This window comes from Silene latifolia, chromosome 5 (assembly GCF_048544455.1).
Source record: "Silene latifolia isolate original U9 population chromosome 5, ASM4854445v1, whole genome shotgun sequence".
In the NCBI taxonomy this organism is placed as follows: Eukaryota; Viridiplantae; Streptophyta; class Magnoliopsida; order Caryophyllales; family Caryophyllaceae; genus Silene; species Silene latifolia.
This window is the reverse complement of record NC_133530.1, coordinates 24,794,728-24,938,906: the sequence shown is the minus strand read 5'-3', so window position 1 is coordinate 24,938,906 and position 144,179 is coordinate 24,794,728. Positions and strand designations below refer to the sequence as shown.

At 37.6% G+C, this 144,179-nt stretch overlaps 4 protein-coding genes and 2 long non-coding RNA genes across 7 annotated transcripts; 2 read left to right on the top strand and 4 right to left on the bottom strand.

Moving 5' to 3' along the window:
- Positions 1–12,564: 12,564 nt before the first annotated feature.
- On the top strand, positions 12,565–15,918 carry LOC141657084 (protein translation factor SUI1 homolog 2). Its single transcript, XM_074464207.1, has 4 exons — positions 12,565–12,686; positions 14,212–14,321; positions 14,903–15,162; positions 15,573–15,918. The coding sequence occupies exons 2-4, from the start codon at positions 14,285–14,287 to the stop codon at positions 15,615–15,617; spliced, it is 342 nt and encodes a 113-aa protein (XP_074320308.1). The 5' UTR covers positions 12,565–12,686; positions 14,212–14,284; the 3' UTR covers positions 15,618–15,918.
- Positions 15,919–28,143: 12,225 nt separating this feature from the next.
- On the bottom strand, positions 28,144–28,503 carry LOC141655089 (NAC domain-containing protein 91-like). The gene has a single exon (XM_074462189.1). It carries the CDS (start codon positions 28,501–28,503, stop codon positions 28,144–28,146), a length of 360 nt encoding a protein of 119 aa, XP_074318290.1.
- A 3,068-nt stretch (positions 28,504–31,571) lies between these two features.
- On the bottom strand, positions 31,572–32,715 carry LOC141655088 (uncharacterized). Its single transcript, XM_074462187.1, has one exon. It carries the CDS (start codon positions 32,673–32,675, stop codon positions 31,572–31,574), a length of 1,104 nt encoding a protein of 367 aa, XP_074318288.1. The 5' UTR covers positions 32,676–32,715.
- A 21,315-nt stretch (positions 32,716–54,030) lies between these two features.
- LOC141656012 (anaphase-promoting complex subunit 10-like) lies at positions 54,031–117,716 on the top strand. The gene is made up of 7 exons (XM_074462978.1): positions 54,031–54,119; positions 54,778–54,975; positions 55,095–55,155; positions 55,259–55,351; positions 56,222–56,292; positions 117,064–117,168; positions 117,450–117,716. Exons 2-7 carry the CDS (start codon positions 54,800–54,802, stop codon positions 117,517–117,519), a joined length of 576 nt encoding a protein of 191 aa, XP_074319079.1. The 5' UTR covers positions 54,031–54,119; positions 54,778–54,799; the 3' UTR covers positions 117,520–117,716.
- LOC141656011 (uncharacterized) lies at positions 60,522–61,726 on the bottom strand. Its single transcript, XR_012548286.1, has 3 exons — positions 60,939–61,726; positions 60,794–60,826; positions 60,522–60,699 (listed from the first exon to the last, which is right to left on the bottom strand). It is a non-coding gene; the product is annotated as an uncharacterized LOC141656011 (long non-coding RNA).
- LOC141657082 (uncharacterized) lies at positions 84,840–88,492 on the bottom strand. Of its 2 annotated transcripts, XR_012548656.1 has the most exons (5): positions 88,185–88,492; positions 86,577–87,843; positions 85,841–85,933; positions 85,557–85,657; positions 84,840–85,167 (listed from the first exon to the last, which is right to left on the bottom strand). It is a non-coding gene; the product is annotated as an uncharacterized LOC141657082 (long non-coding RNA). The 2 variants fall into 2 exon arrangements; XR_012548655.1 differs by having other exon boundaries at positions 86,577–88,492.
- Positions 117,717–144,179: the final 26,463 nt, after the last annotated feature.

Genomic DNA, 144,179 nt, shown 5'->3' with positions numbered 1-144,179 from the left:
TAATAATAGATGATAACTTGTTATATAAGGCTGAAATCGAATAAGGTAATTCATGAAGTGACCCCAGACATGTAGTGGAAAAACTGTGAGGAAAAGAAATATGATCCGGTATGACCTCCTAAACGGCTCAAATTTTAATGTATATTACACCGTTTTCGGGATATCAGGGTTGCGGAACAAAAATATCCTTAAATCATACAGACGATTCCTCGGGTCAGATAAAGCAGTGTCACAAACTTTGAGATGAAAAAGAGGACATTTGAGGGTACCGGTACGCGATAACGAGTCTTTGGTGAAAATTAGGTACTCCTTAAAAATAGATGAATACTTCTTATTTAGGGTTGAAAATCGAATAAGCTAACTCATGAAGAAAAGACAGACACGTGGTATAAAAAATTGGAGGAAAAGAAACTTTAGCCGGTACGACCTCTCAAACGGCTCAAATTTAAGTATATAATATAAGAATTTTGGGCTTTCAGGGTCCCGGAACAAAAATGTACGTAAATCATACATACGGTTCCTCGAGTTGTCACAAATTTTGAGATGAAACAGAGGACAATTGAGTCTGTCGGTATGTGATAAACTAGTTTGGTACGAAAATCGAGTACTCCTTAAAAATAGATGATAACTTGTTATTTAGAGCTAAAATCGAATACGGTAACTCATAAAGCTAACCCATACTCGTGTTAGAAAACCAGGAGGAAAAGAAACATGACCTGGTACGACCTCCTAAACGGCTCCAATTTATGCGTATAATATTTGGTTTTCTAGATCTCAAAGTCCCCGAACAAAAATGTTTGTATATCATACGGACGGTTCCTCGGGTTAGATAAAGCAGTTACAAAAATTTTGCGAAGCAATAGAGGACATTTGAGGGTACTTGTACGGGATAAACGAGTCTCCGACGAAAATTAGATATTTCTTAAAAAAAAGATGAATACTTCTTATTTAGGGTTGAAAATCTAATACGGTAGCTTACGAAGAATTAAGGGACACGAAAGTAAGGAATCATGGAGTTGTGTGATACTATCCTAAGGGTGTGTGTTAAGGGATATATATAAATTGCAGGACGACTTGTTAGTCATGAGTTTTGAGGAATTAAAGGATTAAGAAGTTGGTAGAGCATTTGCTTGGTATGAGACTATGGTGGGGAGCTAGACAACTATATAATCAAGGATAAAATTTGAATAGTTGTTGAGATAATTTTGTTGATGGATTTAATGTTCGTTATTTGAGATGATAACCAAAGAGAGGAAATGAATTGTTATATTTAGGGATGATTATAAAAGAGTGGTGGTATGAAAGATGGCGGTGTCATGGTGTTGTCACTGATGGTTACGGGTGATGTTAGATAAGGAAGTGAACCATTCGAAAGAGATCGTTTTTGGTAGGGAATAGATTGGTATGTAAGGTTGCAAGGGAGTATAAGATGTGAATATATGAGGCGTTTGCCAGTAGTTGAGCATTAATGTTATGGTTACTTTGGTCGGGTGGTGGTATCTATGTGAATGGTAAGAATGTGTTATGAAGGGGCATATGAGTTTAACCTCGTGTGAAAGATGTATTTAATCAAGTGGTAACTTACGTTATCAGGGTTGGTTAGTTAGATTTGATTATGGGTTTGTGATGTGTCTAAGTGATTGTATGAGGTTCTGACCTCATAAGTAGTAGTATGGTATGATGTTCATAAAGTTGCTATCTAATTATTCTGTGTAATATGTAGTGTTTTGGTGATCTAGTAAAGTGGTATTTAGGAAGTTTTCTTTTATCAAGGAAGTTGTACTGAGTCAGTAATTAGGAGATTGTATAAGTTGCGATGATTAACGATGTGGTTGCGGTATCTCGGGTTGCGATCCGAGCACGGTACTCCGTGTGGCGATGCGAGTACTTTCGCGCTGCGGTGCAGCTGTTGGTGGCGGTGTTGCGATGTCGTCATCGGTTGTGGTGGAGTAGGTCAGGTACTTGTGAGATGAACTTTTGAAAGATTATTTCAGTCTTGTATGCGCATATAAATTATTATTCTGTTTACTGCTGTTTCCTGTAATTTTGGCTTGTGGGTTAGACTAGAGTATAATATGAAAGAGAGTTGCACATGCGGTCGATGTTGTCACAGTTATAGTGATACCTCTAACAAGAAACATAGTTGTGGGAGGTGGTTGGAACACTTTCGATCTTATGTTAGATGAGACTTTTGTTGACATAGTTATGGCAAGTAATTAGCGGAACATGTGGGTACTGAACTGGAAGTTGGGGTTGGTTCATAGTCTTTTATCGGTGTAAGTATGGAGTGTTTGAGAATTAGTATCATGTTTAGTTTTGGACGAGTTTGATGACAATAAAAAGGGGAATTTGAGGACCTAGTGAGTGTGTAACAATTTATGGATCGTGGGTGATGTTGTGGGGACAGGTGCGAGATTAGGGAAGTATGTGGTTGTGCGGTAATGTGGAAGAGTTTAAGTGGTGGTTATGCTAAGGATTTTGTGGTATATGATGGGTGGTGTACGGAGTGTTTAGAGGTATGAAACTGTTAGAGAAAGAGAGTCTTAGATATGAAAATGGTTGTCAGTGTTGTGTCTATAGTCAGTGATCGGTGACATGAGATGGTGATAAATGGGAAGAAATAGCTAAGAATTTAGTACTAGTTGGGTTACGAGGACGTAATGTTTATTTTAAGAGAAGTAGGATGCGACAAAGAGAGTTTGATGGTTATGCGTACGGTGGCATATTTGGAAGTGTTAAGTCTTGATGTGGAATAAAGTATGGACTTGTGGTTGATATTATGAAAGGTAAAGGTTATGCTTGTAGTAGTATGTATTTTATATGTATGGTTATTGAGTAAGGTTGTAGGTAAGTATGGTTACGATAGTGTTGATAGTTTTGGGTGGTGACGTTTATGAATGTGAGTAAACTTCGAGGACGAAGTTCATTTTAAGGGTGGTAGAATGTAACAACTCACTTGGTGGATAGTGTTGCTATTGGATTTGCTAGTGAGCGGTATGGAAGTAAGACAAAGTTGGCGGCGTTAAAGTTGTTGGTATTCGATAATACTATGGAGTTATGAGGGCTATTATATGGTTGATGCTATGTTGCGAACTGCGTTATTGAGGTAGGCGATGTTAAGTGAGTTTGTGTCAAGGTTGATGGATGAGAGTTGAGTGGTATTAGTTAGTGGAGTGGTTTGTGAGAATGGTATATAGGATGAGTGTAAACTTCAAGGACAAAGTTTGTTTTAGGAGGGAAGATTGTAATACCACGGTTTTCTGAGTCTAGTTTACTCGGCCGAATAGAGCTAACTCGGCCGAGTAGTATGTCGTGTGTTGTTTGGCCAGGTTAATGTCCAGGAACACTCGGCCTAGAAGTGAGATACTCGGCCGAGTAGGGCGTACTCGACCGAGTACTCCAGGTACTCGGCCGAGTAACCGGTCTGACGGGATTAATTTCCGCGGTTTGATTAAGGGTGATTAAAGATTATATAAATCGCGTTTAACGGTTTCTATTCATTTTTACCAAAACCTAACTACGTTCTTGACTCCTCTAATCACCCTTAATCACTCTCAAGGCAATTGATCGTTCATTAGTTTTTCGTTCATCTCTTTCGCATCAGTTTCGTCGGTAAGCACTAGTATTGTGTCTTTTGATTAGATTTGTCTTTTAGGGTTTTGCTCTAATGATTAGATTTGGGGAAAAGGTAGATTGACATGTTTGTGATTAGAATTGTTGTGATTGTTATCAGGGGAAAGATTCGTAGAGGAACATTTCTAACTTTCGTTGTGTGCTTGTGATTCGGATTCATGATATGGTAGGGTTTCCATACTCAGTTATCTATTTAATTGATTTAAGATGATTTATTGTGGTATTGGCATGATTAGTATCGTTAGTTGTTGACATTGTCTTTCTTAGTTGTTGAAATTGTGGTGGATTGACTACGTTTGCGAGGTGCGTCCTCGGCTGAGTGGAGTCATTTTCGGGAATGGCTTCACGTCCTTGATTCGCTCCTTATGGTTCCCGTCACAAAGGGGGATGTGCACATTAATGGACATAGGTTGTTGCTCGTTGCGATGAGCGGGACTTAGGTGGGTAAGGCTGTGGTCCCCCACTAGCGGTATGAATTACCTGTTTCGGTGGGTAATCTGGCAGGGCTACACACTTAAGTGTGTAGCCGGATATGAGATATGATTGGAGTTGGAGAATGGTTGTATTGTTGTTGTCTTGGTTATTTTTTTCGATTAGCTTATCTTGATTATTCAGCGAATTGACCCCGTTGTGTTTTATAAAACTGTGGTGATCCATTCGGGGATGGTGAGCAGATTGTGACAGGTGATGATTACATTTAGCCGCGGGGACGAGCATGGGATGTCATCACTTTAAGTCTAGCTTCCGCTGTCACGAGTTTAGATACCTTCTTTTGATGTATTGAGATTTATATACTTTTAGTTTGGTTTCCAGTTGAGACGATGTATCACTAAACTTTATACTTTAATAATTGTTCTTGAATGGTTACTTTTGATATACTTACCTCGGGCAACCGAGGTGGTAGCAGCTTTATATGTTAGAGTGGTCCTTGGTAAGACACTTTGATATGTGGGGGTGTTACACAAAAGACATTTGAGAGTGCCGGTACGAAATAAGCGAGTCACCGACGAAAATTTGGTACTCCGTAAATATAGATGCATACTTCTTATTTAGAGCTGAAAATCAAATACACCCATGAAGCGACCTCAGAAACGTGGTAGAAAAACTGGTTGGAAAAAACATGACCCGGAATGACCTCCCAACCGGTCAACTTTAAGTGTATTGTATAATACACGATTTTCGGGATTTGAGGGTCCCGAAACAAAAATATCCGTAAATCATACAGGCGGTTCCTCGGGTAAGATAAAGTACTGTCACAAATTTTGAGATGAAACAGAAGACATTTGAGTATACCGGTATGCGATAAACTAGTTTGGGACAAAAATCGAGTACTTCATAAAAATAGATGATAACTTGCTATTTAGGACTGAAATCGAATAAGGTAATTCATGAAACGACCCCAGACATGTGGTGGAACAAGGAGGAAAATAAACATGATCTGGTACGACCTCTCAAACGTGTAACACCCCGTATTTTATTAAGTTGGGTAAAATTCTTCTAATTTCTATTTTGAAGTTAAATTACGTCATATATATATATATATATATATATATATATATATATATATATATATATATATATATATATATATATATATATATATATATATATATATATAGTAATAAGATCATCTAAGTCCACCTCTTACATTTGAGTCCATAAGTCCTCCTTATAGCCATTAGATGAGAAAGATGGAGGGTTGAGATTGGAAGCAAAAAAGGAGGTTTAATAAGGTGTTTAACACACTCTCTCTCTACCAAACTAATTAATCTCTAATTTCTCACTAATTTGATATATATAGCTTTTGTTTTCTCTATCTATTTCACTTCTCCCTCCTTTCACAATTTAATTCTCTCCCAAAACCAAAATAATTCCCCTCTCTAAAACAATCCACACAAATCTGACAAAAAAAAAATCACCCAAAAAATTCCCACCACCATACTCACCAACCGACGAGCCACCACCATCACCAGCCCGCACTCACCAACCACCCACCCACCCCCACCCCCACCCGCACGACCACCCACCCACACGGGCACCTCCCCCCACGACCACCACCACCTCCCCCCTTATGTCAGATCTGCCGACAAGTGCGACAACCCCATCACACACCGAAACCACCCCTCACACGCCCCTACCCGCGCCAACCACCACCTCACTGACCAAAAAAAGCCGCCACCACCCCATATGAGTCACTAACTGTTAGTCAATACGGATCTGTATGCTTCTCGTCTTCCTTTTTTGCCTCATAACCAAACTATGAGTAATGTTCAGAATGTATTTGTTTAAGGGTACGCTCCTAAACAAACACTTTTTGCAAAGTGTGTTTCACTTGTCGGTTGATTAAACAAAGAAAAAGTAAAAAGATGGTGATGGAAGCAGCGGCTTGTTCCATTTTTGTCTCTTTCTCGTTTTTTTTTTAATTTTTTTTATTTTTTTTTTTTAATTTTTTTTCCTTTCTACCAGTATTAGATCTAACATTTAGTATTTTTTTTTTTTAATTGTGATGAGGGCAGTGGAAGTTTTTGATCTCGTTTAGTTTTGTTTTAGTAAAAGTCGATTTTTTAGATCGTAAAAGTCGATTTTTTAAGTTTTAGATCGAAAAAAAAGATCTCATGTTTAATTTTGTGAGATCTTTTAATTTTAATCTTAGATATATTGAAAATGTCGTCTCCTCATTTTTCTTCAATTATTGTTATATTAGATCGTTTTATTTTAGTTTTAGATCTAATAAATAGATCTAAGGTTATTTGTTGATTTTCATCTTAGATGTGCATTTTTTTTTCTTAGAATTACTCTTTTCTCTGCTAGAATTACTCTTTTTTTCGTTGAAATTACACTTTTTATCTACTAGAATTACAATTACTTTTTTTTTTGCTACAATTACTTTTTTTTTTTCTGTTAGAATTACTTTTTTTTTGGTTGGAATTACACTTTTTTTCATCTTAAAATTACACTTTTTTTCTACTAGAATTACAATTACACTTTTTTTTTTTTTGCTAATTACACTTTTTGGCTAGAATTACACTTTTTTCTGCTATAATTACACTTTTTTTGACTAAAATTACACTTTTTGTTGTTGTTAGAATTACACCTTTTTTTGTTAAAATCACACTTTCCTCCATTAAAATTACACTTTTTCTCGTTGAATTTATACTTTTTTTTTGCTAAAATAACACTTTTTTCGGCTAAAATTACACTTTTAGTTGTTAGAATTACACTTTTTCTGTTAAAATTACACTTTTTTTTGCTAGAATAACACTTTTTTTCGGCTAAAATTACACTTTTTGTTGTTAGAATTACACTTTTTGTTGTTAGAATTACACTATTTTAAATTAGAATTACACTTAGCTCTATCGGACTAATGTTACACTCTCATTGGACTTGGTCATATTCTCATATTCTCATTGGACTAATGTTACACTCTCAATGGACTAAAATTACATTCTTAATTTGACTGAAATTATACTTTTCTGGACTAAAATTACATTCTCCTTGACTAAAAATAACAATCTCATTGGACTGAAATTACACTTATCTGGACTAAAGTAACACTTTTTGTCATTAAAATAACACTTGTAAAATGCTAAATTACAATAACTTGTGATAAAATGACAAAAATTCAAAATATTATTCGTTAAAATCACTCGGAAAAGATTGAAGTTAAACTTGTAAAACGCTAAATTCTCGAAAATATTCCTTAAAATTACACTTTTTCTTGTTAGAATTACACTCGTAAAATCCTAAAATGTCGAAAACTTGTCTCGAAAAAAAAACGAAAAAAAAATCGAAACAGTAAAAATGTTAAAAAAAAAAAACGAAATAAATTGAAACAGTAAAAATGTTAACAAAATTTTCATAAACTTTGAAGTATAAGACAAAATATGGTGTTAATTGTGTATGATAATGAATTAGTGAATGTATTATTAAAACTAGAGAGAGAAGTGAATTAATTAGTATTAAGTGTGTTTTTTGCTTTCAATCTCAACCTTTCACTATGCATGATCCAAGGGTTGTGGGAGGGACTTATGGACTCAAAAAAAAGGGACTTAGAAGAACTTTGCTCTATATATATATATATATATATATATATATATATATATATATATATATATATATATATATATATATATATACATACTCTCAGCTAATTAATTAATTCATTATAATTTGAGTTGTTAATATTAATAATCGTTAATAATTTCCGATCCTTTTACGAGTCCTTTATGAAATTCTGCCCTTAGTGGATTCAAAACGGATTTGGGAAAAGTCATCCAATTAGCTATTTTGAGTTATTTTGCTAAATTATCAAATGTCGTTAAACTCCGCTAATTTAGTAAAAATCGTTAATAACTCCGATTCGAATCGAATTCCTATTATTTCCGTTAGCTGGTTTAGTTTATTTTATTTTTACTCATTAAATTTATTTATTATTGATTCTGTTTTTATTACTGAAACTTTTACTAAAACATATTTTATTAACTCGAGACGGTTTTAAAAACAAGCGAAATTACTTAACGATGAAGAAACGTACGTATAATAAATAGCAGGCTGCTGTCTCATTTCACTCCCTCACGTCACTCTCTTTTCTCCTTCTTCGTTCTTTTCCTTCTTTTTCATACTTTTCTTTGAAATTTGATCTATTAATCGACGCCGCTGCTTCATTTCTCATCCGTTTTCAACTATTTTTATTCCATAGCACTCCTCTCGTCTCCCTCGTCATTCCGTTGTAAGTATAATTCAGTATAGTTATGGATTTTTACAAACCCATTTTATACTTTCAGTTTTATTTATTGTAAGAAGGTTGTAGGGGCTGAGATAGACGGTCCGGTACAAGACTTTTACGTCATGGAGGACTAGTTCGCTCGGAAAAAGGTAACGTTGACGGGTTACTCGATATTACTTTTAAAATATGTTTATTTCGAATGCTGGTTAGTATGTTTTATAGTTGAGACGGTGTATAATTATATATAGGAATCATTATGGATGTTAATTAGTCCGTTGTATAGTTGAGACGGTATATACTGATATGTGGAGATGATTGAGACGGTGTATACTGACCTGTAGGGATCATTTGGGATACTAGCTAGTAAGTGGTATATTTAAGATGGTGTATGCTGACATGTATGGATTGTTTTGGGTGATAATTGGTGTGTTTTATAGTTGAGACGATGTATACTGACATGTAGGGATTGTTTTGAGATGCTATTTGGGATCCTGTTTAGTTTATGGTATATTTAAGACGGTGTATACTGACGTGTAAGGATCGTTTTTGGATACTAGTTAGTCCGTTGTATAGTTGATACGGTTTATATTTACATGTAGAGATTGTTAGATACTAGTTAGAGTATTGTATAGTTGAGACGGCGTATATTGATAGGTAGGGATTGTTTTGGATGCGGTTTTTGATAAAAGAAAATGGTATATTATTTTGTGGACTTGTCTTGCTATATTTGTACTTTGTTGCAGGTGAGACGGTAAGCATTATGGGCCTTATATATACTTTAATTATGTTGGAACAGGTACGAGATGCTAGATAGATTGGTCGGCCAATACATGGTGGTATTTTCATATTTAGGTGTGTTTAATCCCATTCTCGTATTGCGTGGTTGTTACCACATTTTGGATTGTTTGGTTAGTCCATGCTGGATATGGACGTTGCGTACATTGGGTCTGTGTGTGTTTGTCGTTCTAGTGCTAATCAATGTCATTTGGTACGATCGTTTCAATTCGGATACTAGCTCATGTGTCGTGGACTAGGCGACCAGATTGAAGTTACTCGGCTATGGTTATGTGTTGTAGCCCGGTTACGAGTCTCGGGGTTACGGGAAGTTACCGTAGCCGTTGAATCGGATACGTGTTGTATTCCGAGAGTATATTGTCGGGTTACCGAAAGGCGGGTACTGTACTTAAGCTAGGACTGCTTATATCGGCTATGTGTTGTAGTCCGATGATTGTCGGGGTATGTGTTGTATCCCGAGAGCGTGATGCTATTTAGCCGTCCTACCGGGAGATCGTTGGTTATTCTTTATGGTTGATTGCATTAGTACTTTGGAACCCGTCCACTATGTCGTCTTTGGTTAGGCGGTGCTTCCTTTACTACGATGTCGTGTTTGGTCGTAGTAAAGTGGGACACGTTTTGGTTGTGTAAGTTCCGTTATCACATGATTTTTTTATCTCGTTTATGTTGTATGTTTGATAAATTGACGGATTTTGTGTTGTACTTACGTTATTATATTGTAATAGGGCTGGTAAGACACCTGAGTTACTCCTCACTGACTGTGGCATTCATTTTTATGAATGACAGGTGACAAGTCGGCGTTATATGCGGTTTTATATGCTGGGGGTTACAAGATGAGTGGCTAGCGAGCGTTGTTGAGGCAACGATACATCCTTTTAATTATCGTTCATTATTGCTTTTTGAAATTTGGAGGGATCCGAGATCCCTTGTATATTTCTATTCGTATTATGTTTTTATTTTCTAAAAGTAGTAATTAGTTAAATAGTTTTCAAATGTTTTCAGTGAACTCCACGCCCATGCCTCGAAGTTTTAAGAACTTACGTATTTTCCGCTGTTAATTATATGTTTATTCTTTTGTATAACCGCGGGGGTTCACAAAACGGCTCAAATTTAAGTATATAATACACGGTTTTCGGGATTTCAGGGTTTCGGAAAAAAAAATGTCCGTAGATCACACACATAGTTCCTTGGGTGAGATAAAGCACTGTCACAAATGTTTAAAAGAAGCAGAAGAAATTTGAATGTGCTAGTATGCGATAAACTAGTTTAGGACGAAAATCGAGTACTACTTCAAAATAGATGAATATTTATTATTTAGGGTTAACAATCGAATAAGCCATAAGGTAACTCATGAAGCGACCCCAGACACGTGGTAGAAAACTCATAGGAAAAGAAACATGAACCGGAATGACCTACCAAACAGCTCAAATTTATGTGTATAATACACGATTTTCGGATTTCAGGGCCCCAGAACAAAAATGTTTGTAAATAATACGGACGGTTCCTCGGATCAGATAAAGCAGTCACACAAATTTTGAGAAGCAACAGAGGACATTTGAGAGTACCGGTACGCGATAAACGAGTCTCGAGAAAATTAGATACTCCTTAAAAATAGATGAATATTTCTAATTTAGAGCTGAAAATCGAATACGGTACGACCTCCCAAACGGCTCAATTTCAGGTCCGGAACAAAAATGTTTGTAAATCATACGGATGATTTCTCGGGTAAGATAAAGCTGCGGGGCAAATTTTGAGAAATAACAGAGGACATTTGAGGGTACCGATACCTGATAAACGAGCGAGTCTCGGCCAAAAATCAGGTACTTCTTAAAAATAGATGAATAATTCTTAATTAGGGCTTAAAATCGAATACGATAACTCATGAAACGACCCTTACCACGTGGTAGAAAAACAGGGAGGATAAAAAATATGACCCGATACAACTTCCAAACAACTCAAATTGTATAAACACGGTTTTCGGGATTTCAGGGTCACGGAACAAAAATGTCCGTAATTCATCGGATGGTTTCTCGGGTCAGATAAAGCAACAACACAAATTTTGAGAAACAACAGAGGACATTTGAGTGTGCTGGTATGCGATAAAGTAGTCTTGGACGAAACTCAGGTACTCATTAAAAATAGACGAATACTTGTTATTTAGGGCTGAAATCGAATACGGTAACTCATGAAGCGACCTCGGGCACGTGGTAGAAAAAGTAACATAAAACGCTACTACCTCAGAAATAGTTCAAATTAAAATGTATAATACATGATTTTCGGAATTTCTGGATTCTGGATAAAAAATGTCCATACATCAAACCCACGGTTCCTCGGGTTAGGTAAAGTAGCGTAAAAAATTTTAAGAAACAACAGAGGAAAAACTGGTACTCCTTAAAAATAGATGAACACTTGTTATTTAGCGCTGAAATCGAATGCGTTAACTTATGAAACGACCCGAGAGACATGGTAGAAATACTGGTAGAAAAAGAAACATGACCAGATACGACCCCCAAAGGGCTCAAATTTAAGTGAATAATAGGCGATTTTCGGGATTTCAGGGTCTGAAACAAAATTTTCTGTAAATCATACGATCGTTTCCTCAGGTTAGATAAAATAACCCCACAAATTTTAAGAAGCAACATAGGACATTTGAGGGTGTTGGTATGCGATTAACAAGTCTCCGACGAAAATCGGGTATTTCTTAAAAATAGATGAATACATCTTAATTAGGGTTGAAAATCAAATACGGTAGCTCATGAAACGAACCCTGACACGTAAGGGCGAAGAAATTTAGGTCCGGACCAGATAAATGGACCGGACCGGACCGAATCATTTTGGTCCGGTCCTCAGTTCTCAATTTTTTAAGTTTCGGTGTTCGGTACGGTCCATTCCAAGAACAGTTGATTTAGGTCCGGATCGAATGAACCAAAGTTTATGTTTTTAGAAGATAATCATTAAAATATTATGAATCAAATTAACATTTTATCTTCAAAATATCTTATAAATTAGTATGCCAATGATTTTCATAAAAAGAGTCGCCTAATTATTTAAATGCATTTTATTTAGCGGAATTAAAATGTAATTATCGTATAGAAAATAGTGAAGAAAGCTAGTTTTAGATCCATTTCGATCTAAGATCAGATCGGACCAAATATTTCGGATTCAGTCCGGTCCAAGATCGAAAGTTTTAGGTCCATTCGTCGATCCACAAGCCGTGCCAGATTGCGCTTACTCCTACCTGAACTGTTAGATATCAGCCCACGAAACGGGGTCAGCCGGATAGGCCCGCTACGTTTAGCCGCTCTAAGCACAAAGTACACAGTTACACAACTCTATACGAAGTCCAAGCCCTAATTAATATCCGTTTGTTGTTGTCGGTCCACTTATCGATCTACATATTTCTATATAAGACCAACATACCCTTCAACATACAATATCCCTCGCTCAAAATTATCCCCAAATTGCTCAGACTTTATCCGATCTAGGGTTCTTATTATCATTTTCCCATCTTCCCCCTTTTTCTTCGGATCAGGTTTCTCATCTCAATCTCTCTCATTTCCTTCTCTAGTTCCTTTTCTTTATCTGGTATCTTTTATTTTTCCGTTTCGATTCATTAATTTTTTAAATCTTAATCTCTAATCAAAGGTCAGCTATTTCGATTTATGGTTATTTATTTATTTATTTGCATGATTTCTTTTATCAATTTGTTTGATCTATTATTTGATTTATTGGGTGTGCAAAGTTTTATCTTTTGTTGATTTGAATGCGATATAGTTGTAGATTGAAATGATTTGATTTGATATTTGTGAAAAGTTTTAATCTTTTATTGATTTGAATATGATATGATGTTGTAAATTGAAATTATTTGATTTATATCCGAAAAGTCTTAATCTTTTATCGATTTGAATACGATATGGTGTTTTAAATTGTAATTTTTTGATTTATATCCGAAAAGTTTAGGTCGTTTGTTGATTTGAATACGATTTGATGTTGTCGATTGAGTTTTATTTGATTTATTTGTGAAAAGTTTTAATATTTTCTTGATTTGAATGCGATATGATGTTGATTGAAATTATCTGGTATATTCGAGTTTAATTTTATAGTTATATGGTATAGATGAGTGATGAAATCTGGGTAAGAGCTAATAAATTGGTCTGTTTTAATCATTTGTTTACCTTTTTGTTTATTGTTTGCGAGTTTATTTTAATTAAAGTTAACAAATGATTTGGACCTGTTTGTTTATTTGGAACAATTTGTGTCATCTCCGTAATATGGATGTTGATTTGTGGATGTATTAGATAATTTGTTTATGCCATAAGTATTTTTAATCAAATCTAAAGAAATAGATAAAGGAAGTAGTAAGAATAAAGTGAATGGGAAGGGAGGGTAAGGACGCAAGGTGACGGGGAATGGAGCTTTGTTAGAAGGAAAAATTAATTGTAAACTGTTGTAAAAACAAGGGATGAGTTTTGATAATGGTGAGGAGTTTAAAGATTGCTATATGCCCAAGGCCGAGCGCTTCCCTCTTTAGTGAGGGGTGGCGTGGTATTCCACGGGAGAGGTTATAATCGTGGCGCACGTTGTGTGATGGGCATAAAATAAGTTCTGGGTTTCCTGCTGCTTAGCTGCCTTAGTTATGCATCATAAGCTAGGGATTATCCTACATGTGTCTTTTATGTAATACTTCTTCCGTTCCATTTGTATTGAACTTGTTTGGCTTTAGTAGTTTTGTCATCAAACAATGTTAACAGATATTTTCTCGCAATACAATTAGCCGATCTTAAAAGAAGTCGTTGTCTTCTGTAGTAGGAATTGCGACAGCAGTCTGCCTAGGTTACCTAATAGAGTGGATGATGATTTTGAAGTGTAGGAAACGAGTAACTGAGTAACTTCTGTATCATCTGTAAAACAGTTTTATGAACTTTTTAATATACCTGATTGGTTATAATGTTGTAGAGCGTAAGTTGCTGGGAATACTGTGTTTACTGTTGCTATGCTGTGTATTCAGCTGATACTCACACTTTCTTACATCTTTTGTTTTCTCTTTTCCAATGTAGGTCTGAGCAATTCAAATAAACAAAAAGTACTTGCTTGTTCAGGGATCACTTTTTACCCAGTAGCCAAGTTTTCATGTCTGACATTGACATCCAGATTCCCGCTGCGTTTGGTAAGTTCCATTGTCAATGAAGACAGAGAATCACTATTGTGTCAAATTGGTGGGCACAAATTTATTACTATGTGTCATCCAACTTCATCCCAGTGGTTTGAACATATGGAGATGTTGCTCATGTCTAACCGCTTACCTTGTCATTTGTGTGTTCTGTTAAGCACCAGGTTTGACATTGCATAATCGAACATTCGAACAGATCACAAATGTTTTTGTTACTGTAGGGACGATAGTATTCAAGATATGACGACATGCTATTGAGCTATAGTTACATTCTCTTAATCAGAAAGAAGTTCAAATACTTATATTCTCTTTAACTCTATGTTTGCGTGTTTTGGTGTCCCCGACACTTTGACCTTCTTACATGACATGTCACCCTGACACTTCATTTTAGACAGAAAACACTATAGCACTATGTCACTTCCGACTCATGCACTTGAGTCGCAGTAGGAAATGAGTTGATCACTGCGGCAGTTGTTCAAATTACTCCTTGTTTGAGCCCTGTTCTTTTTATTTTTTAATAATTTTTTGTTCATTCAGTGTCTAAACCTTCCACTTATTGTGTTGGTGTTTACATTTAGATCCTTTTGCTGATGCAAATGCTGAGAACTCTGGTGCTGGGACAAAAGATTATGTGCACATCCGTGTACAACAAAGGAACGGTAGAAAGAGCCTGACTACAGTTCAAGGATTGAAGAAAGAATTCAGCTATAACAAGATCCTCAAGGACCTTAAGAAGGAATTCTGTTGTAATGGTACTGTTGTTCAGGACCCAGAACTAGGTCAGGTTATCCAGCTCCAAGGTGACCAGCGCAAGAATGTTTCTACCTTCCTCGTTCAGGTAAAATTTGCTTCCCTTCTTTTTATTCTGCTGTAATAATTAAAACGAGTTACTAAAATAGGCTTCCCTTCTTTTTATTGTGCTGATTTGCATATTGTCCTCTTTCGACTTTAGTGGTAAAATAAAGTTTACCAATATTTTTTCAAATGTTCAACTTTTACAGCTATATAAAAGCGATCGTATGAAATAGATGCTACTATCTCTACATATAAATGTTAAAACTTTGCGGGCAAAGTTGATATCAGTTCACTATCATAGGTTCATAGTCATATATGAACGATAAATTTAGGGTGAAGTCAGTAGCTCAATTAGCTCGATGCAATTCTCCTAATGTTAAAATTGTTGCAAGGACAATGCTGTTGGTAGTGTGTGTTTTTCTGAGGATCATAACCCGCTTTCTACATGAACAGGCTGGGATTGTGAAGAAAGAGCACATCAAAATCCACGGATTCTGAGCTGCAGGACAACTCCGGGTGTCCGAGTGTACCTGCTACATGATCCGGAATATAAAGATTGTGTGCTATTTCTATATTAATAACCTGGTTGTGCCCTAGCATAGTTGTATCTTGGTTTCAGTGTGTATTTGTGGTCGTGTGGGTGTGATGTTGATTAGCACATGGAATATAAGACGTTTTTTACATTTCTCGACAATAATGTTCTATACTATTATGAGATTGTAAAGTATGGTTTGCATATTTCATGTTTTCTGGCTTGTTTGGAATGAATGTGCACGTAGCCTCCGATTATACCCGTTAATTACATGGTCAGTCGGTGTTACATATTCAGGGGCGAAATTGAGGAGTTTGATTTTACGCTTACACGTTCTCCATTTTCCGATGAGTCCATTTCAAGACTCGTTTCAGAGAGGATGAAATGGATTTTTGGTTCAGAATTTCAGTTAGGATGGATCGGAACTGAAATTTATCTCAGGAAGAGAAGTAGGCTGAACTTGTATCGTTCCGAATTACTTCTCAAAAACAATCCTCCGTTTATGATTTCTTCCAGTGAAGATCAGCATCTTGCATTTGGCTAGCGAGATCCTAACTATATAAGTGTCGATGAAGATCCTGACTTTATAATTGTCGATGAAGTTCAGCATCTCGCATTTGGGTAACAAATCCAATTGGTTCTATGACTGCAAGCCTAATCGAAAGGAAAATAACTAAACATTTATTTTCCATTTATTCTTAAAAGCAATTAAGAAAACAATGCTCCGAAATTCCATGTGAAGAATTGAAGATGTCAACGAAAATTCTCGACATTTTTCCTACTTTTTGTCATTTGTTTGCTATGATCATTTTTCGACTTTTTTCTTTTCTAATAATTCGATCTATTTTCATTGTTTTACGTTTCATTGTAGGTGGCGTCTTAAGTTAATCGTTCTTGAATCATTTCTCGACTAATGTTGTGTCGTCGAAGTCGTTGATGCTATGATTCCGTACGGCCATGAAATCGACTAGGATAGAACTTCAATTACGCCAATAACTTGCAGCTGCAAACTCCTTCATCAATTTCATTACGTGCGCGAAACTTTAATTAGCTGAAATCGTCGCAGGCAAGGTCAAGATCATCAACTAGTTAAATTACAAGAAGCTTAACTCAGTAGCTAGCAGCAATGGTTTTACAACAGGATCTGAAGAATCGAAGCTAAGCGACGACATCTTTAGACGATTTTTAAGTATATTCATCCTCACTATTTCAACAAATTAAGCATTTGACATTAGAACGGTAGCTCTGTCATACATAACAAGTTAATCAACTTCTTCTAGTAGTTGCTCTATTTCAAAAACTCTCTTTTTTTCAACCCGATGAATCGTGTTCAACACTCGGAATCCAGACGCGCTCATCATTGCAGGCTACGTTATGCTTTGTTACTTGCGTTCCCAAGGAGATAAATCAGGTTTACTTGTATTTCCTCTACAAACGTGTATTCTCATCCTTGTCGTCATTATCGAGCGACCCTTTTATTTCCTCTACAAACGCTTTGTTACTTGTAGAAATTTAACAATAATATTTCATTCGAGAATGTTTCTGAAATATAAAACAAAGATCGAGACAGTAATTAAATAAATAAAATAAATACATTATTTTGTACTTAAAAGTCGAGACGGTGCTACAAATAATAAACTAACTGGATGAAAACTAAGCAGTGATGGGTGTTTCTAGCAGCCAGCTAACATCAGCATCATCAAACATAGAGAGGTCTAATTGGTCCAAGTCACCAAACCCAAGCTCGTTGGTGGAGTCGAATCCTGCTGAACAAATAATCGAGACGGAGGGAGTACTCCATATAAGCTATGTACAAATTACTAATTTTTGTATTTTTCATTCGTCAAATTCATTTGTATTTTTCATATAAGCTATGTACAAATAATTGGTCCAACTTTATAAGGTTTAATAATGAAGCTCAAAATATTACTAATTTTTGTATTTTTCATTCGTCAAATTCATTTGTTTACCCTTTTTATTTTTCGTGAGCGGTTTAAATTAGAGTTGAACAAATAATCGAGACGGAGGGAGTACTCCATATAAGCTATGTACAAATTAAATACATAAGACAAAAAATTATTAACGATCCCGTATTTCCGTGATTCTCACGGGCTCCAAAACTAGTTAAGACTTAAAAGTCTTGGTCTTCTTTATATTTCTTTTGGTATCTTGTTTACAGGGAAGTGAAAATAGGAGAGAAAAGGAACATACATCGGATGTACTACATCCAACTTTTTTATTTTTTGAGCATATGTGTATTTTTTTTTGAGCTTATTACCTCAAACTTTATTTGTTTTTAAGCATATGTATATTTCTTTGCACAAATACTATCTTACAACCAGTTGTATATTAGCATTGTACAACCGTCTCAAAGTTGTTGAGTTCTATACACAAAGTTGTCGAGCTATTTTATAAGTTATTGAGCTAATTTAAAAAGTTATTGAGTTTAATAATTATTCCTCTTAAGCTCAATAACTTTGTATTGTAACTCGACAATTTTGTTAGTAAAGCTCGACAACTTTATAACAAAACTCGACAACATTGAAAGTGTTGTACATAAACTACATACAACCAGTTGTATAATCTACTAATTGATTTCTTTGAGCATATTAAAGTTTATAAGTTAGATTTTAATATTTTTTCCCTCAAAACTCAAATTTAACTAAACTAATATGTAATGTTTTTGAGTTTTATTGTAATTTTTTAGAACTTAATTTTTAAGTGAATAAACTCAGAAACTTTATAGTGAAACTCAAAACTTTAAAATAAAACTCAAAAACTTGATTAGAATACTCAAAAACTATAGAATTGGAGGTAATACATCAGATGTATAATCCTCTTACTGGTGAAAATAGTAGAGGATGTTTTAGTTTTTATTTTTGCATTTTGCTGGGAAATGAAATGGACTTGAGTTTATTTTAATACATGGAAGGGGTGACTTGAGGTGTAATTAAATGAGGGGTTAATGGGTTGTTATGAGGCACGAGAAATGGACATGAAAGAGGCCCACTTTTGGGTCAGTTTATTGGGTTTGAAAATCGTCTTATAATCAAATTGATTTTATAATAAATACGATAAATATGCCTTGAAACCGATGAATATTTAAGTTAAAATAGGTTGCTAATCAAAACAAGATTTATAATACTAATGGTGTAATCGTACAAATAAGACTCGATTACTTAAATAGCTAAGTCTGGTCATGAGTTGGTAATATAATCGCATAATAGATATTAACACTATATTTTTTTTTTCTATCCGAACAAAAGATGTCTGTCACAAAGTCAAGCGAGTTTCAAGCCTACGAAAAATTTAAATCGTTCAAGACAGAGTAGAAAAATAATTAATCAAGTAGGACAAAAAACGTACTATAATATCAATTGAACTTGATTATTAATAAAAACGAATGTGTTGCTTAACAACGTATATAGAAGGTACATATTATATACTTTTAAAATGAAACTTGGGTAGAAATGGTGCAAATACTATCTTTAAAAGTATACTAGTTTTAAACCCGTGCAAAAAATGCACGGGTCGTAATAACAGAAATTTATTATTGATACATGATTATATAAATGAGTGTTATTAAATGTGCAATGCCGTAACATTATAAATAAGTCCATAATTCAAGATTTGGCGTAATATAATATCATAATTTCAGTAGCGGTCTTCATTCTGATGACATAATACGGTTTTTCATCATTAACGTAACTAACCAACATATAACATACGTATAATTAAAGAAAGAACAGTTTTCATCTACGACAATGGTTTTCATCATTATCGTAATTAAAATAATCGATTCAATCTATATCAGTTTGCTTGAACCACTATCACGAGGATATCACCCTCGTTGGGGGTCGGGGACATTGCACGTAAGTTGTATATGTGAGTAGTATTTTTTTTTTCAAAATGTGCTTTTCCAAAGCATGAGAGTCTAATATCTCCCTGACTCACTACCACCGTCACCTCCATCATCTCTCCAACTCCCCTCAAATATTAAATAAAAATAAAAATCCGTCCACTCTCAATTTCATCTTATACCCTCACTCTCACTTGGAGGCCTCTTTCTAATCCCTTCAAGTTCCGATTGAAAAATCTCTCACATCAAATCTGCTCTCAAAATTTACTTCACACCTCATATAACGACATTTGCAGTCAATTATCGAAATTATATGTATGATACAAAAAGATCGATCTTTATGTATTTCCGACTATTGATTTCTTTAAAATTGATTTCTTTTTCTTCCATGCAGTATTGTTATTTTTTTTTACAGTAATTCACTGTTTTTCCTTTTTTTTGTTTTTTTCACTATTCTTCAATTATTATGAATAATTATGATGTCTTTCAGACCTTTTTAAAAAAGTTAGTTAAATATTGTTGTCTTTAATTATTTCTGTTTTTTAAGTATTTTTCCATATGTTCATCTCATTCAAATTTAAAGGATTTGACTTTTAACATTAAAGCTAATTAAAGTGAATAATCGGAAGAACTTCTTGTAAGTATGATACGAAACTTATATTTCCTCCTTTTTATATTTCTTTGTATTTATTTTAAAGTTTATATTTTTTTCGATTTGGAACGGGAACTTTTTCAAATCTACTTGTATTATACTGGTTATGTTATATTTAGTTCTTTTTATATTTGCTTTCATTTATTTTAAAGTTTATAGATTTTCGATTTAAAAAAAAAAACTCTCTTACGAAGTAATCTATTTTCTACGAATTTTTTTTTATCTACCTCTACTATATTGTTTATGTACGAAAATTTAAAAAAATGACATATCAATATATTTTGTTGTTAAAATGTTAAGAAATAATATACTCTGTATTTGTGATGTTGGAATATAATAGTTATACTGATTTTTTTTTTTATTTACACAATGAATTTAACTACTCATTCCGAATGATTAATCAATATGCATTGTTCACATTTTAGTTGTTCAGGTTAGAAGTAGGAGGACGATTATTTGAAAATTTTATTAATTTTTCGTAATTGTAATTTATTAATGTGTATTTATATAATGTATGATTTTGTATAAATGTAATCTTAAGTAAATAAAATTAAGATGGTAAAGAAGAGTGTAATTAAATTGTTTAGAGATAATGACGGTCCCCACGTCAAAAAAAAAAAATTGTATCAACCAATAGGAATCCTTTAAAGAACTCATCTTTTATACTATGTAGATTAGTAAAATATTATTCTGAATGGTCTCGGGTTATAATTTTCGTAATAAAGTCGAGTTAGAACCATGGAGCGTGACCCTTGCTCTATCGGCTAATCTAGTCCACTTGGTCTCAGAATTTAACTACGGCCCCTACTGTTAAGTTATACGGTTATACCACTCATTCTTGTCTTCCAAACATATATATATATAAGAACGGGAGATAAAAATAACTAGAAAATTATGTACGACTTTAATTGAAATGAATCGGCTAATAAAATCAACTAAAATTATAATAAATTTTTAAAGAGAAGGGTTGAAAATGAAAAATTGAAAATGTGAAAATTTGCCCATCCAGCGAAAGGGAGTCCGGTAGTTTTTAAAATCCAGCAAAATATAACTTAGGAGTCGTTTGGTTACATACAGGAACTTACAATGCCTAGGAAGTGTAATATCACATGATTTTAGAATTCATGTGAATTAGAAAATGTTGTTTGGTTACATGCATTGTAATTCATGTAGGCATTCCCACTTACCTAGGGGGATCTAGGTAAGCAACTTCCTCCATTATGGACGAATTGGAATTCATGGGAAGTTCTAATTCATGTGAATTGGGGTAACCAAACAACCTGCCCATTTTGCAATTCACATGAATTAAAGTTCCTGTGTAATTTAGTGGGCAACCAAACGACCCCTTAAAATGAGAAGAAATTATAAAAGAGTGATAAAAATAGGGGGTGTTACAAATACCCTACAAAAGGCAATGCAACCAAAATTCGTTGCATCCTTAAGAAATGGGGTGAGAGAGAGAAGGGTTGTTCAGCGTCATTTTTCTTAAGTGTAGACATGTCTAAGTCCAACTCATCCAACCAAAATTCGTTGCATCTTGTTTTCCATGTATCATCAAGGCCGCTTTTCATATTATTTTGTTCTCCTTATGGCAGACTGAAGGGTTGTTCAGCGTCTTGAACGAATGAATTGGTCGATATCCTTCATGTGGGGCATTTGAGCATCGCCTTCTTGTGCTCCGTTTGATAGAGATAGCCCATGCTCGGCCTGTTCTTGTAATGGCTTCATATCGTAAACTTGATGATCAACTAGTTCCTTTAATTGGAATATACCATCATCAACTTCATAAGCTTGATTAACAGCGTTATCAACATTATTATCCTTCTCGTCAACATCAAGCATCCCTTATAGCAACCCTTCTAGGTCGTCTTCAGAATCAAGCATCATCCCTTCTTTCTCCTTTATCAATGCTTCGTTATTACTTCGTTATCCAATTGGACTTTGTTTTGTCGATGGAGATCACACACATTACGAACCACTACGTAATTTGTAAATGAAAACTGTGCCTGACTTTATAAGTGTCGATAAAAATCAGCATCTTGCATTTGGCTAGCAAATCCAATTGGTTCATCTATTTCGACCTAATTCTCAGTTTGAACAGAACTCGCTCATGAATCTAGACATTTTTCCTACTTGTTGTCATTTGTTTACTATGACCATTTAAAATTCGTCTTTTTTTTTCTTTTTTAATAATCAGATCTATTTTCATTGTTTTACTTGTCATTGTAGGCGGCGTCTTAAGTTAATCGTTCCTGAATCATTTTTGGACTAATGTTATATTGTTATGTCGTCGAAGTGGTTGATAATATTATTCCGAACCACCATGAGACTAGGATAGAACTTCAATTACGCAGATAATAACTTGCAGCTACAAACTTTAATTAGCTGAAATCGTCGCAGGCAAGGTCAAGATCTTCTACTAATTAAATTACAAGAAGCTTAACTCAGTAGCTAGCAGTAGCAGCTATAGCCCTACAACAGGATCGGAAGAATCGAAGCGACCACATCTTTAGACGATAAATCAAGAAAATCATGTTTACTTGTAGATATTGATTATAAATTTAACATAATATTTCATTCGAGAATGTTTCTGAAATATAAAACAAAGATCGAGACAGTAATTAAATAAATAAAATAAATACATTATTTTGTACTTAAAAGTGGAGACCGTGCTACAAATAATAAACTCGATGAAAACTAAGCAGTGATGGGTGTTTCTAGTAGCCAGCTAACATCAGCATCATCAAACATAGAGAGGTCTAATTGGTCCAAGTCACCAAACCCAAGCTCGTTGGTGGAGTCGAATCCTGCTGTCAGTGAATCTCCGGTTGGCAGCGAGTCGGCTTGTTCAGCGTCTTGTAGGAATTGGTTGGTATCCTCGATGTGATCACCTTCTTGTTGTGTTCCGTTTGACAGATATAGCCCATCCTCGGCTTGTTCTTGTAATGGCTCCATATCGTAAACTTGATGATCGTCTAGTTCCGCTAATTGGAGTATACCATCATCAACTTCATAATTAGCTTGATTAATAATCACCCCTTCTAAGTCCTCTACATATGCTTTATCACTTGCGTCTTCATAATTCGTCCCTTCTTTCTCCTTTGTCGTCAATGCTTCGTTACTTTCTTCCACCACGACAGAATTGATGTCGTAATCTTGATGATTAGGGTTAATGATGCCAGAATTATTGAACCCTAATGGTTGTTCATATTCAGTACGACCTCGTTTACTTGAGCTAGCTTCGTAATCCATTGGCGTAATCATCCTCCTCTTAGTAGAAACCGGTTTCTTGGTAATATGGCATAACACAACCATCTCATCCTCCTCCTCATCATCGTTCCGTAGACGAGAATACTGATGCATCAGCCACTCATCCTCATTATTATTATTATTACTCTTTCCATCCGGCTTACACTTCAAGTATTAAGGATACATAATCTTTTGTAATATTATTGTTATCTTGTAATCTTTGCATATCTTTTGTTAATATTTGTTTCCTAGTTTCATAGCTCTAGTACCTTCCTGTTATATGTATATATACCTTACCTTTCATTGTTAATAATTAAGAATTCAATCATTCTCATATTCATCTCTTATATGGTATCAAGCCAACGATCATTCTTTCCTTAAAATTTTTTTTCTCACAAACCCTACATCATGTCGGCCTCCTCCACCACCCTTCCCAACCCATTCGAACCCATTTCTCCTTTCATTGTCATCAATCTGAGCCAATGCATCAAACTCACTCCGCAAACATACCGATCATGGACTACTCAACTCACTGATTTCCTTCTTGGATTTGATTTGTTCAAATTCGTTGATGGCTCATATCCCTGCCCTCCCTCAACCAAGACTGATGCTGAAAAGAAAGAAGTGTCGAACCCGGCACATCATACATGGGTTCGTCAAGATAGGCTTCTTAAAGGTGCCATACTGGGCACGATTGACCCGTCCATCACTCCCCTCCTTCTCGAAGACAAAACCTCCCATGCCGTGTGGACTACGCTCAAATCCACATATGGCAACCCGTCTCGAAGTCATATTCTTCAAGTCAAGGATCGACTCAAGTCGATCTCCAAAGGTGACAAATCTGCCACGGCTTATATGCAAGAGATTCGTACATGTACGAACGAATTGGCTCACTTAGGCAAGCCTATGGATTCTGAAGACATAATAGGTCAGGTAATTGATGGTCTTGATTACGCCAAATACAAATCCGTAATCGATGCGGTACGTGCTCGTGACACTCTTATTTCCTTTGATGCTTTTCATGAAAAATTGATGCACCATGACCTCACCTACAAACCCGACCCTTCCCCACCAACCTTCCCTGCCACGACTCACTATGCCAATCACCAACGACGCACTCCACCACCCAATAACTCCCCTGGTATACTACCCACACCACCACCTTCCCAATCTTACAACCAGAATCAGAATAACCAATCCCCTGTCAACTTTAAGGGACGCTGTCAATGGTGTCATAAACCCGGTCACTTCGTGGAGATTTGTCGAGACTTCAAACGACGATTTCCCAATATCCAATTCCCTCCTATGCCACGCTCCAACTCGCAACCCCAAGCCCACACAGCCACGGCCTCCCAACCTTCGAACCAAAATACTTACCTCCTTGACAGCGGTGCCACACATCATATTACCAACGACCTCAACAATCTCGCCCTGCACAACCCGTACGATGGTGTCGATGATCTAATTATTGGCGATGGGTCCTCTCTCTCAATTGCTAATATAGGTTCCTTTTCTTACTCCAACTCTACTATTTCTTTACAGTTCAAAGACGTCCTTCATGTTCCTTCTATTTCTCGTAATATCATTTCTATTCCTAAATTATGTTTCGACAATAATGCTATTGCCATCTTCTCACCATCTTCTTGTCTTATTAAGGATATTCAGACCGGGACTCTCCTTCTCCAAGCCACCAAAAGGAACGGACTGTTTGAATGGTCCCCTTGCCTCTCTTGCGCTATGGCATCATCGCCTTGGCCATCCATCCTCCAAAGTCCTACATGCTCTTAGCCGTTTAGCTTCTTTTTCGTTTAAAGAATTTCAACTTAATTCCTGTGATGCGTGTGCTATCAATAAGAGCCATAAGCTCTCTTTTTCTATTTCTACTTTACATTCTACTGCTCCGCTACAAATTATTTTTTCGGATGTATGGACCTCTCCCGTCTTATCTTATGATTCCTTTAAGTATTATGTTATTTTTGTTGATCATTACACAAAATACATTTGGTTATATCCCCTAAAACGCAAGTCCGACACCGAAGCAATCTTTCTACGATTTAAAGCTCTCGTTGAAAAATATTTCAATCGTCCCATTATTCAACTCTACTCAGACAACGGGGGTGAATACATCAAATTAACCCCGACACTCGCTGCTCAAGGCATCGGTCACCTCACCTCTCCCCCTCATACTCCTGAGCACAACGGTTATGCCGAACGTCGTCATCGACATATCGTTGAAACGGGTCTTGCCCTACTGTCCCACGGTCATCTACCCACAACACTCTGGCCTCACGCCTTTGCAACTGCTACTTATCTCATCAATAGAATGCCAACTCCCACCCTTGATAATGTCTCTCCTTTCTTTAAACTATTCAACACACAACCAAACTACACCAAATTACGTAGCTTTGGGTGCTTATGCTACCCTTGGCTTCGACCCTACTCCTCTCACAAACTTGATCCCCGGTCCATTCCCTGTATCTTCATTGGCTACTCTTCCTCACAAAGTGCCTATCACTGTCTCGATCCCAAAACAAATCGCATCTACACATCTCGCCATGTTCAGTTTATAGAAAATCAATTCCCCTTCCACACTCTCCATTCTTCCACGCCATCTCCCCTGCCATCCCCGTCACAATGGTGTGATGTATCCATCACTATTTTACCTCCCTCGTCCCCTACTCCCACCAGTCCGGACACGACTCAGCTGCACACAAATCAGCCAGCTTCCCCTCGCACTCCTTCATCGCCTGACTCTCCTGCAACCTCCACTCCATCATCGCCTACCTCATCTATACCCTCCCCTACTCCTTCCTCCCCTGCTACTTCCAACCCCACATCAAACCATGCTCTGTCCAGTCCCTCATCTCCCTCCTCTGACTCCTCCTATTCGCCTGAAATCACTGCCCAACCAACTGCTCCTCCACCTCGTTCCGTCATCACTCGTCTCTCAAATAACATTATAAAACCAAATCCCAAATATGCCAAAGCTGCTGCCTTTCACCCTACGTCTCACACACTTCCCTCCACTGTCAAGCAAGCACTTCTCGATCCCCGTTGGCGTGCAGCCATGGAGGACGAATACAACGCACTCCTACAAAATAAAACCTGGTCTCTTGTTTCCCCTCAATCTCATTTCAATACCATTGGTTGTAAGTGGGTGTTTCGTATAAAATACAAGCCCGATAATACCGTGGACAAGTACAAGGCTCGTCTCGTTGCCAAGGGCTTTCACCAACGCCCGGGTCTAGACTATACCGCCACTTATAGTCCCATTGTAAAACCCGCCACTGTCCGCCTTATTCTTTCTCTTGCTCTCGGTAATTCCTGGCCCCTCCGTCACCTTGATGTAAACAATGATTTTCTTCAAGGTTCTCTTACCGATACCGTGTACATGTCTCAACCACCCGGTTTTACTGACTCCTCTTCTCCTTCTCATGTCTGTCACCTCCATAAGGCTATTTACGGACTCAAACAAGCACCTCGCGCTTGGTTTACCGAACTCCGTACCTATCTCCTCTCGTATGGTTTCACTAATTCCATCTCTGACCCATCACTCTTCTATCTTACATCCAACTCTCAATCCCTCTATCTACTTGTTTATGTTGACGACATTATCGTCACTGGTTCTTCTCAAGCTCACCTCTCGTCCTTTCTACACCACATTCAACATCGCTTCTCCTTAAAGGATCTTGGACCACCATCGTACTTCCTCGGTATTGAGGTTACCCCCAATAAACACGGCCTCTGCCTCACCCAAACCAAATACATCAATGACCTGCTCACTCGATACAACCTTACGGACTCAAAACCAACACCCACACCCTTTAACCCGTATCCCCCTCTTCTCCCCTCTGACGGACCCACTATTGATAACCACTCTGACTACCGAGCTATCATTGGGTCGCTCCAATACCTTGCCCTCACCCGTCCTGACATTGCTTTTCCAGTAAACCGCCTAGCCCAATTCCTCTATGCTCCCAAAGAGTGTCACTGGTCCGCACTTAAACGTCTTTTACGATATCTTAATGGCACTTATGACCTTGGTCTTCAATTACACTCGCGATCCTCTATGTCCCTCCATGCCTTTTGTGACGCCGACTGGGCTGGCGACAAAGCCAACTCTATCTCAACGACGGGGTTCATTGTATATCTTGGTCGAAATCCCATTTCATGGGTTTTTAGGAAACAGAGAACTGTGGCTCGTTCCTCTACTGAAGCGGAGTTTCGTGCCGTTGCGGATGTTACAGCTGAACTTATTTGGATGCGCGCGCTGCTCTCTGAATTAAAGCTCCAAAGTTCCTCTGTTCCAGTCATCTACTGTGACAATTTAGGTGCCCAACATTACTCGAAAAATCCTGTTTTTCATTCCCGCATGAAACACGTTGCCATATCCTTTCACTTTGTTCGGGAACATGTTCGTAATAATGATGTCCGAGTTCAACATGTGCATACAAATGATCAACTGGGAGATGCTCTAACTAAACCTCTGCCACGTCCACGGTTCGTATCGTTATTATCCAAGATTGGTTTATCCTCCGGATTGTCCAACTTGCGGGGGCGTATTAAGGATACATAATCTTTTGTAATATTATTGTTATCTTGTAATCTTTGCATATCTTTTGTTAAAATTTGTTTCCTAGTTTCATAGCTCTAGTACCTTCCTGTTGTATGTATATATACCTTACCTTTCATTGTTAATAATTAAGAATTCAATCATTCTCATATTCATCTCTTATATCAAGTACTTCTCGATCCCCACAACCCTATTGTTGCCATTGCACACATCGGTTGTCTTGGACTTCTCCGACCATGTTCCGATACCTTTAATGCAACGACTAATCCTCTTTCCGTTGGGAGTTAACTTATTAAGTTGACAGAAAAAGAACCCTTCATTGACGTCATTGACGCCTCTCCTTTCTTTAGTCGTATTCAAGATATTAAAGGGATGATTAGAGTAAACATCAAAGTCAAGAAACTGAGGGTAACATTCCGGCAACTCTTGGCCGCTATGCTTAACACGAAGAAAGTAGTCGACCAGTTGTAATTTTGTAGGGTAGAAACGAACACCGAGAGGTACACTAAAAACAGCCATGATTTATATTATTATTAGTGAATTGAATGGTATAACGAAAGAAGCTTACGAGCGAAAGAAAGTTGATGAAGTATTTATTGTATGAGGTTAAAGGGTGTATATATATAGGGATTAGAATAAATATGAAGTTACATGGTTAAAACTTAAAATATATGGAAATATATTTCCTAAATGGTTATATGTAAATATGTATGAATTAAGTTAAATAAATGGTTAAAATATTTCGAATTCAAATCATGCTAGGAAAGGTTAACGTCGTAGCCAAAGTAATTTCTCAGGTTACTTAAACTTTATAATTACGCAACAAAATATTTCCTACAAATCCAAAGAACTAAAAATTTTCTTCTAACTAGAGCAATTGATTTAGGTTAATGTTTTTGTATTGAGCACATGATTTATACAAGAGCAAGAACTAAAAATCCAAGATTAATTAAGGTCACGAACTCACGATACCCAAATTAGACTAAACTAGTTTTCTTACCCGTGCGTTGCACGGATATTAAAATAATGTGTGATAAATTTCACAATAAAATGTAATATAGACATATAGTACATAGTTCATGTCTAAGATTTTAGGTATGCCGCATGACCAATAAATAATTCCCGTTAACATAATATTTACATAAGAATAAAAGAGTGTTTGATTAATAAAATACTTTTTTTTAGGAAAATAAAACCAATATGAAGTTTATATATATATATATGATACTTGGACTGATAGTTTTTAGAATTTGTTCATCAATACCTGTTTATTTTTCAATTGGTCAAGGAAAACAATAATATTCTACTCTGCATAATCAACTCAATGATGCAGAAAATCTCCTTCTTTCGACTAACAACCATAATTTAATCATTGTTGGATCAAATTGTAATTATGTAAAAACATTTAGAGCTAGTTAGAATGTTATATCTCGCGGTAAAACTATAGAAGTACGTTTGAATGTGAAGTTGTGAACCAAATTCCGACGCAATACTACATGGTTAGGGCTGCTTATGAACCCCCCTTTCTCTATAGCAATAGTCTTGGCCCCCATCTTCTCATTTGAAACACAATCATTCACGCAAACCTCTATTTTTCTTCCCTATTCACACACATGATCTAAAACAATCTCATCCCTTGAAAGATCGATCCTTGTCTCCGAAATTTATCTCAAATTTATCCAACCAAGTGAAAAACTAAACCCCTACTTCTCGAAAAATCCACCATCCAATGTAAACTAACCCTTGCTCTCAACAATGTTGTGTTTTTAAGAAAATAAAACCAATATGGAGTTTATATATGATACTTAGGACTGAGAGTTTTTAAAATTTGTTCATTAATACCTGTTTGTTTTTCAATTGGTCAAGGAAAACAATAATAATTGTTGGGTCAAATGGTAGTTACGTAAAAACATTTACAGGTAGTTAAATGTTATATCTCCCGGTGAAACTATAGACGTACCTTTGAATGCGAACCAAATTCCAACGCAATACTACATGGTTGGGGCTACTTATGACACCCCCTATAACAATAGTCTTGCCCCCCATCTTCTCATTTGAAGCAAAATCCTTCACGCAGACCCCTATTTTTCTTCCCTATTCACACACATGATCTAAAACAATCTCATCCCTTGAAAGATCGATCCTTGTCTTCGAAACTTCTCTCAAATTTATCCAACCAAGTGAAAAACTAAACCTCTACTTCTAGAAAAATCTACAATCCAATGGAAACTAACCCTTGCTCTCGACAATGTTGTTAGAACTAAGATTTTAATTTAATTTGCATTGATGGGGTCAAGATTAAGTTTATCAATATGATCTTTTGAGGTTTCTTGTTATTATTCATGTTACCTATATGTTTTAATGCAAATGATATTTTGCTGATAAATAACCTTATTTATTAAGTTTATCACTCTTGTAGAAGCGACCTATGTTTCTACAAGAGTGATGGGAACGTATGGTTATTGCGCACCTGAGTACGCTTTAACTGGCCAACTCACAACAAAGTCTGACGTTTACAGCTTTGGAGTTGTCTTCCTAGAGATCATCACGGGGAGGAGAGTTATCGACACCAGCAAGCCTAACGAGGAGCAGAATCTAGTTGAATGGGTAAAGCCTGACTTGTTTGCATTCTTTTTTAATCGGTTTTCATTGCAATTATGACTTTACGAGCAATTAGTCTCATTATAGACGGATATATCAATCTAAAGTGAAAAACTGGTCAAATATGCTTAAAGTGGTGACATTTTTGGGCCCCACCATGCAACTTGTTGCTTGTCTTATGCTTAAAGTGGGTGCAGGCACAACCATTGTTTCGAGACAAAAGTAAGTTCCAATTAATGGCTGATCCATCGCTCGAGGGTGAGTTCCCGACCAAAGGACTCTACCAAGCCTTAGGAATAGCGGCCATGTGCCTTCAAGAAGAGGCTGCTACGCGTCCTTTGATTAGTGATGTTGTTATCGCCTTAGAGTATCTAGCTTCGAAGGATCCTAAGGCGGACAGTGGTGAAATTGACGATGATGATGATGATGAAGAGGAGAAACAAAGTGCGAGCGAGTTGTCAACACCAGGTAGGACAGACAGAGATCAGGCGGAAACAAACAACGAGAAAGAACATACACGAAGCTGACCATAGAGGAGCATGGCCTAGATGTTCAAAGCCTTTCAGCCTAGGCTAAATCTGTATAGCAATTTCGTCTATCGAACCACTGAATTCATGGGAGGGGAGCTCCCAGGTCTGCATTTGTAGGGACTTGTGGACATGGGAAGTGGGTCGACTCAGAGAGTTCTCTTTGCCATTGGAGCTAAACTTGTAGAAATCATTGTAAAAAGTCATGTTTAGTTGTAGAAACAAATCATACAATATCAGAATGAGTAAAAATTCGGTAGTAGTGTTTCAAGAAATTGATCGTAAAATTAACATAATACGGTGTATTTTTGTATCAATAAGAATCAAAACAACGACATCTTTAGACGATTTTAACAACAAATGTTAACATTATCTTACATAAATATTGTTTAACAACAACCAACAACGAAAACCAAACTCGAAAGGCAGTAAAGGCGGGACGAACTGATATCAAGATGATTAGGAACACCAGCTAAACGCGTCAAGCTCGATTGCATTGTTGTTGAAGTCGCATTCTAATGTTAATGAATCTCCGGTTGGCAGCCAGTAGGCTTGTTCAGCGTCTAGTAAGAATTGGTCGGTATCCTCGATGTGAAAATTATTAGCATCACCTTCTTGTGCTCCGTTATTTGACACAGATAGCCCATGCTCGGCTTCTTCTAATAATGGCCCCATATCGTAAACTTGATTATCAACTAGGTCCGTTAATTGGAGTATACCTTCATCAACTTCATAAGCTTGATTATCAGCGTTATCGACATTATCCTTCTCGTCAACATCAAGCATCCTTTCTAGGTCTTCTTTAGAATAGAGCATTATCCCTTCTTTCTCCTTTGTCGATGCCTCGTTACTTGGTTCCACGATGGCACAATTGATGTTAGCTTGAGTTACATAATCTTGATGATTAGGGTTAATGATGATGCCAGAATTATTGAACCCTGACGGTTGTTCATATTCAACACGACCTCGTTTACTCGACCTGGCTTCATAATCTATTGGCATAGTAGCTGCATAAGTCCGACCCGTTTTCAGCTGCCTACACCTTTCGTAGGCATCCTTCGTAGAATTCGGTTTCTTGGTGATATGGCATAACACAATCATCTGATTATCCTCCTTCTCATCCTCCTCCTCATCATTGTTCCGTAGACGATAATATTCATGCATCAGCCACTCATCCTCATTATTATTATTGTTACTATTTCCATCCGGCTTAAACTTCAAGTACTTCTCGATCCCCACAACCCTATTGCCATTGTACACATCGGTTGTCTTGGACTTCTCCGACCATGTTCCGATACCTTTAATGCAACGACTAATCCTCTTTCCGTTGGGAGTTAACTTATTAAGTTGACAGAAAAAGAACCCTTCATTGACGTCATTGACGCCTCTCCTTTCTTTAGTCGAATTCAAGATATTAAAGGGATGATCACTGTAAACATCAAAGTCAAGAAACTGAGGGTAACATTCCGGCAACTCTTGACCGCTATGCTTAATACGTAGAAAATAGTCGACGAGTTGTAATTTTGTAGGGTGGAAACGAACACCGATAGGTAAACCAGCCATGATTAGTGAATTGAATGATGGAATTGAATGGTAATGAAAGAAGATTTATGATCGAACGAACGAACGAAAGTTGATAAATTTTTTGATGAGATTAATGGTATATATATAGAGAGGGAGTTGTATATAGGATTTAGGTTAACGTGGTAGCTAAGTAATTTCTTAGGGTTACAAAGTGATGCAACAAAATTAAATATTTCCTAAAGAGTGGGAGTAGTTTCTAGTTTGTTACAAACACATAATTGCTTGAAACTCAAGCAAATGAATCAGGTTAGGAAAACGTTTTTGAATTGAGCACATGATTCATACAAGAGCAAGAACTAAAAAAATCCAAGCTTAATTAAGGCCACGATACCAAAATTCGACTAAATTATAGTTTTAATAAAGATTACGATGAGGCGACGACCATATTGTAAAATAGTATTGGCCATATACTAACGGTGTATCTACTAATCTACTATGTTCGTTACCTAGTATGGTCATTGTTGGTTGTAGCTCAAGCAAATGATTTAATGTTTTATTTTTTCGGTTAAGTTGGTTTAAGTCTAATACAGTGTAAAGGAAATATCTGCTCAATTGGAAATATAGGATTTAGGTTAACGTAGTAGCCAAGTAATATTTTAAGTTACAAAATATTTCCTTGAAGTTGGGAGTAATTTCTAGTTTTTTACAAACAACTTAATTGCTTGTAATTCAAGCAAATGATTTAGGTTTAACGTTTTTGAATTAAGCACGTGATCCATATAAAAGCGAGAACTAAAAATTCAAGCTCAGTTGTGTATACTCATCACGTTTTAATTAAGGCGACCGACACCAAAAATCCGACTAAATTATAGTTTTAATAATTACGACGATTAAACAACCATTTAGGGTGTTTTAGGGTGTTTTTTGGGTATATTTGGCGTGGCTAAGCTTGTTTAAGTCCTAATACGTAGTAGTATAAATGATTTCGGTTAACATTCATGAATTTAACCCATGCATGATCGATCCATCCAAGAGCGAGAACAAAATTAAGGACGAAGTTTAGATATCTTAATGTCTTGAATTATTGAGTCCATGATCCATCAAAATTTGAGAACTAAAAATCCAAGCTTACATATCCTTTTTTTTTGGTACTACACATATCCTTTCTTATGTGTACTCGTCATGGTATTAAATTAAGGCGATGATACCGAAATCCGACTAAGTCACAATTTTAACAATTAATGTATTATACAATTGGTTTTATATACAACTTATTCAATCTAGTTGAGCTTTGTTATAAAGTTATCGAGCTATACTATCAAAATTATCGAGCTATGATACAAAGTTATTGAGTTTATCAGAATAATTATTAAGCTCAATAACTTCGTAAAATAGCTCAATAATTTGTAAAATAGTTCAACAACTTTGTGTAAGAGTTCAACAACTTTGAGGCGGTTGTACAATGCTCCTATAGAACTGGTTGTAGGATAGTATTTGTGCAATTTTAACGATTACGCCGATAATAATGTAAACTAATGTTCGAGTTTACTATATACATGAAAAATAAGTCTGCAACTTTACAAACTCTGTATTTTAATATGAACTTTAGAAAATGTTATTTGTATATTGAAGCGTATAATACACGGTTTTCAGCATTGGGCCCCGAAAAAAATGCCTGTAAATCGCACAGACGGTTTCTAGGATATGATAAAGCGCCCTCGCAAAATTTGAGGAATAACGGATGACATTTCAGGTTGTCGTCGGTGTTTGATAATTAAGTGAGAGACGGAAACCGTATACTCGCTGAAAATGGTTTAATACTATTTATTTGAAACTAAAAATGAACAATGCACTCTAAAACGACCTCGGACACGTGGTAGAAACTAGGAGAAAAAGAAATACAATCTGGAACGGCCTCTCGAAAAGCTCAAATTGAAATGTAGATTACATGTTTTTCGGGATTCTAAAGTCCGGAACAAAAATGTACGTATATCACACGAATGATTTATTGGGTTAGACAAAGCGACCTCGTAAAATTTGAGGAGCAACAGAGGACAGTTGATGCTACCTTTGTGCGATAAACCAGGTCCTGGCAGAAATCGAAGACTCGTTAAAAATGTTTTAATACTTTTATTTGGGCTGAAATCGATTAGGATAATTCATGAAGCGACCATGGACACGTGATAGAAAAACCGAGACAAAAAGAGGCACGACTTGGTATGACCTCACGAACGACTTAAATTAAAGTGTATAATACACGATTTTCGGGATTCTAAAGTCTTAGAAAAAAAAGTCTGTAAATCACAAGAATCGTTTCTCGAGCCATACTCAGCGACCTCACAAATTTATTGATGAAAGAACAGTGGACATTTGAGGCTACCACTATGCGATAAACAAGTCTCGGGCAGAAATCGGACACTCGTTACAAAATTGTTTAAGACATGTATTTGGAGCTGAAATTGAACAAGATAACTCTTAAAGCGACCCCGAAAAAGAAACATGACCTGATACGGCCTCCCAAGCAGCTCAAATTGAACTGTATATTGAAATGTATAATACGTGGTTTTCGATATTTCAGGTCCTGAAACAAAAAAGTCTGTAAATAGTATACGGTTTCTAGGGTCAGATAAAGCGGTCTCACAAATTTTGAGGATTAACGGATGACAATTGAGGTTGTCGTTGTGCGATAATTAAGTGAGAGACGGAAATCGGCGTCCCTTCTATCTAATCTACTAGTGCATCGTCACTTGAATTGCCCAGCTAATCGAGTTGGCTACTGAATTAAAAGTACTACAGATTCAACCGTTGAAATCATGAGCATGCTTTACAGGATTAATGGATTATTAAATCGATCATAAAATTAAATCGAATGCTTCTGAAAAATAAAATGAAACAAAGGTAGAATTGTAGAAACAATAATCAAATACGGAGTATATACACTTCGTCCTGGCGAATCATGATTGTGCTACAAATGTCGTAAACTTGATGATCGCCTAGTTCCGCTAATTGGAATATATATATACCATCAACTTTATAATACGTTTGATCAGACCGCACATAATTAGACTATTAGAGGTCACTGCTTGATTAACAGCGTTATAAAGCATCCCTTTTCAGCCGCCTACACCCTTCATCATCATCCTCAGTAGAACCCAGTTTCTTGGTGATATGACATAATTCGGTTTCTTGGCCGCTAAGCTTAATAGCAAGAAAATACTTGTCGAGTTGTAATTTAGTAGGTCGGAAACGAACACCCATAGGTAAATCAGCCATGGTTTATACGTATTATTATTATTTAGTGAATTGAATGGTGGATTGGTAATGATTAATTTAGGTTAACGTTTTTGAATTCTAGCTTAGATATCCTTTCTTGTGTATACTTGTCATTGTTTAAATAAGGCGACGACACCAAAATCCGACGATAACCATATTGTATCTGCTAAGTTCGTTACCTAGTAGTGTATTACAGTACATTTTTAGTTGCTTGTAGCTCAAGCTAATGATTTAGGGTTTTTTATTGGTATATTTGGCGTGGCTAATTAAGTTTGTCCAAGTCCTAATTTTAATAGTATACGGAGTAAATGATTTAGGTTAACGCGTTCTTGAATTTAACCCATACATGATTACGTCGATCAAAATCCAAGCTACTCGTCTAGTCTTCATGGTATTGAATTAAGGGGATGACACCGAAATTCGACTAAGTTACTATTTTAATGATTACGCCGATCAAAATCCACTCTATTTTCAACAAAAAAAACATATCTACCCTTTTACAAGCTTTAGTAGGCTTCTATATTTTTAACTCGTTTATCAACATATTCCCTACATATATATATCTTAAATAAATAATAGAGTAAATTAATAATTACTCCCTTTTATAAACCACTTTTTTAAAATAACTCCCTTATGAAAACTTTTTAATAATTTACTCCCATAAAATGTTCTCAGGTCAAAAATTACACCCATTTTCACATTCCGGTGACATATTCCGTCAAAATTCAAATTTTCTGTTTTAAAGCCTAAATTTATGACGAAATTGCCCTTCTTTATGTTTACCCCCCAACATTCATTCATCCACTCCAATTCTCACCTCAAAACACTCCCCTCTTATATTTTCCCCAAAATTAAGGTAATGTTCATCTTTAATGTTCATCGATTCACTAATAAACCTGCACAATTGATCGACAATCTGGCAAAAACTCCCTTCGACAATCTCCACTCTTCTTTCTCTTCAAAAGTCAAAATTACACACCACAACTTCCTTGATCCTTAACATTAGGGACAGCACCTTGCTTCCTCCCATCAAGGGAAGCAGGAACACCCACATCACCCCGGGTCAACCCGGAATCCTGAACCGGATTCTTATGCTTGAACTTGATCAAATCATTAGAAGACATAGAAAGACCAAGCTTGAAGGTCTTGAATTTATGGTGGGTCAAATCAGCAAAAACATTGATATCAATAATTGATGAAAGATGATAGCTTGATAAATTTAAACTGTTATTATTGTTATTGTTAATATCAATAATTGATGAAATTTGAGCAAAATGAAGGTGCAATAAATTGATGGTGAATAGAAGAAATAATGGAAGTTTGGCCATTGATGTTGATTGATGGTGAAAATGAATCAGGAAATCTGGAATTAGAAGTGTCGTTACCCATTTCCGTGGACTAGCATTTGCTAAAGTCAGGCATTCACCACCTCTCTCCTGCACATAGCATTGGTGCAGATGACGGAGAGGAGAGTTGTTGGTGCTTAATGGCTAACTCGGTCCGATTTCGAGTTCGCAATTAAAGATGGAGATGGTGGGGTTGAAGATGGTGCCAGAAGTCGAACACATGTTTTACAAATGGAGGGAAGATATGAATTTACACAGGGGCAAAACAGTCATAAAAAAAGATTTTTCACCGGATTGTCAATTTGGGTGCAATTTTTGACCTGAGAACATTTTATGGGAGTAAATTATTAAAAAATTTTCATAAGTGAGTTATTTTAGAAAAGTGGTTTATAAAAGGGAGTAATTATTAATTTACTCTAAATAATATTCGGCTTAATTTTGGATGTACTCTTTAAAATATGCATAAAAAAGAAGATTACAATGCTTATATCTAATCCAATTTTAAATCTCACGAGATAATTAGTTAAGGTTTATGCCTGTAAATGTAATGAAATAACAACATTATTTTCTAAAGCAAAATTAACAAAATAATTTTAGTAAAATCTACAATCATATTCGGGTTGAAAATGTCGAACAAGTTCAAAATATTTTACACTAGATTTTGTGCCCGTGCGTTGCACGGGTTTCAAATTTGTCCTTCCTCTAATTGTTTAGACCTTTTAATATCATTTTGAATTATACGTAAAAGTCGTATTTCAATTACTGGTACTCCGTATAAATCTTCCTATCTTATTAATTTAAACACCTTAAAGTTTCTTTCTTTTTAAAAAATTATTTTATTAATTTTATATAAGATTATTACAAATTATTTTAAAGTTTTATCCTTTAAGTTTTCACTTTTCAAATTTATAGATAGATTTTTTAATGGAATATAATTTAGTAATTTGTAAATTAAGTTAGTTATCCGCAAAACACCATATAGTTATAGTAAATGAATTAAACTTTCATTGAATGCTTTGTTTATCACCCAAATACTCATTGTTATCTCCATATCAAATTAATAAATGTACAAACCTCTCAAAGTACAATGGTCCACGACTAATAGATAACTTGTTACTCCTTATTAATGATTTAAAATGTTGTTTATTTCTTCCAGTTGTAAGGTTTCATAACATTATTTAGTGTCCGTCTAACAAATATTAAAACTTAATGAAAAATAAGGAATAAAATAGTTTAGATGAAGCTAATCCAGAATTAATTAAGTATTTTGAAAAATGGGGTGTTCCTTTGAATGAAAGAAACCGTCTCGCGAATGTTAGTAATATTGCTGTTGATGCTGTGCTTGATAGCGTGTCAATTGCTACTACTCATAGAAAAACACTGGAGAAAGTTGGAGTGATTTTTTGTTCGATTTCGGATGCGGTTAAGGAGTATCCTGATTTGGTTAGGAAGTACTCCCTCTGTCCCGGTCATTTGTTGTCTTTTTCCATTTTTGGGTGACTCAGTCATTTGTTATCCTTTCTATTCTAAGAATGAACTTAATGAGTAATTTGATCATTCTCATTCAATTTGTTCCACTTGTCGTTTAGTTATTGTCCTTTTCCTCTTTCCTTGGTCTTTGCGCCAAAACGAAAGGACAACAATCCGGGACGGAGGGAGTATTTAGGTAAGGTTGTGCCTACTGATGATAATTACTATGCTGCTTTGAACTCGGCCGTCTTTAGTGATGGATCCTTTGTTTATATTCCTAAGGGGACTAAGTGTCCGATGCAGATTTCAACTTATTTTAGGATTAATGCTCTTGAAACTGGTCAGTTTGAGTGTTTGAGTGTTTGAGTGTGAACTGTACGGCGAAGGGGATGAAGGATATGTAACAACCCTTCAACGGAATCGAACTGAGGCAAGCATGGTTGTTAAACACCAAATAAACTCATAAAGCATGGTTGTTAAATTCATCGTGTTTTACAGTAGATCAAAAGTAGACTTGTACAATTAAGCTTCATTCCAACAAACGTGTGATTGCATGCATGTAAACATACAACTAACAATAAATTGTACGTAATATTTATTGTTACAAATTGATCACTATTCCTAAATAACTTGTTAATAACATGAAAATGACCGGATCTGACCTGAATTCGCGCAATACATGAACTGACCCAACTCGAACTAATCTGAACTAAACTAACTTGTTTGACTTGTTTGCTAGGTCTACTTATGGGTAGACGGTAACCCGACAAAATTGACCTGACTTGAAGGGAGGAAACATATTAACACAACATCTTAATTATGGCTTTTATAATTATACCCCATATATATAAGGATGACATGCATGATAGACTTCTAATTAAAATAGAGTTTAAGTACTAACATTCTTATCTCTCTAGTGCGTGAATATCTCCAAATTATTAGTTTTAGATTTTCAAAATTTATTATCCTTATTATTTAAAATTATTATTTTAATTAGAGTATTTCAAGCGAATTAAGTTAGAGATTTTGTCATAGCTAATTCCATATAAAATATATAAATAAAGATACTCCATACGTCCCAAGCAATTCAATGGAACGGATGAAGTATCATAGAATTTTGCAATAGAAATATGATAATTTTATAGTTTCCTAATTTCTAATCGTCTCATAACATACTCGCCTTAAGACTAATACAACTCGTTAATTAGACCACCGTATGACTTGCCTTGACCGTGACCTTGGACGTGGACCACCAGGGAGGTGACCGGACTTTCGTTTGACCATCGTTGACAGTCAGGGATGGAGTAATTATTGGGTTTTCGTCGGGTGGTTTGTGGTATTACACCGTGAGTCTTGCATGATTCGGACCTTTGTCTCGCCTGAATTGGGACCAGACCTGGGTTGGCTGGGTCATGGGTGGTTAGTCGACCATAATGGCGGGGGTGGGATGGCTAAAGGTGGTGGTTTGGGTGGCGTTCGCCGGAAATTCGAAAAGGATTTGGTCGTGGGGTTTGGGATGGGTAATTGGACCCATAAACGGGCCTGACTTGACCTGGGTTGTGGTGAGTTGGCTTCAGGAGGTTGGGTCGACCACGGTGGGGCTGTTTTTAGGGTGGCTGGTGGTGGTTGGTGCTGGGGTGGTCGGTATTTCGCAAAACAGGGGAGAGCAGGGGTTTGTTGCGGCTGTTTTAAAACGAGCGTCGTGGCCGCGTTTCTGACCGTGAGTAAGGTCGGAGGGTACCTTTAGAATAGTCGTGGACCAGGGGTGACAATGGTGGTGTCCGAAGGTGGTGAGGGTGACTGTGGTGGTGCTGGTGACGGTGTAAGAAGACCTACAATAAGCAAATGGAAGACAATTAGTGAACCATGAACGGATGATTATTAAAAAAGCAATTTGTAAATAATGTACAACAATAGTATCAACAAAGCAAATAAAATAACATATATGTATGTATAATAACAATAGTATCAACAAAGAAAAAATTGGAAACGTAAAACTGAATAAACTCAATTGATAAGCCGATTCTATAAACCATATTTATAAGTAATTTTAGTTGTTTGAAGTCTAACGAAACTCTTATTTATCTTTTAAGTTTATTTATTTAAAACACAATTGGCCTAGCAGCTCCTATTTTGATATTATCTTTTATTTTATCCGATGTAGTTGGCGACTCGAAAGTAATTTATCGTATGTATGATTCAAAAATAAAACTCAATCTTTTTTGTAATTTACTATATCTCTTATTTTATTAGCTCAAAAATAATTATCTTCAGCTGAGTTTATCATTAAAAATAAAAATCGTGTTTTCAAAAAGTTGGAGTCTCTAGAATTGCCTGAAAAAAGCCTCTTTTATATATATATATTGATTCTTGGACAGTAATGTTGTGTACTATTACGAGATTGTCAATTATGGTTTGGATATTTCATATTTTCAATAACATGTCTTCATTATTACAGGAAGAATCATTTAGATGATTTTTAAGTATATTCATGCTCACTATATCAACAAAGCATTAGACTTAAAAACACAAGTCTTTCATCCATAACAATAATTTTGTTAAGCTATTTACAAAGAAGTTAATCAAACATCAAGGATCATTAACTTAGACAAAAGTGTGATAAGAAATATATACTCCGTATTAAGATTAAACAACCACCAATAACGGAAACCAAACTAGAAAGGCAAGAAACGCAGGAGCGAACCGATATCAAGATTAGGATCCCGATTAAACGCGTCAAGCTCGATTGCATTGTTGTTGAAGTCGCATTCTTCTAATGTCAATGAATCTTGATTTGGCGCCCGATGAGGCTTGTTCGGCATCTAGTAAGAATTGATCAAGATCCTCGATGTGAAAATTATTAACATCACCTTCTTGTGCTCCGTTATTTGAGAGAGATAGCCCATGCTCAGCTTGTTCTAATAATGGCTCCATATCGTAAACTTGATTATCAACTAGGTCCGTTAATTGGAGTATACCTTCATAAGCTTGATTATCAGCGTTATCGACATTATCCTTGTCGTCAACATCAAGCATCCTTTCTAGGTCTTCTTTAGAATAGAGCATTATCCCTTCTTTCTCCTTTGTCGATGCCTCGTTACTTGGTTCCACGATGGCATAATTGATGTTAGCTTGAGTTACATAATCTTGATGATTAGGGTTAATGATGATGCGGAATTATTGAACCCGACGGTTGTTCATATTCAACACGACCTCGTTTACTCGACCTGGCTTCATAATCTATTGGCATAGTAGCTGCATAAGTCCGACCCGTTTTCAGCTGCCTACACCTTTCGTAGGCATCCTTCGTAGAATTCGGTTTCTTGGTGATGTTAAAGATATTACGTAATCTTTTGTATATCTTTCCTATTCTATGTATCTTTGTACTTATGGTATTTCTAGGGTTAATAGCTTGCTCATCAAGTTGTCTTCTTTGTATATATACTCTCATATTGTAACCATATATTTCATCAATGCAAATATCAACTACATTCAATCCTTACATGGTATCAGAATACTACGATCCTAAACCCTAAAACCCTATTTTTTTCCGCCTGCCTCTACCCCATGGCCACCTCGGCTGCCACCTTACCCAACACCCACGAACCATTGGTTCCCCTCCTTCTTGTCAATCTTTCCATTGTCGACAAATTAACACCCTTAACCTACATGTCATGGCACGATCAAATCGAGTCACTCTTATTCGGATACGATTTACTCAAATTCCTTGATGGAACCCACACATGTCCTCCGACCACCATACCCGACCCCAGTGATGTCACCAAAGCCAAAACTATTCCTAACCCAGCCCACATGACCTGGAAACGCCAAGACCACCTCCTCAAGGGTGCTCTTCTCGGCACTCTTGACCCCACCATCCATTCTCTTGTTATGCGAGCCCCCACCACACGTGACGTTTGGACCACACTCGCAGCCACCTATGAGAACCCGTCTCGTGCTCACATTCTTCAAATCAAAGAACGTCTCAATTCCATTCGCAAAACCAACCAAACAATCACTGAGTACATGCATTCCATAAAATCGTGTACTGATAAATTAGCCGTACTCGGAAAACCCATGGACCATGAAGATCTCGTTGCTAAAATAATTCGAGGACTTGATTACTCGATTTATCACTCTGTCATTGATGCCGTTCAGGCTCGTGACGAACCCATATCCTTTGAGTCTCTCCACGAAAAACTTCTCAACTTTGAACTCACCACTAGTCACAACAACAACACCTCTTCCCCCTTCCCTGCCTCTGTCCATGCTGCGTCTTCCTCTCGCTCCCACATCCCATATCAACGCTCCTCAACACCCGCAGCTCAAACCCCGTCCCATGCCAATCACCCCAAACAAGACCCACCCTTCAAAGGCTCCTGTCAATATTGTGGTGCTAAAGGGCATGTTCTGTTTTTCTGCTTCCCCTTCAAGCGGGATTATCCCAATGTCGTCCTTCCCTCTCGCACCTTAAACAGACAACCACGCCCCTCACCACAAGCTCACACCGCCACTGGTTCCTCCACGGCCTCCGGCTATCTCCTAGACAGCGGTGCATCTCATCATCTCACAAAGGATCTTGACACTCTCTCCCTTCATTCACCCTACGATGGTGGTGATGAAATTGTTATTGCTGATGGTTCTTCCTTACCCGTCACTCACATAGGTTCGTTTGTTTTTTCTTCCTCTGCGTCTTCCACTTTAAAATTCCATGATGTCTTGTGTGTGCCCCGTCTTGCTCGTAATATTATCTCCATATCCAAACTTTGTCATGACAATAACACAATTTGTGAATTCACCTCTGTTTCTTGTTTCATAAAGGACAAAATCTCGGGCCGCACTCTTCTCCACGGATAGCTTAAAGACGGTGTCTACGAATGCCATCTTTCTGCTCCTACTCTTCATGTCTGTCAAGTCTCCTCCACACCGGATTGGCATCACAAGCTGGGCCACCCGTCTATCCCAATTTTAAAGTTTTTACGCACTCGTTTTAATTTAAGTATTCCGTCTTCATTCCATAATAATTGTAACTCGTGTGACATTCACAAGAGTCATAAGCTAGCATTCCATCAAAATACAATTCGTTCTACTGCTCCTTTAGATTTAATTTTCTCGGATGTTTGGTCCTCACCTATATTGTCTCATGACGGATTCAAATACTACATTATTTTTGTCGATCATTTTACGAAATTTATTTGGTTTTACCCGATGAAGCTCAAATCCGATTCCACCAACATATTTATTCGATTCCGCGCTTTGGTTGAAAAGTTTTTCAATCGTCCCATACTTCAACTGTATTCCGATAATGGTGGCGAGTATGTCAAAATGTCACACAATTTGGCATCCCACGGCATCAGTCATCTCACGACACCACCCCATACACCGGAGCTCAATGGTTACTCCGAACGTCGTCACCGACATATTGTGGAAACTGGTTTAGCCTTACTCACGCACGCCTCCATGCCCGTTGCGTACTGGCCTCACGCGTTTGCCACTGCCACATACCTCATAAATCGTTTGCCAACACCTACTCTTAAACACTCATCTCCCTTCTCCTGTTTATTCGGGTTCGAACCCAACTACACCAAACTTCGTTGTTTTGGTTGTCTTTGTTATCCCTGGCTCCGTCCATACACACACCACAAGCTCGAACCTCGGTCCACACCATGCATTTTTGTGGGTTACTCACCCACACAAAGTGCGTACTACTGTCTTGATCCCGTTACATCCAAAATTTATGTATCGCGCCATGTTAAATTTGTGGAAACTTCCTTCCCTTTCCCACGTCTCACCTCCACACCCCCACTATCCCGTCCACATACTGTCACGGACTGGATGGTCACTCTCCTGCCAAACCCGACACTTATTATCACCCCCACCCCTGCTCAGGAACCTCCTCCCTCACCACAACCTGTCTCCTCCCCTGAACAGGCCCCTGCTACACCATCCCCTACTCCCTCCACTGCTCCTCCCCACAACAACACCACCACAACCACTTCCACGTCCAGCACCTCACCATCACCACCCCCACCTCCACCACCCCCCCCGCCACCCCCAAGTCATGGCCATGGTACCCGCCTCTCCCACAACATCATCAAACCCAATCCCAAATATGCCAAACTAGCCACCATCTCCTCTCCCTCTCGTCTTCCCAAAACCGTAAAACAAGCCTTAATTGACCCGCTCTGGCGTGAAGCTATGCAGCTGGAATATGATGCTCTTATTCGTAACCAAACTTGGACTCTTGTCCCTCACCAACCCACCATGAATGTGATTGGATGTAAGTGGATATTCCGCATCAAATATAAACCAGATAATAGCATTGACAAATACAAAGCTCGTCTCGTTGCCAAAGGGTTTCTCCAACGACCAGGCATTGACTATTCGGATACATTCAGTCCGGTTGTTAAGCCTGCCACGGTACGTCTTCTCTTATCAATTGCTCTTACTAATGGTTGGTGCCTTCGCCAACTCGATATAAACAATGCCTTTCTTCAAGGCAATCTCACCGATGTCGTGTATATGACGCAACCACCGGGTTTTATTAATCCCGACACACCCACCTACGTTTGCAAGTTAACGAAAGCAATTTATGGTCTGAAGCAAGCCCCTCGAGCATGGTACACTACCCTCAAAAATTTTCTCCTAACCTCGGGTTTTCGTGGCTCTCTCTCTGACCCCTCATTGTTTTATCTTCATTCCCCAACGCATACTCTATTTCTTTTAGTATATGTCGACGATATTGTTATTACTGGTTCGGATGCTACGCATGTGAATGCCTTCATCAATTCGTTGTCCAGCAAGTTCTCCCTTAAAGATTTGGGTAATTTATCCTATTTTTTGGGTGTTGAAGTGACTCCTAATGCCTCCGGGTTATTGCTTACCCAGTCGAAATACATTTACGATATACTTGAAAAATTTAAAATGGTGGATGCTAAGCCTTATCCCACTCCCATGGTGCCGTCACCAACCCTCACCCGCACTGCTGGCTCCAAGTCTGGCGACTCCACTGAGTATCGTGCCATTATTGGCTCGCTCCAATACCTGTCCTTTACACGTCCCGACATTGCTTTTAGTGTCAACAGATTGTCTCAGTTCATGCAAGACCCATCGGATATTCATTGGTCGGCTCTCAAACGAGTGCTGCGCTATTTAAATGGCACCTGCAATATTGGCTTACAATTGTTTCGGTCTTCTCCTCCCTGTTTACATGCTTTTTGTGACGCTGATTGGGGAGGTGACAAGGATGTCTATACTTCCACATCCGGTTACATTACGTATCTTGGTCGCAATGCCGTTTCTTGGTCATCCAAGAAGCAACGCGCCTTGGCTCTATCTTCCACTGAAGCGGAGTTTCGGGCGGTCGCTGAAACAACCTCCGAACTCACATGGCTGCAATCTCTCCTTCAGGAGCTCCGTATGCTTCCCACAGGTACTCCTGTCATTTACTGTGACAACTTGAGTGCCACTCATTATGCTGCAAATCCAGTTTTTCACTCCAGGATGAAACATGTCGCGTTAGCTTTTCATTTTGTTCGTGAGCGTGTTCATCAAGGCACCCTTCGCGTACAACACATTTCTGGAGATGATCAATTAGCTGATATTCTTACCAAGCCTTTGCTCCGTTATCGGCATCGCTTTTTGCTCTCCAAGATTGGTCTCGCTTTCAGCTCGTCCATCTTGCGGGAGGCTGTTAAAGATATTACGTAATCTTTTGTATATCTTTCCTATTCTATGTATCTTTGTACTTATGGTATTTCTAGGGTTAATAGCTTGCTCATCAAGTTGTCTTCTTTGTATATATACTCTCATATTGTAACCATATATTTCATCAATGCAAATATCAACTACATTCAATCCTTACAGGTGATATGGCATAACACAATCATCTGATTATCCTCCTTCTCATCCTCCTCCTCATCATTGTTCCGTAGACGATAATATTCATGCATCAGCCACTCATCCTCATTATTATTATTGTTACTATTTCCATCCGGCTTAAACTTCAAGTACTTCTCGATCCCCACAACCCTATTGCCATTGTACACATCGGTTGTCTTGGACTTCTCCGACCATGTTCCGATACCTTTAATGCAACGACTAATCCTCTTTCCGTTGGGAGTTAACTTATTAAGTTGACAGAAAAAGAACCCTTCATTGACGTCATTGACGCCTCTCCTTTCTTTAGTCGAATTCAAGATATTAAAGGGATGATCACTGTAAACATCAAAGTCAAGAAACTGAGGGTAACATTCCGGCAACTCTTGACCGCTATGCTTAATACGTAGAAAATAGTCGACGAGTTGTAATTTTGTAGGGTGGAAACGAACACCGATAGGTACACTAAACACAGCCATGATTTATATTATTTTTTTGTGAATTGAGTGATGGAATAATAATTTGAATGAAAGAAGCTTAAAGAAAACGGTGATGAAATATTTGATGATGAGGTGAATGAATTGAATAGGGATGTCAACTTTGTATATATAGGAAAGTTTTTGGGATTTAGGTTACGTTGTGGTTAAGTAATTTCTTAGGTTAATTACGAAATATTTCTAGAAGTCGGGGTAATTTCTTTAAATTGAGCACAAATATCTAAGCTTAAATATCCTTTGTTGTGAAAAATCGATCGATGATCGTCCCAAAATTTGACTAAATTGTAGTTTTAAAGATAACGACATGGCCGCGACCATATTGTAAAATAATATTGGCCATATACTACTAGATAATACGGACTAAGTACTAACGGAATTACTGTTAAGTTCGTTATTACCTAGTAGGGTATTAAATTGTTGCTTGAAGCTCAAGCTAATGGTTTATTTTAGGTTTTTCATATTAGTTGGTTTAAGTCCTAATAGGAAAATAATTTAGGGTTAATGTTCTTGAATTTAGCACATGCATGATTCACGATCCATGCAAGAGCGAGAACCTAATTACGAAGCTTAGACATCTTTTGTTGTTGTCCGTTAAATTTAAAGAAGCTCATCAAGATAATGTTCGCTCGTTAATGGTACTCCGTATTAAATTTAAGGCAATCAACGACACCTAAATCGGGACATGTTAAAGTTTTTAAAGAATTATGACAAGCATATTGCAAATTAATATCGAGCATATTCCTAAATCCTAATAATTCATTTTGTATTTATGTTTAATATACCTTATACATATATGAAATGACTCTTGCAAGAATTACAAAACTTTACCCCATCTAATATAAAATTTAGAATATTTATATAATTTAATTTTCCAATTACTCTTAAAAATAATCACTATAAGTACTTCATTAAAAATTTACCGATTTTAAAATAAACCATGCATGTATAACAAATTTCTGGATGTATAATAAATTATACACCATTTGTAAAGTTGTAATTGGTATTTTAGTGTGTCTAATAATCCGTATACAGAAAGACATGTCAAACATGATGGGTTCAGATGAAAATATGGATAGAGTTAATTATACAGATCAGGTTTCGAATACAGTTTTATTTACAATTTTTAAGTTAAAATTTATTCATATTTTATTGAATCCGTTAGTGAGCGGTCGATTATATTTTCTTTGCAAAAAAATGATTCAATGGCCATAAATTTGCAAAACTCCTTAAAAGCAAATAATATGTAAAATTCCGTAATAGTCATCAATTAAGTCCGACCTTATTTTCAATAAAATGTTCGATTCTCGTATCCGTCTCACCATCCGTTAAAATTCTACCAACATCCGCTCTAAACAAGACGGGTACGGTGAGATATCCACTTTAATAGAGTCCTTTAATTGAAAACTAGTGTAACACCCGTGAAAATTCACGGGATTATTGAAATTTTTTAGAAACTAATAAATCTATTTACTAAATTTATAAAATAAATGTTAGTACATATATATTATATCTGATTATCATGATTATATATATTTAATACGTTTATAAATATGGTTTTGTTTTTCTATCCTCGCTTCACATACCTATATTTATCTTTTAAAGTTTATTTTATATGAAATAGAATAGTGTTAAGTGGTCTAATTAATACGGAGTATGTATCATTTACGATACATAATTTAAATTATGATTAAGATCAAATTTATCATTCCGAAAATAAGAAATATTCAATGCTCCCGTTGTTATTAATGTTACTTTCACTACCCATACAATTAATATTGCTACTGCAATTACATCCACTAATACTATTGTTCATTTCACGGTTACTCTAACGTTAATGATCTGAAAGACGGTCAAGCTCGATAGCTCAAACTACACCGTGTGTTACTCTCCAATGTTAATGAAGGATCTCTTCGTAGGATAGAATATTGAACTAACATGAATTTCAATCTTGTACTTGTGTTTCTATGTCGTAATGAGCATCTTTTGGTGCTAATATAATTTGCTAAGGTTCAATTGCATATCCATGCTTATCTTTCAAATATTATTATGTATGATAAAATTGTGTTAGCTTGTTTAATTTATACATTTATCTTTCACGATTTATGTTTTAAATTATGTTTAAGAGAATTTATCAGCATGATGACGAGATACATTCACTATTCCCATTATTATTATTTTTACTTTACACTCGCTAATATTATCAGATATTGGTACTCATCTCACAATTTTCAGCAATTCTTTATTGTTAAAAAGGTGGGTTCAATGGCGGGTCTGCGGGCAGGTCGGGTGGCGGTGGGACGATTTTTTTAAAAAAACAAATACTCCTTATACTTTGGGAATTAGTGAACCATGCATTAATTAGTTTTTCCCAAAAATTCTAAAGACGTTTCACTCCTTATATTTTGGCCTTTGGGAATTAGTGAACCATGCATTAATTAGTTTATTGGGAGTTGATTTCATTAATAGGTGAAAGGTTAAGGAATGTGAGAATTGTGGGAGGTGAGAGTTACTACGGATAAGAGTAAATTGCTCCTTCAATATTTATTGTTTTTATTGCCTTTTTAATTTTCTAGGAAGTTGTTCAATGGAGTATATTTAATTGGAGCCCAATTTCTTTCCATTTTCTAAAAAGAAATGGAGAAGTAAGTACCTATTAATCTTCCGAATCGCATTTTAACAACATCTAACGGTTCTAAATTTACGCATAAAAATAAAGGGAAAATGAGAATGAAAGGGTTAATTATTATTTAAAAATAGATTGTGAGAAAAAATGGAGAGAAAGAAAATGAAGATGATCCATTTCCATTTAATTGTGTAATCAAATTTATAGCTGGTACAATAATAACTCTTTCCCATTCCAAGTACTCTGTATATGAACTTTCGGTTTCTGAGTCATAATGAGCATCCTGAAGTTGGTGCTACTTCTTGCTAATTCGCTAGCTTTGGATATCAAAGCTAATTATCAGATATTGATACTCATCTCACAATTTTCAGCAATTCTTAACGGTTAAAGTAAAAATAAACCCCTTCACTTTCAATGAGGTGAAATAATTTTGGTGCAGTATTACCTTTAAAATAAAAAGACTTAATTTAACTTTATGTTAAAATTAATGTAAAGTATGAGGTTTAAGAGATGATTTTCATTTATAATTAAACTGAGTTTACAATGTGTTATATATAATACATGAGGATTAACAATAACCTAAATCTAAGCTAATTAGTAGCTATTTATGTGGAAGGAGATATAACAATATTGACTAAAGCTAATTACATGAAACTAGGAAACTAAAATAAACATGTGCAAATTAGCTAAACAAACTAAGTTGACTTAGTATTATTAATATTCCCGCTCAAGATGGACGGTCGAAGACGAAGACCAATCTTGGAAGATAACTCAAGGAACCGAGGTTTTTGAAGGGGCTTCGTAAGGGTGTCGGCTAGCTGGTCCGTACCATTAATATGCTGAATCGAATAAGGCCTTGTCGGACTTGCTCTTTGACAAAGTGAAATGTAATGGCTAGGTGCTTCATTCTAGAATGGAACACGGGATTGGCGGAGTAGTGCGTGGCACTCAAATTGTCACAATAAATTGTAGGAGCAATTTTCGTTGAGACACCCAATTCTTGAAGTAAAGAATGTAACCAGAGTAGCTCGGTTGTAGTAGTAGAGACACCACGAAATTCAGCTTTCGTGGTTGATTGAGATATGGCACGTTGCTTTTTAGAAGACCAAGAAATAGGATTACTTCCTAGATAAACAATATAACCAGTGGTCGAGACATAATCAGAGGGGTCACCACCCCAATCCGCGTCACAATATGCATGAAGCCGAAGAGGGGACATACGGTTAAGGTGTAGTCCGAGATGAAGTGTACCACATAGATAACGTAGAAGACGCTTGAGGGCCATCGAGTGGGTCGATGTGGGGTGTGTTAAAAATTGTGCAAGTTTGTTGACCGGGAATGCAATGTCGGGTCGGGTCAAGGAAAGATATTGCAGGCTGCCAATTATAGCTCTATAATCCATTTCATTGTCAACGGGATTGAGAGGTTCAGCTACAAGAGGAGGGTGGGAGACCATCGGTGTAGAGGCGGGTTTACACTCTTGAAAGTTATATTTGTGAAGGAGGTCGGACAGATACTTAGTTTGGTTTAAGTGGAGACCATGTCGTGTGGGTGTGACCTCTATTCCTAAAAAATAAGAAAGGGGACCCAAATCCTTAAGTGAAAAGACGTTGGAAAGGTGAGAAATAAATTGAGAAATATGATCCTTGTTTGGGCCAGTGACGATAATGTCGTCGACGTAAACAAGAACAAAAAGTTTGACAGTAGGTTTTTGTAAAATAAATAAGGAAGGGTCTGACACTAAATGGCGAAAACCATGCGTGACAAGGTGCGTTTTGAGAGCGGTATACCATGTTCTCGGGGCTTGTTTAAGACCATATATGGCCTTATTAAGTCAGGGTTGCTAGGGTCAACGAATCCGGGTGGTTGTATCATAAAAAACGGACTCATGTAACTTACCTTGAAGAAATGTGTTGTTGATATCAAGTTGATAAAGATGCCAGTTTTGAGTCACTACAATTGTTAAAATAAGACGAATAGTGGTGGGTTTAATAATAGGACTAAAGGTTTCTGAGTAATTGATGCCGGGCCGTTGATGAAAACCCTTAGCAACGAGTCTCGCTTTGTGTTGTTTTATGCTTCCATCGGTGTTGTACTTTACCCGAAACACCCATTTGCAACCAACGATATTGGAGGCTTGGTTTCGTGGTATAAGGGTCCAGGTCTGATTTCGCAATAAGGCCTGGTGTTCTTCGGTCATGGCCTGTCTTCAACGAGGATTAACAAGAGCCTGTTTGGTGGTCGTTGGAGTGGTATGGGTCGAGGAAAGGATGGCGGTGTTGGCTGTTTTGGTTGGTTTAACATATTTTGGATTGGGTTTAATAATACTGTTGCAAAGTCTAGTGATGGGACGGTTTCTTTGTGGAGGTGGTGGTGGAGGTGGTGGTGGAGGCGGTGGCGTGGCTGATTTAGAGGGAGGTGTGGAAGGAGAGGAGGGTTCAGTGGCAGCGGGATGCGAAACAGAGGAGGGTGAGGCAGGGGTTGGGTCGACAGGGGTAGCAGGGGTTGGGATGGGCTGCGATGAAGGTGGTTGGGCAGTAGGGTTGTCGACAAAGGGAGGTAGGATAGGGAGAGTCAAGGTGCACCAATTAACGGGAGAGGGAAGGGTTGAGATACTGGATTTAGTTAGTTAAACATAAGGAAAGTGGGTTTCGATGAATCGAACATGTCTGGAGGTATACAAACGTTTGGTGGCGGGTTCCAAGCAAAGATAGGCACTTTTAGTGTTGGAGTATCCGACAAACACACACGGTGTCGACTTGGGTTCGAGTTTGTGATTATTATAGGGTCGGAGCCATGGATAGCATAGGCACCCAAACGGACGAAGTTTTTGGTAATTGGTATTTGTAGAAAAAAGAATTTTGTAAGGTGATATGTTATGTAGTGTGGTGGAAGGCAGCCTGTTTATGAGATAAGTAGCTGTGGAGAAAGCGAGTGGCCAGAACGTGAGGGGCATTTGTGCTTGAGTGAGGAGAGCAAGACCCATTTGTGCTCTGATACCATGTAAAGTATGAGGTTTAAAAGATGATTTTCATTTATAATTAAACTGAGTTTACAATGAGTTATATATAATACAAGAGGATTAACAATAACCTAAATCTAAGCTAACTAGTAGCTATTTACGTGGAAGTAGATATAACAATATTGACTAAAGCTAATTACATGAAACTAGGAAACTAAAATAAACATGTGCAAATTAGCTAAACAAACTAAGTTGACTTAGTATTGTTAATAATTAAAGGGTTTAATTAGTATATTAATTTTTTTTTTGGGTACCTATTCATAAAAATTTATGATATTTAATTCACATTTATTTTATTTTATTTTTAAATAGATAATTTACAATTAACCAAACTTAAGAGAGTAAATGAATCGTTTCACCTATTTAAAAAATGTATGGATTATAATTATGCTTAGTTTGCCTATCAAATTTGTTTAAAGAAAAAAAAAATCAAAAATCAAAAATTAAATAAAATCATGATTAATTAATCATCCTAATCTAAAAAAATTATAAATCACTCAAAAGTCTTTATCCCTCTGCAAAACAATTTTCACTCAAAATCATTCCTGCCTCACACCGAGTTACCACCATCCCCGCCGTCGATCAAGCCATAAGCCCACAACGACCGTTAATCATACTTTTAAAATCCCCTGTATACATCTTATGCCTTGTCGTTGACCACATAACGCCATTCTTAAAAAAATTCGGTTAAACTCATCTCGGAAATTGTCATTTATGGAGGTTTGGTGTACGTTCGTCGACGTTGTCGCTCTGTTCACGGTGTATTTTCTGGATGCGATTATCTTTGCAAAAATGTCGTTGTTGACGCTGGTGTTGTGATGGAATTGAAGTGAATTTGAAGGAGGCCACCACTTATGTAATTGGCAAAATGTGCTTGTCTTGGTTGCATATTACTTATTCAAGGACGTTGACGGTCGTGGTGTGATGGAATTGAAGTGAATTTGGTTGGATATGTCGCTCTGTTCACGTTGTCTAAACCTTATTTGAATAAGTAATATGTAACAAAGGCAAGCACGTTTTGTGAATTACATAAGTGTTGCGTTTCGGAAGTGTGAGATATATTTAGTTGAGTCCGTGATGGGTAATAGTTGTTGGCTGAAGATTGGTTCGTAGTTGTAGCTTGTAAGTTGTAAGAAGGCCTCTCAAGGTTAGGGATGATGATGTACATAGTAGTATGTATTTTGGCTTTTGTGAGAGTAAAGGAGAGGCCTTGTAAAATACTTTTCTGAAATATTGTTGCGCCACATTAGCGGTTTTACATTATTCTTTTATATATATAATGATGATATCACTACCTCTTCTGGGTTCAGAGTGTTCCAAAATCAAATTACATCTTTTTCTCTAATATTCAAACCGTTTACTCCCCGCCAATCTGTAAGCTTTCTAACTCTCTTGTTTTTCTGTTATCTGATTTAATCAATTAATCATCAAACTCTAATCTAATCTAATTTAATCAATTTGAGTCTTTCTAAACTACAACTGGGTTAATCATTATGATTTTATTATTTCTGATTATGCTGATTGTCCTATAATTTCATCTATTTTTGAGCTAATTGCTGCTTTTTTTATTAGTAGACTTGATTAAATTCCTACCCTTTTCCCTAATTGATGTAATTCTTTTTACTTTTACACAATTTTGTATTGGAAATCACCCAATTCTTGGTTTTTTTGAAATTGGGGGGTTTTGAGGTGTTTCAGTTCAAATCTTTACTGTCTGTAATGTTATTAAATTCCTACCCTTTTCCCTAATAGCTGCTTTTTTATTAGTTGAAAGTTCCGATTTTTTATTTTATTTTAGTTTATTATTATAATCCCACACTGAAAACTTTCACCCGCGATTTCAAATTCTGGCTCCGCCACTGTTGACTAATGTTTTGATGAATCAAACGCGACAAATTTTAATTTTTTAGGTTTTATGTATATATGAAGAAATCAATGGTCAAAGCTTCGTGGGCCATGAGGCCATCTCGCTTAGTGAACTTATGTTTGCGAAATTTGGGAAATTAGTTGATTTCTGTGTCTCTGTGGATAGGAGACTGGTGAGAGCCACTAAGATGGCAACAGAATCGTGTGATGGGGAGGAGGGAAAGCTAATTGGAGGTAGTAAGCATTTGAGTGTAGATAGTGATCTAAGAGAGATGACAAAGAATGCTGCTTGGAGTGTTAGTTCTTGCAAGCCTGGCAATGGCGTTCAATGCCTCCGCGATGATAATTTTGAGACCTATTGGCAGTAAACTACTCCCTGTCTCTAATCTTGACTCTTCTTTGCTGGCTTTCTTATCAGTTTTTACTCGTGTTAACTATTAAGCATAGTCGTATATCCTAATTTCTTGCCTTGTGTGTAATTAGATCTGATGGTGCACAACCTCATGTTATAAACATTCAGTTCAAGAAGAAAGTGAAAATGCAAGTAATTGTGCTAATTCACTATTTATTTTCGTATTTGTTTGGTTTGAACTGATTGCAAATTGGGACTCACCGCTCTCCGAACTCTGATACTATTTTGATTTCAGGTGATTTTTCTCTATGTCAATTACAAGCTTGATGAGAGCTACACTCCGAGTAAGATTTCTATAAGAGCTGGTGATGGATTCCATAAACTGAAGGTAACTTTTCAATGCGTAAAGCTGTCACCTGTTTCATCTCAATTTTGAGGTGAATAAAGTATAAATTTTTGTATAATTCTAGTCACTAAGAATTTGATAGATGCCTCCAAAAAACTCTAGCGAAGTGTCACATATATGAAACTTATCCATTGTTTTGGGGGAGAAAAAAGAGAAAATCATTGGTTGTTTCCCATGACTTGTAAATCAAGGTGACGATTGCCCGGACTGATTGTGTTGGAGTAAATCAAAATGGCTCACTAAAGTGGTTGCGCTTCTTGCTCATGTGAAGTAGCGGTCCTTCGATGTAGTACTTGGCGCATTTTTTCATCATGTGTCATTTAGAAACAGCCTCTTTGTGTTGCTAACACAAAGGTAACGTGCATCCCCCCCCCCACCTCGCAATTTTGTGGGAGCCATTGAGGGCCTGAGGCACTGGGGTAATGTTGTTGTTGTGTAAGATGGCTATTGAAGCTTTCTAGAGTTGTGAGTTTCTGCACTGTTAAATTAGAGGCTTACCATTTCACCATACATGGTTTAATTGTGAGACACTGAGACCCTCTTGCTCAAGACTTCCACAATTTTCAACTATATTACATCCTTGTACGCAGTAGTCGGTGTGAGTGTGGGCACATGTCCAGAATAACATGACACCACAGAAGCTCGTCAGCTGCTTAGGCCTTAGTATATCCGAATTACACTTTGAGTAAAGTAAACACACATCATATCGTTTTTAAGAATAAAACTTCCCTAGGTAAACAAAGTAACTACCACTATGGATTATGATACTGGTGTCAACTGTCAACCATATGTTCCAATTTCTGTGTATGAAATTACTGATGTTACATACCACTTTTCTGTTTAAATTTACAGGAAATAAAGGTAGTTGAACTGGTCAAGCCGACTGGCTGGATACATATATCTTTGTCTGGAAATGATCCACTGTGACACCTCGCGATAAAGCAGAAAATATAACTAATAAATTAAAGCGGAAATTTATTAGATTTTAAAAACTTTTAAATTACTAGTTAAAGATTAACACGCGGGTGCCAAAAGAAATGAAACAAATACTACAATAGACAAACTTAGGTTATTATAACCCAAGTCTAGAAAGCGGGGAAAATATATCCCACGAATAAACAAATAAGGGGTTTCTAAACTAGCAAACTAAGGTCCAAGGGTTTAGTTCTCGCTAGCCCACACGTCTTCCCCACGTAAGCATCTTCACCACCTGTCATTCATGTAAACATGAACGCCACAGTAAGTGGGGAGTAACTCAAGGTTCTCCCAGCCACAAAATGTCGAAACACAGATAAACAAGAACATATTAGAACATCATGAATATAACTATTTGATGCAAGCACTCAGACATGAGACTAACATTCAAAACATGCGTAGTCAATCATAGATAAGGCATATGATACATTCAACTTTGAGAACCAAACAACATACAATATATGAAATGGGACTACTAACATCACATAATAAGCAAAGCATCCGGCTCAGAGGCTACCTTTAAAGCATGTCCGAGACACAAGTCCTTAAGTACCTTGGCTCAGCGGTTACCTTTAAAACATGTCCAAGGCACGACCTTTAAAGTATGTGGCTCAGCGGTTACCTTTAAAACATGTCCAAATACTACAAACAAGTGCCCAACTCAGAGGTTACCTTTAAAACATGTCCGAGGCACCAGACATAAAGTATCTGGCTCAGCGGTTACCCTTAAAACATGTCCAAATACTACAAACAAGTACCCGACTCAGAGGTTACCTTTAAAACATGTTCGAGGTACAACAAGCAAGTATCTGGCTCAGCGGTTACCTTTAAAACATGGCCAAATAGACCAAACAAGTGCCCGACTCAGAGGTTACCTTTAAAACATGTCCGAGGCGCAACAAATAAGTATCTGCCTCAGCGGTTACCTTTAAAACATGGCCAAATACAACAAACAAGTGCCCGACTCAGAGGTTACCTTTAAAACATGTCCGAGGCACAACAAACAAGTATCTGGCTCAGCGGTTACCTTTAAAACATGGCCAAATACAACAAACAAGTGCCCAACTCAGAGGTTACCTTTAAAACATGTCCGAGGCACAACAAACAAGTATCTGGCTCAGCGGTTACCTTTAAAACATGGCCAAATACAACAAACAAGTGCAACAAACAAGCACAACAAACAAGCACATAGAACGGGATTATTAATGTCATATTCATACTTATGACTTGCATCTCACCATAAGTACGGATGGGAACATTAATCCCGACGACCTTATCGCAACTAGAGGGCCTATGGCGGCTCACCCCTAGTATCCGATAGGACCGAGACTCAGGGACGGGATGACTAATGTCACATTCATACTTATAGCCTGCATCACCATAAGTACGGATGGGAATATCACTCCCGATCAATCATATCGTAACTAGAGGGCCTATGGCTCACCTCTAGTGTCCGATAGGACCAAGACTCAGGGACGGGATGATTAATGTCACATTCATACTTATGGCCTGCATCACCATAAGTATGGATGAGAATATCACTCCCGACGATCATACCGCAACTAGAGGGCCTCTGGCTCACCCCTAGTAACCGATAGAATCAAGACTCTCACATCCGAACAATACAAGACATTATCAAGAATATGAATCTTCACAAATAACTATGTAATAATAAATAACTCATACTTGTCTTATATTAATAAATATTCCATTTTATAATTGAACATGCCGGTTAAATAAAATATAATAAGCAATAAAGAATAGTTTACGTTATGTGAAATACAAGTCGAAAATTTAAATAAATCACATAACCCGTAGTGGGCACCAGAAGTTCCATAATACGTGTGGCCCAAGCATGATATATATATATATATATATATATATATATATATATATATATATATATATATAGAGGTGGGATCAGGTGAGAACGATCACTCGGTGAGAACGACTCTCCATCATTGGATTACACAAATCAACGACACACATTAATTGGTGATAATACCCAATCCCACAAATCCAATTTACCAAAACTCTCAATCATACAACGAGCCAACAACCCACCATCACAACATCTCAACTGCCATTGTCGGAGGTACGACATCACATCACCAGCACCGTCGTGCGACAAAATATCGACCAATACCCCATCTCCCTCAAACCCATTTCATCAACCCTCGTCCCGCACTCTTTAATCTGCTCAGGTGTTGTTTATCGTCGGCGAGTAACGATTCAAAGTAACCTACCGCCGCCACTAGCGACAGTCAATAACGTCGGCGAATATCCCTTGGTACAAACCTGCACACAACGAACAAGCCGGCACACCACCACCTTAGCAACCACAAGCGACCTATTTTTCGACTACAGATAATCAACGGCGGCCGAACACTCTTCTCAGTTTAAGCAAAACGCAATTAGTGAATTTTGTTTCTATATTGATGTATCTCAAACAATTTTTAATGTACATAATAACTAATTTTGTGTATCAATGGTAAGATACATAAAAATAGTTATGTTGTCATCATCTTTGTTGTTTGCGTGGTCACCATCACCAGATTCATCATTGTCGAAGGTAACGAAATTAGTGTATCTGGGTTAAATATTGATGTATCTCAAATCAATTTCGATGTACCTAGTGACTAGTTTTATGTATCTATTTTTAGATACATTAAAATAGGGGTTAGATACATCAATAATTAATGAAGATACATCGAAGCATAATCAACTATGTCGCCGTTGACAGCATCACGTCGGCGAGAGAATTTATAGCTCCGGCAAGACGATTAGTGCTGTTTGTGGCTAAATGTGGAATGTGTATGGTTGTGGTGGCTCTCGGAGATCCGGGGTGGTGCTCTGCGTCAATTGAGCGTCTTTGCTAGTGTTAGGTTGTTCGGAGCTCCAACTCCGTGTGATGTATGTGAAAGAGAGGTTGTCATCGTAGCTCCACGGGATTAAATTTGGTTATTCTTGTCTTTTTAATTTGACCTAGGTTGCGGTATGTTGAAGGTGGATGGTTGAGGTGGTCTGGGAGATTCGGCGGCGACGAGGTGGATTCGAACCTCCGGTGGTCGCCCGACGACGTGTGAGGGTGGTGGCCTAGTGGTCGATATTAATAAATGGGAATTATATTATGGCGGGAGTTTGGGAAAATTGATTCATCGGGAAAGAAATGGTGTCAATGTTAATTAAATTAGCTTGTTCTCACCGTTCTCACCGAGTGTTCGTTCTCACCCGATCCTAAATCTATATATATATATATATATATATATATATATATATATATATATATATATATATATATATATATATATATAGATTGGATTTGGTGATTTTGGTTCTTATGGTGAGTTGTGAGTTGGGGGAATCTCAGCCACTAGATTATATTAGAGATGAGTGGCCAAGATCAAATCTTACATGTTATATAAAACCATTGTCATTCACTTATTTTCTCTTTTTTTCTAATGTTACTTTTTTTTTTACTTTAATTTTTTTTCTCTTTTTTTTTACCTCGTGTTATTATGCTTTTTTTTTTACCACTTTGATTTTTGTTTTCTCTTGTGTTTTTCTTTAATTTACTCATTATGTTACCTTTTTTTCTTTTTCTTTTTGTACCAGATTTTTTTTACTTGAAATTTTTTTTACTCTTATTTTTTTACCTCGTGTTATTATGCTATTATTGTGCTTTTTTTTACCTGGATTTTTTTTACGACTTTGATTTTTTTTCTCTTTTTTTTTACCACATGTTATTGAGCTGTTATTGTTATTCAGCTGTTATTGTGATGTTATTCTGCTGTTACTTTGATTTTTTTTTTTCTTTTTTTTTTTACCATATGTTATTGTGTTGTTATTGTTATTCCGCTATTATTGTGATGTTATTCTGCTGTTACTGTGAATTTTTTTACGACTTTGATTTTTTTTCTTTTTTTTACTACGTGTTATTGTGCTGTTATTCTACTGTTATTCTGCTGTTATTGTGATGTTATTTTGGTGTCACTTTGATTTTTTTACTACTTTCATTTTCCACTCTTTTTTACCACGTGTTATTGTGCCGTTATTCTGGTGTTATTGTACTGTTATTCCGGTGTTATTGTAGTGCTATTCTTATGTTATTGTACTGTTATTGTGATGTTATTCTTACATTTTTCTAAATTTCTCATTATGCTACTTTGAAAGTAGTGAACATAAGAATAATCCGACAAGATGGTGCAGAAAACAATGTTCAGGAGTGAGTATGCAGGCCATGCATCTTTTTAAAAACACTTGAAGTTTTATGTATTTTTTCATCATCTATACAAGATTGAAAATTATCAGATCTATGCCCATCCCAGTCCGAGAAAACTACTCCTGCCAAAAACCTGAAATATACAGTTTGTACCAGATGAATTATATTCAGTTCCAAGGTGAATAAACCCTTCATTAGTTTCGTTAATTTAAGAGCCTTAATTGTACCTTTCTTTCGTGAGGCCAACAATCATCAAGTGCCTGCATTGATCTTGTATAGTTAGTACTTCTCATTCAATTATAAATGGCTGTTTCTATTTCTACAATACAAGGACTGGAATTAGACGAAGGGTAACAAACACGTCTGACGTACCATGTTTACTGGAACATTCTTGTGTATGCCTTCTTCTCTCGAGTGTGACGATCAGCAATCTGAAATCGTATTCGGAGAGCATTAGCTTAATAAAACTTCAAGAACTTCATTATATGAATGTTGAATTGCTTTGGTATGTATGTGTTTGTTTGTAGTTGAGAGTGTTAGATGAATATTTCCATCTCAAAAAACCCATACTTACTTTCTAATCCCCCGAACAACCTGAGACGCAACTAAATGAATCCCAAGACATACGATCAGCCAACGTCGCCGGGGACGGAAAACTTTGAATCACAAACACAGCCAAATCCGCCGTCTACGGAGGCGGTGGTGGAACATCTTGACACACAAACTCAGCGCAAAACTTACAGAGAAGTCACCCTTGCTCTCGGATCCGGAATCAGAGATGCGTGCGCTGAGTTCTCTTTTCTTCGAGTTCGCGGTCTGCGTCGTCTTCTCAAGTTTCTTCATTCCGTCCTTGATTTCGATTCGGCTATTGAAGTCTTCTGCTTATGCAATCTCTCGCTTACCTTCAATTGCTCTTCTCCATCTTCATTCATCGATCAACATCATGATTTTGTTGAAATAAAAGAATCGAACATGTTTTGATTATTTTAACACTCAGACGAAATTGATTTTTTGATTATTTTAACACTCAGACGAAATTGATTTTTTAGAATCATTAAGAAAGAAAATGTGCAAAATTAATGCACTGTTTAAGGAAATTAGCAAGAGAAAAAGAGGGGATAAAATTTCTAGAGAGAGATAGTAATTGTGCAAGTGTAAATGACGGGAAGTTGAGACACTACTACAGATACAGGCTATAACAACGGTCAAAAACCGTTGTTATATAAAAAAGCGGACGTTGTTAAAGCGTCCGTTGTAAAAGGTTGTAACAACGGTTGGTTTTCTTAAGCAACCCGTTGTTAATAGTTTTAACAACGGTTTTAAGTATAAAAACCCGTTGTGGAAAGTGTGACTCAATTTTGGGGGGAAAGTTATAACAACGGGTTGTAATATACAAAACCGTTGTTATAACTAAAGACAACGGGTTGTTTGTAAATAACCGTTGTTGTTTGTTCTTAAAAAATAAAAAAAAAATTAAATTAAATATTACTAGATGCATGTATAATTACGGCCCATTAGAATTCCGATGCATGCAGAATATCCCTTAAATTAATTACCAATGGTTTTGAAAAAACTTATAAATGTGACTAGCTATAAATATTAAAGCATCCTTTAGTATCTAACATTCATTAATTGAAACAACATGGCAATGAACCCTAATTTTATCAACAACGAAGAATGGCTTACACAAACGATTGAAGATGATGGGAAGGTTCTCGCCGGGCTTCCCGCCGATCAACACCCATTAATCAAAGCATCCCTTGAACATCAACGGAATTATTGGATTAAGAGGCGTGAAGCAGTCCGGCTTGTCAACAAAGCCTCATCATCATCATCTTCATACCCTCGTCGGCCTGTTACTCGCAACTTGGCTGCAGCCAGAGATATGTTGAGTTGTACTCTTCCAACCTTATCTCCACATGCAAGTCGTGTCCTTGCATATATTCAATCTGTTATTGCAAAATATGAAGCCAATGACCCGTAAGTTAGCGGTATACCAGAGTGGCGTGATTGGTGGCAGGTTGAGAAGCGCTTTTTACGCTTAACCGGGGTTGTTCCGGCTTATTATACATCTTTTGATTTCTGATAATTTTTGTAATGTATTTGGTTTAAAATTAAATGAAATGATCATTTTGAAAGTGTTGAGTTATGCTTGTTTGATTTGCTTCCATTTTTTCAACTCCATAGATCAGTCAACATCAAGATCCAGATTATTACTGCCATTACTGTCCAATAAGATTTGAAGCAGTATTGAGAGATATGATGATGCTGATTATGGCACAACTTCCTAACATATATAAATACATTGCATTATCTCAACTAACATGCATTTCCATTATCTCAATATATTCTCCAAACCCTAACTGCTAAAACAAACTCCAAATAAATTAACCCTCTCCTTAATCTTTCAAAACAAACTCCAAACTCCAACAAAATGAATGATATCATCCTTAAGACTCTTACTATGCTCGATCCGTACTGAAGGACGCCAAAGAAGATGGAAATGAAATAATTAGCAGATCTTTGAACTAACCTAATGGTCGATAAAAACACATACATGGAATCGAAATAATTAGAAAAATAAAATAATGACGATGAAACAAACCTGATAATTACAGAACGTACGTAAAGAGACGATGAAATCAACAGTGACGGCGAGAAGATAAAGCGACGATGAGAAAGAGAGAAAGAGACGATGAGAAAGTGTGTGTTTTGTGTTTGTGTTTGGCTGCTGCTGGGTTTGTGTTTGTGTATGTATTAAGGTTTGTGTTTTGTGCCTGCAGCAGACTTGTGTTTGTGTGGTTTAGAGTATGGAAGGTATTGACAACGGTTATTAAACAACAACCGTTGTGAAATATGTTTTAACAATGGTTGTAAAAAAAACCCGTTGTTAAATAAGTTTTAACAACGGGTTTCAAAAATAACCGTTGTGATTACTTTTCACTAACTTTGCGCCAATTTTGCGCCAAATTATTAACAACGGTTGTTCATGTGTGACCCGTTGTTAAAACGAATAACAACGGTTTTTATAACCACACCCGTTGTAATTGATTTTAGTAAAATTCGCGCCATACATTCTACAACGTCTATTGTGATTTTCGTGAATAATCGTTGTTAAAGGGGCGTTGTAGTTGCCTGGATTTGTAGTAGTGAGAAGATGACTTTTTTTTTTAATGAGCTGACTTTGTTTTGATTCCAGTCGTCCATTTTTTCTTATTTCAATGGTCCAGATTTTCCAAACTCACAACTCACCATAAGAATCAAACTCACGAGATCCCGCCTCTCTCTCTCTCTCTCTCTCTCTCTCCCTCTCTCTCTCTCTCTCTCTCTCTCTCTCTCTCTCTCTCTATATATATATATATATATATATATATATATATATATATATATATATATATATATATATATATATATATATCTTTGGATTTGGTGATTTTGGTTCTTATGGTGAGTTGTGAGTTGGGGAATCTCAGCCACTAGATTATATTAGAGATGAGTGACCAAGATCAAATCTTACATGTCATATAAAACCATTGTCATTTACTTATTTTCTCTTTTTTCTAATGTTACTTTTTTTTTTCTCTTTTTTTACCTCGTGTTATTATGCTTTTTTTTTTACCACTTTGATTTTTGTTTTCTCTTATGTTTTTCTTTAATTTACTCATTATGTTACCTTTTTTTCTTTTTCTTTTTGTACCGGATTTTTTTACTCTTATTTTTTTTACCTCGTGTTATTATGCTATTATTGTGCTTTTTTTTACCTGGATTTTTTTTACGACTTTGATTTTTTTCTCTTTTTTTTTACCACATGTTATTGTGTTGTTATTGTTATTCCGTTGTTATTGTGATGTTATTCTGCTGTTACTTTGATTTTTTTTACGACTTTGATTTTTTTTCTCTTTTTTTTACCATATGTTATTGTGCTGTTATTGTTATTCCGCTGTTATTGTGATGTTATTCTGCTGTTACTGTGAATTTTTTTACGACTTTGATTTTTTTTTACCACGTGTTATTGTGCTGTTATTCTACTATTATTCTGCTGTTATTGTGATGTTATTCCGGTGTCACTTTGATTTTTTAACTACTTTGATTTTTTTAACTACTTTGATTTTTTTACTCTTTTTTTACCGCATGTTATTGTGCTGTTATTCTGGTGTTATTGTGATATTATTCCGGTGCCACTTTGATTTTTTTACGGCTTTGATTTTTTTTTCTTTTTTTTACCATGTGTTATTGTGCTGTTATTATAATGTTATTCTGCTGTTTGTGATGTTGTTCCGGTGTCACTTTGATTTTTTTTTACAACTCTGATTTTTTTTTTCTTTTTTTTTTCACGTGTTATTGTGCTGTTATTCTACTGTTATTCTGCTGTTATTGTGATGTTATTCCGGTGTCACTTTGATTTTTTTACTCTTTTTTTACCGCATGTTATTGTGCTGTTATTCTGATGTTATTGTAATGTTATTGTAATGTTATTGCTGCCCAATAAATGGCAAAAGACACCAAGTCAGTCCCATATTTCCTATTCCAGTTGCTAAAACACAAGGGAACTTGAATTTCCAAGTTACCGAACCACAAACAATGGAAAACAGTTCATCAATTCAATCTATTGCAAATGTTGAAATGTAATATAGATTCAAGCCTCTAAACATAATTCATCCTGCAAATGCCAATAAGCATGTAATCAAACACATACACAAAAGGGCTCAAACTTTGAAGCAACCCAAGTTTGAGCCCATAATGGGGAAATAAATAATGAAGGCAGAGTGTCCATATTACGCAGTGTCGTTCCATATGGTTCTTATTACTAACATCATATCCTTCTGTAACGCTAATACCGGATTATAGAGTTTTTATTACACAAGTGATCACAATCTCATGCGTGTCATAAGAGAATTTGAACTTGTATGAACTTTTGGAATGTTTCAAGCAAAACATGAAACTGATGCTCCTGAAGCAATGAAAGTAAACAACGATTTGCATAAAGACAAACGTGAAATTCTATTTACCTCTTAAATTCCAGTTAACAATGATTCGAACATGATAACTAACATACCTACCTATTCTCTCCGTTTTAACACCTGACGGCGTCAAATGACTAAGATGATGCGAACCACAACTGGACTGTTTAGTTTAATAGAAACTCGAGAATGACAGTGATCCTTCTATTCAACCCCAACTCGGCTCAAATTAAACTGAGCAGATGAAAACCAAACCCGCCGCAATCTTTCAGATTTTGTGATGCATAAAGAATCGCCCAATCAACATTTCGCCCAATCAGAAGCATACCCGAATTCGAAAATAGTGACCATGAAGGCGAGTCCTTCGCTACAATTTTTGTCATTTTCTGGCGATTTTATTTCCGACGACCGATGTTCGGATGAAAACCATTCCATGACACACAAATTCAAGAGCTTTCATCAATAATATAGTTCGAATGAAGATCAATTGAATTATGCAGCTACGAAAATTGAAACTTAAAAATAGATTTCCAAAGTTGAATACAATAATTACCAATTACCAATCCCTCGATTCAACATAAAATGAGCAGTGATTCGACAAACACGAGTTCAGGCCATCGTCCAGCTACCAGCACCAACCTGCTGAAGTTATCACCATTAACCACCATGCCTCCGTCTTCTCTCACCTCATCATTAAGCAAACTCAGTTGCCTCCGTCTTCTGCTTTGACGGAACTCAATTTAACCAATTTTTCAGAACTTCGGCAGACATAAACACCAATAGATGAGAGCTTATTTGAGTTAAAAGTGCCATAAAATCCAGCAAAATAATTTTCAGGCCCAAATCGAAAGTTAAAATTCGCCTGTTCGTCTACACCATATCCAAAAGGTCCATACGTTCGATAATTTGTTTCAAATGTCAAATTACTCAAACCATAATAGGGGGAACCCGTGGTTGCTCCTTTTAATCCAATAATTTATTCTTCTGGATTGCTAAACTCAACCTGTAATATTTAAGAATTTCTGTAACACCCCGATTTATGAAGGAGCCTTTAGCAAGACATTCCCTAATAAACCGAACAGTTACCATCTCGGTTTCCCGAGGTAGTGAATAACAAATTAAACTCCAAGGCGAATTATATAATTTCTTTAACTTAATTTTTACAAAACCTCTTTTACATCAAATTACAAAGAACTAACATAAATGAAAGTGAAAGTCTTCTAAATGATGATCTAGCTACTAAGTCTTCTGATCCAGTGTCCCACGCCCATCAAGCTCTCATCCCATCTCATAAACCTGTCAAGTCTGCTCCCCAATATTTGGATCATCACAGGTGTTCACGAATGCACAGGGTCAACCACGAGGTTGAGTAGGGAATACAATGAAACAACAAAATATGATATGCATGCTCCTCCGTCACCTCCACCTCCATCTCAACTCATATCTCATAACCCGTACAACCCTTGACCATACCGATCCCCGGAGACTATATATCGACCGTAGCCGATCGCATTTCAGAATCGAGGACACGGGCAAGTCTGTAGAACCCACTTTGGGCCTTATCACAACATCATCATCACCACACCACATCACCACAACATCCTCCATCTCCAATGCATATGAATGCTCAAGAAATTAATGCAACATAATATGCATATCATTGAACTGGTAAATCATAGAATCATGCCGGTTACCGAATGTTGTGATAATATACTCAATACGATCAATTCAGTCAAGCACATTCCAGGATATGAATCATAACATGAATCAACAACCACGAATCAAGTCAACGTTCACAGTTTGGTCATATGAAACACAAACAAGTCAACACAATTCAACAACAACGATAATAAGTCAAGTGTATTTCCCTACCTTTTCGCAATCCAAGCACACAAGCAATCAATTATGATCCTTCACATATCCATCACCTACATAACATAATTATGTATAATTACCACCTACTCAATCAAATAATCATGCACATAACCTAGACTCATCATAACTTAATAGGAATATCAACTTAAAGAACAAAAACGATTTTTCCTGATTTTCCAGACATGACAGACTCGGAATAAAATACATAACTAATTCCAGAAAAATCAAATTGATACAAGGCCAATTGGATTGGAACCCCATGAGTCTTAGCTACAAATTATATACAAACGTGTTTTTCTCAAATTCCAAACTTATCAAGGGTTTTCAGACTGATTTCCAAAAACTGACAGAAACCGTCGCATAAAAAGTATTGATTCATAAAACGAGTTTAAAACATTATTTTGCATTAATTCCAAATCCTATTATCATCTAGACTATACAAAGATGATGTATGAAGAAACCTCATAACTGAATCGACATAAAAATTAGGGTTTCAAATCATTTTCCACAACCAAATCAGATTCGCGGACTTTTCAGCGACATGTTCATAAATAAATCACCTAGGACAAACCATAAATAATTTGACTACGAGATTTTATATGCATAAACTAGACATCAAATAAACAGGACTCTCTTTTCAAACTTTTTGAAGACGAACACTTTAAAACAGTATAAACAATGTAATGAAATCGACTTACAAACAGGGAAATCGAATTAAGTTGGAATCGATGAGAAATCTTCAATCAAATGAAAGGCTCGCCAATTCTTCTTCCTCTCCCTTTCTCTAGGTTTAGAAATGGTTTTATGAATGATAAAATTAAAAGAGGGGAGAGGGAGAGCGGCTCTTAGATTAGGTTTAGGGTAAATGGTGGTTACATGTTCCGGGTAAGGCAAATGGGTTAAACGGGTATGGTCGTTGGGTAAATGTAGATGGGTAAATGGGTGATAGGATTCTTGACCCAAAAGACAAAATGTGATGTAGCCCGACTCAACATATACGATATAAACCCGACTTAATAACATTCACGATATTACGATGCAACCATTATAAAATGTATAATAACTAGTATATAATAATATCCGTTTAATCGATTATATAAAATACGGGGTATTACAATTTCCGTCAAATTAAAGCTAAAGTAAGATTGAAGGCGTAAAAAAGAAAGAGAGTTATATATGGACCGTCTGAAAGTAGCTAGCTTCCGGCAAAACTTCCGTCGCCGTAAACAGGAGAAAGTTTCATCTTGCCATCTTCAAGATACTGAAATTGTAATGAATTTATACGACGGTTGGGAGACTAAATCTCAGCCCTTTAATTCTTTTTATTTAATGGTCTAGATTTCCAAACTCACAACTCACCATAAGAACCAAACTCACGAGATCCCGCCTTTATATATATATATATATATATATATATATATATATATATATATATATATATATATATATAGAGTAGTAGGATCCGGTGCAAACGATCACTCGGTGCAAATGCTGAGAACGACTCTCCTCCATTGGATTACACAAATCAATGACCCATATTAGTGATATTACCCAGTCCCACGGTCCCACCCTCTACCTCACATTAACCCCCAAAAATTCAATTATCAGAACTCCCAATCATACATATACGAGCCAACAAGCCCACCATCACAACATGTCAGGCTGCCATTGTCGGAGGTCCGACATCACAGCGTGCGACAAATATCGACCAAAATCCCTTCTCCTTCAAACCCATTTTATAAACTCTCATTCCGTACTCTCGAATCTGCTCAGGTGCAGTTATCGTCGGCGAACAACGATTCAAAGGAACTTACCGTCGTCGCGAGCGACAGTCAACAACGTCGGCGAACATCCCTTGTACCGGCACAATTTCGACGAACAAACCTGCACACCAACGGTTCCCACATCAAATTCCTTCTTCATCATCTTTCACCCAATCAATTTCCTTCTTCGCCAAATGAGTGTTAATACTCTTCTAATTATCCACTTGTTATCAAAGATGGCTCTCTTTCTTTTCTTCGACTTTTCTACATTTTAAGTTTGATTTGATTGCTACTTTAACGTGTATTGTGGACTAATTTAACAATTTTTTTAATTAGCTATTAATGGATAGTCTTAGTGGGTTGGGTTAATTAATTTGGTGGGTCTTGTTTAATTTTTCATTTTGGATTTGCTTTTTGATGTGTTTGTAGTCAGTGTTGAGGGTAGTGGGAGTGAGAGGTCAAATTAATTTACATGTTGCATTATAATTTTTTGTCATCATTACTATAATTTAATTGTAATTTTTGTAGTTATGACCTTGGATTGAGTTAATGTGTTAACGTGATAGGCAAAATGGGGTATGAGATGCGTTAGTTATAATATCGAATATATTTATATTCTTAACAAGCGTATATAGAATTCAGGCAAAAAGTGTACGTACGATAGGAAAACGTGTACCTACACTCTAAAAAAGTGTGTATAGAATTCCGGTGAAAAGTGTACATAGGATAAAAAAAAATGTATCTACATTCTTAAAAAGTGTATATAGAATTCCAGTACAAAGAGGATTTAGGATACAAAAAAAAGTGTATCTACATTTTTAAAAAGTGTACCTACGACAGTTAAAAGTGTATCCGGTGAGAACGATCATTCGGTGAGAACTGTGAGAACAAAATTGGAATATATATATATATATATATATATATATATATATATATATATATATATATATATATATATATATATATATATATATATACTTAGGTGCGTTTTTTACCCGAATTCTATACACACTTTTTCAGAAGGTAGATACACTTTTTTCTATCCTATATACACTTTTTACCAAAAATCTATATATACACTTTTTTAAAGATTTATATACACTTTTTTATATTATAGATACACTTTTTACGAGATATATGTAATGTATCTGATATCATAATTAACGTATCTAATAATATTTTGAATGGTTCAAATAAATCAATAGTTGAAATTATATTATATCCTGCACTAACCAAGCTCACGCAAACACACAAATTCAATAATTAAATCACATTTCATATACACCACAAGATCAGATGGAACAAATCCACGTTTGTCTAAAAAAGATGGAACAAATCCACATACTACCAACAAAAATCAACATTTCCAAGCCGTCGAAGACAATAAGACACAGACCCACCAGAATACGACCGTCATATTGAGTCGATTTATTTAATCGAAACTGCCACAAGTCAAGCTCAAACTCCATAATCGACACATTGGGAACCGAGCTGGATCGAATGAGTCATGTAAGAAATTCATTAATTGCCACATCTGATGAGTTGCTGCTGCCGACGATTTTGGGGTAGTGATAATTGTCGGTGAATTGCTGTTGGAGGTGGTGGTTGGAGAAGGTGGAACTTAAATCCAGAGGAAGGATCATAATTCCAGGACTTCGGGAAATCCAGAATTTTGTGGATTCGTGATGAGCTGATGCTGTGCCGGAATCATGGATGATCGCCGACGTTTCTGGTGGTGGTAATCGACGGCAACAATCGGTGGAAGGAGAATCCAAATCTACGCTTTGCAAATCGGGAAATTTGGGGGCGGTGATGCTCACTGGTCTCGCCGGACTTGCGTCGGCATCATGGACTTTCGCTGGTGATTCTCCGGCGTTGCTTGGGGTGGCCATTAGCGGCGACGACACGTGATGGGTGGTAATATCGAGGATAAGGGGAGGTTTTCGGGGGATCTGTTAGTTTGAGGAGGCAGAGAGTATATTGGGTTTGTTATTATTTTCTTATATTAGTTCGTTCTCACCGTTCTCACCGGATCCTAAATCTATATATATATATATATATATATATACACACACATCTATTCAAGCTCAATTGACGAAGTATAACAAGTCCAATGGGTAAAGCATAACAAGTCCATTAGATGCAACATAGTAAGTCCAATGGTTAGAACTTAGCAAGCCCAATCACTTAAACCACACAAACCCAACTATTTTAACCTAGCTAGCCCATCTAAATTAACTTATTGAGTCCAATACATGTACACTACCAACCACAAAAGAAGGGGAGAAAGGAAAATACAGTGTACAAACTATCACTCACCCGTGTCCACCCTGGACTGTAGCTAGGCCGTGGCTGTAACGCCCCGTAATTTAGGACCGTTAATAAATTTCGGAAGTAATTTATTAATCAAATAAAATTTGATATTAATGTATTTAAAGTAAAAATAATTCAAAGAAATATAATTTTATTATATTTTGTAGAAAAGTATTTATTTTGATAGTTTCGAAATGTTTAAAAATAGTTTAAACCGTGTAAAAATCTTTTAGTTCGAAATAAGGACATATCGGGGGGAAAATGACAATTCTTTTGAACATTGGGTAAACGAATTTGGAAATGGGTCGTATGAGTATTCAATTTTCTTGTAATCTCGTGTTTAAGAACTTTGGTCTTGTCGGAATTTGCGTTTGACAAGCGGTTCTAATTATTATCGAAACGAGCCGGAACCGACTCGTAAAATCCCGACTCAAACCCGCTCTCTTCCTCTCTTTCTCCTATGACCCGCGGCACCCCCTCCCCCTACCTTTCTTTTTTTCTGATTTTTCTTTGTCTTATGTTCATCTTCATCAACAACTTTCCCAAAAACCAAACACCATTAAAACTTATACAAATTCAAGCTAAAAACCATCGTAACTCACTCATTTCTACTCGGATTTTTCGCAAAATTTACATTTTCGGAATCCTCTCGTCGAGATCTACAACCTAATATGTTTTAATTTCAGTTTTCTTGAAGTTGTTTTAAGACGAATTTTGGTAAATTTCGGTATTTATACTTATTTATTGTGTTTTTATTGTTTATTTAGGTGAAGAATTGGAAGACGAGTTTGGGGACTCGTATATTGTCGAGGATAGCGGCTAGTGCTTGTTAGGGCTTGGGTTTTAAGGTGCTAATTGCTCATTTTCTAGCTTAAGGTAACATATTTCGAGTTACTCGACGAAAAATCGTCACATGCTTTGATTTTTGTATGTTTTTGTGATTTTTAATTAAGTAGTTAATTTCACATGTTAAAATGATTGCATGCATGTTTAATCCATGTATTTTTGTTAGTTTTAGTTAACATGTTAGTATTGGGAACGATTAATTATGGTTCAGACGGTCTTATACTGAACAAAAATGGAGAAATGGAGGTGTGGGGGTGGCGGCAAAAGAGTTCGACAGCAGCCAGCAAGAGCCCACGCTCGGCCTACGGTGGCCGGTCACCCGTTGCTTGTTTCGCGGTTTTTCATGCAATATTTGTCATTTCGGGATCATTATTGTTATAGTTAGTATAAATTACATATGAGTACACTTTTGAATTAGATCGTATTAGTAGTAAAATTATGTTAATGGTAAAAATTAGGTTTATATTGGTAGTTGCACATGTTAGGGTAAATTATAAAATAAAATTGTAACGATTAGGCTCAAAATGAATTATATAGCTATAATTGTAATGTTTTGATGATTGTGCCGAAAACTGAGCCTTAGTCCCTTTGACTGATTCGATGTCAGTTAATTGAGTGATTGGTCAGCCGCAATTTAACCCGTACCTGTCGCAGGGCTGGGGTTGCAGGTAAAAATTCGGTTGGATGAAGTTTTATATGAATTGGATAATCGGCCTTTTTCTTGTTTTAGGCCATTTATTATATTTATGTTTCACATGTGTAGTTAGTTGATTTGAGTAGCTTCTTATATTGTAAAAATGGCCCTAGATTCCCCTAAAGCCTTTAATATTGTTAAAATTGCTAGAATTGGAATGGGTAGTGAATATCTCTTGCAGATTGTTGTTGTGTTTGTCATAGATAGGTCTTTATAGTCTCTGACGAGTATATGTTCACTGCTTAATAGCCTTTGTGTTCCTGACTAGTGGATTTATATCCAAGTTGGGGCATGACCTCGTTACTTATTTTGATAGTAAGTGGTCAGCTTAAGTACTAGCCAACCCTTTGGTGGACTCCTTAGGTACTCACATTGTTTTAGAAAAATTGTGGGTCTTGGGTGCGGTGGTGTGTATCCGCATGTCTAGGTCTCTTGTGATTTTAGGCTAGGGTTGTGTTGTGTCTTGGCCATGTTTTATTAATATTAACGCGAGCCAAGATACCGGTTCGATTACCTTCCCTACCTCGTGGTATAGACTCGAGTTCCAGAGTGACTATTGACGGTGCTAAGAACTTATGCCTGTCTTTGATATATTGCCCTTTCTTGTATGGTAATTTTATGAATTGTAATAGGTGAGATGTAAGCCGGTTACAATTGATAAAGTTTGGATTACTGCTTGTTATATGTTTCACATGATAGTTTAGTTTGGTCAGTTAGGACTCATATGTTAGAATAATTGATAATTGAATTATTTATCATGTTGTTTACATGTTTCATTACATGTTACATTAAATATGACGATTCGTGGCTGAGAGGACTCGAAGTTACTCCCCACTGAATTGTGGCTTTCGTGTTTGTATAAAATGCGATTTACAGGTACTTGATGCTTAGTTGGGGTTCACGGACGAGCTAGTGAGCAAGAGAACCTTGGACCTAGTTTGGCTATTCTTATAGTAAACCTTTTAACTTTTGGTTTTGTATATAATTTGAAGGGACATATGTCTCCCTTTTCTATTTTGGGTTTGTATCATTACATTTTCTTATCGTTAGCTATGGCATGTAAATTAGTTCGTTAGCATTGCAGGTTTTGGCACCCGCCTCTTGGGAATGTTGGAAATGTTTGTGATTGGTTTAGAAATTTTTTTTTGAAATTACAGGTTTTGTCTATTTGAACCAATTACAAACACATCCTGTCAGTTTTTCTGTAGAATTTACGCGTTTATTTATCGCTAATTTTTAAGGGTGTCACAGTTGGTATCAGAGCCTATTGCTCCCAACGCACGTTTGTGCACCCCACTTAAAATCACTTGACCTTTAAATAATAAACTTGAGAGTTGGGTAGGATGGGTAGATTTAGGATTTTATGTGGTAGTCTGTTTGTGATTGCTAATTGTTAGGTACTAATTAATTTTCTCTTTTGTAAGATGGCTCCGCCAAGAAGGGACATTGATGATGCTATCTTATTAGTTCTTACTCAAATTCTCCAAAATCAACAAAATCAACAGAATCAACAAGCTCCTCCTCCTCCTCCGCCTGCTGAGGGTACTCCAGGCACCTATACTTGGGTGGCTAACCAATTAACCCGAATCAACACTCCCACTTATGGTGGAGAGATTGATCCAGCTGCTCTTACAGGGTGGTTTCGAGAGTTGGAGAAAAGCTTCACGTTGTATGATGTTAAGGAGGAACATAAAGTGAAGCTGGCCTCTCACTTCCTAGTACGAGAAGCAGATCGATGGTGGTCCATGACTGGGCCTACCGTTTGGTGAACCGGATTTGACTGGGGTACGTTTCAAGGAGTTAGTGGAGGCCCGTTTCTATCCGCAAGAGCTGAAACAGCAGAAGTTGAAGGGATTCATGGAGTTGAAGCAAGGAAGCCTTCCTGTTCAGACCTTCACCGATAAATTCAATGAGTTGGCTCATTATGCCACTAGATTGGTGAAGGATGACAATGAAAAAACCTTCTTTTATCTTGAAAAGCTCTCTCCTAAGATTAAAAGCATGGTCCGTCGAGACTCCACTAACTTTGTTTCAATTTATAATGATGCTTTGTGGGCTGAGAATTCATTGAAAGAGATTGAAAATGAAGCTCGTGCAACTAGTTCTAATCTTGGCAAGAGGCCTTTATATCCATCTTCTAGGCCCTTTACTCCTTCACCTAGGTTCATCTCTTCTCCTTCTGACTCAAACAAAAGGAGATTTGTTTCTAATGTGCAAGCTAACCGGGGTGGTCAATCTTCAGCATTTAATGACAATAAAGGTATTAAAGACCGAGTGTGCTATAATTGCAAGAAACCAGCACACCCTGGTAAATGCTTCGTTGATCCTATTATATGCTTTTCTTGTAACAAACCGGGCCACAAGGCCAATGTTTGCCCGGAGAGGAAGGTGACGGCTCCTACTACTCCTGTCGCCCCAGTGAGGCCAGTGAGACCGAAGGGTCGAATTTTTGTTATGAGCCGAGCAGAAGCTGAGGCACACCCTGATATCATTACTGGTACATTTTCTATTTTTGATATTCCTTGTTTGGTACTATTTGATACGGGTGCCTCTTTATCTTTTATTTCAATAAAACTCTCCAATAAATTATCGCTTGAATCATCACATGAAGAAAGCACATCTATATCCTTACCCTCTGGTGATGTCTTTTCCTGCTCAAAAATCTATCCGGAAGTCCCTATTTCTATTGCGGGATCTATATTTCCAGCAAATCTTTTCCAATTTCCACTTGAAGAATTTGATGTCATTTTGGGCATGGATTGGTTACATACTTATCATGCTCGATTTGAATGTCGAGACCAGAAAATAATTCTTACAAGCCCTTCAGGTCACCGTGTGTCTTATCAAATGGTTAAAAGACAAACCGGTACTAAATTAATTTCTGCTATGAAGTTTATCAATGCGATGAAAAAGGGTCATCAAGCCTTTTTGTGTATGGTGACTCCTTCTGATTCTTCCTTTCTGCCTCTTAAAGAGAACATTCCTGTTGTATGTGAATTTCCCGATGTTTTTCCTGATGAGCTACCGGGAATTCCTCCTGAAAGGGAAGTTGAATTTGCTATTGATCTTATTCTGGTACCGCCCTATTGCTAAAGCTCCTTATAGGCCGGCACCGTCCGAAATGAAAAGAGTGAAGGCTCAATTTGGATGATTTGATTGCCAAAGGTTTTATTCAACCTAGCTCTTCACCGTGGGGTGCTCCTGTTCTCTTTGTAAGAAAGAAGGATGGATCTATGCGATTATGCATAGATTATCGTGAACTTAACCGGGTTACTATCAAGAATAAATATCCTCTTCCTAGAATTGATGATCTTTTCGACCAACTCCGAGGTGCTTCTACTTTTTCTAAAATTGATCTTCGTTCGGGCTATCATCAAATTCCAGTCAGAAGCCGACATTCCTAGAGCGCCTTGACGAGATATGGTCATTTCGAGTTTACGGTGATGCCATTCGGTTTGACCAATGCTCCAGCGGTATTCATGGATCGGATGAACGTACTTTCAGAGAACACCTTGACAAATGTGTTGTGGTGTTCATTGATGACATCTTGATCTATTCTAAATCTGAAGAAGAACATGCCAAACACCTTCGTGCTATTTTGGTGATTTTGCGCCGTGAAAAATGGTATGCTAAATTCTCTAAATGTGAATTCTGGTTACCTAAAGTGACCTTCCTTGGGCATGTCATTTCGAAAGAGGGTGTTATGGTAGATCCTGCCAAAGTTGAAGCCGTTGTTGATTGGAAAAGCCCAACCAATGTTTCTGAAATCCGTAGTTTCCTTGGCTTGGCGGGTTACTATCGACGATTTGTGAAGGATTTCTCAAAGATTGCTAGGCCGATGACTCAGTTGTTGAAGAAAGAGTCTAAATTTGTGTGGTCTGAAGAGTGTGAAAATGCCTTCCAGGAATTGAAAAAGAGGTTGACTACCACTCCGGTGTTGACCTTACCTGAAGAAGGAGTGGACTTTGATGTTTACTGTGATGCTTCTAAGCATGGTATAGGTTGTGTCTTGATGCAAAAGGGGAAAGTTATTGCGTATGCCTCTCGACAGCTTAGAGTTCATGAAGTTAACTACCCGACTCATGATCTTGAATTAGCTGCGGTGGTGCATGCTTTGAAGATTTGGAGACACTACCTCATTGGAGTCTATTGCAACATCTACACCGACCACAAAAGCCTGAAATATCTCTTTACCCAAAAAGATCTGAACATGAGACAAAGAAGATGGTTAGAATTGGTGAATGACTATGATGCCAATCTAATTTATCACGAAGGAAAAGCTAATGTGGTGGCTGATGCTCTTAGCAGAAAATCCTGTCATTCTTTGAATTCTTTTCGAGAGTTACCTCCTGAACTTGCTTTAGAACTTCAAAAATTGGGAGTAAGCCTTGTAAAAAGGGGCTCTCATCATCTTGATGCCATGTCAGCTGAACCTGACTTCCACCGTGAGATCCATACTTGCCTTCCTAATGATCCTACTTTCAAATCCATTCGAGCTAAAATTCAACTTGGGCAAGCTAAGGATTGTAAGATTGATGATGATGGGTATCTTCGTTATCATAATAGAATCTATGTTCCGAATGCAGCTGATTTGAGAAAAAGAATTCTTGATGAAGCACACCTTTCTCCTTACTCCATTCATCCGGGTGGTACCAAAATGTACAAAGATTTAAGATTGCAATTCTGGTGGCCTAGGATGAAAATTGAAGTTATGGAGTATGTCAGTAAATGCCTCACCTGCCAGAGAGTAAAGATAGAGTATCAAAAGCCCGGGGGTTTGCTTCAACCCTTGGATGTTCCCCTTTGGAAATGGGAGTCTATTTCCATGGATTTCGTGATGGCTTTACCCAGGACTTCCTTTGGGAAGAATCTTTGTTTGGGTGGTTGTGGACCGATTGACTAAGTGTGCTCGGTTTATTCCCATCAAAGAGACCTGGAGTTTAGAAGTTCTAGCTCGTGTCTATGTGGATGAAGAAGTGCGCTATCATGGGGTTCCTAAAGATATAGTTTCAGATCGGGATCCTCGATTTTGTTCTCGTTTTTGGACTGCATTACAAGAGGCCTTGGGTAGTAAACTATTGATGAGCACTGCTTTTCACGCCGCCACTGATGGTCAAACTGAGAGAACAATTCAAACTTTAGAGGATCTTCTTCGTGCCTGTGCCTTAGATTTCCAAACTTCTTGGGAGAAATGTTTACCTCTGGTTGAATTCTCTTACAACAACAGCTATCAAGCCTCCATTAAAATGGCACCATATGAGGCTCTGTATGGTAGAAAATGCCGTACTCCAGTCTGTTGGGATCAAACCCAAAGTGTTCCAATGTTAGGACCTGATTTGGTGACCGAGTCCATTGAACAAGTTAAGATCATTAGGGAGCGGATGAAAGCCGCTCAGACCAAATCAAAAATCATATCGATGTCCGTCGTCGACCACTTTCCTTTGAGGTTGATGATCAAGTATTCCTTAAAGTGTCACCTATGAAAGGGGTGAAACGGTTTGGCGTTAAAGGGAAGCTGAGCCCTAAATATATTGGACCTTTTCGGGTGATTGAAAAGATTGGTCCTGCTGCTTACCGTTTAGAATTGCCCCCAAATCTGAGCAAGGTTCACAATGTCTTCCATGTTTCTCAATTGAGGAAGTACATTCGTGACCCTAGCCATATAATCCAAGAAGAGATTCTTGAATTGGAGCCTAACTTGGTGGTTGAAGAAAGGCCAATTCGGATTCTTGAAAAAGCCAATAAACAACTTAGAAGCAAAGTTGTACCTCTAGTCCGAGTTCTTTGGCGTTGTGGAAATGTCGAAGAAGAGACTTGGGAGACTGAAGCTTCTATGTTAGCTAAATATCCTGAATTATTCTCGTAAGGTATTCCTTTTCTTACTCTTTTTCCGAGTTATTAAGCCTTATTTAATTATAATTTAGTAAGATATTATTCTTACTATAGAACTTTAAACTGAAATTTTGAAAATACTTTTATGATTTTTAATGGTTTTGACATTAGTGAATGTTGAATCTCGTTGTTGGTGACGTCCCAATAATGGGGGTTTTCTCATTTATTGGTGTAGAAATATTTTTATATCTTGATATGAATGTGGATGTTCTTGTCTGATCAACGAGAGTATCACCGTTTCATTGAAAAGATACTTGTATTTTCTTATAACTATATTATTAAGATGCTGTATACTATGATTTCTACTTCTGAGTTTCGAGGACGAAACTTTTTAAAAGGAGGGATGATTGTAACGCCCCGTAATTTAGGACCGTTAATAAATTTCGGAAGTAATTTATTAATCAAATAAAATTTGATATTAATGTATTTAAAGTAAAAATAATTCAAAGAAATATAATTTTATTATATTTTGAAGAAAAGTATTTATTTTGATAGTTTCGAAATGTTTAAAAATAGTTTAAACCGTGTAAAAATCTTTTAGTTCGAAATAAGGACATATCGGGGGGAATTCTTTTGAACATTGGGTAAACGAATTTGGAAATGGGTCGTATGAGTATTCAATTTTCTTGTAATCTCGTGTTTAAGAACTTTGGTCTTGTCGGAATTTGCGTTTGACAAGCGGTTCTAATTATTATCGAAACGAGCCGGAACCGACTCGTAAAATCCCGACTCAAACCCGCTCTCTTCCTCTCTTTCTCCTCTGACCCGCGGCACCCCCTCCCCCTACCTTTCTTTTTTTCTGATTTTTCTTTGTCTTATGTTCATCTTCATCAACAACTTTCCCAAAAACCAAACACCATTAAAACTTATACAAATTCAAGCTAAAAACCATCGTAACTCACTCATTTCTACTCGGATTTTTCGCAAAATTTACATTTTCGGAATCCTCTCGTCGAGATCTACAACCTAATATGTTTTAATTTCAGTTTTCTTGAAGTTGTTTTAAGACGAATTTTGGTAAATTTCGGTATTTATACTTATTTATTGTGTTTTTATTGTTTATTTAGGTGAAGAATTGGAAGACGAGTTTGGGGACTCGTATATTGTCGAGGATAGCGGCTAGTGCTTGTTAGGGCTTGGGTTTTAAGGTGCTAATTGCTCATTTTCTAGCTTAAGGTAACATATTTCGAGTTACTCGACGAAAAATCGTCACATGCTTTGATTTTTGTATGTTTTTGTGATTTTTAATTAAGTAGTTAATTTCACATGTTAAAATGATTGCATGCATGTTTAATCCATGTATTTTTGTTAGTTTTAGTTAACATGTTAGTATTGGGAACGATTAATTATGGTTCGGACGGTCTTATCTTGAACAAAAATGGAGAAATGGAGGTGTGGGGGTGGCAAGAAGAGTTCGGCAGACAGCCCGGCAGCCCACGGGCCGGCCTACTTACTGGCCCGGGTCAGCCCGTTGCTTGTTTCGCGGTTTTTCATGCAATATTTGTCATTTCGGGATCATTATTGTTATAGTTAGTATAAATTACATATGAGTACACTTTTGAATTAGATCGTATTAGTAGTAAAATTATGTTAATGGTAAAAATTAGGTTTATATTGGTAGTTGCACATGTTAGGGTAAATTATAAAATAAAATTGTAACGATTAGGCTCAAAATGAATTATATAGCTATAATTGTAATGTTTTGATGATTGTGCAAAAATCGAGCCTTAGTCCCTTTGATCGATTCGATGTCGATTAATTGAGTGATTGGTCACCGCAATTTAACCCGCACTGTCGCGGTGGGGTTGCGGTAAAAATTCGGTTGGATGAAGTTTTATATGAATTGGATAATCGGCCTTTTTCTTGTTTTAGGCCATTTATTATATTTATGTTTCACATGTGTAGTTAGTTGATTTGAGTAGCTTCTTATATTGTAAAAATGGCCCTAGATTCCCCTAAAGCCTTTAATATTGTTAAAATTGCTAGAATTGGAATGGGTAGTGAATATCTCTTGCAGATTGTTGTTGTGTTTGTCATAGATAGGTCTTTATAGTCTCTGACGAGTATATGTTCACTGCTTAATAGCCTTTGTGTTCCTGACTAGTGGATTTATATCCAAGTTGGGGCATGACCTCGTTACTTATTTTGATAGTAAGTGGTCAGCTTAAGTACTAGCCAACCCTTTGGTGGACTCCTTAGGGTACTCACATTGTTTTAGAAAAATTGTGGGTCTTGGGTGCGGTGGTGTGTATCCGCATGTCTAGGTCTCTGTGATTTTAGGCTAGGGTTGTGTTGTGTCTTGGCCATGTTTTATTAATATTAACCGCTGAGCCAAGATACCGGTTCGATTACCTTCCCTACCTCGTGGTATAGACTCGAGTTACAGAGTGACTATTGACGGTGCTAAGAACTTATGCCTGTCTTTGATATATTGCCCTTTCTTGTATGGTAATTTTATGAATTGTAATAGGTGAGATGTAAGCCGGTTACAATTGATAAAGTTTGGATTACTGCTTGTTATATGTTTCACATGATAGTTTAGTTTGGTCAGTTAGGACTCATATGTTAGAATAATTGATAATTGAATTATTTATCATGTTGTTTACATGTTTCATTACATGTTACATTAAATATGACGATTCGTGGCTGGGAGGACTCGAAGTTAATCCCCACTGAATTGTGGCTTTCGTGTTTGTATAAAATGCGATTGACAGGTACTTGATGCTTAGTTGGGGTTCACGGACGAGCTAGTGAGCAAGAGAACCTTGGACCTAGTTTGGCTATTCTTATAGTAAACCTTTTAACTTTTGGTTTTGTAAATAATTTGAAGGGACATATGTCTCCCTTTTCTATTTTGGGTTTGTATCATTACATTTTCTTATCGTTAGCTATGGCATGTAAATTAGTTCGTTAGCATTGCAGCTTTTGGCACCCGCCTCTTGGGAATGTTGGAAATGTTTGTGATTGGTTTAGAAATTTTTTTTTGAAATTACAGGTTTTGTCTAGTTGAACCAATTACAAACACATCCTGTCAGTTTTTCTGTAGAATTTACGCGTTTATTTATCGCTAATTTTTAAGGGTGTCACAGTGGCCGTGTCGCCGGCCCACGACCTGTAACCACAACCACCCAGCCAGGCCCACGGGCAGCCCACAGTCATGCCCAACCAAACACAAGACGGAATTATAAGCGTGCTTAGGACGGACATATACACTAATTTTGCCAATTACATTAACCATCATTTATCATCCAAAACAGCCGACATTCGACCATAAGTAACCTGCTCAACCCCTCCCCCACGGCTGTCAAACAACCGGCAATTAAACCACCCGAACAACTCGTGAAACGGTCACAAACAGAGGTAAAGTATGGTCCATGGCTAGATATTTAAAGCGAGAAATTCAAGTATACATGTGTTGATATTAACATGACGAAAACAAGCACGAAGACAGTTCCGTAGGACTACTTTACCCGTCCCAAAGTAGAGACCAAACCAGTCCATGTTACGGTTTTAAGGCCGAATTCAGCAGCCCTATTCAGCTCAAATTCAAGACGGAATTAAGGCAAAATTGAGACGGAAATAAGCACGACTAAAACATGATTAACCACCACAAATTTTATCATAGCCATGCTCAACAAAACCCAGAAAAACGCAGCTATAAACACCCGTGGAAACAGACAAACATCATATACTCGAAACAACACCATAGCCGAATTCATATTGAGAAATAAGCTACGAAAAACACCCAAATAACCATGTAAAATGACCACTAAATCCACATATTCAACCACATATACGAGAAGGACATAAAGAACTAAACTTTACAATAAATAAGAGTGAAAAACCGTGGAAAAGGGCAAAATATCGATATTTTGTCGAGTAGCCTATCACCGTTACCTTAGCCGCTCCTTATTCTTCGAATAAATGGTCTCAAAAGCTTCAATCTACCACAAGGTCTTCGAAAGCTTTGTCATGGAGCAAGAAAACGAAAGAGATTGAGGCAAAATCGAAACTTTATAAAACGGGTCACAAACGAAAGTCATACAAGATCACAACTTTCTGACCTTAAAAGAATGAGGAAGGAAAGGGGAAGCTAATGGTGTAAAAATTAGAGGAAAAGGTTGAGAAAAGAGGGAGAAAATGGAGGTTGAAGGTGGCGGAAATGGAGTGTACGAGCTCTGTTTGTGTTTTGTTACTGCTGCTTTCGTTTGTGGTTGCAGGAAGAAGAAGGGAAATAAAAGAGTGGGTGTGGGGTTGCGGGTGGACCAATAATATGGGTATTAATAATAATAATAATAATAATAATAATAATAATAATAATAATAATAATAATAAATGAATTATAATATTATGTATAAAGGTAGAGTGCCAGAGAGTAGGTGAGCATGTTGTCGATTTCTGGTTGGTCCGGATTAAAGCAGGTACAAAGTAAAATGTGACGGTCTATATCTAGACGGAAATTAAGACGTGAATTATTATTATTAGTGTCACTATTATTACTGTCCGACTAAAATACGTATTTTTATATAAATTGAGCTTTAAAATATTACTTTTATAAATCGTATTTGAAATAAAATTAATTAAATTGAATAATTCAAAAATATAAAATAAAGCAATCAAACGGTTCAATAAGTTTTAAATGTAAGATATTCCATAAAATAAATAAGTATTTTATTAATATTTAATTAAGTTATTTTATGGAAATTAAGTTAGTCCATTGTATGGTGGAATTTACCTAGGATTCTGTTTCCACTATTATCTTCCATGACTTACCATTCACTGTTGGAATATGTGTCCTCCGACAATAATGCGATCACAACTGTTGATCATGATGATCACATGTTTAAGTCTCATTATAAAGAATACAATTGGGATGTAATATTTTACTGTCAACTGGTCCACACATATCGGTAATGATTGGCTGACTAGAGTTTGACATTCGCCGTGCGTGCGACGGTGGTGATTAGTTGATCCCCTAGGTCATACCTAAAGGGCAACACTCTTAATTGATCATTTAATTGATCGTATAACGTTACGAGTCAATTATATTATTTAAAATTGACGGACGATTTTGGAAGTAATATTTACGTGTCTCATTGAAATTTGATTAAATGAGATACGGTCAGAGTAATCGAATTGTTTCATTACTCAGATGAAATTATTGTTTAAAGAAACAAATGAAATTGAATGAATTATTATAAATACAAATTATTGTGATTTATAATTGGTAAAATATTTTGGTACACGTAATTATGAATTACTAGGTCAATTTTTGTATATGACGTATTCTTATTAATACGTTGATTTTTAATATGTTAAAAATACATAACAAATTTATGTAACATATGACATGTGACATAAGACAAACTGACATTTTGACAAAGATAATATGGAGTCCATATTATCTATGTATGCCGAAATTAAGAGGAGAATTAGGCTTATATTGTGTTGATTATATTAGTGGAGAACACAATCATTTTCCCTAATAGACTAGCCATGCAACCTAGTGTTCATTGTGAAGAACAACTCTTGCATCACTACTACAAAAATGGACAAAGAGAACGGTTAAAAACCGTCCTTATATGTTAATCAAACCGTCCTTAAATCACCCGTCCTCGTTGCCTAAGAGCACGGTTGGCATAAAGTCAAACCGTCTTCTTTTGTATTTAATAAGAGGACGGTTGTTATCTTGAACCGTCTTCTTTGCGTTAAATAAGAGGACGGTTCCATGTCTTAACCGTCTTCTTTTGAATACATGGCGCGCCTTATTTTTGTGCGAGCTTCATCACGCTTTGTTAATTAACCGTCTTCTTTACATTTTTTTGAAATCAATTTAGCGCGAATTTATGAATATATCCATGCTCTTTCACCACTAGATTTTTGAAATAAAAATTGTTTCATTCATGCCTTATACGACAATAGTCACATCACTCAAATATGACATGCTACATTTCAGAAAATCTAGTATATCTTACATTTATAATCCAAATCCAACCAAACAAATGTAATAAGTTTCAACTTGCAAAGTACAAACTATTAGCAATTCCTTGTTTAACACAAGCACCAACACGAGTTCTTCCATCCACACACCATTACCTAAGCTATCTAAATAACATCTAAGTAGTTCAGCCTAAATACTTTGTACATTATCATCAAATTTCGTCGCCTTAAACCACAATGCATATGTAGCCTAAATGTCCCGCACCTCATCAATTTGCTCAACCGACCGAGTCTGTCTTTAGGCCTTTAAGCATGAACTACACACAAAGTAACCAAAATACATAATTACAATTATATACATATCATAACCAGTAATTGATATAAATTGAAGTAAATGATTGAAACAAAAGACATGCTCAAAGACGTGAGATGAGAGATGATAAAGGTGAGGATAATAGTTGCACCGTCAGTTGATGCTTAACAATAGTAACATATTTCCAGAAATTGTATTTATATTAAACTAGGTAGTTTCAGGATTCACACCCATCAATGCGAACATGACTGATAGTGCATTTATAAACCAAGGCCGAGAAGACTTTGCTTGTGCAAGAAGATGACCACCGCCTCAAGACAAGCATATTTACAGTCTTTATACAAGACACTACTACACACATGATAGAATTGCTTGTAAAAGTTATAGCCATACCTCAATCAACTTTATAGCAGCCTCCGTCAGCGATTCTGCTCAGTTTCCAGTTTCCAGGAGTTTGACTACTCTTTGATCAGTTCAGATAACATTTTTGAAACCTATGAACGCAGAGAAAAAATGAGACTGATCTGATCACTCATACACAGCTGAAAAGATCACTCATGGACGTTTCTTTGCGACAAAGTCCGCTTTCTAAAAAAGCATTTAACTTAAGTTAGCTAAAATATTTATATCAAATAACAGTGAATTCAAATAACTTAAACAATTAAAAGATAACTTACAACTTGCTTCTCAATTGCTCGATATCCTTCTCGACAACCATGGTATTTTGCTTTCTTCCTGGCCGCATTCTTCTTGTTTTTCTCACTAATTGCCTGTAAATAGCAAATTTCATCAAAACCTGAAACCTCTAAACAGCACTTTACATGCAATTTACAGCACAATTTACAGCACTTTGCAAAATACAAACTTCTTTGTTTTTACATTATATATCATCAACCTGAAACCTCTAAACAACACTTTACACCACAATAAACTGCCTGACAACATATAACCATCAAATTATAGTCTGTAAACATTAACATACATCACAAAAATCTAGCTGACATCAATTTTCAGCCCCTAAACGTATTTACATCATTTTACATCACAAAAAGGGTTTTGACAGAATACATCCAATTACTGCCTCTAAATAACAATTTACGTCGCAAAACACAGTCTGACAACATCAAAACATCAACTTGCAGCCTCTAAACTTCAGTTTACATCACCAAAAAACCTTAGATAGCTAGTTGTATTTTTAACAATTAAGAGAAACGTTAGTTCATCGCCCAAGTACTGCATAGCTATGTGCCTCCAACCATTCTCCAATCAAACAGCTGAATCTCTACAACGTATTCATTTTCTTCATTTTGGACTACATTGTAATTTCAAGGATAGAAAAACAATTTTTTTGTAACTACTTTTACTTATCATCTTACGTATGCTACTGACAGATTAATATAGGAAATAACTTACCCTCCGTATGTTTCTCCTTCCAATGCAAGTCATATGCTTTCCTCACTCTTGTTCTTAACTTTTATTCTAAAAGAGGACAAGCTAGGTAGTATTTGCTCATTAAAATGTAGCTAAGGGACAAGCTTAGTTGTTGAGAAGCTTTTCTTGGGCTATATAGGAGTGCTACCAGTTGCCAATGAGGGTGCAAAGAGCTAGACTCCAAAGAAGGATCACAAGTGTTGCTTTCAAGGCTCACCAGCCATTTCAGTCTTTGTTGGCTGCATTTCTTACTTCAAAAAGGTCTCCTCTTCTTATCATATGGGGCTCACATGCATAGTATCATTTAAGGACATATTCTCATCCTTGGACGGGCCATTTAAGGCACAAAAATGCCCTTGTTGCACACAATTGCCAGACAGACCATTCTAGGACGATTCTCGCAATCATGTCTTTCTTGCAGAGGTCATAATTCCGTGCTCCCTTAGAGTTTTCTGGCCCATGCTATATCATTTTAAAGCTAAAGGTGCTAGCTATCACGACCAATAAGAACCACTTCAAAAAATAATATAGAACTCGAGATATTCATGCTCGTGTGATATCAGGTCATGTCTCAACTGTGCTGTAACCTTTCAGCAATCAGGGACATTTTGCAGACCTTATAACTTGTGCTTTAAGATGAATCACGAGGTGTCCCATATACCAAATCGAAGATAGATGTGCTAGCTGTATTATCCAATTGGAATAACCCCAAAATCTCGTATGGTTTCGGAGATATAAAGCTGTAAGCGAGTTCAGGTCATTTCAGAAAGTACAACATATCCCTGTGCAGCAGCAGCAACTTTCAGATTTCATATCTCTTAGCTCAACTCGAATAAAAATGTCCAAGTTACGTCAAATGAAAGCTAATTGAGTTAGCTTTCATGTCCAATTCGAATCATGCATAGAGAACTTATAGATTATGAGATATGAGCATTTGATTACTAACAGGTTAATTCTGAACAACATTGCATTCCTGCCTGCGTACAACCTATTTGTTTGGCTATAGCTCGAGATAAATAGCTGATATGGACCTGATTTATCCTCTAACTTGAAGTAAGCAATTCAAGATGAGCATCAGTGTAAAGGTCATGGCCATTGAGCAAGGAGAGTTCGAGATACGCATGTTCAAAACACAACCTTAAATGAAGGCTAAGACCGTGTATTGCATTCCAATTGTGGCAATTATTTGGACAGTCTCAAGGCTACTCGTAATGGCATGAAAATCAATGATTCGACTCATTAGCTCCCGCTGCAAAATGTAGGAACAGTAATACTTGCTAACAATTAATCATCAAAGCTTGAGGTTTTCACTCCAGAATCCAATCAAAACAAGCAAGCAGCTAAAATTGAAAACAAAAAACCCTAAAAAGGCAAATAATCAGGGAGTAGGTGATTACTAGTAAGTTTACCAAATTAAAAGAAGAGTAGATGTAAATTAAAGGTTTTAAGGAGGACGCAAGGCAATAAGAAGTTAGAATAAAAGTAGAGATTGTAACTTTGTAAATAAGAGTATTGTTTCAGACAAATCATAAAGATTAAAAAAAAGTATATGATGAAGAAAATGGGGAATATGAAATAAGAGATAGGAACCTCAACAAGGCGTGCATCAGTGGAGTAGAGGTTTGAGGTGGCGAACTGACTGGAAGCATACTGTGTATGTGACCGCGGCGGACTGACTGGAAGCGTTGCTAATTACGATGTCTAGGGCGCGATTGTTTAGAATTAGAGAGATGGAGAGGGCGATAATGGTGACCTAGATCGGTGGTGCTAGCGAGGGGCGGTGATTTTGCATTAGGGAGATGATGATGGAGAACTTGGTGGTGGTGAGAGGCGATTGTTTGCAAATAAAAGAAAAAGGCAAACGAGGAGTTGGGAACTCCGAATATTATTGATCATCATTAATTAGGGGAAAAAAAAAAAGAAGACGCTTCAGTTAGTTAACCGTGCTGGATATGTTTAAGAGGACGGTTATATTGACCAACCGTCCTTGTTTCTTGTTTTAAGAGGACGCGTCTTTCTATTAACCGTCCTCTTCATGTGATCAACAATAGCGCGGAAATTAATTGGCTAATGTAAGATGGTTCCGTGTCCAACCGTCCTCTAAGGTGCGTCCTCTTAGCCTAAAATTGTAGTAGTGCATGCATTGGCTCACTCTTCTTCCCTCCTCTTCCCTTAACCGGTTTTTCATAGGGGCAAAACCAAGGGTTTTGCCTCATATTTTTATCACTTGCACTAGATTATAGTTTAGTGCATTAGAAAATTTATTCATTCATCAAAAATTAACAATTTTTAGAAAGATAAAAACTTCCTTTTCTCCTCTCTTAAACCGGTTTTTAGGAGACCAAAAACCAATTTATTTTGGGTCATTTTTATGCTAAATTAATATTGTACTAGTATTCATAGTATTAATTTTATTAAGAGTGTGCTTTGGGTATTAAACTTTGGGAGAGATCCTATACTTGGATCTTTGTTCATCCATTGAGGAAAGCACAAGAACAAGAGAGAAGGAGATCTCTCTTGTGCCCTAATAAACCGAAATTCCAATGTAAGATAAAGATTTCTTCTTTATATTGTTTATAGTTTGCATGCATAAGATCACCAATTAATTTTATGATTAAATTAACCTAAAACATATATGAATATGTTGAGTATATAGATCTACTTTTCTGTCAATTGGTATCAGAGCCATGGTTGTTTGCATGCAAATCGGTTAAAAGTTTTTCCGAGTTATACGATTAACATATAAAACTTGTTAAATTTGTGTTATTATGATATATCACGAAAATCATTATGAATGTTAAAATTTCTGGTCCTAAAATGTTTTTAGGATATTTTGGTTAATTTATGGATTTTTATTGTTCATATTATACAATAATGGCATTAAAATATGATTTTATGAATAAAATGTCATTTTCGGACTAAACTTAGGTAAACTTTGAATTTTCCAGTGATTTTTGGATATGTTGTCACATATATTATTTTGAGAAGACCTGTAAATTTTCATAATTTTTGGACTTCTTATGCTCGAAAAATGGATTTTTCATTATTAAAATCAGATTTAGATGAAAAATAGGTTAATATGAGATAAATTTCGAATCTGGTCATAGAAATTTAGTATGTTGTCACATGCAATTTTACAAGATGTGTCTAAAATAATAGGCTATATTGAAGTCTTTATGCATGATTTATGATTTTTGGAAGAAAAATAGCATAAATAGTGACTTAATTAGTGAAAATTAATAAAACATACTCTATGACTAAGGAAAAACATCACATGTTGCATTTTATTATCTTTTTTAGATCTAAAATTGAAAAGTTGATGAATATAATTTTTCTCATGTTTTTATGATTATTTTTGTTAAAACCGATAAACCGCAACATTGTTTTTCCGGATAAATTTCGAAATTTTTAACCTAAGTTTTTGAACATTATGAGTGTCATGGTATTTTTCCAGAATGTTCATGAGTTTAAATTTCAAATTTCAAATTTATTTGAAATTTTGTGATTTATTTGAAGTTTATAGCTTATTTTTGTAATTTTAGGTCCATTAATAAACAAATTTTAGAAATATGAGTTAATTATGGTCAAATAATTAGTGAAGACTAAATTTTGAGTCCTAAGAGGTTAGGGTAATTAACTTATGCATAAATATGAATTTATGTAATTTTTGTGATTTTAAAACGTTGAATCACGCAAATCCGTAAAAACCGAGTAATATACGATATTGGCTACTTAAAGGCGATTTAGCATTAAATTGGGCATGTTCATACATATTATAATGCTGCATTTTCTTTATGATTGTCATAATTTTATTTATGTAATTTTGAATTATGTAATTTTTACTTAGTATGGCCTTAGTTTTTAATTGGTATTACCCGAAATGTATGGGAATATCGATTCGATTGTAATTTATTGTGATCTTGTATCACCGTTTTTTAATTTAATAGATTTATTTTATTTTAGTTAGAAATGTATGGTAGGAAATTATGTAATTTGTTATGTAATTTTATTTATTTCGGAGTTCCCAAAGACGGATTTCTTCAAGATGGCGATACATAAAAACGGTGTTACCTCGAGATGTGTGCCACAACCGAAGTTCAAGGGACCAATGGAGTTGGTTTCCGAATATGTAATAGTTAATTAGATTTTCTATTTTAGGAAGGCCATACTAGGATTTATTTTTTATGCTTTGCATTTTATTTATATGTCGCATGCATCGCTAAATCGTCATAACTAAAACATGCATCATCTTTCATCGAGTTTATCGACCGTGTCAATTAGAATTATCGTAGTTCACGGCTTTAGTTCACTTAAAACGTGATAGATAATAAATTGACATGACCTCTCGCTAAAATAAATAATTGAGACATAGCCTTACCAAATAGTAGAAACCATGAAAACCTATTTCGCGAGGGAGTGCACTCGGCCATCCCGGGGTACAAACCTTGTTACGTAGGGGAAGTGGGTGAAAAATGTCTATCCACCGAATTCGTGTTGATGAGGGTTTCATCGGCCATCCCGTGCCCAAATTAATGTGAATTTGGATCATGAACACATTTATTCGAAATTTGGATTGACCTCAACGGAAGTATTCGTGACCGTAGTCGCATGTGTTCCGGGCTATAGATAAACTTAGAGTAAATTTATCGACCAAGAGTTCTAAAAATAGAATCGATTAAGCGTTAATCCACCGAGTTATATTGATAAGGGTTTCATCGGCTATCCCGTGCCTAAGTTGATATGAATTTGGGTCTTGGAATCATTTATCTAGTTGGGTAGAGGTCACTAGAAAAATGCCATAAAACTTGTTTAAATTAGTTTTCACGAGTATTATTATTAAAACGACATTTGTTTTACTCCTTCTATTTTGTTTTGTAGACCACTTCTTTTTCTCATAACAAATGGCTACACCAAACCCAAACGCCACGCCTTTCGCTAATTCATCATGGCTCCGATCCTTCATGGATCGATGTAAATTTGAAAAGAATGGGTCAAATTTCTCCGATTGGGATGCCCAACTCAAATTAGCCGCCCAAGGTGACGACAAGCTTCGTTACCTAACCGAGGCCTCTCCACCCGAACCTAATACTAGGTCGACCGCCGCTACTAGGGAAGCGTATGAGGCTTACCATAAGGAGTCCGCCGCAATGAAAAACGTGTTGATATTTGCGATGGAGGCGGATCTCCAAAAGAGAGCCTTTAAAATGGGCACCGCTAATGAGATTTACTCCAAGCTAGTGACAATGTTTTCACAAACTCCGCGGATCGTCCAATATGAGGTGGCCGCGGCATTCTTTGATCTCGACTTCAAAGAGGGCCAAAAGGTTAGCCCTCATGTGCTCAAACTTATGGAGCTAGTCGAGACCTTGAAGATTCAAAAGGTTGAAATCTCCAAAGAACTCATTTTAGATAGGATTCTACACTCCTTATCCAAAGTCAAAGCGTATGTTTAATTCCAGGTGAATTTTAACATGCAAGACAAGGATGTGTCTCTTGAAGAATTGCACAAGTTACTTGTGCAAGCCGAGAGGGACATGGGGTTAAATGTGAACCCACCAAAGGATGTGCTTAACATAATCACTAAGAGCAAGGGGAAGTTCAAGAAGAATGGGAGGAAGGGTAAGAAACAAGCTCCCACTTTCACCAAAGCTAAGACTAATGAAGCTAGCACTTCAAAAATCAAGAAAGGTCCTCTTGATAAATGCCATTATTGTAATGGTGTTGGACATTGGAAAAGAAATTGTTCCAAATATCTTGGTGATATTAAGGCTGGAAAGATCACTCCAGTAGGTAAATGACTATCCTTTCTTTTATGTTTCTAATTCAACTATGGTATTGTGATACAAAGTTGTGATAATGTATCTCCCTTTTTATTGTAAATAGGGCCTCCACCAAGCAAAGACAAGGGAAAAGAAAAGCAAGCTTGAGAAACCATCAAGAAGCTAGGAATAGCTTTCATGGAGCTTTGCTTTTTATTGTCTTATTTTAATCATGTTTTGGATTTTAGAACCTTTAAGTTTCCGTGTTCGACATGGAAAAGGTATTTTGGATAATTGGTTGTATTTTGGATAATGGTGGCTTGGTTTGCAACCCAAGTCACCCGTTTTATCATTTTATCCTTTGTTCTAAAATTCGTATTTAAATGCTTGCTCTTAGAAACATATGATTATTCACTTAAGGTGATCTAATAGACAAATATAATGACGGGATTCATTATATGTCCACATGCTTAAGGCTTGTGTATGATCACTTGTTAAAGTGATTTTTGAGTCATCACTTGTTAAAGTGATTTTGAGTCTATGAACTCTTTTTAAAGGAATGTCAATCACCAAGTACACTTACGAAATCTAAAACTATTAGTCAACCTATGAGATAGTTCTCCTTATACTTCAAATTCATTATTTGTGTCTCATATGCTATCTTTGAATCTATAGTGTATTTATTCTAAAGATAGAGTTGGAGAAAAATGAGACACAACACACCAGGCAAGATAAATTTGTGTACTTGTGTAAATGAGATCTACGCAAGGTAGAATGATTTGAATGAAGGTATATCTATTTATATAGTATACTCAATAGATGAGATCTATGGTCTCAAGTAAGTTCTATATGACTAAAGAGACCATGTGAAGTAATCATAAAAGCATGTTCTCAAGATAACTACACGAGGAGACCAAAAGAAAGTTTTGGAAGAAAAATGACTAATGTAAAGTCTTAACAAGAGTTTTGACTAGTTTATGATAAATTTTGACCAATAGTTTCAATATTAATATTTACTTAAGAGCCTAAATGAATCAAAGTAACATCCTAGAAAATAAACAAGATTTATGACTAGAGGTTGCAAGGATTGATATACCGATATCTTCAATAGCCAAGTTTTAACCACGCAGATGTCATTACTTAACGTCATTATGAAAATGGAATGGTTAAACCTCCTTCCGAAAGAGTATTTCGAAGGACGTGTTCTAGATATTATTTATATTTAAACAATGACATTGCTACGTATCATTATGACATGAACGAATTAGAGATTAAAATCTCTTTCCATATGGTTAAGATGAGACCTCTTCAAAATAGGAATTTTGAAAGGATATGATGGGAACATATATGGCTTCATCTTAATAACTTTGCAAAGCAATATACATTCCAATTTTGAAATGTTTTCGATTGAGTAATCAATTTCGAAACATGTGGAATTAAGTGGGAGTTTAGAAATTATCATGTGAAGACATGGAATTTAGTGGGAGCTATCATCCTTTGAATGTTTACAACTCATTACTCATTAGGAATGACGAGCTAATATCTTCTTTCACAAAGAAGTATTTGAGTTTTCAATTCTGGATGAATATGGACTATGATGAATCCAATTACATCAAGAAATATTGGATTAGTATTAAGAAATACACATCGTATCAACATACACATAGGTTATTCATGTAAATGAAAATGGAATTGCCATTAGTAGTCATGGTCGTTCATTGAACCTAAGAACGGTTGATCTCATGATCATTAGTAACTAATGTTTCCGCCATTAGAATTATCATGCACATGTCCAATGGTGAATCATATGCATAAGAGCATGATGATTCATTGGTAAGCCATAATAGAAACGTCATGAATCTCGAGTAGAATCCGATGAGCGATTTCGGTGTTTGATAGAATGCTCTGTTATGTGACAAGAGGTTGCACATATTAATGAAAATTCGAACACATGTAAAGATTTATGAGAATCCTAAGCCTTTCAAGCTAAAAGGAGAAATAAGAAGTTTGGAAAGATACTTAGTTGAATAAGAAGTTGCTCAAAACTAATCTTTCCTAATATGCTAGGACTTGTGAGAAGTGCTAGACTAATCATCTTGACAAATTGTTGCAAGACTCTACAAAACATATACCTAGTGCATTGTGTGTGGATGGAGCACTTGATCAGTACAAGTCATATAATTCACCACAAATCCGTTCGTCATGTGATAATCGATAAGGAAGTTCTTTCAAGATAAAGAACCGAAACCAAGGTCGGGAACCTTGATGTGTACTTGGTAAGGTTCATGCTATGAGTGATAACATGAATGTAAAGGATAATACGATTAAGAAGTTTGAACACATGGACACATAACATGTTAAACTTCTATTGAAATCAACAAGTGTTTACACACTTACGATATGCATCACAAGGTTGTAATCTTATATTGACTACCCGAGTGTGATGTCGACATTTGTCGTTTGAGTTATTATTAACTCACCATATACTTTGTTACATCCAAACGGGTTGTGGAGACAATTGAACCCCGTTAAAGTGAACATGGATTAGCATTGCATTTGCCCATAGTCACTTGTATAAGGTGACGTCTCGAAGTGACTAGAGTGTGATGCGATTGATGGCAAGTTCAAGTGCCATAGAGTCATGTGAGATGACTAGTCGATCACATAGGCAGACTGTTAGGAACTTTTTGTCGGGCCTAATGACCGCTTATAGAGTTCTGGCAAATTTATATAGCCTGGTCGTGGCGAGAGCTGCTATAGTATTCTAATGAGTCGATTCTTTTGACTAAAGACTATTCGCCTAAGATAGCACAGTTTCAGATTAACTTTGATTTGTGTTACTACGACCTTCGTAAATGGGGTCAAATGGGCATATTTTGAGTTATGATGGCTGTGGCTAGTTGAAGGGAATGAGTGCGATAGGAATTGTCCACCCCTAATCAGGGTTATAACAATATCTCAGGGCCACTCGAGGAGTAATGAACTGGAAATGAGTGGCCACGCTCGGAATGTATCCATGGTGGATAAATCCGGTCAATCAGTTATTCTCCAGATCGAGGAAACCACTCTCGATATGATTACTTGCAAGTACGACCTGAAAAACACCTTGCATTGAGTGGAAGATAGTAATAGGACAAGAGAATTGGTGACGCACACTTGTCGAGGACAAGTGGAAGATTGTAGGAATATGTGTCCTCCGACAATAATGCGATCACAACTGTTGATCATGATGATCACATGTTTAAGTCTCATTATAAAGAATACAATTGGGATGTAATATTTTACTGTCAACTGGTCCACACATATCGGTAATGATTGGCTGACTAGAGTTTGACATTAGTGTCGTGCGACGGTGGTGATTAGTTGATCCCCTAGGTCATACCTAAAGGGCAACACTCTTAATTGATCATTTAATTGATCGTATAACGTTACGAGTCAATTAAATTATTTAAAATTGACGGACGATTTTGGAAGTAATATTTACGTGTCTCATTGAAATTTGATTAAATGAGATACGGTCAGAGTAATCGAATTGTTTCATTACTCAGATGAAATTATTGTTTAAAGAAACAAATGAAATTGAATGAATTATTATAAATACAAATTATTGTGATTTATAATTGGTAAAATATTTTGGTACACGTAATTATGAATTACTAGGTCAATTTTTGTATATGACGTATTCTCATTAATACGTTGATTTTTAATATGTTAAAAATACATAACAAATTTATGTAACATATGACATGTGACATAAGACAAACTGACATTTTGACAAAGATAATATGGAGTCCATATTATCTATGTATGCCGAAATTAAGAGGAGAATTAGGCTTATATTGTGTTGATTATATTAGTGGAGAACACAATCATTTTCCCTAATAGACTAGCCATGCAACCTAGTGTTCATTGTGAAGAACAACTCTTGCATGCATTGGCTCACTCTTCTTCCCTCCTCTTCCCTTAACCGGTTTTTCATAGGGGCAAAACCAAGGGTTTTGCCTCATATTTTTATCACTTGCACTAGATTATAGTTTAGTGCATTAGAAAATTTATTCATTCATCAAAAATTAACAATTTTTAGAAAGATAAAAACTTCCTTTTCTCCTCTCTTAAACCGGTTTTTAGGAGACCAAAAACCAATTTATTTTGGGTCATTTTTATGCTAAATTAATATTGTACTAGTATTCATAATATTAATTTTATTAAGAGTGTGCTTTGGGTATTAAACTTTGGGAGAGATCCTATACTTGGATCTTTGTTCATCCATTGAGGAAAGCACAAGAACAAGAGAGAAGGAGATCTCTCTTGTGCCCTAATAAACCGAAATTCCAATGTAAGATAAAAATTTCTTCTTTATATTGTTTATAGTTTGCATGCATAAGATCACCAATTAATTTTATGATTAAATTATCTAAAACATATATGAATATGTTGAGTATATAGATATACTTTTATGTCAATTGGTATAAGAGCCATGGTTGTTTGCATGCAAATCGGTTAAAAGTTTTTCCGAGTTATATGATTAACATATAAAACTTGTTAAATTTGTGTTATTATGATATATCACGAAAATCATTATGCATGTTAAAATTTCTGGTCCTAAAATGTTTTTAGGATATTTTGGTTAATTTATGGATTTTTATTGTTCATATTATACAATAATGGCATTAAAATATGATTTTATGAATAAAATGTCATTTTCGGACTAAACTTAGGTAAACTTCTAATTTTCCAGTGATTTTTGGATATGTTGTGATACGTGCCTAATGTATAGTCTTTTTGGCCTATTTCAGCACGTATTTCTATGCATTTCTCTACTATTTTTATAGTATTTTGCCCCGAATTGGCTACTTTGGTGTATTTTGTCCTTCTTATAGGAATGATCGCGAAAGTGGTGAAACCATGCTCCTTTTCGTCCTTTTTGCATGCATTTAGAGGAGACGGGATTGTCCCAGAGTGAGATGTTGCACTTGGAAGTGTCGTTGCATGCATTACGAGGTATTTGAGTGAAGACGTAAGCTGAATTGAAGATCCAAGTGGTCTATCGAGCTGTTTGGAGGACGATCGAAGGGTTCCTAGGCTTTCGAGGCTCGATCGAGAGGCTCCTTCCTCGATCGAGTAGGATTCACACGACCAAGTCCTCGATCGAGTACCCTATTTGGTCGATCGAGGGACTCTATTTGAGATGATGGTCGATCGAGTGGTTTAATCCACTCGATCGAGGGGTTTTTCACGGGCATGGGCTTTGCTTCAGTCTGTGTGTTTAATTTTCGCTAAACATTGTTTGTTTCTTATTTAACCTATGTTTACTAGGTTAATTAGGCATCTCTTTAATTATTCCTTTTACTATCTTTCTTTTACTATCATACACATTAGGAACCTACTGTTACTTCTTACGTTGCTCTTGCTACCGAGATTGCTTCATTGAATTTCGGTTCTTTACGCCGGAATCGCTTAGATTGTAATCTCTTCCTTCTCTTTAATAATAATTAACCTTCTTTTGTTTTTAATTCCTGTTTATGTTATCGTTCTTCTTTGCCCTAATTTCTGTTATTGCGCTTTATATTTATTATTTCATTATGTCTTCTGCTGGAAATTTGTGTGCTGTTAGTTTAATAATCGACATGAGTAGCTAATCTCCCTTCATGTTGGGATTAGGGGATCTGCGGTAGAATAATGACGACGTAGTGAATGAATTAGACGAATTGACTAAGAGACCCTGTCACTATAGCAATATAACTGTAATTCTCGACCTAGTTGAGTGCACGCTTCTATGTCACCCATTAATCTGGCTACAATTAATCCTGGATCGAAAGATTGGACTAAATAGGCTTGCTATAAACAGTAGACTACCCTAATGAGGACGAAAGTTAAGTTAGTGGTATTTTAGGGTGGGAAGTGGACCGAAAGGACCTTCTAATATCCGTCTCACATTAGTTAAATCGAGTCATTTCTTTGCTAAGTTGTTGAACTACCGTAGTGAACCGAGTTCCCGACATGTCCCCCTCTTATTGATAGTTTTAAATCATTTTCCGCTTATATCGCTCTCTCGCTTTATTTCTCTTCCCTTTCAACTCCGTAGTTTAGAAACCAAAAATTTAATCAACCCCATTGTTACCATAGGATTAGAAATAGATAGCTGTAGTTGCATTACCTCCCTGAGGATTCGATACTCGACTGCCTCTACTACATTTTTAGTTGAGACCGTTAGGTTTTATTTTTGTGCACGCGACGACGTGTCAAATTTTGGCGCCGTTGCCGGGGAGGCAATTGTTTAATTTACTAGCTGTTTTATTTTTAATTCTCCTTTTAGTTTAAGGAACATCGTTCCTTAGACTATTCTTATATCTTGTCTGTAGTTTCGTCTTATGCGCAGGTCGCAAGGTGGTCCACTACTACCTTTTGATCCCGAGATTGAGAGATCTCTACGCGTAAAAAGGAGACTATTTCAAGAACAACAGGCAGAGGAAGAGCCTAGTTCTCGTGGTAACTTTTACGAGAACGAGCTTTTCGAAGACAATCCGCCGTCTTCTCCAGTTTCCAATTCATCACTTGAGTCTATCACTTTCCCAGAATTTCCCGAAATGGCTGAGGAAGCAACCATTGCTAGTCACTCCGAGCCCACGGCTGACAATCTCTATAAAGGGTTGAATCGCCGGGAGATGCTAGGAAGTTCGAGCCCAAGCCCGCATACATCAATATGGTCGAGAAAAATCGGTTCGGGAGCTGCAATCAAGTCGCACTCAAAGCATATGGAGACCTTCATTGATTACTGCTGCTCCATACCTCCTCCACGGTGGCGTAATGGTGATCGAGATCAAAGAAACTATGTTCATCTTCTCACTCCGCGATCCGCAAGGAGTGGTACGGGATTTGGACCGAGCCGCTCACGGCATAATGATTGGAATTCGCTAGCATTGGCATTTTATAAGAAGTATTTTCGCTTTCGAGAACCATCGCCATTAGAGCTCAGATAACGAGTTTCAAACAGGGGCCCGACGAGAACTTCCACGAGGCATGGCTTCGTTTTAAGAAACTAGTGCGTACCATACCACATCACGGTTTCGAAAAATGGAGTTTATGCAACCATTTTTACAATGGTTTATATGATGATCAGAGGGCTATATTAGATGCAGCAGCCAACGGTCGATTTTCTGACAACTTGGGGCCGACGAAGGGATGGAAAATCATAGATGATTTAGCCACTCATAGGGCTGAATACGGGAATTCAAGGGGAAACCAAAGGAGAGCTGCTGAATCCTCTTCAGTAGCCGCATTAGAAGCCCTTACCGCGAGGTTCGACAAGTATGAACTAGGGGGAGCTCTCAAGCCAGGGATGTACCAGGTTAATGCCATGACAGACGGTCCTTTCGTCTGTACGAGATGTGGGGTAGATGGACATGTCGCTGATTATTGCCCTAGTCCTTATGAGCAATGTGCTGCCTTTCAACACTACAGGCAAAACAACACTCATTACGAGCCGAATATCCACCCCAATTTGAGGTGGAGTAATCAGAACAACGTACTCAATCCCACCGCTCCTCCAAATCAGCCGCAGCAGCCCTATATTCCTCCGCACCAGAAGCAACAAGGCTATCAGAAGCCTCCGTCTTTCAACCCTCCTAACCAAGGTGCTTCGTCATCTAGTGGGGTGAGTGAGATAGGTGAGTTAAAGTCCATGATGCAGGCTATTGCAAAGCAATTACAACAGAAGGACACGGCATTCAAGGCACTTGAGACTCAAGTTGCCCAATTGGCTGAAAATCAATCTTCAAGGAAGCCCGGTCATTTACCGACTCAAAATGACAAGAACCCAAATGAGACGGTACATTTGATAGAGTTGAGAAGCGGTCTTTCTTATGAGGGACGGAATACGTAAATCGGACCCAGGGAAGTCATCATCGCTGGCGATGAAAGTGTTCTCGCTAAGAGAAAAGGACCCACGACACAAGAGTTACTCGATCGACTGAAGTCTGATGCTCGATCGAGTGAAAATGGCGAGGAAGCCGGTCGATCGAGTAGCATTCCTGCTCGATCGAGTGAAGCAGGTGATGGGTTTGGTCGATCGAGTGGTAAGTGTGCTCGATCGACTAACGCTGATGAAGAAGGTGTTCGATCGAGTGACCACATTGCTCGATCGAGTGATATTGATGACGGGAAGCTTATTCGAGAGCCTGCTAGTGCTCGTTTAAGCGATGAATTACCAGAAAGGCCTCGTTCGAGAGGTAAGAAGCGTCGAAGGATCTTGAACTTGCTCGGAAGACACTTTGGAGGCAAGAAACAAGGGACTCGAGATTCCATTCATCGTTCCCTTCCGAGGCGGCCGCAGAATACCAAGATTAATCAACGAGTTTAGCAAATTTGTTGAGCTTTTGAAGAGTTTAGAAGTTTCCGTGCCGTTTCGAATTGTCGACTAAGGTACCCTCTTATTTATGATTTATGAAAGAGATTTTAGCGCGTAAGAGGACCATTAATGATAATGAGACCGTAGCCTTGGCGAGATGGGGTCACCCTATCTCAAAATAAGCTACCTCTTAAGCAATCAGACCCGGGTAGTTTTTCGATCCCTTGTCACATAGGAATGCAATTGATTGATAATGCGCTATGCGATTTAGGCGCTAGCGTAAGTGTTTTACCTTTGTCTCTAGCTAAGAGACTTGGTGTGACAAACTGAGTTGCACCAACATGATGTCCGGATGGCCGACCGTAGTTTATCACGGCCACTAGGTGTAGCGGAAGACGTACTTGTTCGGATCGGGAAGTTCTTTATTCCCGTTGATTTTGTCGTCTTAGATATCCCAGAAGATGTGCACACCCCTATCATTTTAGGGAGACCATTTTTGTCCACCTTGCCGTGCAGTAATAGACGTTGGGGGAAGACTTTGACATTTCGGGTAGGGGATGAGGAGCGATTTTTCATCACCCAAGTTCGGAGGGCTCCCATGCAAGCTCGGCCTTGCAATGCCCTCTCTGCCGTTGACCCTATTATTGACACTCCATGTGAAAATTTGGAGAATATTCTTGTTATTGCTAACCCTCCGCCTCTTCGAGAGCAAAAAGGAGGAAAAATCGTCTGTTTTCCTTACTGCAGTGAGATGAAGGCAAGAAAGGAGTCAAGGGACGGGGTGCAACCATTATCAATCAAGTGGACCCAAGGATGCCAAAGAAGCGACAGAGGGGCGAGAACGAAGACAGTTCGCACCTACATAGATGGGAACTACATTCCTCCTACTGTCACAAACAATAATTCAAGCTCATGGAAATCAAAGAGGACGGTCGTATCGTCGAAGTGACGTCCTCCGATCGAAAGCCCACGAAGGGGCTGCGAAAGCTAATGGGAATTAAACGGGAAATGCCCTGTGTAACAAAGTGTAATAGATATTCGTTTGAATTTCTTTTGAATTTCTTTTATTTACATTTTTATTAGGACAATTAGTTTAGACATTTTTTTTTTTAGCGTAGACTAAGACTATAGACTGTGTTTTCTGCGTTTTTGGTATTTTGGGATATGTTTGGATATGTTTCATGCAGGTTTGGGGAAGATGCACGCATTTCGAGGAAGTAAAGACGGAAATTCAAAGAAGTCTACACGAGGAAGTCCTCGATCGAGTACTTTTTGTACTCGATCGAGTGGCAAGTGTGTCGATCGAGCTGGCTGGTTAATCGATCGAAGAAAGGCCACAGAGGAATGGTCGATCGAGAGGTCCCTTACTCGATCGAGCGGAGGACATGAAAAAGTCCTCGATCGAGTGACTTAAAATCACTCGATCGAGTGAAGTGAACAGTAAACGGGAGTTTTTCTTTCTTAAAACTCTTTACTTTTCTAATTCTATTTCATTTATCCCTAACTTCCGTCTAACCTCTCCCTTAATTGCAATTGATTTTCCCCCAAATCCCCATTCTTTGCCCAAAATTATCAATTCCACCACCTACATTCTATTACTAGTACTTAATTCTTCATTAGCCCCTTATTTTCCCCCTCTTTTGTGCTCGTTTTTGCGGTTTTTGAAGGGGATTAGGGTTCCGCGGGTTTTCGATTAAAAATCCGCCTTGCTTGCTTGTTTTTGAAGTTTAATTGCTTGTTTTAGGATAATCATCATCAAGTAAGTGTTTCTATCACACTCTTTGCAATTTCTCTTGATTTAATTCGAATTTTTGAGGTGATTTTGAATTAGGGCTCGAAAATTCCATGTCTGTCGAATTGTTTCGATTTGATTGTGTTTATATGCCCTTAATTTGCTTGTTGATGATCTTTTCGCAATTCCTCGCTATGTCTACATGTTTAATTCGAATTTTGCGCAAATTCCGCGATTAGGGTTCCTGTAAGTCGAGTGTTTATTTGTTAGACGGCCTCTATGTTGCCTTGCTTGCTTAACTTCAGTCCATGCCTACTTACGCTTGTTGTTGTTAATCTTCTTTGTTGCCGTCCCCTAACGCCCGTATCGTTTGTGAATTATTGGGACTTTTGTTCCGTGAGTGCTTTTTCGCTTGCTAGTAGATCGTATGTTGCCGCATCTTTGTTCCTTGCTGATTTCAGTCTTTCTTAGCGGTCATATTTTGTCACTTTATCACCACTCACATGCTGTAATTCGAGGTTTGAGGAATTGTTGGGTTTTGCATTCTGGAAGTCGAATTTTTCGACTAATTGGGCCATTCGTTTTGCTGTCACATGTTGGTTAGCGGCTGTTTTAGCCACGGTTAGCAGCATCCTTTCTTATTCGTGCCCTTTGATATCTTGCAGGATGGACGCGAGTTCTGTGCCTTCCACTAGTACGTCCTCCAGCTCGTCAGTGAGCGAGTCAGTAGCCCCTGCTGTTGCCACTAGCTCTGCGTTGGTCACCACTGCAGCACCAGTTCTACTTGTCTCAGCTGCAGGGACAGTTTACTCCGCGGCCAGCTCAGCCGGGAGCTCGGTTCAGGCTTCACAGGCCATCACCCCTACCAGGCCTTTCTCTTTCTTCGGATGCGGATTCGAGCCCCGTTTCCCTTGCACTGGTATCGCCACCGAGACCACACCAGCAGGCTAGCCAGTTAGCCATCACTTCCAGCCCTTCAGAGGCTGTTGTTACGAGAGAGGGCGCTCTCACACCTCTACCAAAGATGCCCACGGTACGTTTCACTTCAGAGGCTCACCGGAAACGGTTAGCCGCCTTACTTCGTTGCCCCCTCTCCTCCACCCGTTTCCTTGCGCGGACTGACCTAGAGACCTTAGGCATTTACGAGGAGGTCTGTAGTTTGTTGAACGGGACGGGTATGTCGGGTTTGATTACCATGCAGGAGGCTACCATTCGTACCCTTACGTACGAATTCTTTAGCTCCTATTCCTTTGACACCGACTCTTACGCTGCTGACCACTCCAGTTCTTGCATTTACTTTCGACTCCGCAATGAGTCACACCACTGGACTTTGGCCAAGTTTGGCCATGTTTTAGGCCTAGTTAGTGACGGTCCCACCGCCCCACCTAGAGACCTCCTTCAGCCACTTTGGGCTGCGCTTACTCACACTCCCTTCCACTCACGGAAGGGAGCTCATGTTCACTTACCTGCGCCCCGTTATTACTTGCGTCTGTTAGGAGAGACTATTTTTGGGCGCCCTGAGTCCAATAACGTGACCAACACTGAGCTAGCGATTCTCGCGGGGTACCTCAACATTGACTACGGTACCCCATTTGTTCTAAACATTGCCTATCTGGTAGCTCAGCATTGGAACGGGATTAGGACTCGGGTCAAGACCGCAGTTGTCTGCGGCGGGCTAGTTACTAGGATCGCCCGCCACCTTTACCCCACTGACCCTTCACTCACTTCACCTGACGAGATGGCTCACCTTGACCTGGATGCCATGGCTGACTTGACCTGGTTCCCAAAGGCGAAGGGGAGTGCGAGGACGTGGAAGATCTGTGGTTCCACGTCTGTTACCTTGCCGTGCTCTACCCTCCCACCACTTTTACCGCTCTCTACTGCTGCTGAGGGAGCGAGGCCACCTCCACCTACCTACCACCTCACCTTCACCCCCCCTTCTTCTTCTAGGAAGAGGAAGCGGGAGGCCGGAGCATCTTCTAGCTCCCAGACTCCGGCCCAGACTAAGGCCCAGGCTGGACTGACCCCCACGCCTCAGCCTGCACCCACACAGCCTACACCCACTCAGACTCATACTCCACCCCCACTTGACCCTCCTTCTGGTTCGGCCTTCCCGGCCAATTTTGTCTGCCCTCCTGCTTTAGAGGCGCCCGAGGTCATGGACCAAGGGCGTCGTGATGCCGTGCTTTCGGATATGTGCAGGTACATTACTGAGATGAGACGGGATATGGCTTTGGCTGTATTTCCGCTCTACGAGTTCCACATCCGAGCCCGACGACCGATTCCAGAGGGGTGGCCGCATCCTTCCTTCTACCGATACCCAGCGGACGGGTACCCTCCACTTTCTTCTGACTCAGAGGAGGAGGTGGAGGAGACAGCGGTAGCACGAGAGGTGCGGTTGCGAGCTGAGCAGGCGTCCCGGCGAGCTTCCAGAGAGGAGGAGAGAGACCCTCCGTTCACACCCGGTCCGGAGGATCAGGCTGGAGATGACGACTGAGTCTCCCCCTTGTTTGTTGCTGGTTTGGGGAGACCGTTTTGTTGAGTCGGAGTACCTGAGAGACGGCGGTGCCGACGACGAGTAGTTATCTTGGTCTACTCACTTCCCGATTTTCTAAAATTTGGTTTGGGGAAGTTCGTGTTTTGTATGTTCTCTCACTCTTTTTATTTCGTCTCCTTTGTTTTTATTTTATTGGTTGTCTACTCACATCCCCCATTTTTCTGCTGGTGTATGCTGGAGGACAACGAGGGCGTTGTCCGTTTTGGTTTGGGGAGGGTATTGCATCTTTTTGAGTCTGCATCTGCATTTGTTTTGCATTCACGTTTAATTTTTCAGTTTGCATTTGTTGTTTATTTTCAAAAAATCAAAAATCCAAAAAAATTAGAAAAATTCAAAAAATTCACGTTTATTTTAGCATATAGGTTGAGTCGGAACGGTAGATTCCCGTGATGAAATTGCACTATAGCTTGTCATATTACTTGAGCCTTGCACTTGTATTGATAGTTTTTAGCCTTGTCATACGCATAATCTACGAATTTCTGTTCAAATAATAGCTGACTGTTTAGACTTGACCTAATAAACTGGCAAACTACTTAAAAATTCTGAGTTTTAGAGCCATAACTGGTGACATTCATGACCAGTTCATTAGGAATTTTGAGAGTAGTACTCCTTGCATAGCATGTTTGTCTCATTTGCACATTTATGACATTCAATTTCTCGTCAAATGCACATATTCGGGTTTGTGGTTGGTGTCACATGCAGGGAGGGTCTTGCAAATTCCCCTTTCTTTACATCTTTCACCCATTTAGCTCCACATTGACCAAAACTTGCCCTTTTGACCCATTAGCTACATTCCAAACTAAGCCTGCCTAGTCAAGCTAGTTAGTCTGTCCTTTTGTGGTATGTTTTCCATTGCAGTTTGGTCTGTAATTCCTGTTTGGAGTTGGTGTTTGTGTTGAGGAAGGAGGAAGAAAGAAAAAAGAAGTATAGAAAAAAAAAAACGTGAAGTAGAAAAAAAAAAGAAAAAAGAAAGAAAGAACAAAAAAAATGAATGAAAAATGAAAAACATGAAAAAAATAGAAAAAGAGCTGATAAGCAAAAGAAAGAAATAGAGATTGTGTAAGATGTTGTCCCCTCTTGTCAGAGTTGAGAAAATGTTTGAAGATGTACAATCGACAAGAGGGTTGGTTGTTTCAGTTAGTTGTTTAGACGATGTGTTTAAAAAGGGAACTTTGTGACCGTCGACTCCTCCACTCTTATTCTATATTTTTTTGAGGAGATTGTGCCTTGAGTCTAGTGAGTTTTGTGCCAAGTGAAGGGCACCCGTACTTAGTCTTTCAGTCAGTTTGAGATCCGGATGGTTTATTATGGTCCTGTTAGGAACTAGCTTGACGCTTTTACCTCCACATTTCCATGACTTGTTTTGCCTTTTCTCACCTGAACCTCACTATTCCCATATTATTTGCAAACCCTCATTTGTGACGGACATTATTGGTTGGAGTGTGTGCATTAGTACTTGAATTGTCTTTCATTTTTGTTGCATGCATGCTATGTAGGTCGTAATTAGGTGAGTGATTTGTCTTTTCTTCTCTCTTTTACATATAACATTTGCCCTTTGCTTCATGAGAGAAGAGTGACCACGTGAGAGTCCGATTTTGTTGGTCTTGCAAGGTCGATAGGTCACTTTATTTATGAACGACTTATAATTCGTTTGCGTATTGTTGCTTGGCTCAACTGTTGATTTTTGTTGCATTAAATTGGTTCAAGTAGACAAGTTAAGCTAGCTCTGAGTTATCATTTCCGTTCCATTAGTTTAGTTTTGAGTTTACTCGAGGGCGAGTAAAGGTTTGGTTTGGGGAGATTTGATACGTGCCTAATGTATAGTCTTTTTGGCCTATTTCAGCACGTATTTCTATGCATTTCTCTACTATTTTTATAGTATTTTGCCCCGAATTGGCTACTTTGGTGTATTTTGTCCTTCTTATAGGAATGATCGCGAAAGTGGTGAAACCATGCTCCTTTTCGTCCTTTTTGCATGCATTTAGAGGAGACGGGATTGTCCCAGAGTGAGATGTTGCACTTGGAAGTGTCGTTGCACGCATTACGAGGTATTTGAGTGAAGACGTAAGCTGAATTGAAGATCCAAGTGGTCTATCGAGCTGTTTGGAGGACGATCGAAGGGTTCCTAGGCTCCTCGAGGCTCGATCGAGAGGCTCCTTCCTCGATCGAGTAGGATTCACACGACCAAGTCCTCGATCGAGTACCCTGCTGGTCGATCGAGGGACTCTTTGAGATGATGGTCGATCGAGTGGTTTAATCCACTCGATCGAGGGGTTTTTCACGGGCATGGGCTTTGCTTCGGTCCGTGTGTTTAATTTTCGCTAAACATTGTTTGTTTCCTATTTAACCTATGTTTACTAGGTTAATTAGGCATCTCTTTAATTATTCCTTTTACTATCTTTCTTTTACTATCATACACATTAGGAACCTCTCATCACTTCTTACGTTGCTCTTGCTACGGGATTGCTTCATTGAATTTCGGTTTCTTTACGCCGGAATCGCTTAGATTGTAATCTCTTCCTTCTCTTTAATAATAATTAACCTTCTTTTGTTTTTAATTCCTGTTTATGTTATCGTTCTTCTTTGCCCTAATTTCTGTTATTGCGCTTTATATTTATTATTTCATTATGTCTTCACTTTGAAATTTGTGTCTTTGTTAGTTTAATAATCGACATGAGTAGCTAATCTCCCTTCATGTTGGGATTAGGGGATCTGCGGTAGAATAATGACGACGTAGTGAATGAATTAGACGAATTGACTAAGAGACCCTGTCACTATAGCAATATAACTGTAATTCTCGACCTAGTTGAGTGCACGCTTCTATGTCACCCATTAATCTGGCTACAATTAATCCTGGATCGAAAGATTGGACTAAATAGGCTTGCTATAAACAGTAGACTACCCTAATGAGGACGAAAGTTAAGTTAGTGGTATTTTAGGGTGGGAAGTGGACCGAAAGGACCTTCTAATATCCGTCTCGCATTAGTTCGTCTGAGTCATTTACTGCTAAGTTGTTGAACTACCGTAGTGAACCGAGTTCCCGACATGTCCCCCTCTTATTGATAGTTTTAAATCATTTTCCTGCTTATCTGCTCTCTACTTTATTTCTCTTCCCTTTCAACTCCGTAGTTTAGAAACCAAAAATTTAATCAACCCCATTGTTACCATAGGATTAGAAATAGATAGCTGTAGTTGCATTACCTCCCTGAGGATTCGATACTCGACTGCCTCTACTACATTTTTAGTTGAGACCGTTAGGTTTTATTTTTGACAGGTACGCGACAGACGTGTCATGTTGTCACATATATTATTTTGAGAAGACCTGTAAATTTTCATAATTTTTGGACTTCTTATGCTCGAAAAATGGATTTTTCATTATTAAAATCTGATTTAGATGAAAAATAGGTTAATATGAGATAAATTTCGAATCTGGTCATAGAAATTTAGTATGTTGTCACATGCAATTTTAAAAGATGTGTCTAAAATAATAGGCTATATTGAAGTCTTTATGCATGATTTATGATTTTTGGAAGAAAAATAGCATAAATAGTGACTTAGTGAAATTAATAAAACATACTCTATGACTAAGGAAAAACATCACATGTTGCATTTTATTATCTTTTTCAGATATAAAATTGAAAAGTTGATGACTATAATTTTTCTCATGTTTTTATGATTATTTTTGTTAAAACCGATAAACCACAACATTGTTTTTCCGAATAAATTTCGAAATTTTTAACCTAAGTTTTTGAACATTATGAGTGTCATGGTATTTTTACAGAATGTTCATGAGTTTAAATTTCAAATTTTGAATTTATTTGAAATTTTGTGATTTATTTGAAGTTTATAGCTTATTTTTGTAATTTTGAGTCCATTAATGAACAAATTTTAGAAATATGAGTTAATTATGGTCAAATAATTAGTGAAGACTAAATTTTGAGTCCTAAGAGGTTAGGGTAATTAACTTATGCATAAATATGAATTTATGTAATTTTTGTGATTTTAAAACGTTGAATCACGCAAATCCGTAAAAACCGAGTAATATACGATATTGGCTACTTAAAGGCGATTTAGCATAAAATTGGGCATGTTCATACATATTATAATGCTGCATTTTCTTTATGATTGTCATAATTTTATTTATTTAGTTTTGAATTATGTAATTTTTACTTAGTATGGCCTTAGTTTTTAATTGGTATTACCCGAAATGTATGGGAATATCGATTCGGTTGTAATTTATTGTGATCTCGTATCACCGTTTTGTAATTTAATAGATTTATTTTATTTTAGTTAGAAATGTATAATAGGAAATTATGTAATTTGTTATGTAATTTTATTTATTTCGGAGTTCCCAAAGACGGATTTCTTCAAGATGGCGATACATAAAGACGGTGTTACCTCGAGATGCGTGCCACAACCGAAGTTCAAGGGACCAATGGAGTTGGTTTCCGAATATGTAATAGTTAATTAGATTTTCTATTTTAGGAAGTCCATACTAGGATTTATTTTTTATGCTTTGCATTTTATTTATATGTCGCATGCATCGCTAAATCGTCACAACTAAAACATGCATCATCTTTCATCGAGTTTATCGACCGTGTCAATTAGAATTATCGTAGTTCACGGCTTTAGTTCACTTAAAACGTGATAGATAATAAATTGACATGACCTCTCGCTAAAATAAATAATTGAGACATAGCCTTACCAAATAGTAGAAACCATGAAAACCTATTTCGCGAGGGAGTGCACTCGGCCATCCCGGGGTACAAACCTTGTTACGTAGGGGAAGTGGGTGATAAATGTCTATCCACCGAATTCGTGTTGATGAGGGTTTCACCGGCCATCCCGTGCCGAAATTAATGTGAATTTGGATCATGGACACATTTATTCGAAATTTGGATTGACCTCAACGGAAGTATTCGTGACCGTAGTCGCATGTGTTCCGGGCTATAGATAAACTTAGAGTAAATTTATCGACCAAGAGTTCTAAAAATAGAATCGATTAAGCGTTAATCCACCGAGTTATATTGATAAGGGTTTCATCGGCTATCCCATGCCTAAGTTGATATGAATTTGGGTCTTGGAATCATTTATCTAGTTGAGTAGAGGTCAAAAATGCAATAAAACTTGTTTAAATTAGTTTTCACGAGTATTATTATTAAAACGACATTTGTTTTACTCCTATTTTGTTTTGTAGACCACTTCTTTTTCTCATAACAAATGGCTACACCAAACCCAAACGCCACGCCTCTCGCTAATTCATCATGGCTCCGATCCTTCATGGATCGATGTAAACTTGAAAAGAATGGGTCAAATTTCTCCGATTGGGATGCCCAACTCAAATTAGCCGCCCAAGGTGACGACAAGCTTCGTTACCTAACCGAGGCCTCTCCACCCGAACCTAATACTAGGTCGACCGCCGCTACTAGGGAAGCATATGAGGCTTACCATAAGGAGTCCGCCGCAATGAAAAAGATGTTGATATTTGCGATGGAGGCGGATCTCCAAAGGAGAGCCTTTAAAATGGGCACCGCTAATGAGATTTACTCCAAGCTTGTGACAATGTTTTCACAAACTCCGCGGATCGTCCAATATGAGGCGGCCGCGGCATTCTTTGATCTCGACTTCAAAGAGGGCCAAAAGGTTAGCCCTCATGTGCTCAAACTTATGGAGCTAGTCGAGACCTTGAAGATTCAAAAGGTATAAATCCCCAAAGAACTCATTGTAGATAGGATTCTACACTCCTTATCCAAAGTCAAAGCGTATGTTCAATTCTGGGTGAATTTTAACATGCAAGACAAGGATGTGTCTCTTGAAGAATTGCACAAGTTACTTGCACAAGTTACTTGCACAACTCATTGTAGATAGGATGGACCCTGTCTCTCCTTGTTGATTTCGTGTTACAAATTTTGATTTGAGATATTGAATTGTTATCCGCTGTTGAAAATTCATTCTCATCGTTCAGCAGTTGTATCTTAAGTTTGCACTGATGTTTGTTGTATGGTACGAAATCTGATTTTGGATTCGGTATTTGTCATATACGGAGTTATTTTCTATGCGTGTCCGTATGGAGTTCGGCCTATTGACATTTCTGGTCATATATTTTTCCTATATACAATAAGTTGAGTATATAGATTAAATTTTAAACTTTAATGTCAAGTGATTCAAAATTTATTAGTTTGAGAATAGCCACATCATCTCTAATTAATTGAAATTTTATTTTGGAATCACATGTGGAACTAGACATTATTTGTGATTAGTCGTATATAATATAATGAGACTTACCCACAGGAATCTTGTTGTATGTATTTGTATGACTAATTAGGATGATATATTGAATCTTGTTTCTTAATCTACCCACAGGAGTTTAGAGATGTATATGATTTGATAGTATTGTCATAAAATTAAAAATTTATATGTATCTAATTGAGTAGAGCTTTAGCCCACAGACAAGTTTTATGTCTCTAGATTCATATTTGAGCATGATTTACATTGGTAAAGCATGATTAAGTTTAAAGTCTCAACTTTGGTAATAGGCATGTTATTTATTAAATTTGCAGTAATTTTACCTGGGAGTTCTACTGATGTCAAATTTGACATTCCTGAATTGAATGGTGATAACTATAAGGTCTGGAAAGAGAGAATGCTACTGCAGTTAGGATGGTTAGATATTGATTATATGCTATTCGGAAAGACGAACCACCTAAAGTAACTAAAGAAAGCACTAAAGAAGCAATTGATCATTATGAAAAGTAGGAGAAATCTAATCATCTCTCCATTATGTTCATAAACACCAGAATGTGTGCTAGTATTCGTGGTTCTGTCGATCATCATAATAAAGTTAAAGATCTAATTAAGGTTATCGATGAGCAGATTGCAACTTCTGATAAAGCTCTTGCTAGTACCTTAATAACGCAGTTTTCATCTTTGAGGCTCACCGAGACTAAAGGTGTGCGTGATTATATCATGCGCATGAGGGATATTGCAGCTCAACTTAAGACCTTGGAAGTTACCACGTCTGACACTTTCCTTGTGTACTTCATTTTATGCACTCTTCCTCCAAAATATGCTCCTTTTAAGATCTCTTACAACACACATAAGGATAAATGGTCAATTAATGAACTTATGGCCATTTGTGTTCAAGAGGAGGGCAGATTGTTAATGGAGGAAGGTGAAAAGGTGAACCTTACTGTTGCTTATTCTTCAAAGAGGCAAAAAGATCACACTAAAGATAAGGGAAAAGTAAAGATTTCAGCTGAGCCAGCCATTAAGAAGGAGTCTACGTGTTTCTTCTGTAAAAAGAAGGGACATATGAAGATAGACTGCATTAAGTTTAAGGCTTGGCTAAACAAGAAAGGTAATTTTCATGTGTTTGTTTGTTATGAATCTAATATGGTTAATGTTAATCATAATACATGGTGGATTGATTCTGGAACTACAATCCATGTTTCGAATACATTGCAGGGTATGACAAACCTAAGGAAACCAGTGGGCAGTGAACTTTCAATCTATTCAGGAAACCAGATTAGTTCACATGTGGAGGCCATTAGGACATGCAATTTAATATTAAGTAGTGGTTTTATTTTGCATTTGGAAAAGACATTTTATGTTCCGAATTTCTCTAGAAATTTGATTTCAGTATCAAGACTTGTACCTTTGGGTTTTACCTTTAATTTTTCAGACTCTGGATTCAGTATTCACAGAAATTCTGAAATTATTGGTTATGGTATTTTGTCTGATAATTTATATCGTCTTGAACTGTAAAATAATATTACTCATAATTCTATGCATGTCAATGTTGGTTTACAACGTTGTATTATGAATGAGAATTCCTCTATTTTTTGGCACCGGAGATTGGGACATATCTCCATTGAGAGGGTAAAAAATTAGTAAAGGATGGAGTACTTGATACTTTAGACTTTACTGATTTTGATACTTGTGTTAGTTGCATTAAGGTAAGCAAACTAACATGTCTAAGAAAGGTGCAAAGAGAAGTTCTAGCCTATTAGAGATCATACATACGGATATTTGTTGTCCGGACATGAACGCTAATGATCCAAAATATTTTATCACCTTTATTGATGATTACTCACGTTATATGTATCTTTACTTACTTCGTTCTAAGGATGAAGCTTTTGATGCCTTTAAATTGTTTAAGGCTGAAGTAGAGAACCTATGCGGTAAGCACATTAAGATTGTGAGATCTGATAGAGGTGGTGAATACTATGGTAGATACACTGAGAACGGACAAGCACCTGGTCCATTTGCTAAATTTCTTCAAGAGCATGGGATTTTTGCCCAATACACTATGCCTGGTTCTCCAGACCAGAATGGTGTAGCAGAAAGAAGAAATAGGACATTAATTGAGATGGTGCGTTGTATGAGAAGTAATGTTAAACTTCCTTCATTTTTGTGGGTTAACGCTCTTAAGACGACAGCGTATATATTAAATCGAGTTCCTTCCAAGGCTGTGTCTAAGACACCTTTTGAGTTATTTAAAGGATGGAAACCGAGTTTGAGACATATACGCATTTGGGGATGTCCGTCGGAGGTGAGAGTATATAATCCACAAGAAAAGAAACTTGATCCAAGGACTATTAGTGGGTATTTCATTGGATATGCCTAAAAGTCTAAGGTTATAGATTATATTGTCCATCTCATAGTACAAGGATTGTGGAATCAAGAAATGCTAAATTTCTTGAGAATGACTTGATCAGTGGGAGTGACCTAATTCAGAACGTTGTCCTGGAGAGAGATCATCATGAAGTTCCACCTTCTCGATTCAAGTGATGATTGGTTGTCATTCGGACTCCTCAAGTTCAATCGAGTGTTACACAACCAGTGATAGAATTTCCACAAAATGTCGATCAAAATATGGTAGATCATAATGAGGAAGAGGTTCACCATGAGGATGAACAAGTTCCATTAAGAATATCTATTCGTGAAAGGAGATCGGCTATTCCTGATGACTATGAAATATATCTACAAGAATTGGATTATAATGTTGGAACTGATAATGATCCTATGTCGTTTTCACAAGCCGTAAGTTCTACAGATTCAAACTTATGGATGAATGCTATGAAAGATGAGATGAATTCTATGGCATCTAATGGAGTTTGGGATCTCGTTGTATTGCCTGATGGTGTAAAACCTATTGGGTGCAAGTGGGTCTATAAGACTAAAAGATATTTACTTGCAACATCGAGAGACATAGGCAAGACTCGTTGCTAAAGGATTCAGTCAAAGGAAAGGAATTGACTACACTGAGACTTTTTCTCCTGTATCAAAGAAAGATTCTTTTCAAATTGTCATGGTGTTAATAGCTTATTTTTATTACGAGTTATATCAGATGGATGTGAAAACAGCATTTCTCAATGGTGATTTAGAGGAAGAGGTTTATATGAAACAACCTGAAGGATTTTTGTCTAAAAATGGTGAGCATTTGGTTTGTAAGCTAAATAAGTCCATATACGGTTTAAAACAAGCTTCCCGCCAATGGTATAATAAATTCCATGAAGTTATTTCTTTATTTGGTTTCGAAGAAAATATAATGGATCAATGTATATATCTTATGGTCAGTGGGAGTAAAGTTTGTTTTCTAGTATTGTATGTGGATGATATTTTGCTAGCAACCAATGATAAAGGGTTGTTATATGAGGTAAAACAATTCCTTTCAAGTAATTTTGATATGAAGGATATGGGTGAGGCATCTTATGTCATTGGCATTAAAATCCATAGAGATAGATCTCGAGGCATTTTGGGGTTGTCTCAAGAGGCCTATATCAATAAAGTACTTAAAAGATTCAGGATAAAAGATTGTTCACCAAGTGTAGTACCAATTGTAAAAGGTGACCGGTTCTGCTTGGACCAGTGCCCCAGGAATGACATTGAAAGAGAACAAAGGAAGAATATTCCATATGCTTCAGCTGTTGGTAGCATTATGTATGCTCAGGTTTATACTAGACCCGACATTGCATATGCAGTTGGAGTGTTAGGAAGATATCAGAGTAACCCAGGTCTTGATCACTGGAAGGCTGCAAAGAAAGTGTTGATATACCTTCAAGGTACTAAGGATTACATGCTTATGCTTAGACGAACTGAGAATCTTGAAGTAGTAGGTTACTCTAACTCTGACTACGCAGGCTGCATAGATTCACGTAAATCCACATCAGGATATGTGTTTATGTTAGCTGATGGAGCTATGTCATGGAGGAGTGTTAAGCAAACCTTGACGGCTACTTCTACTATGGAGGCTGAGTTCGTATCTTGTTTTGAGGCTACCTCACATGGTGTTTGGTTGAAAAGTTTCATATCTGGGCTTAGAGTTATTGACTCTATTTGTAAGCCGCTAAGAATGTATTGTGATAATTCAGTTGCTGTGTTTATGGCTAAGAATAATAAAAGTGGAAGTCGAAGTAAACACATCGACATAAAGTATCTAGCCATAAAGAAGCGTGTTCAGGAAAAGAAAGTAATCATTGAACACATTAGCACAGAGTTGATGATTGCAGATCCCTTGACTAAAGGCATGCCAATTAAGACTTTCAAGGATCATGTAGTGAGAATGGGACTTGGTTCCATCATGTAGTACATTCATTAAGTTTTTGTAAGAAACTTTTATTAAGTTGGATATTTTATCTTTTGGATATATATGCGCATATTTATAAAGTAATGTTGAGAAATATCATTTTGTTTGAACCTTGAGTAAACATGGGGTTTACTCATTAAGTTAAATGTGTGTGGTGTGAAAGACTTGATATATTGTGATACATGGAAGATTAATTCTTGCTCTAAGAGAATTCGTCGCCATGATCCATATGTTGTGTCTCTTGTTAAATGGACCAAGTGGGAGAATGTAAGATATTCCATAAAATAAATAAGTATTTTATTAATATTTAATTAAGTTATTTTATGGAAATTAAGTTGGTCCATTGTATGGTGGAAGTTACCTAGGATTCTATTTCCACAATTATCTCACATGACTTACCATTCACAATTTAGGAAACTGTTCAGTTGACTCTTTGATGGCAAGAGTCTATATAAGGGGAACATATTTATTCTGATTAAGGTTCACTAATCCTACCTCATTAAGAAAATACACCATCTAAATTGTGAGGCTGAGGGTTTGGAAGCCAAGTCAGATTTGGGGGTTAAGAAATTGGGTTATTCATTATGACAGATCAATTATTTCAAGCAATGGCTGGAGGTAAGTAATTGATCTCTTTTATCGCTTCCGCATTCAGTTTATACATGTTCATTATGAGACTAGAACATGTTAATTTTAGACTATAAAACTTACATTAAATGTCAAAATGGGAAATTCGCGGGTGTTACATCCACGATGAGAATATATGACAAATATTGTGGCTCCGTACTTTATTATATAACCTTACTGTATTTTGAATTAAAGAAGCAAAAAACTTCAAAGGCACCTGGGCTAAAAGTATATATGTCTTGCTGAAATCTCGAGTACTGATCATCAAACACTTGTGAGCAATGTTTGGCTCATGATGATTTGAAACTATTTGTAACAAAGTAGTTTGGACTATGGCCCGGGAGTCTACAGGGGTAAAATGTTTGAAGATAGGCAAGTAAAAAAAAATGCTTGATGCATTTACTCCGTAATTAATATATCTAATGCCGTTTCCTGTGCCTGTGGAGTTTGGGGGATTGGAGAACTGCACAAGAAGTTGCTTTATCTTGATCTTGGTCACAATGGCTGCTCTTTGTTTGGATACATATTGGGGGAAGGGGAGCGTATATGTGGACCGGTTTTATCAGTGGCACTGATGTATGTATATGTGGATGTCTAATAAATTTTGTTAACTGATAACTCTGAAGATAAGAGCAAGGTCCACAATTTGAACATTTTCAGTCGAACTGGTTCTCTATGTTGGCTAGCAACAGAAAAGAAAATTATGTTGCCTTTTTCTTTCTACATCGTTTTATTACCTTGATAGGAGTTACATTCATTTTTGGCATGAATGACTGGTTTGCATTTTTAACTGTTCTTAGATCGATGAACATCTGAACATCTTGAACCAACTTCTGATGAGTGTTGTTCATTTTGACAGGGAAGTTTTTGTCAATACGTTTATGCTGCAAATTGCTGTTTTGTCTAATCACCTTAACGGTAGGGATACTCATGTGCGCCAGATCAAAGTCTATGGACCTCGACCGTAAGTTCAGATCTACTCTTTAATCTACCTATTTAGTTCACTTCTTTGCTTGATGCTTTTTTTCATTTCGGACAAAAACTACATAATCTCTAATCCCTGCATTGTAAACTGTGAAGTAGCGGTTGGTCAACGTCAACATGCTTTGAATACATTTTATAAATCGTACGAAATATGTTCCCTCACCTCGCCATAGTCGGGAAATTGGGAGAAACTAGGTAGTGTTGAATACTTTGTACTTATTTCCTGAGTAAAATTATAATATTGGGCCTGAATGCGAGCAGGAACCCTATTCCATGTCAACCTTTCCAGTTCACCTCCTCTGAGTTCGTGACATATTCAACTGTAAGATAAAGATGCCGGACATTGCTGGCTGCTGTATCATGTTTTGTTACTTGCATTTTTCTGGAAGTGTTGTATCGTGTTCATGATCCTATATCCACCATCAAGGCGAGTTCAGGGACCTTAAGGTAGAATAAGTAAGCATCAAATTACTATCTAGTGTGCAGATGTAAGCTAGATTTGTTACGAATTATTGATGGGGTACTCATGAGTCATAACCTAGGTACGGCCTCACGAACGGCCTCACCAAATTATTAGCGACCATGGACACGTGGTAGAAAAACCGAGAGAAAAAGAAGCACGACTTGGAACGGCCTCACGAACGACTCAAATTGAAGTATATTATACATGATTTTCGGGACTCTAGACTCTTAGAAAAAAAATGTCTGTAAATCACAAGAACTGTTTATCGAGTCATACTAAGCGATAAATAAGTCTCGGGCAGAAATCGGATACTTGTTACAAAATTGTTTAATACATGTATTTGAAGCTGAAGTTGAACAAGATAACTCTTGAAGCGACCCCGAAAACATGGTAGAAAAACCGGAGAAAAAAAACACAACCTGATACGGCATCCCAAGCGGCTCAAATTATTGAACCGTATATTGAAATATATAATACATGGGAGTAACAAAATAAAATAACAAAAGTAACAAAATAAAATTCAAATGAGAGTGAATAACAAGTAATCAATCAAATAAGTTTTAAGATGAAAATTTATCAAGTTTATGGAAAACTTAATACGACTCAATAAAGTGAGACACTTTAGTTGATGAAACCACTCAATCAATCTTTCTAATTAATATTATTTCCCTATTAGTGAGATTAATTCTCCAAATTCCCTTAATTAGAAGTCAACCACAAGGAAATCACACTTATTAATTCCTCTAACTTATTAATTCCTCTAACTTATTAATTCCTCTAATGGAAGTCACACACATAGATTAATTAACAAGAAGGTGAAGCAATAGGAATCTAATAGGTGTATTTACTCGCAATGAAAACACAATTAATGAACAATCATAAATTAATCTCTCAAATGTTAATTAAACAAAGAAGGAATCACATTCATTAGTCTAAGAACAAGTTGTTGCAATATGGGATTACAAGGTGCGAAATATGTGGACAGAAAATCCGCACCGTATAAATTCCTTGTTGCCTCCCTTATTCAACATTTTTCTTTGCTTGCTTCTTGAAAGGCTTCTTCATGGTCCATTTGGTGCTTGATCTTGGCCTTCCTTTGCTGCTTTTCTTGCTCCGCTTTACCTTCAATTCCTCATTGAAACTCCTTTGTTGAATTTAGTAACGTTTGGTATTGGATTAAAAGCATTAAAAATACCCAAAACCCTTTACAAAAGGCTACTACATGAGCTCCAAATGCAATAAAATGTAGGTAGAAAATGGAGCTCATCAAACACCCCACACTTACCCCTTTGCTCGCCCCGATCAAACTAGTGTAAAGCTCATCACCGCTAGGCTAAAAAGACGTATGGGCATGCTCCCGATTCTCCTTTCTTCTCACACACTCCCTTTTTATATCACCCTTATTAAAACACATGGTCACTTTCCGTCAAGGTTTCAACATAGCAATTAAGTGACCCAAATATCTCCATAGCAAGTCTCTCTTCCCTCACTTGTCCTCCTTATATCATCACTCTTTTACAATGATCCCACTCCACCTCTCCATATCATCACAATTCCTCATAAATTCTCTTTAATTCTTCCCCTTATCACTCCATGCCAATAAATACAAGGTCATATAATCATTACAACACCTCCTAACTCATAAAATAGACAACCTCAACATCCTTCCTAACAACACTTCCACACAATCTCAAATGATAATACCAACAACATAATTCAAAATGTCACCAAAAGTCACCTACCAATACTCACACTTAGCCTTTATATACTTCTAACTTACCGTTCCGGCCTTTTAGAGCTCCACCACTTATGTCACCACTGTCAAAAGTGAAATACAATGTATGTGACATGATTCAAGGCTTCAAAGAGTCAACAATTTTTCAAATTTTTTTTTCTAATTCTCTCATTTTGCCTAAACCGCCCTTTCAGGTTTTCGATTTAGCTCTTTTCCTCACCTCTACTCTCGTGGCTCGCACTCTTTTTTTCATTTTGCCCGGATTACCCTTTCGGGTTTTCACTCCAACCTCGATCACTTTCCCATTTTTGCCTAGGATGCCCTTTCGGGTTTTCATCCTAGCCGTTTTTTTAAAATGAAATACAATGCATGAAAAGAAATATAATACAATATATTACAAGATGTTACCAACTCATGTTCACCCCACACTTTATTTTTCACTTTGTCCCCAAAGTGTAAGGTGAACATCCATAACCACTCAAGAGTTTGAACTTGAGGCCTCTCCACTTCCCGGAGGTCCTCCCCTTCTTCTTGATTCTCTTCTTCTTCTTCTAAACCTAGCCATTTTGGCACTTGTTGCATTCATTTGGTTCTCATCATATCCTTGATATTGAGTGGGAAAATTTCTCTTGTGTTGAGCATTCATCGCCGCCACCATGTCAAAGGTTGCGTTTTGGACATAACGCACTTTTTCCATGTCTTATTGGTAATGGTGGTAGCGGTTTCATTGATTCCCCACTGGGCATTTTCCGTGAGTTGGAATTGGCAGTAGTTGGACTCGATGGTTGTCAACCAGTTAGTGACATCCGATTGCCAAGAGTGAAAAGCTTGGTAGTTGAATTGAGGGGTCATGATGGGTTGTTGATGTTGTGCTTGTGACATGGGTGGTGGAGTGAAATGAGGTTGCTCATGAGCAACATTTGGCATAGGCTCATCATGGGGGGCATCACCATATGGCAAATCACAATAGGTTAGGGCCACTCCAAATTGCGGTTGCTCTCCACCTCTCGCTTCTTCATCCCCGGGTTCAACTACGTGGGCTCTATCAACCCACAAGTCCACAAACTCATCATAGAGCGGCATGTAGAAATCATGGGCACTTCCCAAACCTAAGGGTGAGGTAGGGGAACGGGGTAAATACTGAAAGATCATAGATCCATATTAGACTCTCTAATAAAAATTAAATTATCTCATAATTTATCATTTAGGTGATCTATGTAACATGCATGCAAATATAAAAGCATAAAAATGAAAGTTTAAGGAAAAACAATTTCCTTACATTGATTATATGGTAAAATGGGCACAAACTAGATCACCTTACTAGTTTGTTCTTGAGCTAAAAAGATATGGATGATCCTCCTTGAAAAACCTTCAAAAAGAAGGTCTCCTTCAAGTTGCACCCAAGAACTCAACCCAAAAATTCTAACAAGTATTTAACTAGAAACTTGTTAAAATTATACCCTTGATAATATTTTAATATTACTAACTCTCTTAGTAAATATTAATTTTGTATACTAACAAACTTAGTAAGAGGATGCTTTATTATTTTAGAGAGAAGTAGATACACATGCAAAATGTTCAAATGTTGTTGTGTGTAAAAATTAACAAACATTTTGGAGTGTATATGGGGGGAAAACCGGTGGGAGGGGTAGGTGAGGTAGAGTGTTCAATTTGTCTTATATTTTTAATCTTACATCACATGCAAAATCTATAATAAGATAACTTATGAAAGTATATAAAGTAAGGTGAAATGATTATGTTCCTAATCATCCACTACTCTATTTTACACGGTCCACTTGCCCATTTACGGGTCCATATTGGTTCTTATATTTGTCGCACAAATACGTGTAATTTTATTTTAAACATCGTTTCATGTTTAAATACTTCCATAATTAATTCGTCCAAATCACTCCGTAAATATACGTGTACCACTACACATATTATTTACGTACTAATATTAATCACATTAATCAATTAGTACAATTTTAGTGAATTAACAATTAATTAACTAAAACCCGTCTCCCAAAATTTATTATTCAATTATCACATAATTAAATAATAATTGTCGTGCCTCGAGTTCGCAACTCGAAATCTCTCTAAAAATAATCGACTAACCTTTTAGTCTATAAATCAAGGGACTAAATAAATTGTATCTCATACAATTAATTAGTTGTCAATTGGGGTTCGTTCCTTGAGGTGTGACCGAAAGGGGTCAGTTGATCACCGTCGTCTCATGACAATAACGTCAAACTCTAGTCAGCCAACCGTTATCGATTTACGTTAATCAACTGACGAGGATCAAATAATTAAATATCTGATGATACTCCATTAATGAGATTTATTATGTAAACGCACTATTGTGGAGGACACTAACTCCAACAATCTCCCACTTGTCCGACACAAGGTGTGCGTCACCAATTCTCTTGTCCGTTTTAATCTCCCACTCAATGCTAGGTGTCTTTCAGGTCGCACTTGCACATGAACATATCGCGAGTGGTTTTCTCGATCGGGAGTGTGACTACCTGACCGGAAAAATCTTTCACAGATTACTTCCGAGCGTGGCCACGCATTTGTAGTCATTAACTCCTCGAGTGGCCTTGAGATATAGTTTACCCAACGTGAGTGGACAATTCCTGTATGCCCTATCTATCCTATTGCATAATACAGATCACCATGACCTAGTAAATGCCCTTTTGGCCTCCTTTCACGGCACGACCTAGGACAAAAACCAAAGTCACTCGAAAACTGCACTTGCTCAGATAATAGTCTCCAGTCAAAAGAATCGACTCATAGGAACGTCTTAGAGATCCCTGCCACGACCAGGCGTCTATAATAGAACTTAGGGACTTTCTAAATGGTCACTGTCCGGCAAAGTGTCACACACTCTGCCTATGTAATCGATTAGTCATCACGTATGACCTTATGGTGTTGAACAACCATCAATCGACTTACAATCTAGTCACTCCGAGACGTCACCTCATTAAGTGTCTAGGGACAAAATACAATGTTCATCTTGTTCACTTGAATAGTGTTCAACATTGTCTCCACAACTTATTCAGATAAACAAGGTAATCAATATTTTCAGTCAAACTGAATAATTGAGTTCTTAAAGAAACTCTAACAATGAATGCGATCATCACTTATGTAAATATCAATACTCTATCCAATATTTACATAACGATCTTTAGCAATTAAGGTATACTCCTCAATTCACATTGAGATGACATAACCATCATGTCTACGGCTTTGGTTAGAGGATAAGCAACAGTTGCATCACTCTAATTTCCATTGCTATTTTCCTTTGTTCTATGCAATCTTTTCATCACATAGAGCATTTCTAAGTACATGTCTAAACAAGTTTTTAGACTCTGGTTCTAAAGTCAGTCAAACACTCCCACTGTTTTCACAGTCTCTTGGGATACGATATTCAGCTAACATAACTACTCTAGTCCCATTAAATTCCGGTTATCAACTATCTCTCTTACAACATCGGATGTTGTAATGTACTTAGCTTTCGTTCATGATTTGTACGTATAACACTTATACATACACATCCTTCATATGACAACTTTTATGTATGACTCCTCATACATGTTTGCTTTATACATGTATAACTTCTTATACACATATGTATAACTTCTTATACATATTATTCTTTAAGAACATAGCACTCTTACATGCTAACCATTCCTTAACGAGGCCCATAACATCTTATAAGTATAGGAATGTTTCCGTGTAATCCTTTTACACAAAATTCATAAATTCCTCCAAACTAAAAGAGTAAATCCTCAGTGCTTCTCAAGTACTCAAGGATGCTCTTGATAATCATCTAGTGACACTCACTAGGAAATGATTGATAATGACTTCTCATATTCTCAACATGATAAGTCCCGACGAGAGAAGCTTTTAGCATATTTAATAGATCCTGCAGCGGAAGCACAAGAGATCATATTAATTGTTCAACAACTTGAACGAGTCAAGAATCTTATCACATAAGTCTCTTGACTATAATGCTAATATCCTTAGAGATGTATCTCATTAGATCCGGATATTTAATATGCGCCATGCTACTCTCAAGTATTCACCCGAGAATATTTCTAGTCACTAATATGTCAAGCACATATTTTAGACTAAGAAATATCACCTTAGCTACATTTCTAGTCAATAATATGTCAAGCACATATTTTAGACTAAGAAATATCACCTTAGCTACATTTCTAGTCACTAATATGTCAAGCACATATTTTAGACTAAGAAACTCACTTTAGCTCCCACTAAACTCCATGTATCATCATGTTATCTCGACACTCGAGTAATATCGTTTTGATAGACTACATGATTTAACCCAAGGTTCCAACTCTTTGACGTATATAAGATCACAAAAGGGATCTTTCAAGCATGCTAGGCTCCTTAGCATTAACAACATCAACAAAACTTCTCCCTTCATAAGATACATTCAAGGAGAAAGTTTCGTTATCCTTTTGCCTAAACTCATCCTCATGAGAGGCTATATTGCTAAGATCATATGAATTGATAAAGGCATTTGGGTTGTCACAAACTCTCTATAACAAGCCCAAATTTTAAACATCTTATGTGACCTTTACGACAAGATCAAGGTAACCAATCAAAGTATTCACCTTAAATCAAGTCTCGAAAACATCTCGTGTTTCCTTTCTTATCGCATCGTGTGCAAGGAGATCAATTCGAATTGCATGGCGACACGCCATCACATAGAGTTCATACTATAGAAAAGCCTTTGATGAGGGTTTAAGATTCGTCACTTTTGAAAAGTAACGCAATATTATTGCAAAATTATCTCCTTATAACCACTGAGCCACAATAAAGAACATCTTCTTGCATTGTACTCACCACTGAGCCTCAATAAAGAACATCTTCTTGTATCGTACTCAGTTTGTGGGTCTTAGACTTCCGTAAGTTCAAAATTTCTCCCACTCTGTCTTCTATAAAATGAAAATCTTTCTGGAAAGACAGTATTATGAGCCACAAACTCTTTGTTCTCGTTTTGGAGGAGTAAAAACCAAGTGGTTCAATTTTGGATAACCCTCACAAATACACAAATTGGTTCTGAACATAAACATTTATGATCCCAAATGTATAAAAAGACAAGTTAGGGACTCTCCCTATCCATATCTCATATGGAGTCATTTAGGCTATTATAGTCGGGTTTTAAACTTTTAGTGAGAAAATAGCTTACAAAAATTGCGAAAAACCTCAAACTATATCTCATAAAGTTCGGTTTATATACTTGACTATACCATACTCTATGGTTCACAATCTTCTTAGTGATTATCAAGGTCATTACTTGATATTACCCATTTGATCTTCAAAGTCATTACTTTGAAATTTCCGATCAACATTATGATCTTGTCGTGCTTTTGGTTTACTACTTCATTTTGAAAATATAACACGTTTCAAAAATCACTTTTATGTCTTATTAAATAGATACGAGGTTTTCATATCTACTTAACATTACGGTAAAAGTAACGAAGTATATTTATAACCAACTATCGGCCTTACACATCCGTATGTATATGGTCAATCACCTCACTATTGTGTTTCTTTTCAAAAGAAAACATAATACATGCACACATACCATAAGACTCACAATCAAATGGTTGTTCAATGTGCTTTTCGTTTAATCGTTTGAAACGAATTTACTTGAGGTTTGATCAATTGGGTTCACAAGATTAGAGACTTTAAAATCTACAAGATAGTATAACATTTAGTTTTCGTGAAGAATGTAAAATTCCTCTAACTTAAGTGGTCTAAACCAACCACCAAGTTATCATAGGAGTAGGTACAATATTTTGTTTTAAATCACATGAGTGATGCCTTCTATGTATAAACATAGATAATTACATTCTTTTAAAACTAAATTTAGGTACATTTGTCCCTATCGAAATCATTGTTACTCTAGCACCATTTCGATACAAAAATGTCCTATGCTAGACGTCTTACGTTTTGTCAATTCATGTAAACTTATTTACAAAGAAATGACTCGTACTTGGTATCTCATACCAAGATAGTGGAACTAGCCTATCCATTGAGTAGATTTCTCTTTCAACTTTTGTTCTATCGCATACATCTAGGGTTGATTCTTCTTAACTCCCACTCACTTTCACATTCCTCTTTGCTTCAATCAAGCAAAAATGAATCTCATGAAGACCTCTCTTCATGTCATTCGTGATATTTTATACACTTAGTAAGAGTGAATTACTATAAAGTGAGTGTAACATGTGGCAAAATCCAACTTCTTGCGAAATTGGACTACCTAACCGTTCAATTGTTATCATATACCTAAACTCTTTAGCGCATAAACAATCGATTTGGTCCTTCTCGAAGTGAGCCATTTGACGGTATCATATTGGAGTATTATAAGTGTTTTTGAAAACTCTTTTCGCAAACTTTTGAATTACACTTGAGTAATTAAAACTAATATGTCATCATCATGACGGAGGTGTCACTTCCGAAATCAAGACTCTCTTGATAAAATGTGACTTCCTTTTAAACTCGTAATATGAGTTTGCAACATGAAACTCCTTTTTAATATGTATGGTCGTTAATTAAGTTGTATAATAACCGCAAAAATCGTTGTAAGCTTATGTAGGTGAATTGGTAAATCATGTTACCAATCATTAATTCTTTCAAAGAAATTGCTTTCTATGAAAGAATAAAAAAAGTATAACAATAAATAGAGAAAAGGAGGATGTAGTGCGCGATGTCATACATTTATGAGAATGAACGAAAAATAGGAAAAATTAACATTCAATGTTTTAATTTTACTTGTGAAAACATGTTCAACAAGTTTTAACATTTATATAATGATCTCCCACTAAATTATATAAATGATTCCAAGACCCAAATTTTAAACAAAAATGAGCATCGCTTGGGCGAAACATCCCATAATTGAGTAAATTCGGTAAGACACGTTGACTACTTCTACCTCTAGAACTCTTTTTTTTTTTTTTTTTTGGCAGCTGTAAAGGTAGTGTTTTACAATCGCAGGGCTTGCTTAGCCAACCCGTGCGCTATATTATTAAGACGCCTCGGAATAAAATTAAGACTCAAACAATGAAAGAAACTAAGTCGATCACGAAAATCCTCCAGAATCCCAGCAATCATATGATCTTCCTTGTCAATCCCCGCCATCTAATTGATAAGCTGCAAACAATCGGACGATAAGTCAATGTGAAGTATCCTCTGTGCCTGTGCCCATACCAAGACATCTCTGACCCCGAGTGCTTCTTCTTGTAAAGCCGATTCTGCTCTGGTGCGCACCTTCCTCCTCTCGACTTCCTTTCCCTTATGATCGTAAGCAATCCAACCAACCGCCGCTTCAAAGTTTCGTACCCAGCTAGCATCCACTTTGACCCTTATCATCGCACAATTGCTGTGATTTCTAATAAGGTTGACAGGATGCCCATTGCGAATGGCCTCCCTGTCCTCATGTGCCAAGCCTTCTTCGGAGCTTTGTATCATTGACAGAGGTTGCTTTGTAGGTGAGGAGTTACAAAGCATTTGCACTTTTTCCTGAATTGATTTATAGAAACACCCCATTATCGTAAACGGGTTTAAATCCATATTCTGGAAGATGACACTGTTTCTTAACGACCACAAACCCTACAGGATGGCCACAAAAGTGATCATTTTTTCTTCTCCCCCTTCACTAGTAAGAAAGGACCTAATCCAATCATATATCCATTCCGAAATCGAAATTCCTTCAGCACTTTCCACCCGGATGCCTAGAACCGAACCCGCCCAGAGCCTGCGAGCGAGACTACAATCTCGAAAGAGATGTTCCAGGGTTTCAATGCATTTTTTATCACCTCCGCACATGCCACAGAAAGGTTCAACATCCAGTTTCCATTTATGAAACTCGCTTCCGGTAGGCAGAGCCTTTACAATGATCTTCCAGATAAGAATTTTCCAAACCATAGGAATGGGTAATTTCCATAACGTTTTCCGACAGAACTCCCTCCCTCGATCATTTATTCTTGATCTGTGTAGATACCTCATTTCCGCACCTCTCTGTAGATACCTCATTTCTGCACCTCACGCAAACCACCCGGTGATGATTGGGCCGCATGTTTGGTACGCAGAACGATTTGTGACAGTTCGTAAGTTTATCGTCAAGGGATTGCTCAAACATTAATGTCTACCTCTTAGTTGTCATCTACGTGCCAATACGTTTGTTTTGACAGTAATTAGAGTACATTTGGAGTCCGGGCCTAAAATCGTCTTCATTTTCTGATAACCGTTAAATCCCGAGTCAGAATGTTCTGGAATGTTCCGGATATTTCTATTTCATATTTTATAAATATTTCACAATCTTTATCCTTTGGTAAACAATTTCCCGTAATATTCATACAAAATATTAAGGAAAACCAAAATATTCCGTCCTACCATAACTTAAACATGGAAATCTTTCTTCCGCAGAAGGAAACAACTTGGGAACAGACGCAGCAGGTGCTGCGCCTCTTCCAAGAGACGCAGTGGCTGCTGCGCCTCTTCCCAGGTCTTTTTCTGCGTAATTTTCGTATCTTTTTCATATATTTCCGAGATTCACTTCCAAAGACTCTCCAAAACCCTAATTCCTTCACGTGATTAGTATAAATAGGAGCCTTCGCTCCTCATATTTCTCACGCGAGTGTCCGCCCTTCTTTTCTCCCTTTGTATTCTAGACCTTTGTTCTTACTTTTTGGCGTCTACGTGCTTGAACTTTCGACCACGTAAGCTCGGATCCTTCTGAGTACCAGCCTCGTTTGCATGACCGACCAATTTGACCAACTCCACAATCAATCAACTTAATTAATCTAATCGTTTTCCTCTTACGAGGGCACTTTCATATTTGCATTATAGTTCGAGTCGAGCATCGCTAATCGATAACTTAGTCCTTCTCGTTTCGTCAAACATGTAAGTCTGAGGTTGTAAATCCTTCTTTTATTTATTGTTCTTTACTTTTGTATCATCATTAATGTAAGGTTATGTCGAAAACACCTCTTAAAACTGATTTCTAAAACCGTGCTTTAAAATCTCTTTTTTGCGGATTTCCAGAAGAAAAACCGTCGAGAAAGCACGCAAAGAATCGCTGCGCCTCTTCGAAGGAGCGCGATGCACGCTACGCCTCTTCGTGAGGCGCCCAGATTCTCGCTTCCTTTCTTCTTCCTTCGTCCTCTGTAATTCGTTCGTGTTTATTTGTTTCGTTTATTTCTTGTAAATTCTTTGACATAATAGCTTATCATCTCACATGTATATTAATCATCATCATTAGCATGTTTAATTCGTCGCTAAATTCAACTTAAATCCCTTATAATCCAGTATTTACGGGTTTTTGTCATTAAATTCAATCCGGGTTGTAGGAATTCGATTTGTTCATATCGGGTTTCTGGAATTCGATCCTTGATATATTCTTCACCTGTTATTCATGATATTCGTCATTAATTTGTCATTAATTCATCATGTTTAGTCTATTTTGTTCACTCATGTCACTAATCAATCATTCTTCCGTGTAAATAATCTATTTGCATCCGTCTCATCCATGTTTTGTTGCTTTTATGACTATCAATCACATGTAAATAACCTGATAATCACTATCATCCGAGTAAATATCGTAATTAGTCCTTAAAATTAGCCAATTAATATTAACGATTTGCGATTCGGCTTACGGCCAAAGAACTCACCCTTTGAGCAGACGCGGCGCTGCTGCGCTTTTTTCCAAAGGGCGATCTCTTGCGCTGTTCAGGTTGATTTCTGTCTCTGAACTCCGTTTTTGCTTGACCTAGTTTAATTAGCTTATGTATAATAGACTATTAATCGTATTATCACCTTCTGATTTGTTCGTTATTTCTTTCTTTTACTCTTTTTCTCAAATTATCCGTTTTAAAGGTATTTTCGACATAAATCGTTTAATCCATTGTAATTATTGTGATTTTCATTATTGTAATTTTTCATTATTGTATTTATCATGTTTCTTGTATCATTTGTATGTCTTCACATGTAATTGAACTTAAATCCTACTTCGACATTAATTGTATGTTAAATTACGTGTCCACCGACTTAGCCTAAATTCACATGCTAGGATTAAAACTTGGATGTTGCATTGCATGCATATAATCGACGATATATCGAGTATAGATGATGTCCCTAATCATTAGTAGAGGCCACTATCGAGGCGGGCGGGATTAGGTGTTCGATCAAACGAGCTTCCTAATACGTACCCTCACCCCTTACTCCAGATCTCTGTGAACATCCGTGTTCATTGGCATCCACGAGAGTCATTCTAGACATAGAATGCTAAGGGTAACGATTGCTTAGTGTTCATGTCACTACTTTGTGTCTTGACATGGCACGAGGTATTCGAACGGTTCCAATTTCCCATAAAAATTGGTGGCGACTCCTACAAAATGCAAACGCTTGTTCTCTTCCTCCCAAGCACCCCCGTGGGCCCCCGCTATCCACAGTTTGGCGACTCCGCTGGGGATAATACACATACGTGTAGCCAAAAGGGTAAAACTTGAACAAGGTTAGGGAATAGTTTGTACAAGACAATTGTCGGTTTTCATAACTCGGTCTTCCTAGACCGTTTCATTCGGGCTTCCTAGGCCCAACCCAACCCATTCGACCAATCATCCCGTTTAAACGGTCCTAATTCTTATTTGGGCCTAAGGATGGATAGCGATTGACGTCATCCATACCATTATGCTTACTCTTGTTTGTATCAAGGGCCTTCACTACTTGAGGAAATGGACTAGGAATCGGCCTTACTCTTGTATGGTACGAGCCTCTCCACAGACTTCGGGTTTGACGGTTCGGTATGGCAACCCACCCTTTAAACCAAAACCCTTTTAAAAGCACTCAGCATCCCGTTATAATACTTGTATAAATATTTGTACCTTACGTGATCACCATTTCTAAACGAAACCATGACGATTTTTGCAAAAATCAAAACCCTATTTTTAATCAAAATTTCGAAAAAGGCCATTCGATTAGCGCAAAACCCAGTCGAAACTCTGTCCGTTTGTCGAGTCAAAATTCGGGCCACAAGCTCATTTCAAAACCTCACTTTGAGTCCACTCCTACGACTACACTATAGTTGACTAGGATACACATTTTCCAAAACTTTGTCCTTTCTTCAAAGCTCACTCAACACAAGTGGTACACACCCACTTCACGAGTCAAAACATTTCTTCTTTTAGCAAGTGTGTTAGAATGGTCGATCGTGTTTTGATTCGTCATCGATCTCTTATCCAGTTTTCAAGATGTCTGGAACCAGCGACACGAACCTCAACCAACTTCAAGATGGTAATGATCGAATCCTAGCCACGCTAGCCCAAATCCAAGTTACTCAAGACCAAGTGTATGATCGCCTTGACACCATCGAGGGTCGGGTCTACACCGTAGAGGGGAGATTGCCTCCTCACGAAAGTGAAGTAGTAGGTGACTTCGCAAGTGAATCCAAGGACGAAAATCCTCCCTTGGGACTAACGGTCGCTGAGAAAAGACTCCAATACTTAGAGGAGCAATTGATGTACCTTAAAGGGGATGACATTTATAGGGAGAATAATCGCAAGTATGAGGCCGTCAACTCCAAATTGCCAACCAACTTCAATATGACGGATATTGTGACACCCCTCGTTGAGGTAACTAAAAGTGACTAGTAAATCGTGGCGGAAACACGAGATTTTTAAAACTTTTAAGGCTTCCATTGAAGTCCAACGCGAGGTATCACTAACACGATAAATAAGTTTAGACAGTTAAGTTTAAGTTTACAAAACAAGTCTATTTATTGGGGAAAAGATATCCCACGAATTAACATAGATTCGAAAAGTAGGTGAGTCTATTATGTGATAACTAAATAAGGTCCGAGGTAAGAACTCGCTAGCTCACACGGTCTTCCCCACTTAAGCTTCATCACAAACCTGTCATTCATAATAAATATGAAAGCCACAGTCAGTGGGGAGTAACTCAGGGTTCTCCCAGCCACAATATGTCAAAATGCAAGTAATTAAGAATTTAATTGAGCAAACAAGCATAAGAGTAAATACTTACGGTATTAAGAAAATCATGATTTGTGGGCATAAGAAAATAGGAATGGTAAAGCACAAATGAGAGAAGAATTATTAGGTCAAACTGTCACATATCAACCCGACTCAAATGTAAGACAATTACAAAGTATAGACTCAAACAAGACAACCCTCTAGACTCCAACCTCTTGGTAGGACGACGATCATAATACGGTCCTAGTCTAAACCTGGCCAGACTCTCGGGATGGACGACACCCGATTCGACAAACGATACCAAATCGTATCCAAGACTCGAAATATGGTACACCTAACCGTGCCCGAAAGTCGAGTAACCTCAAGCGGAACCTTGTCACCTAACCGTGACCCCCGGTCCGAAAAAGGCGGAAGGAAAAATAGCCCAACTCGGAAACAATGGCACCTAACCGTGACCCAATGTCCGAGGGCAAATAAATAGGGAATGTCGAGTAGTCTCACAATGTAAAACGTCACACTCGGGTCCGAACAAGAACCATAACCATTATGCATGATCATAACATTAATGAGTCTTAAAGTAACCAATTATCGATAGGAAAGAAGATGCATGCATAGCTCAATCATTATTAGAAGTCACAAGTGAAATAGAACAAACAGGGGACTCCCAGCCGGGTGGTGTACCGGCCGCCGGGCCACCGGCTCGGACAACATGCCAAAATCAGAAATTTAATAAAACTTACAAGTGCACTCCCGGTAGGTCAAGAGACCGCCGCCGATCACCCTGGGACTACACCAAATTTCAAAAACTCATAAAACCTTCATGCACTCCCAGTGGTCAAGAGTGGCCACGCCGTCCGTCCCTACTGGGAATACGCCTAAACTCAAAATCACCTAAAATCCTCGGTGTACTCCCACCGGTCAAGAGGCCGCCGGTCACCCGACTGGGACTACGGAGCTTTCTAAAATGTGCTCAAAATTTACGGGGATCTCCCAGCCCGGTCAGAGGCCACGGATCACCCTACTGGGACTACAAACACGCAAATTCCATGCAAAACACTTCCAAATCATTTGAAACCAACAAAAATCGTTTCTCATCAATTGTTTACGTATCCTAGCATGATTCTAACTCGGAAAAACAACATATTTGAGCATGTGAATGGGTAATTTCGGATTCAAGAGATGTAGCATGAGATTTTCATCCAAACATGTGAGAATTGCAAACAAGCATGACATTCAACAACCAAATTAGCACCAATCATGAAAGATACAACTTTTAACATTCATATGAGATTATAACTACATAAAACCACACAATTCTAACATAAAAGTCGAGTAACCCATCACCGTTACCTTTTTGCACTTCAATCTTCTAAAGACTCGTCAATGATGTAGCTATCCTCCTCCGGGTTGTCCAAGTTCTCCCTAAACACAAAAATAAAGGTATTAAGTCAAGAATCCACATCCTTGTAAGATGAGAATTTCGAAATAGAGAAAAAGATGGCGACTTTCTTACTTAGAAAGAAGAGAAATGAGAAAAGGAAGAGAATGGCGCGAAAAGGAACGAGATTGGTGAAGAATTGAGTGAGATATGGTGGTTTTAGGGTTAGTAAGGGAAGGTCCAACAATGGAGATGTGTTTGTTGGGAAATTTCAGAAATTAGAAGTGAGGGAGATGAAGTTGTGAGGGTTTAGTTGAGGTTTTGTGTAGAGAAAAGAGGGGGAAAAAGGCCCATGAGTCAAGTTAAGCCCAATAACTCAAAATGAGTCGGTATCCACTAGAATCTTCGTCCCAAGTCTACTATAACTCGAGACGGAGAATAATATTATTAAAATCTACACTATTATTACCGTTACACGGCTATGACGATATTTTATGAAAATAAGCTTTAAATAATAATTATTTAATAAAAATTACTTAAAAGTTTATTTAAAATATAAGGAAAGCGCGGGGTGTTACAATCATCCCACCTTTAAAAAGTTTCGCCCTCGAAACTTGAAACGAAAAGGTATTACCTTAAGAAAACAAACTAGGGTACTTGACACGCATGGAAGCCTCCGGCTCCCAAGTCTCTTCTTCTACATCACCACACTTCCACAAAACCTTCACCAAGGGCACCACTTTGCTCCTTAGCTTCTTCTCCTTCTTATCCAAGATACGAATCGGTCTCTCCTCGAAAGAAAGACTAGGCTCAAGCTCGGGAATCTCATTTTGCAACACATGACTAGGGTCGCTAATGTATTTCCTAAGTTGAGAAACATGAAAGACATCATGAACTTTACCCAAACTTGGGGGCAAATCCAACTTATAAGCCACGGCACCAATCCTCTTTATCACTTCATAGGGTCCAATGTACTTTGGACTCAACTTCCCTTTGATTCCAAATCTCTTTACTCCCTTCATCGGGGACACCTTCAAGAACACTTTATCTCCAACTTCAAATTCCAAGGGTCGACGGCGAACATCGGCATAGGATTTCTGGCGATCTTGGGCGGCTTTCATTCTTTCACGGATGAGCTTCACTTGATCAATTGTCTCGGCTAACTTGTCGGGTCCTAGATCACGAACATCACTTGCTTGATCCCAACAAATCGGGCTACGACATTTCCTTCCATAAAGGGCTTCATAAGGGGCCATCTTGATAGAAGCATGATAACTATTGTTGTAAGAAAATTCCACCAAAGGTAAGCTCTTCTCCCAACTAGAATGAAAATCAAGGGCACAAGCACGCAACAAGTCTTCTAGAGTTTGAATCGTCCTCTCGGATTGTCCATCGGTAGCGGCATGAAAAGCGGTACTCATCAACAACCTACTACCCATAGCATCTTGCAAAGCTTTCCAAAATCTTGAACAAAACCTCGGGTCACGATCCGAAACGATCTCCTTAGGAACACCATGGTAACGAACGATCTCTTCAACATAAGCACTAGCAAGACGGTCTAAACTCCAAGTCTCTTTGATAGGAATGAACCTAGCACACTTGGTCAACCTATCCACAACAACCCATACGGCATCCTTTCCACCAACGGTCTTAGGCAAAGCCATCACAAAATCCATGGAAATGGACTCCCACTTCCATAAAGGAACATCCAAAGGTTGTAGCAAACCACCGGGTCTCTTATGCTCAATCTTTACTTGTTGGCAAGTAAGACATCTTCCCACATATGACACAATGTCATTCTTCATGTTAGGCCACCAAAACTGAAGCTTCAAATCCTTATACATCTTGTCTCCTCCGGGGTGAATCGAATAAGGTGATAGATGAGCTTCATCTAGAATTCTCTTCCTCAAGTCAACGGCATCGGGCACATACATGCGTCCTCGGTAACGGAGGTAACCTCTAGCATCAATCTCACAATCCTTTGCTTTCCCTTCAAGAAGCTTGGCTTGAAAACCTTTAAATGCAGCATCGTCCACAAGGCTATCTAGAATTTCACGGTGAAGAACGGGCTCGGCAACCATAGCACCAAGATAATCAAAACCACTCTCTACAAGTTGCAAACTCAACTTACGAAACTCGGCACAAAGGTCATCGGGGAGCACACGAATGGCACTCAAGGAATGAGTAGACTTCCTACTAAGGGCATCGGCAACCACATTTGCCTTTCCTTCATGATACAACAACTCCATGTCGTAATCATTCACCAATTCCAACCATCGTCGTTGTCTCATATTCAAATCCTTTTGGGTGAAGATATACTTCAAAATCTTATGATCGGTGTAGATACGGCAATGGACTCCAATGAGGTAGTGTCTCCACATCTTCAAAGCATGAACGATGGCGGCTAATTCCAAATCATGAGTGGGATAGTTCACCTCATGAACTCTCAATTGTCGCGAAGCATAGGCAACAACTCTTCTATTTTGCATGAGAACACAACCCAAACCCATCTTAGAAGCATCACAAAACACATCAAAGTCAACGCCATCCTCGGGCAAGGTCAACACGGGAGCGGTAGTCAACCTCTTCTTCAACTCTTGGAATGCATCTTCACAAGCTTCGGTCCACACAAACTTGGTCTCTTTCTTCAAAAGTTGAGTCATCGGTCTAGCAAGCTTCGAAAAATCTTTCACAAAGCGACGGTAGTAACCCGCCAAACCCAAGAAACTACGGATTTCACCAACATCGGTTGGACTCTTCCACTCAATCACGGCTTCAATCTTCGAAGGATCTACCATGACACCATCCTTAGATATCACATGGTCTAGGAAAGACACCTTAGACAACCAAAATTCGCATTTGGAGAATTTGGCAAACCACTTTTGACGACGGAGGATCTCCAAAATGATACGAAGGTGATCGGCATGCTCTTCTTCGGACTTGGAATAGATGAGGATATCGTCGATGAAAACCACAACACACTTGTCTAAGAACTCACTAAAGGTCCGGTTCATTTGGTCCATGAAGATAGAAGGGGCATTGGTTAAACCAAAGGGCATCACCTTAAACTCGAAATGTCCATATCTCGTGCTAAAGGCGGTCTTAGGGATGTCGGACTCACGAACGGGAATTTGGTGATAACCGGATCTCAAATCAATCTTGGAGAAAGTAGAAGCACCTTTGAGTTGATCAAACAAATCTTCAATCCTTGGTAGAGGATACTTGTTCTTGATGGTAACACGGTTAAGCTCACGGTAGTCAATGCAAAGTCTCATAGATCCATCTTTCTTCTTCACAAAGAGAACGGGAGCACCCCAAGGCGAGGCACTAGGTCTAATGAATCCTTTCTCAATCATCTCATCAAGTTGCTTTCTCAACTCCCTCAACTCGGTTGGCGCCATACGGTACGGGGCTTTAGCAATCGGACCTGGTTCGGTACAAGGTCGATAGAGAACTCAACATCACGCTCGGGAGGAATTCGGGCAATTCTTGGGAAAGACATCGGCGAACTCACAAACCACGGGCACTTCTTCGATCTTTGGTAAGGAAGGGAAGGTAGAAGTCACCACGCATAGAAAGATTTGGTAACCTTTCCTCCTCATACTCATCAACTTCAAAGCGGAAATCAATTTCACACCTTCTTGGGAACGGACTCCTCTATAGGACACACGAGTGCCTAACGGACTCTTGAGGCGAATCTTTTGGTCTCTACACTCGAATCTTGCATCATACTTTGACAACCAATCCATACCCAAAATCACATCGAATTCCTCAAGGGGAAAACGAAGTAGGTTAGCGGGGAACAAGGTTCCCGAAATAGAGATAGGAATGTCGGAGAAAGAAAGGGAACAAGAGAACATTTCTCCGGAAGGTAAAGATATAGAGGTTTCCTCACTAGGAATAGGTTCAAGGGCTAATTTTTCCGAAAACTTGGAAGATATAAAGGATAAAGATGCGCCGGTATCGAATAGAATAAGGCAAGGTTGATCAAAAATTGAGAACATACCCGTAATGATATCGGGATGAGCGGCGGCTTCGGCTCGACTCATGACAAAGATAGTTCCTCTTGGCCTAGCATTTGGAGTAGGGGCATTCTTCTTCTCGGGGCAATCGGCAACACGATGTCCGGGCTTCTTACAATGAAAGCAAATCAAGGGCTTGCCATAACATCCAACTCCGGGGTGTAGAGCTTGTCTACAATGGTAGCACTTACGGTCCTTCTCAAGTTCATTAGTTGGTGTGGGAACTTGTCCTCTAGGTTCTTGAACTCTCGGTCCTTGTCCTCCATGATCTTGCATCCTTGGCACAAACCTTCTCTTGTTGGCATAGTTGGAAGTAGAAGGCACAAATGGTCTCTTGCCATGAAAGTTAGAACGATAAGAATGAGAAGAGGAGTGGATTTTGGAATCTTCTTCAATGGCCTTCAAAGAGCTTTCGGCCCAAATAGCATCATCATAAACTTCCACAAAGGTAGTTGAGCTTCTTCTCACCATGCTTTCCACCTTAGGGTTCAACTTGTTCTTGTAGAAGTAGACACGATCTTCTTCATCTTTCACGAACTTGGAGGCATAATGAGCAAGTTCATTAAACTTGTCGGTGTAGGCTTGAATTGATAGCTTCCCTTGCTTGAAATCCATGAATTCCTTCAATCTTTGTTGCTTGAGCTCCTTAGGGTAGAAGCGAGTCTCCACGAGTGACTTGAAGCGGTTCCAATCAAAGTTGGGGTCTTGAGTAGCGGTAGGACCGGTCAAAGTCCACCACCTATCGGCTTCCTTCACAAGAAAGTGAGAGGCTAATCTCACCTTGTCCTCCTCTCGGGCATCAAAAAGAGAGAAGTTCTTCTCCATATCACGAAACCATTCCGAGAGAGCAACGGGATCCACTTCACCACCATAGGTCCTAGCCTTGTTCCTTGCTAGTTGACTTGCAATCCAAGCATAGCTTCCTTGACGGTTGGCTTCATGTAGAGGGGGAGCGGGTTGAACATTTTGTTGATTAGCAAGCACTTGAGTGAGGGCTTGCATGATAGCATTCTCCACATTGGTCGCTCGTACCATCTTCTTTGCACAAGGGTAAACAAGTTAGAACCTATCACAAAGCATACACAAAAAGTCTACCAACTTAGGTCCTTAATTCTACCCATCTCTCATTCATTATTCAAGGTCAAGTAAGAATTTTAAGTTGGGGTACACGTGTGTGCGTCGGGAGCAATACATGCTCGATACCAATCTGTGACACCCCTCGTTGAGGTAACTAAAAGTGACTAGTAAATCGTGGCGGAAACACGAGATTTTTAAAACTTTTAAGGCTTCCATTGAAGTCCAACGCGAGGTATCACTAACACGATAAATAAGTTTAGACAGTTAAGTTTAAGTTTACAAAACAAGTCTATTTATTGGGGAAAAGATATCCCACGAATTAACATAGATTCGAAAAGTAGGTGAGTCTATTATGTGATAACTAAATAAGGTCCGAGGTAAGAACTCGCTAGCTCACACGGTCTTCCCCACTTAAGCTTCATCACAAACCTGTCATTCATAATAAATATGAAAGCCACGGTCAGTGGGGAGTAACTCGGGGTTCTCCCACCACAATATGTCAAAATGCAAGTAATTAAGAATTTAATTGAGCAAACAAGCATAAGAGTAAATACTTACGGTATTAAGAAAATCATGATTTGTGGGCATAAGAAAATAGGAATGGTAAAGCACAAATGAGAGAAGAATTATTAGGTCAAACTGTCACATATCAACCCGACTCAAATGTAAGACAATTACAAAGTATAGACTCAAACAAGACAACCCTCTAGACTCCAACCTCTTGGTAGGACGACGATCATAATACGGTCCTAGTCTAAACCTGGCGGACTCTCGGGATGGACGACACCCGATTCGACAAACGATACCAAATCGTATCCAAGACTCGAAATATGGTACACCTAACCGTGCCCGAAAGTCGAGTAACCTCAAGCGGAACCTTGTCACCTAACCGTGACCCCCGGTCCGAAAAAGGCGGAAGGAAAAATAGTCCAACTCGGAAACAATGGCACCTAACCGTGACCCAATGTCCGAGGGCAAATAAATAGGGAATGTCGAGTAGTCTCACAATGTAAAACGTCACACTCGGGTCCGAACAAGAACCATAACCATTATGCATGATCATAACATTAATGAGTCTTAAAGTAACCAATTATCGATAGGAAAGAAGATGCATGCATAGCTCAATCATTATTAGAAGTCACAAGTGAAATAGAACAAACGGGGACTCCCAGTAAGGTGGTGTCGGCCGCCAGACCACCGGCTCGGACAACATGCCAAAATCGAAATTTAATAAAACTTACGGTGCACTCCCAGCCGGTCGGTTGGCCGGCCGCGGTCGAGAGACCGGCCACGGTCACCCGGTGGGACTACTGACCAAATTTCAAAAACTCATAAAACCTTGAGTGCACTCCCGGTAGGTGGCCAAGACCCGCCGGCCATCACCTAGTGGGAATACGCCCAAACTCAAAATCACCTAAAATCCTCGGTGTACTCCCCCCGGTCAGTAGACCGGCCGCCGATCACCCGGCGGGACTACGGGCTTTCTAAAATGTGCTCAAAATTTACGAGGATCTCCCAGTGGCCAAGAGACCGCCGGCATCACCCTACTGGGACTACAAACACGCAAATTCCATGCAAAACACTTCCAAATCATTTGAAACCAACAAAAATCGTTTCTCATCAATTGTTTACGTATCCTAGCATGATTCTAACTCGGAAAAACAACATATTTGAGCATGTGAATGGGTAATTTCGGATTCAAGAGATGTAGCATGAGATTTTCATCCAAACATGTGAGAATTGCAAACAAGCATGACATTCAACAACCAAATTAGCACCAATCATGAAAGATACAACTTTTAACATTCATATGAGATTATAACTACATAAAACCACACAATTCTAACATAAAAGTCGAGTAACCCATCACCGTTACCTTTTTGCACTTCAATCTTCTAAAGACTCGTCAATGATGTAGCTATCCTCCTCCGGGTTGTCCAAGTTCTCCCCTAAACACAAAAATAAAGGTATTAAGTCAAGAATCCACATCCTTGTAAGATGAGAATTTCGAAATAGAGAAAAAGATGGCGACTTTCTTACTTAGAAAGAAGGGAAATGAGAAAAGGAAGAGAATGGCGCGAAAAGGAACGAGATTGGTGAAGAATTGAGTGAGATATGGTGGTTTTAGGGTTAGTAAGGGAAGGTCCAACAATGGAGATGTGTTTGTTGGGAAATTTCAGAAATTAGAAGTGAGGGAGATGAAGTTGTGAGGGTTTAGTTGAGGTTTTGTGTAGAGAAAAGAGGGGGAAAAAGGCCCATGAGTCAAGTTAAGCCCAATAACTCAAAATGAGTCGGTATCCACTAGAATCTTCGTCCCAAGTCTACTATAACTCGAGACGGAGAATAATATTATTAAAATCTACACTATTATTACCGTTACACGGCTATGACGATATTTTATGAAAATAAGCTTTAAATAATAATTATTTAATAAAAATTACTTAAAAGTTTATTTAAAATATAAGGAAAGCGCGGGGTGTTACAGATATCCCTAAATTCAAGGGGCACGAAAACCCTTTGAACCACATCCGTGCCTTCAAGGATTACATGTCTGTCAAAGGCATCAAACCCGAGATGTTCTTAAGGATCTTTTCTTCATCTCTTGACACCATCCCAAAACAATGGTTCTACTCTTTAGAACACAAGAAGATCGCTACTTGGGAAGATGTCGCGATCGAATTTGCTAAGCAATACGCGGATAATGCTGAGATCCAAGTTAACATGCGCACTCTAGAGGTTCTTACCCAAAATGACAAAGAAGGATTCACCGACTTCGTAAGTAGGTGGAGGAAGACTAGTACCCAACTAGTTGAACGCCCGGATGAGGCTACCATTGTGGAGAAGTTCATGGATAATCTCAAACCCATCTATGCCAATCATTTGAGATACCAAAACATCAAGACTTTCAAGGACTTAACCATACTAGGGACAAGGATTGAAGATGACATCCGTAAAGGGCTCTTGTCCAAAACGGTAGGTCGGGGATACCAAGGCTCAACTAGTCGTTCATACGGCTCCACTAGCAAGACTGATGAAGTTAACCTTCTCGAGCCATCCAAGAAAAGTACCCCGCCAAGGAAATTCACAAATCTTGGGGACACTTACTCCAACGCTCTAAAAAGGTTAATGAAACAAGCCAAACTCCAACCCATTGGACCTACTCCCGAACCCGAAAAGAAATCCAAATTCTGGGATGAAAACTCGTACTGTGAGTACCATATGGGCAAGGGGCATGACACAGAAAAATGCTACAAATTGAAAAATGTGCTTCAAGACATGATTGAAGATGGTCGACTACCAATACCGCCGGGGGGTAAACCCAACAACACTCAGAATCCTCTTGGAGTTCTAGTGATTACAAGTGACGAATCTACCTTAGATTGTTCACACCTCATTTCTCCAATTGAAGATGAGATCCATCCAATCGAGAGTGAGGGGTTCTACTCTACTATCTCCCCTACCATTTCCAACTTCATCACATGGGCAAGGAGTGTCGATAGACAAGTTTGGAATTAGAAAATGTGGTGACAACTTTACATGATCCCAACGCAACACCCAAGGAGCATGTGCCACTAATCTTCTCTCAAAACGTTACTATGCAAGAAATAGTCGCCGTGGTTGATAAATTAGTCGACCAAATCATACGACTAGAAGATGAAATCATGAAAATGAGGGAACTAGCTACGATCAATGGAGTATGGGCCGATGATGATGATGACGAGTACCTCATTGAAAACTCCCTAGTCATTGAAATAGTCCAAAATGGTGAAGACCAAGATGTGGACCACCTAACTCGTTCGGGGCGTCCATATCAAAACACTACTCAAAATGGTCCGACCAACGTTGTCACACCAAATGATAACGAAGATGACTCCACTGACCATTTGCTCAAGCAATTACAGAAGACAAAGGCTGATCTTTCAGTCTGGCAATTAGTAGCAAGCTCATTCCCACATCGCCAAGCTTTACTGCAAGCTTTGGCCAAGCTAAATGTAGCACATAACTCGACACCCGAAGATTTAGTCAACTTGGTCTTCCAAGAATCACCGAAGCTAAGTAATCCCATTACTTTCTCAGACGAAGATTTGCCACCTTTTGGCGCTAGTCACAACTTAGCTCTTTACATCACTGTCATTTGTCTAAAGAAGAATGTGCCAATGACCTTGGTAGATGATGGCTCTGCGGTCAACGTCATACCCCTCAAAGCGGCATACAAATTAGGCATGAAAGAGTCGGATTGGACCCCTACCAATCAAGGTGTTCGTGCATATGACGGTACACGACGAAAGGTAGTAGGACTTGCTAACCTAACCATAGCCACCGGGCCAATTGAGCGAAAGGTTAACTTCCAAATAGTGGACATTGAAGCTTCCTTCAACATACTTCTAGAAAGACCTTGGTATCACGCTTCCAAAGCGGTAACATCCACCCTTCATCAGAAGATCAAGATCCTACTAAATGGCAAAGTGGTGACGATCACTTCGTCACCCATCAAGGCAATAATCGAAAAGAAATCAAACAATCAAGTCCTTGCAGACCCAGTATATGAACTTGGGGGCTTCCAAAGCATAAGTGTCATAGAAAGCGAATTGGCACCCTTATACTATGATCCCTACTCCAACTTGGTGGTCAACCACATACTCAAATCCCAGGGATACTTCCCTGGAATGCCTTTGAACCCTATTCGAAGAAACACCTTCGCACCATACAAGGAAGGCAACTCAAAGAGGATACCACTTGGACTAGGGTACAAACCCACTAAAGAAGAGGTTCTCGAGATGCTTGCTCAAGTTCAAAACCGTAAGTATGTAGGAGTCCAAATGCGACTCTATCTCCCTACCCTAAATGGGTACTTTGTTAAGGAAGGAAGTCTAGAACTCTTTCACGGATTTCCCGAGCCTTGGCATTATCTCGAGAGGAAGCTAGCCGAAATCGAGATCTTTCACGATTGCTACTTCATGCCTCCAGAAACGGTTCCTACCGTCAAAACCCGTCAAGCACCTTGCTTAGACGAACAAGCTGTTAGTCTATTGTTCGAAGAAGATCGATTCGTTAGAGCCGCGCAGGATGAGATCATTACCATGATACTTCAGGACGATTACTTCAACCCTACCGCGTTAATCACAGAAACTAACGCGAGTCAGCAGAAAGGATGGAGAAAATCAATCAAGTGGACCAACAATCAAGGAAGACTCTTCAACCTCACCACTGGAGAAGGAGAGATGTTCAAAGGAGAAACAGAAGATGATGAGTTCGAATCGGAGTCGGAGTCAGAGTCGAAGTCTAGAGAAGTCACTAAGGAGTCACCTCCTGTCGTCATCCCCACTCCCTTTGTTTCTCCTAGTTTAGCCTCGAGTAGTAACAGTAGTTCGGGAAATGTCCCAACCACTGTCCCTTTGCCGCCACTGACCACAGATCAGATGGCTTCTTTGTTTCAACTTTTCTCAAACTTTAATATGAATAAATCAGGTTCTGCTTACTCTTTGTGTTATCTTGAGTGCATTGCATTTACGATGATGCGAGGATGACCAAGACTCAATCGAAATACCTCCCTACGTAGCCAAAGAAATACTACAGGAAGGGGAAGGGGGACCAGTAATAGAGGACACCGAACCCATTAATGTAGGAACCGAACTAGAACCCCAAGAACTTAGGATAGGGACTATCCTGAGCACTACCGAAAGGGCCAATTTCATAGACCTCCTAAACGAGTTCAAAGACGTTTTCGCTTGGTCCTACAAAGACATGTCAGGGATCGACAGGGATATCGCCGAACATAGAATCCCGATTAAGCCAGGTTTCAAACCTGTAAAACAGAAGCTTCGACGAATGAGAACGGAATGGGCTCTCAAGATTAAGGAAGAAGTTGATAAGCAATTTAAAGCCGAGTTCATCAAAGTTTCCGAGTATTCTGACTGGGTAGCCAACATAGTACCTGTACCCAAAAAGGATGGGAGAATCCGTGTTTGTGTTGATTTTAGGGACTTAAACAAAGCAAGTCCTAAAGATGACTTCCCTCTACCACACATCGACATATTGGTGGACAATACTGCAGACCACGCATTACTATCCTTCATGTATGGATATGCGGGCTATAACCAAATCAAAATGGCCATAGAAGACATGCATAAGACCGCCTTTGTCACTCAATAGGGAACCTATTGTTATACGGTCATGCCGTTTGGGTTGATCAACGCCGGAGCTACATATCAACGCACCGCAACTACACTCTTACATGACATGGTGCACAAATAAGTTGAGGTATACGTAGACGACATGATTGTCAAGTCCAAGGATAG

Bases quoted from the DNA above. Each gene is read 5' to 3' on its own strand.
- LOC141657084 (XM_074464207.1), top strand. From the start codon at position 14,285: ATGTCTGACATTGACATCCAGATTCCCGCTGCGTTTG. The intron at 14,322-14,902 runs GTAAGTTCCATT...GTTTACATTTAG, and splicing joins CCAGATTCCCGCTGCGTTTG to ATCCTTTTGCTGATGCAAAT. The intron at 15,163-15,572 runs GTAAAATTTGCT...CTACATGAACAG, and splicing joins TTTCTACCTTCCTCGTTCAG to GCTGGGATTGTGAAGAAAGA.
- LOC141655089 (XM_074462189.1), bottom strand. From the start codon at position 28,503: ATGGCTGTTTTTAGTGTACCTCTCGGTGTTCGTTTCTACCCTACAAAA.
- LOC141655088 (XM_074462187.1), bottom strand. From the start codon at position 32,675: ATGGCTGGTTTACCTATCGGTGTTCGTTTCCACCCTACAAAATTACAA.
- LOC141656012 (XM_074462978.1), top strand. From the start codon at position 54,800: ATGGCAACAGAATCGTGTGATGGGGAGGAGGGAAAGCTAATTGGAGGT. The intron at 54,976-55,094 runs GTAAACTACTCC...GTGTGTAATTAG, and splicing joins AATTTTGAGACCTATTGGCA to ATCTGATGGTGCACAACCTC. The intron at 55,156-55,258 runs GTAATTGTGCTA...TTTTGATTTCAG, and splicing joins AGAAGAAAGTGAAAATGCAA to GTGATTTTTCTCTATGTCAA.